Below are 144,179 nucleotides of genomic sequence, written 5' to 3' on the forward strand. Positions count from 1 at the left end.
CCCTTATTATTTCTTTCCCTTCTTTCCTTCCCTGTTTCCTTTCCGTTTTTTTCTTCTGTCTTTGTTTCTTTCAAATAATGAAGGAATTATTTTTCTTTCGTTCTTCCCTCTCAATATATTTTTTCTTTCGCACATTCATTCATCTTCCCTTCCTTTATTTTAATTATTTCTTTCTTTATTCATTTCAAGTAATGACAGAAACCGTTATCTGTCCTTTATTCTTTCTTTCAACGTTTTAATCATACTTTTTCCTTTGAATTTTCCTTAATTTTTTCTTTCTTTCCTCTCAATTCATTTCTTGCTTCCTTCTTTCTTCCACTAGCCCTCCCTTCCCTTTCTTGATATATTTTGTTAACAAGTCTAACATTGTGTGGCCTTTTTTTTGTTGATTTTTTTTGGCCTGGCTCGGTCGATCCTATGTAGTGCTTTGCCGATTGTCCCGTATTTAATTTTGTGAAATCTGGTCACCCCGGCTGGAACGTCGAAGCTATTATCGCAATGAATCTAAACTTTTCGACATATAGATACATGCATATACTCTCGGACGAAGGCCTTCCCCGAGTCTTGACATTTTTTCAGTGCTCATTTATCATTTCCTTTCGCTGGAATAGTCACAATGATCGTTGATTACGATACAACGTTACGACGTGTTTATGACATCGGTCATGCGCGAGGTCGACTCATGATATTTCACCGCCTCCTTTTTGTGCCACGATCTTTCTTTGATTTCTTTAAAGGGGGTTGTCGATTACGATCCGACGTTGGTGTGTTCTTTCGACATCACATCATGCACGGAAGGCAAGAGCCCCACTTATTGTCATTTTATCTCATTTCGGTATTGATATTTTATAAACCTTTATCATAATAAGCGGGGTATATAGGGGGCCGGGGGGGGGGGGAGAGCCAAAAAAACCTGTCATATCGAAGAAAATTGTTCTTTCTCACATCATAAAAAGTAGACGCGCAAAAAGCGAACCCCAGCAAACTGGTTGTGCTCATCGATTTTTTTATTTGGTTCTTTTGTTATTGTGCAGTCTGGGAGAGTCTTGCTCCCCGTCCACGCCGACCCCTCTTCTTTGATCACATCCGCTTCCCAATTTATGACAGGATGTTCTTAGAAATGGGGGGGGGTATTAATTATCTGATGCGTCAACAACAATGAATAAGGATATTCTTTTCAATTCGGTTCAAATCTTGTCTTTAAAACCCCCACCCTGTAAAAAGTATTAATTTACCCCAATGTTGCAGATTTAACAAGTTTGTCTTTTTGCTAAAACATCTGATTACATTATCTGCTCTCGATTGCGGTGTTAGTTACATCGGTAGATATTCGGATTGGGAAGATGATAATAATTAACATAATAAAAGTAAAGATTACTTGGCCAACGCATTTATTACGCGCAATTTTATAAAAAGTTATAGATGGGTTAAAAACGAATATTAATATCCTTGATACACTTATATGATGATCGTCGAAGTAAAGATTAACCGATCATTTTTACGAACTGCGGTTTTATATTGATAGATTAGTTGGATATCATTTAGGGTCTACACATTGTTTCAATCATTTCATTTCAGTAAAACAATATTTTCCTTCGAATATATTTTGTTATATGAATTGGAAATGATAAAACGAAATCACAAAACCAAACCACAGCTTGGTACAATACATAATTCAGTGTTATATGGAAGATAAAAATAATAATACATGAGATTTGTAAATCGCACTTTCCATCTTGATTAGATGCTCAATGTGCTCCAGAGCAGAACAACAAAACTATTTGCATATATGTAACTATTAAAAACTTTCCTAACGCTTTTAGCTTAAATGCTTAAAACCAAGCAAAAGTATGTTTTTGAAAGCTACTATGACGTGTTGTATGGAATGGGTACTTAACGAGTTAATTATCACTTGCCAACAAAGCAAGAATGGAGCTATACAAACCCTTCTTTTCTTTTATTAAGAATTTTAGCGGGTGCTCACGCAAACGCTAACTATCAAACCTAACTTCTTTTCGGGGAACAAATAAGTTAGTCGAGCCAAGTTGAAGAATAAAAGCCCGTCCGGGTTCACCTCTATACAATATAGTCGAAAATCCCTTTAATCATCACGCTCGATATCCCCCGCTATATTTTCTCTTTCTCTCCCTTTCCCCTCCTTTTTACCCCCCCCCCATTTATTCACTCTTTTCCTTCTTGCTCCCCTTCATATTTTTCTCTTTTTCCCTCCTTCTGCTGTCCCTCTATATATTTTTCCCTTTCCTTCTTTTTCCCTTTCCTTTATCCCTTCTGTTCCCTTTTCCCCCCTTCCTTTTCTGTGCCCCCTTTCACTCCTTGATTTGTTTCTCCCCTTTATTTTCTCTTGCTTTCCCTTCCCCTTCTTTTGTAATACCCCCTCCGTTATATTGCGAAACAACAGTTTCTTGTATTCTATAGAAATGTATAAGTAGCTTAATTTAACATAGCATTATATGTTGGGAAGAGAGAAAGAGTAGTTTTAGAGAGGGATTGAGAAAGAACTAAACGATAAATGAAAATAAATTTGATGAGAGGTGCATATGAAAATGATGTCCACAGATAAACATCGGGAAAAGATGAGAGCTAGTGGTTGAGATAGATAAAGGTAAATCAGGAAGGGGATAAAAAATGATGAAAATTAGAGAGGGGTTCCAGTATTTTGATAAGAATAGTCGTATCCTTTTCTTTCCTTTTCCTTGTTTCTTTTCTTAGTCCCTTTCCCTCTCTCTTTCTCGCCTTCAGTAACTTTTATCCCCGCTATTTCATCTTTCTCAATTTTCCCTTCCTTTTTAATTTCTCACCCTTTATTCCTTCTCTTTATCCTTCTTTCTTTTATTTGCCTTCCACCTTCCCTCTTTTCTTTCTATCTCACCTTCGCTTTTTTTCATCACCTCTGTTTTCTTTCTCTCTAGGTTCTTGTTTTAATTTCCCCCTTCCTTATCCCTTCTCCATTTTACCTTTTCCCTCTTTCTCTTCTTCACCCCCCCCCCCTCTATTCTCTTTCTCCCCTTTCCCCTTCTCTCAGTCCGGGCTCCCAGTTTTCTATTTCTTTTATCAGCCTCTTATTACCTTTTGCTTCCGATTTGAAAGATAGTTTCTGAAAAGTTTTAGTGTTACAGTGCCAGCCGCGGGAAACGTCACAGTGCCCCGGGGATAGACGCGGGCGGTTCCCTAGGGCACTCATTTTCTAGGGGAGCGGACGCGGGTGTCTTCCCGCGTCCGCTCCCCTCAAATGCCCGCTACGGGCTACCGCGTCCGCCCTAGGGGGCACTGTGACGTTTCCCGCGGCCGGCACTGTATGTATATATATGCATGTATGCGCATATTGAACAATAAAACAGTATGGATTATTATTATTGCTACTAATATTTCTTTATTTCTGTAAAGGTGTGCTGAAAGGCAAGATCAAGAACACAAAGAAGGAACTTACCGTTGCATCTGGCAAGTCTACCCATGTCCTTGATTTGGTCACAGTGGGGCAGTATGCAGAGTTTCTGGTTGATCTGGCTTGCATGAAGTTCTCTGTCTTCGGGAAAGTCAAGGTAAGGCATCAGATGCCTGCGCACAGTTAACATACTTGCTAGCATCAAAACAAGCATCATCGCTCGATGGATTAGTTTTTTAAAGGAAACCTTGATTAGTTTTAATTATAGTTCTTTTTTTTTTAACAAGTGCCTACGTAGTTACCAATAATGCATATAGCATTTTCATTCATTTGAAAGCAGGATAAAAGAGCATTGTAGATTAAATGTCTTGCTCACGGGCAAGGTGCCGCGGCCGGGAATCGAACCCCGGACTTTCCATCTATAGCGAGGCGCCTTAGACCAGTCCGGCACGGCACTTCCATTATAGTTCTTCTTACATGTGGAGAGACGCATTGATATTGATTTTTTTGTTTATAATATTTCCCATTGTGGAATATAAAGCGCAGACGTTTAATTCCTCGGCAAGCTGGATGAACTCGCTACTGCTACATCCAGCCTGCCTTGAAAGTAATAGTTTGCTCATCACCTTCTGCAATGGTGATTATTTGCTCAATATACGATGCCAGCATGTATACCCCTCCATGGATTTATTTCAAATCAAGATTGTTTTTTCTCACGTTTGTTTATTAGGAAACTGGCCAACAGGTTGTGAGCCAGGACTCTGTCTACCTCACCACTCCTGATCTGAAGACCGAGTACAAGATCGTAGGTTACGATGTCGAAGTCGAGACAGAGTTCGTGAACCCTCTGCCGTTTGAACTCACCAGGTGTACTATCAACTATGAGGGCGCCAAACTTGTGCGCTCGACGACGGCATTTGTCAAGTAAGTGTCTTGCTATTGTGGAAGCCCTTGGTTCAGTGGTTCTTTCTCTGGCCTTGTAATCAGAAGGTTGAAGGTTCAAATCCCTGCCAAGGCATCAATTTCCCTAGACATGACCAGCATACTGGCTTGCCTTGCCAAACTGTTGTGAGATTGCAATTGCTGTTGGAATTAATGACCTTCACTAGAAAAAAGGAAAACTTAACAATTTTCAGAGATAAATTTTCATACTCTCTATCCAGGTGTCAAAAAGGCAATCAGTAGGAGATGCAGAAGCTGATGCATTATGCTATAGCATTAGAAATTTAGTTTGAGAAGTCTCTCAGAAATACTCCCCATGGAGTGGAGAAAGTGCATACATTGTGTGCTGGCAAACCAAATTCTGATGAACGGTTTGATAATATATTTGTGAAGTATGTTATTCCCCATATCAAGTCCTATATTATAATAAGCCCCCAAGAGCAACATGTAATACTATGTATGCCTTAAGCGTGTAAATCCTACTGCACATTACACATCTAATATGACCCGACTTTTAACAATTATGTTATTTTGCATTACATGTGAAAGTTCCAAAAAGTGCAATTATTTCATTTGATGCTCAGTATAATGCTAGGAATTGTAAAATCATAATTCTGCTTTGCTTCAAGACTTAAGGTTGGGATGATGATTTATTGTTCTTACAAGAAGACCTGAAGTAAACTGGAATTATGATTTTTGTATTCATACCACTTTTCAGATGTTTTATTGGGTCGTAGATATTTTTAATGGTTGGAATGTTCATTTCAAATGCTTTTACAATTTCTTTGAAAATTGGATCGCAATGGATCACATAGAGTGCTTCCTGCTTTAACCCTAAAAAGACTGGGGGGGCTGATTCAGCCCCCCCTCAACATTTTTCGCGATAAATCTGCCGCACAAAATTTTTTTACCGCGTCGCTCACTGACTTTTTACTTTCAAGTCTCGCGCAACTTTTGAGACCAAAATTGTGACCCCCGGGTACGCGGTTCCGAAATTACGCAACATTTTGTAAGTGCATGCACCCCAAAAATTACTCAAAAACGTGAATTTGTGTACAAATCCAATGCAAATAGTGTTTTTTGCCAAAATTCATAAATGTATATATATTTCCATTGAAAAAAACATTAAAAAAAAGTCGAAAAACAGAGAAATACATAAGAAATTTAGAAAACAATAGAATACATAAGAAAATAAATGTGATGTTGAAATTTTTTTAGAATAAATTTGATCAGATGCCTATCTAGAGTATGTGAAACAAAAATTAGCATTTCAGGGGCATTATTTTATTAATTAGAGCAAACTTCTGATTTTATGCATAAATTAGCATAATTAATGAAACATGAGATTTTTTGCAGAATTTGATGTTATAGTTTTGTATATAATGCCATGGGTAACAAGTGTGCCAATTTTCGTCGCGATCGCGCGATCGACGGCCGAGATCATAAGGGGGGGGGGGCTGAATCACCCCCCAGTCTTCTTAGGCGTCGAAATAGCCCAGTCTATTTAGGGTTAAGAATAAACAGAATATTAACTGAACATTTATTTCTTTCTGGATCCTCATCAATAAAATGGTAATATTCAATATTTATAAAGTGCTTAATACTCATTGTTTCTAAGCACTAGATACATAGATGAATTTGGAGAATTGAATAATAACTGGTTTCAATTAAGAGATGGGGTAACTAAACAAAAAAAAACATAAACACTAAACTACACAGAGCAAAACATTCAGAGGTTATGATATGTGAAATAGAAAACAAACCACCAGAGTTAAATGAGAAATTGCATGGAATATAATCTAACAAATTAAAGGAATAATCTAACAAAATACAACAGAAATGGCTATGTTTTGTTACTGATTATGTGCTTGTGTTGTCTCTTATTTCTTTAGTGATGTACCTGCGAAAGGCATCTTTAAACACAAGATGAGGTTTTCTCCACAAGAGAAGGGAACGAAGAAACTTGTCATCGACTTTGACTCCAAGCAAATTGGCAACATCACAGACATCGTCGAAATAGAGATCCCATAGAATGTGTAAATCACGTCCTCTTGTATTAAAGTGGCAACATCACAGACAAGAGCGAAATAGAGATCCCATATAGCATTTGTAAAATTACCTTCTCTTATTGTATTAAATTGGCAACATCACAGACATCATCAAAATAGAGATCCCATAGAGTTCGTAAATCACCTCTTGTATCAAACTGGCAATATCAAAGACATCGTCGAAGTAGAGATCCTATAGAGTTCATAATTCACCTCTTGTATTAAATTGGCAACATCACAGACATTGTTGAAATAAGGATCCCATAGAGTTCATAAATCACATTCTCTGATATAAAGGGGGATCGAGGTGAACTGATCATGTTTGTGTGATTATGCATGTTTTTTATTTGATTCAGTCGGGGGGATTAATGTCCGAAATTTTGGCCTCTCGCCGCTCGCCTATATGTGCTATAAATTGCTTAAGTCTTTATAAAGTATGCCTTTTGATCATTTGATCTGTTGTCTATTAAATGCTGAAAAGGCAAAGTGCATGTATACAAGTAGACCTATCCTATTGCTGTTTTTGGTCACAAGGGCTGTTTTTTTTTCTACCAGTACTTTACGAAATAATAGTAGTGTGTGAATTTGTATCGTATAATAAATTTGACATTAAATTGGCAATGTGGCACATAAGTTTGATGATCAGACAGCATTAAGTTGGCGATGTGATACGGAAAGTGCCTTGTTGACATTATGTGCATGATATATACGTATACATTATGGACAATTCATTATATCTCTTGATTCTGCTATGTTATCTTATGGTGTTATATTAATTTTAAAGCAATACACAATTTTGTATTTATATTTTAAGAATTTGAAGTTGATCATGTTGAAGCAAATTGCCATTTTCTATGTTTAAGGCAGCTTTTGAAAATATTCACCATTGTATATGGTAGTTTTCACCTTGTGAATTTTTTTCGGATATTCTTTAAAAAAATATCTCATTTTGCAGATGCCCTACGCACAAATTTCATTTATAAATTCATGAAATATAGATATATTATGTACTTGATATTCATTAGGAAGTGTTATGAAAGATCACATTTTTTTGTATCAACTCATAAGCAGTGATTTAATAACTGCGTTGATTTTATATGATGTCATTTGATAGTGTAGAATTCATAATAGAATATTTTGATTACATATTTATAAAAACAAGATAAAAAACTATTTACTTTATGATCACAATTTCAAACCTATTTATACTGTTATCATTTCACGTCATTGAAAGACTGGGAAAAGGATAATTGCGTGTCATTTTTCATGAAAATTGTAAGATTAGAAATGTATAATTTGGTGCTTTTAATAAAACTCATTTGTGTAATTCTTCGTACTATCAAACTACATCAAGTGTTCAGGTGGCCAAACTGAAATAATTTTCATGGCATTCTTAAATGCCAACTTAAATGTTAATGAAAGATTTGAATTTCCAGAACCCATTATTTATTATACATATCAATATACTATTTTTGTACTAATTAAGTGCCACAATTTGATATCTTGCGATGTCCTGCACAATTGAAGTATGTTCGAAATGTAAATTATACAGCCAAAATGTCTTAGTGGCCACCTGTCTAAAGTGAACAAAACAGGTCTTTGATTTTCACCAATATTGTCCTTCATTTGAAAGGAATATGTGTTATAGAACTTATCTTTAAGGCCATCTGTCTCCCGGGGAGGGGGCATTTCCATTGACAAGTGGATACCAGGTGTGAACATGGTGTTTCGAAAATCACTGTAAACAAGTATTTTCCATATTCTGAAAATGTACCCCTTGACAAGTATTGGTGTGTGAAACCCTACCCTTATCAAATATTGGAAACAAAATGGTACCCTTGCCAAATACATGTATTCCCAGAATTGACCCCCATTACTAGTACAGCAATATGTTAATTATGTCACGGACATGATTACGGTCGTCGGCTTTACCATTCCTTACATTGGATTTAGTACCGCCCACACCTCACTCAAATTGGACTCTAAAGATGCAGTGTTGGGGAAAAAAGTACATTCTTTATAAAGCACTTCAGTCTCTTTTATACCCTCACAAATTTGACTGTAAACACGTAGCTTTCCTAGTGAATTATATATACACCCCCTTTTTCACTATTTTAGTGTTTTGACACCCTAATGCGTTACATATGTAACATGCCCAATCTTGAAAAAGAGATCCTTTTTATGCTTTTGTTTGAGTCGCGCCTGGTATTCACTCGTCGATGGAAGCGCCCCCCCCCCCACCCCTGGATTTGTCTGCAGTTGTCACTTTTCTAATTTCCTCAGGTGGCCTTATAAATAGACAGATTTGAATGTACATGTGTGTGCTTATAAAGTTAATAGTACTTTTGGAAACATTTTCCCCTTTCTTTGTCAGTTATGGACACTTGCTCAATTAACACATTGTCTTTTGGTACTGACTTGTCTCTGTATGAAGAATTAGGGAAATACAGAAGTCGGTACTTTATTTGATATTTATAATAGGAAACTGATTTAGGTTATTCCTGTCATTTCTGTTTTTCTTTCTTTTAAAGATTTGTGCTATGCTACTGATTCAAATGATAAATACAAATCGGTAGAATTACACCTCGTTTGATCACTGACTGATTTGTCTGTGGTGTGACAATGTTTCTGTTTAAGTCACTCCCATAGGAACCCAGCAAGGCAGTTCTCTGCTGCATCGATGCCATGCTGGTACATGCATGTAGGAGCTAGACGTCCAAGTTAATCAGTCATAGTGGCTGCCCTTATAAGACAACAGAAATTACTCTTGGGCCTTTTTTGGTTAAAGTGGATATAATGGTCGAAGGAGTTGAACTCACAACCTCAGTGAGTCCAATGCTCCGACCACTAACCCACACGACCCTCCGAGATCAAACAACCCTTCTTGTCCCCCTTCCAGTCTCCTCTGTCCTGCACTCTCCTTTTCGTCTGCCCCCTCTCTTTGTTACTCTCTCCCCCTCTCTCTTATTCTCTCCCTCTCTAATCTCCATCGAGACTCATTAAATTAATTCAAAATCGCAATTGTACCAGAATATTTACTTTTGATCATTGCTATTTTGCTTTTCTTTTATAAATACTTTAATCTACAAAAAACAAGAAAGAAAATCAACCTAGCAATCAATCAATCAAACTATCAATTAATAATCAATCAACCTATCAATCAATCAATCAACCTATCATCAATAATCAATCAATCCACCTACATGTATCAAGCAATTAATCGATCAGTTAGTCGGCTAACCAACCAATGAATGAATGAATGAATCAATCAACCTGTCAATCCATGAATGAATCAATCAATCAATATTGACCTTCAAAATACTTAAGAACCCATGATCACAAGTAACTCATATTTGTTGAGAAAGATTCATTTATTGTGTCAGAATGTATCGTATATAATATCATATTATCACAATCATAATATTGAGTACCCAGTACCACATTCTTCTAAATATTCTTAAATATAAAATCACTATGAATTCTATGTAAAACGTTTTATACAATACCATGAGTATAAAATCAAATAAATACTTGCAGAGAAGTTGTTCTACCCTTTTCTCACTTAATAAAAATACCAAAGCCTGTTAAAAACAGCGCCTCAAAGTTCAGCAACATTTCTGAGTATGAAGTACAGGAATATAAATGAATGAGGCATTAGTATAAAATGTGTTACCAGACCAGGGGCCTGTTGCAGAAAGAGTTGCAATCAATCGCAACTCTAAAAATCATGCGCAACTTGATTTTCAACTGATCAACAGCGCGCATTTGTGACTTGCGACTGATTTTTTTACTTGCGTTTAAACGAAACTCTTTCTGCAACGGGCCCCAGTACACATAATTGAGGGCATTAGTACAAATCATACATGCAATTTACTTTTAACTGTTTCAAAAGTAACAAACGTGAGTAATCGTACTAATGCCTGAGCAAAATCCTGTGCATTTTATGTTTTATATGATAGTGATCCTTGTTATTTGATGGTATCAACCACATATCCTTCTCTTAGCCATGATCAGTAAATAGAACTAGTGTGAAACCAGTCATGAGAAAACTTGCCATTATCTAGAGGAGAATGAAACCTTTGAAACAAGATAGGTTGCGTGACACCAGAAAAATCAAAGAAACAGATCAACGAAAGTTTGAGAAAAATCGGACAAATAATGAGAAAGTTATGAGCATATGAATATTGCAATCACTAATGCTCTGGAGATCCTCAAATTGACAATGCGACAAAGATGCTTGATGTCACGTGTGAACAACTCTCCCCATTACTTTAATATATATTTCACTTAAATTGCCTCTTTTATGACATCTTTCAGTAGCTTATGTGTTCTTTCTAGAGGAGGGTGTGTAATTCAGATATTTAAAAGATACATCATAAAGAGTTTGTATCACAATAAGAAAAAGCAAAAAGAGACATTTTGAGGGTATTTTATAGTCCATCAAAGGGAAAGTTGTTCACATGTGACATCACACAACCTTCTTGCATTGCCAACAGGAGGATCTCCATAGCATTAGTGATTGCAATATTAAAATGCTCATAACTTTCTCATTATTTGTCCGATTTTTCTCAAACTTTCTTTGTTCTTATTCTTTGATTTTCTGTTTCGACACAAGCCTACTTGTTCCAAAGATTTCATTCTCCTTTAAATAAATGACCGGTCAAGATAAATGACCGATTACAATAAATCTAGAGTATATCACCATTGCATAATTTAATGAACTTAGAAAACAGACAAAATAAAGTATTCAAATGGTTTCAAAACAAATGAATACAAGGTTGTGCAAAATAAAACACAGTATTCTATTTAATAAATTTCCCCCAAAACTTGAACAGAACCTAGTTCAGCCACTTTCTTACAAATACTTTAAATATTTGAACATGAATAGGTGTTCCATGTCCTTCAATGAAATACAAGCAGGTTAAAACTAGATAAAAATGCAAACATCTTTGGTGTACCATTATCTAAATCAAATTCAATCAAAGTATTGTTGAAATGATTAGGAATTATTGCCTTTTTAAAGATACAATCGTTTCAAATTGCTGCATAAGTCCCGAAAAGGAATGTACATGATAAAAAAAGCAACTTTCATCATAAACCAGCATATAACTTTTTCTACTAAAAGCTAGCCCAGAGAAACGATTAATAACATGGAAGGAGTGTCTCACAAAAAATTTAATGATACTAAAAGTTATAGTCTTAAATTTCTAAAGATGCAGCACTGCGTTGGACAGAGATACAAGCTACCAGGTATTAATCAATGAAACTGCATGTTAGATATCAAAGGTACATAATTAGCACTTTGAGCATATGACTTCAAGTCCCAGTAATAACCTTTTGTGACCCCCCCCCTCCCCGAATCTCACTACTGAAAGTCCATAAGGTCCCAGTTGTATAAAAGTTACTATTATGATAACATTGCCATCTAATGGTAACTACCATGGTAATGCTGATCAACAGCCAATCAAAATAAAAATGGTAACTTTTATGCAACAGCTAGGACCCTGTCTTCAAAAACAAGAATCACATATTAAAATGCAACCACGCATCAAATTTATTTTGGGAGTGTAAGCGTATGGTTTTCCATCTCTTTCTTATAAGCCCAGCCACAATAATGCGGGGGGGGGGGGGGTGGATTCACAAAGTGAAGTGTGACTTAAAGTCATGCTTTAATGGCAACACACACGTGTTATCAGATTCATTACATAGTGCGCATCAAGTGTGCATGGTCTGACCAACGCAATCATGCGTCATATACCGTACGAAACTGACATTTAAGTGTATGTGACTCTATAAGTCACAGTTTAAATCTTAGTTTGAATGAGAAAGCAAAGGTCAACCTTGAAGTGTGTGCAATGAACAAATTATAGAACATAACTTCAAACTATAATAATAATAATAATAATAGCTGGATTTATAAAGCGCTTTTTGCCAGAGGATACAAAGCGCTGCTATTATTACCCGGCTTTAGCTCAAGCTACCATCACCGGCGCTCAGTGCATGCAAGGAATTACTCCTGCTGGGTACCCATTTACCTCACCTCAGTTGAGTGCAGCACAGTGTGGATAAATTTCTTGCTGAAGGAAAATACGCCATGGCTACGATTCGAACACACGACCCCCTGTTTCAAAGGCGAGATTCAGAACCACTAGACCACAACGCACCCACAATAATGATGCAAAATTTGATTCCACTGAGCACACAAACAGCACAATTTTGATCCTAGTGTTGCAGCTTTATATGAAATTGATACTGATGTAGTCTGGAACAATCAAACAATATAAAAAGATTATTTGTTTTTCCTGAACAAATATCTTACCAATAAATGCACTTAAATATAGTCACTGCCCCTCCTCTGCACAATTCCTGCACATATAAATACATTCATGTACCAATACATTTTTTTTTAAGTCCAGGCTCATGTTGCATTATGATCGTAAAAACAGTAAGAAGCTAAAATTGAAAATTATTCCCACAAAGTCAATGTTAGATAATTTCTTGAAAAACACAAAAACTATATAAACTTGAAAAAAAATATCAGAAAAAAATATAAATGAGCAGGAACTCCTGATTATTCTTTACCAAAGAATTAATGCAACACTTTGCTAATGTTTGCAATGTGGAAGTGGAGATTAAAAAAAAAAAATCACTTTTTGCAGCGGTTGATAGATCAGGACGTCTCTCAGTGCTTTGCAAATATTTTACCATGCCTTGGCATCAGCAACAGAGCCAGCTACGATGGTCATCTGACAAAGCATGCAGCCTAGCAAGCGAAATCTTACCAAAAAGCAGATCAATTTTTGAGACTTTGGAATAAAGAACGTTTTTCTCATGTCTACACACCAATCAGACGAATACTTTCAGTACAATGTAATTTTATCATATTAACTTTTTTCACTCTCAGAAGACATTGTTTGTTGCAGGTATCATCACAAAATGTGTTTGTTCAATTTAGAAAAATTGGAAGCAAGATTTTTCTGTTTTATTCCTAATAAACCCTTGAATATGAACGTTTTAGCTGACATGACCAAGTTATGTAAAAATAGGATCAGTATACATGTATCGTATCCCTATTGACAAACACTCAGTTATTTATATATCATGACGACAAACTTTCATGTGAGGACGTATACCCGATTTTCAATTCTCTTTTTGAAATGCAATAAACCAAAATCCTTCAGGCCAGCTATTAAAGAACTTTAACAGATGTTTCTTGACCGCGATTGGTCTGAGAACTCTATCGCAGTGCACCACAGGGGGCCACACAAGAAGCGTTGTTGTATACAAACTTTTAAATTTAAACTGAGAAAATAAAGGGGCGTTAACTTTTGAATGTATATACAATTAGGCATCGTAAAGAAGAGCCTTTTATAGAGCCTGTTAATGGCTGTATTAAAACGTACAGACTGTTAAGAAGGTAAGGTATTCCAAATTTTTGGACCAACATAACAGAAAGAACAGTGTAACACATGTGAAGAAACGTTCCACTGATGAAACTTATTTGAGCTTTTGTGTATTATATTATATTTCTTTATAGCCTGATGCGTGTATCTTTTTTTTTTACTTTCCTTTGCTTTTGTCTTTCTTTTCTTTATTTCTTTTCTCATTTTGTTTATGACTTCAATACCCACTTTTCTACATTACCTAAAAATTCTCTCTCACTTTACATTTCTATTCTCCTTTTGATTCCTCTTTATGCTTTTCCTTTAATTTTCTTCTTCTTTTTCATGTGCTCTTTCTTTCTTCCTTCCTTCCTCCCTTCCTTCCTTTCTTTCTTTCTTTCTTCCTCTCTTTCCCTCCTTCCTTCCTTCCTTCCTTCCTTCCTTTCCTTTAGCCAGTGCATGCTGTCTTTTTTATTCTCTTTAATAGTTTCCTTCTTTTGGGATTTCTAAATACAATGTCCCAGTGAAAACATACTTAAGTATCAAATACAATAATTTCACCCCTAAAGGCCTGCTACAGGCAGAGCTGCTTTTATGTAATATCACAGCTGCTGTAATCGTTTAACCCTCAGGCTCAGGTGAACAGTTATATAAGAGGGATAACCAGGGTTGATAGTGCTTGAAAAGAAATATCTATGAACAAGGGTATAACACCGCAGTTCAAATCCGTGAAGCGATCGTCCTCTAACGAGAGTTTGACGTAATATTTGTTTATCCAAGGTCAGACCAAATTGGGACTCAAGTTGAAAACTTGGTCACCAAAATTTACCATTCTCTCCCCCCCCCAAAAAAAAATAAACAAAAATAACTACATGTAATGGTAATTCGTAACCCTAAAAAGACTGGGGGGGGGCTGATTCAGCCCCCCCCCTCGACATTTTTCGCGATAAATCCGCTGCGCAAAATTTTTTGACCACGTCGCTCGCTGACTTTTTACTTTCAAGTCTCGCGCAACTTTTGAGACCAAAATTGTGACCCCCGGGTATACGGTTCCAAAATTACGCAACATTTCGTAAGTGCATGCAGACCCAAAATTACTCAAAAACGTGAATTTGTGTACAAATCCAATGCAAATAGTGTTCTTAGCCAAAATTCATAAATGTTTCATTATTTTTCCTTTTACTGCTTAAAATCAATTAATTTTATCTTGTTTATGGTCAAAATAAAGTCCCCGACAATTTCCATTGAAAAAACAATAAAAAACAAAAAGTCGAAAAACAAAGAAATATATAAGAAATTTAGAAAACAATAGAATACATAAGAAAATAAATTTGATTTTGAAATTTTTTTTAAATCAATTTGATCAGATGCCTATCTAGAGTATGTGAAACAAAAATTAGCATTTCAGGGGCATTGTTTTATTAATTAGAGCAAACTTATGATTTTACGCATAAATTAGCATAATTAATGAGACATGAGATTTTTTGCCGAATTTGATGTTATAGTTTTGTAGATAATGCCATGGGTAATGCGTGTGCCAATTTTCATCGTGATCGCGCGATCAACGGCCGAGATCATAAGGGGGGGGCTGAATCAGCCCCCCCCCAGTCTTTTTAGGCGTCGAAATAGCCCAGTCTATTTAGGGTTAAGAAAATTCAAGGGGAAAAAAATTAGCAATTGACACTCTATACAGTGCGTATCAAAAAAAGTTTACACTTAGAAAAAATGCTGTAAAATCATACATTTGTCATATTCTGAAGATTTTTCCACATTTTATCATTGGTACAGATCCATTTAAGCAAATGACGATATAATTGTCAAAAAATATTTCCGCTTGAGTGAGCACCACTTACTTTTGAAAAGTTAGTGAAAAATGATTTGCGCAGAACTTTGAAATAGTTATGCGAATAAAAGTAGACCATAATCATGGAGAACACATGGAATTTAGTTGTAAAATTGATTTGAAGATATCTTTTACCCTTTTAAACTTGTTTCCTTACCCGAAACACTTCGAAGAGTGCATTGAGCCCCATCCCACTCCCCCCACACACCGAGGCCATCGTGACGATATTTGCTTTACACTGAGCTGTCATTTACATGAAATGGCTTAGGCTTGATTTTTATTTTGTTAATCATTTTCAAGCTTGGAAAAAGTGTGGAGGAACAAGTATTAAATGAAAAATTGAATGTAAACCCACTTTAAATGATAAAAACTTAGTGAAAAATGCTGGAGATGTCTGATATAAACTTTTGTTCAGAATCAGTTATGTCCTCAGATCCAGCTGGCACAAAAAGGGTGAAGGCTGTGCTTACTAAGTGTTGAAATTTCAATTTGGGTGGCAAAATTGCTACAAAATGCTTGAATGTATCTGTTTAATTTCAGTTGACTAAAATTGCAAGGGAAATGTATGAGAAACGTTGTGCAGGGTAAGTTTGATTTTGCCCTTTCCCCTTGACACAGCGTGAAAACAAGCATTTCTGCGCAAACAGATTTCTGCGAGCTTTACAAAAACGGACAGTGCTCACTCAAGTGTAACATTCTGTCAAAACTTTTACTTTCATTGGATAGATGAGACCCAAACCCAAGAGTGTATGTGAAAAAATTACCCACATGTTGTATGTTTTTTAATTCCCAGGGTTTTTTCAAAGTGTAAACTTTTTTTTGATACGCACTGTAGAAATGTGGTCTTAGTCATCTCTGATTGTTAAACAAATACAATGAAAGTCAAACCATTTTATTTAGAACCACCACTGTCTTATCCTTTTGTAAGAAAATTCTCTCCACAGTATTTAATGTAAAGTATATCATTTATGTTTTGCAAAAAAAGAAAAACTCTCCATAAGCCCACACATCTTATGCAGTACAACTATTTGTATAAGTATCTTGTACATGTATTTGCATATTTGATATAAATTGATACATAGATTGAATATAAATGGTAGGCTGATATGACTCAATATTTTTAAAAGAAATATGTACCTTTTTTGGAAATGCTGGACAGCTGGCCTGCATGTACATGAACTTTGATGGATTCATTGTTAATCAATTACACCAAGTAAGTTTGATCACAATTTCATCCATAATTTTGTTGTTGAGAATAATGAAAAATAAAGCTGATTGTCATGGTATAGTTATGACACATTTTGAAAACATGATCAAACACTTAGTTTGAATTTGATGAAGAACGTTGTATTATTCCAAACTGCATATGTTTCTTGACAAAACTTTAGTGGCTATCTTGCTGAATTCTACAGTCAATGATTTTCACTGACAAGTGTTATAAACTACTGAAATCCTTGCATCTGATTGGCTCAGGGCAAATTTGTGAGTTAATATCCTTGACAAGATGCTTCATGTTACACTGCCCTGGTCACACTACCCACTATGTAATCATCCCACCGCTGCCACCAAAAAAGGACAAGGAGCCAAAGGCAGTAGTTTCCATATTAACCTACATCATATATGCCAGCTCACGTTGCAACAACTCTTGCCACAAAAGAACCCTACATTATGTGTTCAGAGACATCGAGATAGGAGCGAATGCAGCAGGAACACGTTTTGTAGTCTTCAAGTGGCTATGGGCTTTGGCAGCTACATCCTTGAAAAACCCTGGCCTTTATCAGTGCCTGCACTGAAGCTTTTAAGGTGTCATGACAAAGTCTACACTGCATCTTTCGGTAGGAATTCTGCTCAGCCTCTCTCTCTCTGCAGATTCCCTACATTCTCAATTTCTTGGTTTATGCTGAAGTGGAATGTAAAACTTAGTGATAGTGATAAGATGGGGCTTTATTTACACATACCCTCATGCAATGCTAAGGCCATGAAGATCTTTTATTTGAATGTGAGACTCTGTAATAATGCATACATGAAGCTTACTATCTACTTATCATTTATTTGGTTGCTGTCAAACAACAAACTTCTCTAGCGGTGTACTGATATGATTCTTGTACTCCAAAAGCTTTCTGTCTTGACACGATCAAGGATGGGAGATAGCAGCAATTCACAAGGTCATCCTGCAGCCAACAGCAACTGACTGTTGAGCAGTCGCTATTCTTTTGGAATGTGAAGTGCTTCTGGAGGTGCATGGATTAAGTACTGTGCATGTTTCCATCTATCTAGACATTGGTGTTAATACTTGATCTCCTTTGATAGGCAACATGAGTTTTCACAGATAATAGCATCAGAAAGAATTATGATCTTTACCAGATACCGATACAGCACTATCCGTAAAGCCCACCCCACTGCTCAACAGTGACACCCATGCCTTCCTTGAAGAGAGCGTCAGAAGATTGGATGCGACCAATCTTCGCCAGACAGATATGGATGGAACATAATCCAACAGCAAAAAGTGAGATACTGAGTTATTGTGACCTTCAAGCCATTTTCCTCAAAGACAGTATCAGCAAGAGATGGGACCCAAGCGATCTTCACCAGACAGCTATGGTAGTACACCGATCTGGAAAACTCTGGCTATGGTCTAGCTGCAACCTTTACGCCATTTTCCTCACAAAGGTAGCATCTGCAAGAGATGGGACCCAACTGATCTTCACTTGAGCCACCATCTAACAGGAACCCTCGAGCGACTCTCCTCAAAGACAGTATCTGGAAAATGGGACCAAACTGACCAAACTTCACTTAACAGCTTTGAGTGGTATAAACCTAAGCTTCTGTCTAGCTGTTTCCATCACGCTATTTTCCTTGACGACAGCAACTGCAAGAGCTGGAGTTACAGTGATCTTCACTGATGATCTACTTTTTGACAAGTACATCCCATCCTGTTCAACCTGAGCTTCTGTCTAGCTGCAACCTTCAAGCCATTTTCCTTGAAGACAACATCTGCAAGTAATGAGGCACTCCATTGGAATATGTACGTATGGAATGGCCCAACTGCAAAACCTGAGACACTGCCTATCCGGGACATTGAAGACATCTCCCTTTACGTATCAGTGCTACCACTCGCTGCCCGTCTAGAACTATCCTCCTCATCTTCGTCCTCTGAGGAAGATGAAGACGTTGTCGTCTTACTGGAAGGCTTTGGTCTCCTCACGGGTTGTGGTGTGGTTCGGTCAACCAGGATATTCAAGAGTTGCATGCACTTGTCCAGCTTCCGATCCATCAATTGCATCTGAGTGACAAATGAATTATGAAAATAGATTATACAACCAATCAGGTTTGACTTTCATCATATAAAAATAGCTCATAATCCACATGATACCAATAAATTTCTTGAGCTGTTATTATAGATATCTAAAGAAATCTAAAAATATATACTGATGGAGAGATATATTGCAACATCCATTAATACCTTTTGAATACAAGTCCCAGTAACATAAAAAACAGTAAACCATAACTGATTGTAATATTAAACTAAATATGAAAAAGATGAAATTGTTTCTATAAAGTGATGGTATCATTTACACGTAACTTTATATGGCTATTAAATGTCATACAAGTGGAATGCCTCTGGCCGTCTCACCTGCATCACGCGATTCAACATAGCAGCAGTGCTGACTTTGAAAACTACTATAACTCGCACAAGATGTTCAGTGATACTTGGTTTCCACGTTTTATGTTCAGTGATACTTGGTTTCCATGTTTTATGAACTAGGCCAATACACTTACAGAGATAGGATGGTAATTCAACAAATACCCCCAATGTTGCCAAAATTCATTGACCTCACATGACCTTTGACCTTGATCATGTGACCTGAAACTTGCACAGGATATTCAGTGATACTTGATTACTCTTATGTCCAAGTTTCAAAAGTCAGATCAATAAACTTTCAAAGTTATAATGGTAATTTAACAGATACCCACATTATGGCCAAAGTTCATTGACCTTTGACCTTGGTCATGTGACCTTAAATGCACACAGGATGTTCAGTGATACTTGATTACTCTTATGTCCAAGTTTTATGAACTAGACCAACATACTTTCAAAGTTATGATGGTAATTCAACAAATACCCCCAATTCGGCCAAAGTTTATTGACCCTAAATGACCTTTGACCTTGATCATGTGACCTGAAACTTGCACAGGATGTTGAGTGATACTTGATTACTATTATGTCTAAGTTTCATGAATCAGATCCAAAAACTTTTAAAGTTTTGATTGTAATTCAATAGATACCCCCAATCGGCCAAAGTTCATTGACCCCAAATGACCTTTGACCTTGGTCATGTGACGTGAAACTCATGCAGGATGTTTGGTAATACTTGATCAACCTTATGTCCAAGTTTCATGAACTAGGTCCATATATTTTCTAAGTTATGATGACATTTCAAAAACTTAACCTCAGGTTAAGATTTGATGTTGACGCCGCCGCCGCCGTCGCCAAAGCGGCGCCTATAGTCTCACTCTGCTATGCAGGTGAGACAAAAAACATTCAGTGAAACTCGAGCATTATTGTGTTAAAAAGTGAAATAAACATATAACAGGGGATATAACCGCAGTGTGAGGCAATGTACATGTATGTATAAAGAGACTACAAAATAAAAACTCACATTTTGTTCTACTACAGCAACTCTTGCAACAACTGTTTGCCGCTTTCTGTCTCCTAAAGAATAAAATCAACAAAATAATATTAGTTGCAGCTTTGGAAATGTAAAAATAAAAACAAACCAGATAACTAGTATGAAAATAGATCATTATCAGAAAAGTCATGTATTTTCAAAATTATATAGAGTACTTTCTGTATTTTTTTTTTACATTTCCAAAGCCCAACTAATACTATAAAAAAAATCAGATAATCATCTGCAGTATGAAAATAGATCATTATCAGAAAATTCCTGTATTATCAAAATTATCTAGAGTACTTACTGTTTTTTTCTTTTAATAATATACGAAGGCAAGAAAATTCAATTAAAATATGTAACCAATGGTCAGAAGTTACATTGTTTTATAAAGAGATCCAGTGTCACATTTAGAAAACATTACTGTACTTTCCTCTCTATCCTAAATCCTGGTAATATACAAAGAGAATATTGTTAGAAAGAGGAAAAAAAAACTGAAAAAATGATACCATTCTCAGTACATTATAATGGGTTATTTCTGAATAAAAGCCATTCTACACAAGCTAATCATTACAGACTCAAAATTGGCAACAGAGTCGCTCTTTCAAAATGCACATTGGCAATTTTAACTTAGATTTATCATTAATTTTGACCTCAAATTGTCATTTAAAAAGATTGGTAAATGAATAGAAAATTAATGACTGTTGCCAATTTGAAGAGAAAAAATAAAGATCAATCTCAACTGTATGTAAGATGTGTGTAACTATGACTACATCACTTGTTCACTGCAACAACCCTGCCTGTGAAGGATCTACATGTAGATCTTTGCACCATTCAACACATTTAAAAAGACATTGAAATATCACTTTTGTAACCAAAAATACTAATTTTTATACAGTTCTAAATCACTTTTCATAAGTAATTTGGGGATCATTTTTGTATTCACCAGTGCGCTCAAAAACTTGAATTTTGGGCATATTTTTGTGTAGTCCCTTTTGGTTGAAAGTAAAATTGCAAGAAAATTATCATATTTCAATCTCCATTTCTATTTAGAAAATAATTATTAAAAGAATTCAATTTACTTAAGAGCCAAGTTAAGAGCAACGACCCTAAGAACAAGAAAATAAGCCAAACTTTGCCAACCTTATTTTACCACACAGGGAGTAGTAACTGAGAACAAGGTTATATCATAAGCCTTGTTCATCGAATGAGTTGATTTTATCATTTTCTTACCAAAAAGCATTGATCCTGGTTTTCCTAACGTAGTATCGATTCTTCTCTGTAGTTCTTTGATTCGGACCATCATGTTTAGGTGGCCCTGTGAGTATTGCTCTATGACATCTCTGACATCGTATGGTTTTCTTGCTTGCTGTCAGTGAAAGAATGATTGAGAAGATCAGGGCCCCGTCTCACAAAGAGTTACGATTGATCCAATCAATCTCAAATATGGACGGCCAGCAACGTCAACATCTATTATGCATGTTTGTTCAAAATATTTTGTAACTATGATATATATTCATGCATTCGATTTTTTCTTGAAAATTCACTGTGCTTCTCTTTGTTTACAAAAGACATTGTGCAAATTTCCTGTAGAAAAAATTACGACACTGATGGATTTCCATAGAGTTACGATTGATTGGATCAATCGTAACTCTTTGTAAGACGGGGGCCCTGATTAGAGATCTCATTGATGCTTGGCGGAAGATTGAGATTTCAACTGGCTTTGCACAAGTTGACATCTTGTAATTGTGTTTTTGTATATGCTATTTAAAAGATTATTCATAATAGGAGGCTAAACTTCAATGTCTTCAGAGAAGTTTGTCGTTTTAGAGCTACTGTTCCAAATAAATGATAGATAATAATAATAGGAGGCAGCACTCTACAAGCTGGGCCTTTTTGGTAGTCTCCTTCATTCCAAACTTGTTTTTAGGATAATCTTGACTACACTGGCAGATCCAGGGGGGGGGGCACAGCCAGCCCGTGCCCCCCCCCCCTGTTTTGAGAGGTACAATTAAAATTTGTAATGTAAAAATGCTGTTAAGACTGATTTTTTTTTGCTTGTCAAATTTGTCCTTGAAGAAAATGTGCCCCCCTTGAAAAAAATCCTGGATCCGCCCCTGCTTGACTACATACTGCATGTAGAAATTTATTTGTTTACGCATCATTGTTTATATCAAGATGAATGAAACCAGACATTGTAATTGTTTGATATGGGAATAAACAAAATGAAATCTGAAATGTATCTTCAAAATCAGGATGAATTATTTTACGTACCTGGAATTTTCTCCTTGCGACATAATACCTAATTTTTCTTATTGCACGAATTGCATTTTTATGGGCATCTGTGAGTCTGGAGCGTGGAAAAGAATAAAAATAGAACAACAACTTATATTACTTACCAAAACTGAAATAAACATTTGTCACTAAAAAAATCCCACTATAAGTCAGCAAATATACATGGAAGCATTCAAAATTTGCCTAAATTGATTAACCATTACCCCAATTATCAACTTTAATAGACAGTTGTAATTTATTGAATAAAAAAAAATTCAGAGCGCTAGAAATTTAAAGAAAGATATTTCATCCAAATATAAGGCAAAGCTCAGTAGTATTTTCTAGTATTTTTCGTTTGGTTGTACATGAGACAATTCAGCTCATTTATGCTTTTAAACCCATTTTATAATCCTCAAGTCAATTACTGCTGGCAAGATAGCATGCAATTTGGTCAATTGTCCGGCTAATAGACAAGAGGCACTCATGTACTGGCTGGGGCCCAATTTATTCATGGTATGTCTTCATAGCCTGCTATTCAAATATGAAGTCCAAAGCATGCTCCATAACTGAAGGTCATATTTCACGCTCAATCAAGAGCTCCCTCGCTTGGGCTGATATAGATTCAGTTTCTTAAAAACTACTAATCTTGAGGAGGGATAATTACAATAGAATCCAGAGATTTCAGAAAATTTAGTCTGATAGGGAACTTAAGCTAATACGTGCAAACTTTAAATTGGCAACACAATAAAAAAAATTAAAAATCTGTTAAAACGTGCAAATTGGCAGCTTGTTATCAATATTTTGCTTGTATTACATATTTTGACTCATGTTATATCTGTATCTAATTTTATCAAAGTATGAAAAAAATTGCCATTGTTGCTAATTAGAACAAAAGGAGCATAAGGCAAATGGAGAATTTGAACAAATGATCAAATATTCTTTATTGGCAACACAATGAAAACAATAAAATCAGTTTAAAAATGCAAATTGGCAACTTTATATTAAAAATTTACTTGCAATTTGGTTCAAATTATATCCATCAAATTATAGCTAGGCATACATGTATATTCAATTTCGCCGAAGATTGAATTATACAGTGCGTATCAAAAAAAAGTTTACACTTTGAAAAAATCCTGTAAAATTATACATTTGTAATATCCTGAAGATTTTCCCACATTTTAACATTGGTACAGATCCATTTAAGCAAATGACGATATAACTATCGAAAAATATTTCCGCTTGAGTGAGCACCACTTACTTTTGAAAAGTTAGTGAAAAATGATTTGCGCAGAACTTTGAATTAGCTATGCGAATAAAAGTAAACCTTTATCATGAAGAACACGTAGAATTTAGCAAGTAAAGTTGATTTGAAGATATCTTTGACCTCTTTTAACTTGTTTCCTTGCCCAATACACTCCGAAGAGTGAATTGCGCCCCGCCCCACTCCCCCACACACCAAGGCCATCAAGACGATATTTGATTTACACTGAGCTGTGATTTACATAAAATGAATTAGGCTTAATTTTCATTTTGTTAATCATTGTCAAGCTTGGGAAAAGTGTGGAGAAACAAGTATTAAATGAAAAATTAAATGTCAACCCACTTTAAATAATAAAAACTTAGTGAAAAAGTGCTGGAGATGTCTGATGTAAACTTTTGTTCCGATTCAGTTATGTCATCAGATCCAGCTGGCACAAAAAAGGGTAAAAGTTGTGATTACTAAGTGTTGAAATTTCAATTTGGGTGGCAAATTTGTTTAAAAATGCTTGAATGTATCTGTTTTATCTTAATTGACTAAAAGTGCAAGGGAAATGTAGGAAAAATGTATCGCAGGGTAAGTTTGATTTCGCCCTTTCCCCTTGACACTGCGTGAAAACAAGCATTTCTGCGCAAACAGATTTCTGCGAGCTTTACAAAAATGGACAGTGCTTAGTCAAGTGTAAAATTCTGTCAAATCTTTTACTTTCATTGGATAGATGAGACCCAAACCCAAGATTATATGTGAAAAAATTACCCATATGTTGTATATTTTTTAATTCCCAGAGCTTTTTCAAAGTGTAAACTTTTTTTTGATACGCACTGTAGAAGAGAAAATTCATGATTGTTATGGCAACACAAATGAATCACAGTTTGAAAGTGAAAATTAGCAACTCTTGAAAATACTTTACTTGTATCATCTAGTTTGCCTAATAAGAGAGCTTTCATAATCGCTGCCAATTTGAGGAGCAAAATCAGATTCGAAACTTGATCTTGACTTCATCTATTTTGCCTCATGTTATATCCGTATTTATTTTTGTGTTTTTGTGAAGTATGGAAATGAAGAGAACATTCACAATCATTGCCAATTTGAGGAGCAAAATCAGATTCAAAGCTCGATCATGACTTACGTGGTTATTGTTTCAGGCACATAGGGAAGGCTATAGTTATCACTCTCGTCGTGGGCATCAAGGCAAATAATATCTCCCATTCTCATCGTTTTCTGCGAGCTGTCCGAGACCGACAACTCTACCGCTCTTTTCCTATTGGGGTTTCCTAAGAATAAGAAATATAAGAAAAAAGAATTCCATGTTAGATAACTAAAGAAATCGCTATTATTGCTCAAGGTATTCATATGTTGATTTATTGTTCCCTAAATTTAAATTAACAACATTTGCAAACACGTTTGTATTCAATAGAGTATGTGATGAATGTCCTTTGGCAAGGCACTTAACCACACTTGCCACTATCCACCCAGGTGGTTAAATGGGTACCTAGTAGGATGTGAACATCAATGTGATTAGATTAGCATGTGTGCAACCATAAAAAAAATGGTTACCTGGCCAGGATGCTCCCCAGGGAGTTGAGGCAATGCACTTAATGTGTGGAACAGTGATTGTTACGATCTTATAAGCAAATCGTGCTTATAGTGTAACTCGCCGGGTAAGTTCGCGTAAAAGTGTTCTATTGTAAATATAATGTACGGGTGCACAGTGAATGGGGAGTTTATGCGAGATAATCACTTCAGTACAAAATATTCACGCACAAACACTTTTTTTCCAACTACTTAAATTTTTCTTTTGGGGGTGGGGGTTGTATTCCGTTCTAGAAAAATACATCTTTCTCATCACAAAATAAAAGAGATTTAAGACATGTAATAACCTGGTAAAAAACTGCAGCATATTTTTCATTTAGAGCAAGGCATAGGCGATCTTGTGCGTGTGCATGCAGTGGATCCTATGTGTGCATCCGGTGCGTTGGTGTCAGGTTGGTGTACAAACAAATGGTACCAAACATCACAGAGGCAGTGTGCGCGCACACTGGACACATTTTCAATAAGCTAGGGAGTGAGTTACACTATAGCAGGAGTTTACAGTTTAAGACCGTAACAGTCATGGATCCTATGACTGGGGTAATAATAATTACAATGTGTAAAGAGCTTAGAAACAACGTATGAAGCGCCATAATGTAACTACTATTATTATAATCATTATTACAAATGAGAACAACTTTTCGCTCATCACTGAAGAAAGTTTTCAGACTTCAAAACCAACAGGTCCAGGGTTCAAATTCCACTGCTGCACTCAAGTCCTTTTGCAAGGCATTTATCTAGATTTGCAACTCTCCATCCAGGTGAAGTACATGGGTACCTGAAAGGAAGGAACTCCTTGGAAGCTTAAGCGCTCGATCAGGGTAGTCTTTTTTCGCTGGGGTATTAGTATGCAGCACATAAAAACATTGTATCAAGGGACGCATTAATGTTGATATTATTATCATTACCAAATTTTGTTAAACTCATTTTCTGATGTCAGAAAATTTGGGTACGTGGAAATTTCTATACAGGGCCCCTAACAAACTCAGACTTTTGATGGGCCATAGATCAAATTGAAATCTCTTCATTCGAGGGGGACTCAAAGACCCAAAATTGGGATTATACAATTACCTGCAGTTGGTTCTTCCATGTAGCAAACCATGTCACCGCCGGCACCCGCTGCCGCCACCGCAACCGATCCAGCCAAGTTACAGGCAACCCCACCGGCGATTAACGGCGATATCTTATCCGCCGGCGGTGAGGAGGCATTGGAATTTGAATTCTGGTTCGGAGCCGACGTCGGCTGCTCGCACAGTTCGAGGAGCGTGGTAGGCAGGAGCGCCTCCTTGAGGCTTAGCTTGGAGCTTTTCCGCCGCTTCAACGCGAGGTGAGGTTTGACAGAGTTCACGACCCCTGATATTTGGTTAGGCACGGATTGTTGCAAGCTGGGCGTAGGGGGCGCTAAGTGGATTTTCCATGTGGCTTCGGATTTAAAGCCTTCCTGATTTGATGCATATAGCCTCCAGGCACACTGTAATGCATACATAAAAAATGAAATAAACAATGAATAAGTGAATCAAAGCATTTACCTTCTTATGTTTTTTTGGGGTAAAACCTTGCATTTCTGATTTCAGGGAACTATAAAAAAAAAATCAAGTTTTACTTCTGAAAATAATATGAAAATCACTAAGATTGAAAAGAATTGAAAAATGAATGAAAAAGTGGAATGAAAGTGAAATAACATTAAATGAAAATGAATGAAAATAAATGAATGTGAACAAATGAAAATGAATGTATGTGAATGAAGAATCAAAAGAAAATGAAAGTAAATGAATGAAAAATCAAATAAAAATTAATGTAAGTGACTAAAAAATCAAATGTAAATAAAAATAATGTAAATGAATGAAAACTCAAATGAAAATGAATGCAAATGTAATGAAAAAAGGGAAATTAAATACTAAACTTAATGACAAAAGATTAAACAACTGAAAATGAACGCAAAGTGAAAGAAAATTGAAATGAATAGGAATGAAAATAAATGGAAATGGCAAAATGAATTTCACCTGTATAAGGGTGGCAGCAGCAGGAATCTGACGACTGAAATGTTTTTGCCTTTGCTTGTGCTGTACCTTTAAAGCAAACCCAGAACCTAAAATACCCTGTTTTCAAAAGAAATCAAATGAAATAGAAAGAATAAGACAAATGTAAAACTTGCATTTCAATTTCAATTTATTTACAATCTTTAAAAATAAGTATACATAAAAATCTGACATGAAATACAAATACCTATTGTTTAAAAAATCTAGGGATACCCATTGTGTTTAGATCTTTAGAATTCTCATACTATTGTTCATATTTTTTTGTAATACAAACATTTATCTTTTTTGTTGAAATCTCTCCTTCACTCTAAAATGTTTTCTTGCCTCGTGAGAATGAAAAAAATATTTTGGTATTCATTGTATAATCTCTGTTAACCCCATTAATTCCATCTGTTTCATTTATATCTCATCCATCATTCTCTCTGTGTATACCTCTTTCCTTCTTTTTTCCATATTTCATCCTTCACACCTAATCCCTATTATTGCCTTCCATTTCTTAACCCTCTCCTCCCCCCATCTCAGGGGCCGCGGAAGTTTTCAAAGCGGGGGGAGGGGGGAGGCTAACCATGCAAAAAATCACAATCACATGGTTATTTTTGTTTTTGTACATGGTTTTGGAAAAAAGCCCCCCCCTGCATATCTCTCTCTCTCAATTTCTTCCATTTCTTTCTGTTAATTTCTGCACTACGCTCCCCCACTTTCCTTTCAGAAAAATATGGAATCTCAATATATGTATCATTCTCGATAAATCATTAAAATGCACTGACGGCATGAAAATAATAACCCACATCTGCAATATGGCATGAAATATTGAATTGGTTACAATTTCACGCTGTGTAATTAGCAGACGCAAAGCTACTGTTGAGTTTTAGTACCATTACGTACAATGTCACTCAATGCAACATTATATCTGAATATGACGTGAACAAAATGACTGTCGCACTTGAAAACATATTAAAAAAGTAATTGAATGGAAATCACACATCTAATAAAGGCACCTTCAGACCGACCGGTAAAGAGAATACCGGATATTTTGTGAGGACGAAATTTACTCTGATAAGAAAATACCTGTCATTTTTTTAATGAAAAAAATGAAAAATCCAGATTTCAATGTTCGAAATAGAAATCTTCCAAAAATCAATTTTGTCAAATTGATTGTGGTCCAGGCAGCCAATGAGCAGTGCCTGATCGATGGTGCTCTATCCCTTAAATCGTTGTACGTCAATCAGGGAAGCAGCAAATTCCATCTGGCTGGGACTTTAAATCCTGACCTCCCGGCTATGAACGAGACTGACACTGGCATTACCAGACTGAAAGCAAGTTCATACCTTGGAAATCAAATCTCGGAAGTAGGCATAAAGTTACACAAAACTACAACTTGTTAGTTGCAATATTCCTGAAAGACATTACACGTGATAGAGAAGGTACATGTACATGTACTTGTCAAAATTATGAGAATCTTTGTTTCCAAAGGTAATAACATATAGCATTTATAAGGTAGCGAGATATCTAGTTGCCTATTTAACAGCGAACTATATTTTACCCCGGCTGTAGCCCCAGTTGCTTAAGGGGCTTGGTTCATTAAAGGACATAATCCTGCAGGGTACCCATTCACCTCACCTGGGTTGAGTGCAGCACAATGTGGATAAATTTCTTGCTTAAGGAAAACATGCCATGGCTAGGATATGAACCCATGACCCTCTGTTTAAAAGCCAAGAGTCAGAACCACTAGACCACGATGCGCCCACTTTCTCACATTTATTCTTGCAGTTTAAAAGCGATTAAGTGATGAAAACTTTCCCATTCTAGCGAGTATGATGAGTGCAGATGAGTGTACTTGGATCGCTGGGAGTGGACAGCTAGCAGGTATAAAAAATGCACAGACCTGCCAACCTCTGGGAATGAAAAACTGTGATAAAAACTGTGATAAAACAAAATGTATTTTTCCCCCAAAAGTGTATTTCATAATAAAATGCTTGGCGCACTTGCTGATCGCAGCACTCAAGCTAAACTGCGCACTGCTCTTGCAGATAAAAAAAAAACAACACCGACACATGTGTATATCGTTACCCTGGTTTGAATAAAATGACTGAAAAAAAAACAAGTTACCTGAAATTACATTGATCTAATAACCATATTATGTTCCTTTAATTAAAAATAGAGATGATTTTTCTCAATAAATTACAATTTTGTGTATGTTTTATGAAATATAGAGATGACTTTTCTCAATAAATTATGATTTTGCATAAAAACACATTTTGGTTGCAAAAACGTACTAAATACGCCTAAAACGTACTGGTTGGCAAGTCTGAATGCGCCTCGCCAACTTCTGAGGACTAACCCTAAAAGGGTCTTTTCTTTTGGTAGGTATGAATGCTGAGAACAGTTACTACGCATTTCAAATTTTCATAAATTTACAAGTATTTGAAGACTGAGTCGGCTTGAAAGCACCTTATTTGACTACAACATAATCAGTAATCCCTGGAATTGGAATACGTGATACAGCATGTCAACTATCTTAAAATGAAATTTTTAGGGAAAACCCCTCCAGGTATTAGAGTGAAATTGAAGCATGAAGATTAATACTTTCAATGCCTCAAGTAGTTCATCTGTAAAATGAATTTTGAAGAACTTTTCTTAAAGAAACAAAATCAGAGACTTGTAGCAATTTAAATTTCTTAAAATGACCAAATAGTTGATTTTTATGATTGATTACACATATTTTTTTTTTAACTCATCGAACATTTGATTTGCATAATTGATCGTAATTGAAACTACAACCAACTCATTAACAAATCAACTTCTCCCCTTACTTCCAACCTTCATGTTAAAAGGCCAAGATATTCTGTAAGTGTACATTATTGTTGTTAATTTCAAGTGATAGGTATGCAAGAGTAAATCAGAACTCATAGGGTCGTATTCTGAAGTAAGGTTTAATGTAAACCATGGTCTAACTCTGTGCTAAAATTATGGGGAGCCAAACATTATGTTTATATTGTATATTTCTTAAGTTTACTATTTCATTTCATTTTGCCTTCATAATGAAGAAAATTATGAACCACATGAGTGTGAAATGAGTTAATAAAGTGGATTTGTACTGTTAATAGGGATTTGTGCCTCAATTGGCTATCCATAGTTAAACCACAACTTACAACCAGGGTTGAATTTAAACCCGAGTTCAGAATACCGGCCTTAGAGTTAATGTCAAACGTGAAACGCTTGTACATGTAAAACAGAACCCATAGAGTTGGCCTGTAGTGAACAAGAATAAATAGCAATGAGCCATTATTTTATGGTGCATACCACACACAAAATGAAACTCAAGGTCATATGTGCAGAGAGTTAGGAAAAAAAGTAAAATAGAACAATATAAAGGAAAATAATCTTTAAACACAGAACATAGAACAATATAAAAATGCACTTTTTCAAAGAATGAAGCATTGTGGCCCAGTGGATTAGTCTTTGGACTTTGAAACAGAGGGTCGTGGGTTCGAATCCCAGCCATGGCGTAATTTCTTTCAGCACGAAATTTTATGCACATTGTGCCGCACTCGACCCAGGTGAGGTGAATAGGTACCCGGTTGGATTTATTCCTTTAACGCTTTAGCGCCTATTAATATGGTGGCTCAGCTACAGCCGGGGTAATAAAAATGATACCAAGTATCAAAGTGCAGTTGAGTATATGCATATAAAAGCTGTGCTATATAAATGGACATATTATTATTATAAAAGAGATCTGTCTTCAATAGACCCTTAAAATTCTCTCTCATATCAGCACATCAAAGATACGTAGGAGTAGACACAGAGTTAATGTCACATGGTAAAGGCAGTCATCACTGCGGAGGGCCTACTTGAGTATTGCCTTGATCTGTGTGGCTTACAAGCCAGACAGTGGCTTATACCATTGTGACATATCTTCTGAATGTCTCTTCTTTACCTTGACATATCTGTCTTACCCCCCCCCCCCCCGGCTACTCACAACGCCCGGTCTCTTAATCAGAAACATTGCCACAGGCTGTGCTGCGGTCAAAACTACAGATTGACGATATGTTGAAAGACTTGTCGCAATCTCTTAATGAAAACTGTCCTTTTCAGGCGAATCATCACCAAATGTGCACATAAGCATGTTGTTTGCAGTGCTAGATGGATAATTCTGTCTTTGCATTTGTTTCACAAAAGAGAAAGAAAATTAAATTCTGCCATTAGAAAGATAATATTATTCAACTTGTAAAATCTTCATTTATTTCTTGATTTACAATTAACATAGTATGGTATTTTTCTGATAGAAAATGTCAAGTTCATCTGAAACAAAGGCCATTTCAGTGAAGACCTGAAACAAAACTATATATACCTTTAGCCTTGATACAGATCTGAAACAAGACTATCAATGGAAGACCTGAAACGAGACTATTTAATGAAGATCTAAAACAAAACTATCTAATGAAGATCTGGAATAAGACTAGCTTAAGAAGATATGAAAAAAGTCTATCTAATGAAGATCTGAAACAAGACTAGCTTAAAAAGATATGAAAAAAGACTACTTAATGAAGATCTGAAACAAGACTAATGAAGATCTGAAACACAAGACTATTTAATGAAGATCTGAAACAAGACTATCTAATGAAGATCTGAAACAAGACTATCTAATGAAGATCTGAAACAAGACTATCTAATGAAGATCTGAAACAAGACTATCTAATGAAGATCTAAAACAAAACTATCTAATGAAGATCTGGAATAAGACTAGCTTAAGAAGATATGAAAAAAGTCTATCTAATGAAGATCTGAAACAAGACTAGCTTAAAAAGATATGAAAAAAGACTACTTAATGAAGATCTGAAACAAGACTATCTAATGAAGATCTGAAACACAAGACTATTTAATGAAGATCTGAAACAAGACTATCTAATGAAGATCTGAAACAAGACTATCTAATGAAGATCTGAAACAAGACTATCAATGGAAGACCTGAAACGAGACTATTTAATGAAGATCTAAAACAAAACTATCTAATGAAGATCTGGAATAAGACTAGCTTAAGAAGATATGAAAAAAGTCTATCTAATGAAGATCTGAAACAAGACTAGCTTAAAAAGATATGAAAAAAGACTACTTAATGAAGATCTGAAACAAGACTAATGAAGATCTGAAACACAAGACTATTTAATGAAGATCTGAAACAAGACTATCTAATGAAGATCTGAAACACAAGACTGTTTAATGAAGATCTGAAACAAGACTATCTAATGAAGATCTGAAACACAAGACTATTTAATGAAGATCTGAAACAAGACTATCTAATGAAGATCTGAAACAAGACTATCTAATGAAGATCTGAAATAAGACTATCACATGAAGATCTTAAATTAGACTATCTAAAAGATATACGAAATAAGACTATCTAAGATCTGAAACAAGACAATCATTTGAAGATCTGAAATAACACAAATGAAGAACTGAAATAAGACAAATGAAAATCTGGAAACAAGACTATCTAGTGAAGATATGAAACAAGATTATCTCATGAAGACCTAAAAAATATCATTAAATGAACTTCTCAAATGATTAAATTATTCACCTATGTAGAGCTCAAAATTTTACGTTCACATTATTGATACCTCCCCCACCTATTATCATCAGGAGCATGTATTTCCTTGATTTTTCAGTCAGGCTTGCTATATCATTGTTCGAGAAATTAGACAAACAAAAACAAATTTGAAGATTTCACAGAATCCGATACCAGGTTTAGCATTTCTATATTGTCTGACTATAATAGCATTCTAAAAAAATACCCATAACGTCATAAAGAAATAAACATCCTTCTGCTTCTCAACATGCTTTCCATAGCCAAATGTAGAAGGAAAAGGTACAATAAAGACCGTCTGCTTCATAAAATACTGAAAGTAGTCACACCAAGGACTTTAAAAGATTAATAGATTTCTGCTTCTTGCTCAGAAGGCTGTGTTTGCATAAGCACACATGTGCTTCTTGAGAAGATAATGGCAGCAAGGCAGCGGCGCTAATGGCTGACTGAGCGACTGGCCTTGGCTGGGTATGACATCATATCTCGAGTGGTGAGGTATGACGTCAATCTTCGACTGACATCATACGATTGCAAAATCCTCCTACAATTAATTATTGGGAGAGCTTCCGCGAACACATGGAATGGTACGACGAGGTGATTAAGGAATTTTCTCTCCCTGTGTCTTTCCTCCGTCCGGAGAATGAGGCAGCAAATTGGCAGACACTTAAAGGGAAAGAAGAACCCCAGATTAGAAGCATATTAACATGATGTTTTTTTCTCTATCTGGTATATATTCATTGGGTATGCTTCTCAAATAATATAATGCACTGCAAAAACTCTGGTGTTGATTTAACACCAGCCCGGAATCTATATACGTCCACACCAGAGAAGTGTTAAACAACACCAGTATCGTATTGGTCTAACACCAGATAGGTGTTTATTCAACACCAATTAGTATTAAAACAGCATCAGTTTGATTTCAAACTGGTGTTGTTTCAATACTTCTCTGGTGTGGACATATATAGATTCCAGGCTGGTCTTAAACCAACACAAGAGTTTTTGTAGTGTACCTGACAGATTAAATTCATTTGGTCTGTGAATTTGGTCTAATTGCTGTGTGGTCTGCACTTGACATGGTCTTACACTACTTAGTCTAATTTTCATTCGATCTACTGCCCACACTGCAAAAAACACCAGTATTGATTTAACACCACACCAGCCCAGTATCTACACATCGGTCCACATCAGAGAAGCATTGATACAACACCAGTTAAGAATCAAACTGACACTGGTTTAATACTGATTGGTGTTGCTGAAATGCCTAATTGGTGTTAGCCTAACGCCAAACCGGTGTTGTTTCAACACCTCTCTGGTGTGGACCAATATAGATACCAGGCTGGTGCTAAATTAACACCAGCATATTTGCAGCCCAAACGGTGTAATTCTACTTTGTCCACAAGTAATTTTGCACTTTGTTGAAAAAAATATGATCTATAAAAAGTTCATCCAATCATATCGACTTAGTGGTACATGTTTTAGACCAAGTGGGTATTAGACAAGTACATACATGTATAAGGAAGGTCATTTGGCTGAATGGAAATTAGACCAATAATTAAGTGCAAATTCCCAGAGTTTGCACCCAATTTAATGATTTATGATTGATTTTTGGACTTGAACTGGAACTACAATTGATTTTAAGTCACCTGAAATGCTCCCCTTGATGCTAAATATATAAATAGTCATCGAGGAAGCCATTTTCCTTGCCAATTTGAGGCAGGCAGGGATTTGGCATTGTCCGTTTCATTAATTGTCATTAAGATGGGTGCTCGATACACTGTGGCCCCGTGGCATGGCCATTCTAGCGTGATTATCCAACAGAATTGCTCAATCAATCACAGCTCGGCCTTCGTCGATCCCCGATTCTGATCGCACTCATTTCCACGCTATTACAGACTATTACCATGAACGCTCAGCCTTCGAGCTTCTAAATTGACTTTTTTTTGGGGATTACATGCATATCTAAGCAGGATATGATAAGCAATATGAATCAATTTTGTATTGAGTTCTTCCAATGGTTCTTTCCTCTACAAATGCAAAAGAGATAGTCTACACTGCAAAAACTCTCAGGTGTTTATTTAACACCAGCCCAGAATCTACATATGTCCACACCAGAGAAGTATTGAAACAAAACCAGTTTGGAATCAAACCAATGCTGTTTTAATAGTAGTTGGTGTTGTATGAACACCTATTTGGCGTTAGACCAAAACCAAACTCTCTGGTGTAGACAGAATCTATACCTCTCAGGTGTTGATTCAACACCAGCCTAGAATCTATATAATGTATGTCCACACCAGAGAAGTATTGAAACAATACCAGTTTAGAATCAAACCAATGTTGTTTTAATAATAGTTGGTGTTGTATAAACACCTATCTGGTGTTACACCAATACCAAACTAGTGTTGTTTAACACTTCTCTGGTGTAGACAGAATCTACACCTGGTATATATTCCAAGCTGGTGTTAAATCAACACCGGTGTTTTTGCAGTGTAGTCCCTAATGACACTCCTCTAGGAGTGATACTAGGGACTCATCCATTTAGAGTGAACTGTAAATCCTTATGGAGTGCATTACAGTATAACTCCTTCTGGAGTGAAATCTATTCTTAAAGATATTTTCACTCCATAAAGAAGTAAAATCCACTCTCAAGGATGCAATTATCAATCCAAAAAGGAGTGAGATCATCTCATTCAGAGAGGAGTGAGACCAGAGCCACATTTCATAAAGGGTTGCGACTGTCCTAACTTTGCCATTATGGCAACTACCATGGTAACTTTGATTTTGATTGGCTGCCGAGCCCTGTTGCCATGGTATTTGCAATAATGGTCAAGTTGCGACAGTTGTAACTCTTTATGAAACAGGCCCCAGATAATTATTTCTAGCATTTAGAGAGTATTTTTAAGCCTGTCTAAACTTTTTGAAAATTTAAAGTCTTTTCTTGCAGTTTTCCACCAGGCACTGCGGCTTTGTTTACACTCACAAAATTAAGCCACAAAGCTAAATAAAGCTGCTATCCTTGTTGATTGTAGAATGACAAAATGATTCAGAGGAATTTTTTTTATTCTCCCATAAAACAGAAAGGCCAAAATCATCTCCGGATAAGAATGAAATATTTCCGAATACATCAGGATAAGAAAGTAACATTTCCAGAATACAAAGTCCACAATCATACCTCAACGAATTTGAGAAGGAGCATTTTAGAATACCACCCCTGAATGTTTCCATTTGCAATATCAGAGACACTAAGAAATTCCCTGAAAAAGTAACAATCACCTTCATGTATAATTGCCTAATCATACAGACGCACAATGATATGAGAACGGTTTTAGAATACCACCCGAGAAATGTTACAATTTGGTACGTCAGAGACAATAAGAAATTCCCTGAAACAGAGCAATCATCACCATGTATAATTGCCTCATGCAAAAGACAAACATTGATATCCCCGTACAACAACCTTGCTTATAAGCCGAGCTTGCTAATTGTCCCAAAGACAACTTTCGGGTACATGCATCATATGGACGCACATTCATTGATATGATAACGTGTTTAGAATACAGCCCCAGAATATTACAATTTGCTATGTCAGAGACAATAAGAAATTCCCTGAAATATAGCAATCATCACCATGTATAATTGCCTCATGCAAAAGACCAACATTGATAGCCCCATGCACCAACCCTGCTCATAAGCCGAGCTTGCTAATTGGTCCCAAAGACGACTTTCGTGTAAATGCATCATATAGACGCACATTGAAATGAGAACGTTTTTAGAATACCACCCGAGAAATATTACAATTGCTACGTCAGAGACAATAAGAATTCCCTGAAACACAGCAATCATCACCATGTATAATTGCCTCATGCAAAAGACCAACAGTGATAGCTCCACGCACCAACCCAGCTCATAAGCCGAGCTTGCTTATTGGTCCCAAAGACAACTTTTGTGTAAATGCATCATAAAGACGCACGTTATTATGATAAAGTTTTTAGAATACCACCCTGGAATATTACAATTTGCTATGTCAGAGACAAGAAATTCCCTGAAACATAACAATCATCACCATGTATAATTGCCTCATGCAAAAGACCAACACTGATAGCCCGGTGCAACAACCCTGCTCATAAGCCGAGCCTGCTAATTGTCCCAAAGACAACTTTCGCGTAAATGCATATTGATATGAGAACATTTTTAGAATACCATCCGAGAAATATTACAATTTGTTACGTCAGAGACAGTAAGAATTCACTGAAACACAGCAATCATCTCTATATATAATTGCCTCATGCAAAAGACCAACACTGATAGCCCCATGCACCAACCCAGCTCATAAGCCGAGCTTGCTAATTGCTCCCGGAGATGGGTTTCGGGTAAATGCATTAAGCTGTGTGCCGTGTAGATACATACTTCACGCCTCCTCCCGTTGGCCTTAGCAGCTTTGATTAGCCACGATCAGCATGGAATGACAACTCATTACATCATAATACAAAATCTCTTGTACGGCGCGCTTCCAGGAATTAATATTCGTCATCTCGAATGCTGACCGTGCATTCATGTACGTGAAAAGGGTACATGAAATTGCTGATGAACTTCCTATTGCATAGCGTTATGAGATATAATAAAGGTATCAAAAGTGAATTGTCACCTCCCAAAGTTTGTTGTTCAATTTTCTTTACCTTTTGTGTTTCATTTACATGTACAAATGGTAGAATCTTATACTTAAAAATGATTACAGCCAATTCTAACATATATTGGTTTTCAATATAAATCACCTACAACTCATTCTTGTTTGAAGTGTTCTTTGCAAGAAAATATTTATAAAAAAATGATAAATCAAATCTATACATTTTTATTATCTTTTTTTCATTTGTTGGAAATTTTATCTTTAAAATAATCTGCATCATAAACACTAACAAATGAATTCTGCTTATCAAAACTGGAAATACTGTATCTATGAATTTCTGCTGTAAATGCAATTTGAATTGATTTTGTACAAGGCATTATGTTTATGAGCAATTTCTTATTGAACTTACAAGGGAGGATTCTAAATTTTGTTTTCTACGCCTATGTTTCTAATCTTCTTGCAGTTGTAGTAGTACTAGCTTTCTCTCCATTATAACAAGTTTGAATAATAAAAATAATTACTAATAATAATAGTAATAACAAATAATAATAAAAATAATCAATAATAATAAGAGTAATAATTAATAATAATATTAATAATAATAGTTACATTTATATAGCGCTTCATACGTTTGTTTTTAAGCACTTTACATTGTAATTACTATTATCCCAGTCATAAGATCCATCTCTTCCACACATAAAGATCACCATCTCCACTCCTTGGGGTGTATCCTGGCCAGACAAACGTTAATCTATGCACACGTGCCAATCTTATCACATTGACGTTCACATACTACCGGGTACCCATTTAACACTCGGGTCAAGAGTGGCAAAGGGTGGATAAATGCCTTGCCAAAGGACGCTAGGCCGCGGAGGGATGCGAGCATAAGTGCCTCTGATTACGAGGTAATAGTCAGAACCCCTACACCACAACGCTTCCAGCTTCAGAACCGCTACACCACAACGCTTCCACCTTCAGAACCCCTACACCACAACGCTTCCACCTTCAGAACCCCTACACCACAACGCTTCCAGCTTCAGAACCCCTACACCACAACGCTTCCACCTTCAGAACCCCTACACCACAACGCTTCCAGCTTCAGAACCCCGACACCACAACACTTCCACCTTCAGAACCCCTACACCACAACGCTTCCACCTTCAGAACCCCTACACCACAACGCTTCCACCTTCAGAACCCCTACACCACAACGCTTCCACCTTCAGAACCCCTACACCACAACGCTTCCACCTTCAGAACCCCTACACCACAACGCTTCCAGCTTCAGAACCGCTACACCACAACGCTTCCACCTTCAGAACCCCTACACCACAACGCTTCCACCTTCAGAACCGCTACACCACAACGCTTCCACCTTCAGAACCCCTACACCACAACGCTTCCACCTTCAGAACCGCTACACCACAACGCTTCCACCTTCAGAACCGCTACACCAGAACAATATCCAGCTTCCTTTCTGTCATCCCTCTCTATTTGTTATTCTCTCCATTCTTTTCTCCTCTTTCATTTCCCCCTCACTCCGCCTTTCCTTTCACTACTCCCAATTCCCCTTCCCCCCCTCTCTCTCCGTCTCCCGTACCTTCTAAAAGTCTCTATGGCCCATGTCCACAAAGGTGGTTTTGGAAACCATCGCTTGAACCCACAGTTTATGCAAATTTCCTGTATAAATTCTGCTTATTTACCATGTAAATAGTAAACAATGACCAATGCTTGTGCATGCTTTGGTCAAAGTCAGAACCACTACACCACGAACAACTTGAAAAACTTTTAACAATTGTTAGAGTGAAAGGCTTGAAAAAAGTGACGAATATTTTAAATAGCATTTCTACAATGTATGGATAAAAAACACTAAGAAAGAAAACAAAGATTGTGCCATTTTTTAAAGGGGAAGTTCACCCTGAAGAAAACTTTGTTGTAAAAATAGCAGAAAAAATATTAAAAAATATCGGTGAAGGTTTGAGGAAAATCCGTTAAAGAGTAAGAAAGTTATTAGAGTTCAAAGTTTTGGATTTGTGACGTCATAAACGAGCAGCTGCCCCATATGTTATGTAATATAAAATGCATGAATTTCAAATTTTGTATGGTTCCTGATGACTTAATTTTGTTTTCTATTCATGATCGGGTGTGAAATGATTCGTCTATTGATATACAAACTGTATAGTAAAAACCATTTTCAATTTTCTGAGAAAATGACATTTTATTGATTTTTTACAATTCGCTATGTAGGAATGCTGCTCGCATATGACGTCACAAATCAAATAATTGAAATTCTAATAACTTTTTAATTATTCGATGAATTTTTCTCAAACCTTCGGCAATATTTTTTATTATTTTTTCTGCTATTTTTACAATAAACTTTTTGTCAGGGTGAACTTCCCCTGTAAGTGACTGAAAAATCACAATTCGTTTTTGATGCTGGGAATTACACTTGAACTCACGTGCTGTGGAATGAAATTAAAAATCAAATAGTATGTCCATGCGATTTATCTATTGAAGCACTGAATAATGATCTTCAGGTAAAAATTTTCAGGGCTTCATTCATGCAAAATAGAGGACTTTTATTTCAAGAGTATACTCTGTAACTAGGAGCGGATCCATGATTTTTCAAATGGGGTGGGGAGGGGGGACATCTTCCCTAGGAAATAATTGATAAGCAAAAAAAAGGTCTTTTGACCCCAAAATAAGGACTTTTTGTGTACGAAAAAGTTTAACAAGCAAAAAAAGGTCTTCATTTTCAAAAGGGAGGAACACTTCTGTTTTCACAGAATTTTTACATTATAAATTTTAATTGTGCTTCTCAAAAGGGGGGGGGGGGCACAGGCTGGCTTTGCCCCCCCCTCCCATGGATCAGCCAGTGTCTATAACTAGTGTATGACAGATTACAAACTGTATTCTACTCACCGCTGGTAAAGCAAAGAAAGAAATTGCAAATATGGAGAAGCAGGACGCAATCATCTTGCCTAGCCAAGTATTGGGGACTTTGTCTCCGTAGCCTATGGTCGTCACGGTTACCTGTTTTGAAAACAAACAAATTTGAGGGAGTCAGGGGCAATGTTTAGTGTAACTGCAATGCCAGGGTCGTTCAGTGTCATGAGGGTTTAAGGGCAGGAGTGTCTCTTGTCTGAAGGTTACAGAGAACATGGCAATTGATGAGATGATGTAAAAATACAAAAAAAGTGGATCTGTTAATCAGACTAAGACAGCGAAAAAGTGATTATAAGGTCTGTTTCATAAAGAGGTACAATTGTACCTTTGCCATTTTTGTAATTACCATGGTAACTTTGATCGTGATTGTCTGCTGAGCCCTGTTGCCATGGTAGTTGCCATAGAAACAAATTTACAATGTTTGTATAAATAAAGAAGACCATGATGACAGTTCTTCTGATGAAGCCATTCTGAAACATTCGAGTTACATCAATTTGGTGTTACATCAATTTGGTGTTGCATCAACTTGGTGTTACATCAATTCTGTGTAAATCAATTTGGTGTTGCATCAATTTGATGTTACATTAATTTGGTGTTGTATCAATTTGGTGTTACATCAATTCTGTGTAACATCAATATATGCATATAACTGTTTTGTGAAATCAAGCAAAACTTTAAAATGTCATAACTTTCTTATTTTACATCTGATCTTGATGAAATTTTCAGTGTTATGCTTGTTGGATTTTTCTCTTTTTATTTAAATAATTTTTTGTTGGGGTGGACTTATCTTTTAACAACCTGTAAATACATTTCATTTGAATGAAATTAGCATGATTCACATTTTTCCTTTTTATCAAAACCCATCTTGAAGTCGGAGCTGCCTTCCCCTTTAAAGACGACACTGGGGCAAAATGAAAAAAAGCAGTTTAAACAACAAAAAGAGACGTGTTTGATGTTAAAAGTCCCATGGCAACATGTCAAGGGTGATCCATCTCTTTCAAAAACTACGTTTGATCAGTTGCTTGTTGCTCTCGACATGTAAACAGAGAAACAAGAATTCTTATCATCTCGTGATTAGTCCCCGGGCGTGTACGAGTCGGTCGGCGGATTGGCGGAAAGGACGGGGAAAGCGATCAATTCCAAATGGCAACCGAGGCCGGGGAATGCATCAGTGAGAATGTAGATAGATGCATACAATCAAGATTGGGGTTGTAATACCGTTTTTCATGAATCCAAAATGGAACCCTCGGCACACTTGTTGTCAAATATAGACAGTAAAATCATCAAGGAATAAATCCAGGGATGAAGCATTTTAGTGAATGTTTCTTGAAATCATGTGATTGTTGTTATTGTATCATTATTCCAGGCTTGAATTACAATAAATGAACTGAAAATCAAGGAAAATCCAATAAAACATATTGTCTTTGTGAAAAGTCTGCCAATAAACATGATTGCAGAGTCTTGCAAGGAAACTGAATGTTTTGAGAGAACTCCACTATGTTATAATATGTTACAATTTTTTTTAATGATATATTATGGAAATACCACCTGTTTGAAATACCAACGTAGACAGAATTGGCATCTTTAACAAATGGAAAATGGAGGTCCCTGGCTAAATGTGTTAAAAAAAAATAAAATTAACTCTTACCACACCCCACCATAAAGCGTCTGCGTAGGTCTCAAACTGACAAATACCCTTTGCATCTATGTGATCCTTCTCCGCCAAGTAAACAAAATATGAGGTAAATATAAGTCCTAGGAAGCCTATGTATAAAGTGGTTATCAGCTCCTGCAAGAAAGAAAAGATCAGGAAAAGAAGAAACACATTAGGCCAAGAAGAGACTTGATTACCAAAGTATCTGTAAAGTAACAAGATCCTGTTTGGCATCACACTAATTACTGGCATATATCGGAAACGCTTTGCGCAGAAACTTATCAGCCTGAAATCACAAAAGTGGTTTTGAAAACCTACGGTTGAGTCCATGGTTTATGTAGATTTCCTGCTTATTTTACCACGTATATTAAAAAATGTCCAATGCTGATGCACGCTTTTGTCACAGTGCGCTAAATTGATGCCTGTTGCCGTGTCTATCCAAGCTATTTTATCAATGAGTCCACTGTTTTGAATATTGAGTCTCTTCTAACAGTGGACTCATGAATAAAATAGCGTATCTAACCATCGTAATAATCGCCAATTTGGCGCACTGTGACAAAAGCGTGCATCAGCATTAGGCATTTCTTATACACGTGCACGATACACGCTAAAATAATTTGTATAGGAATAAATCCTACCGGGTACCCATTCACATCACCTGAGTCGAGTGCGGCACAATGAGGATAGATTTCTTGCCAAAGGAATTTACGCAATGGCTGGGATTCAAACCCACAGCCCTCTGTTTCAAAGTCCGAAGACAATCCACTGGGCCGCAACGCTCAACAAAATACCACAAATCACTTAATAATAGAAAAAATATCTAGGAGTCCCAGTTTCCTAAATTATGAGACAGACTGTATATCATACATGTATACTCTTAATTGACTCACCTGCCGATGAATAAATACTACTGATCCAAGGAGTCTCCATGTTCCTCCTTGCCTGTCTATGTGTAACATACGAAGAATTTGAAGAAAACGTACACCCCTGTAGAAATAATAACAGTAAAGGCCAACATTTAATATTTGTAGCTTAATATTGGAATATTCTGGAGTAAATATAAATGTACACTATAAATTCCAAGGATTTAAAATAAATCCAGATCGGCTGTGAAGAGTGACCAGCCGAATATTAGATTAAGATTTAAACATTGTTGATTTAAATATAACCGTAAAAGATTTGAATTCAAATCTTTTGAGATGTGGAAGTTAATTCTTAAGATTTATAATAAATTCAAAATTCAGCTGGTTACTATTCACAGCTGATCTAGATTTAATTTGAATCCTTGGAATTAAGAGTGTATGCTTTGATATTTTGGAATACCCAAAAATAATGAAAAATCCACTCTGCTGCCAGTTACATTCACTTCACACAGAAATAGTTGTATAGACAAACCTTTTGCTCTAAACATTCCAGATGCATTTTAGCATAAACACTTTATTAATGTAAGTGCATATGTGAAAAGCAATACAGTAAAATGTTTTCATCATATTATTCTGAGTGACCTGAAAATAAGCTGAATACTCACAATTATTGTTTTACATCTTTGCATAAAAGAAGAGCCCCCATCAATTAATTACCATCTATAGATATAGGCAGTTCAACAAAATGTGTATTTCGGTCTGAATTACCTGTGCAATATTAGAGGGTATTGCATAATGTGCCGAAATCTGCCACCTTGTACAAAACTTGCAGTGCAATATTATACAGATATTGCCTACCTAGAGTTTGAATATAACATTTCCTCTCCCCGATGGAGTTACATATTTCCCAAGGGAATATATTTCGCCCGAAGCGCGCAGCGCTGAGGGAAAATATTATCTTGAGGTAAAAATATAGCTTCGGAGGGGAGTTGAAATGTTATTTATTAAAACGATAGACCAGGAAATATCTGTTATATTATATAGCTTGTTGATACGCCATTAGAAATTGCATTCATCATCTGGTTCAAGAGCGAAATACTTGCTACAGGTCTGATCCGTCTATGTCATAATAGATTTTTTTTTTGAAAATACATCAAGCACGTTCTTCATGCAATCGACGCATTAAAACTAGCGCGTACATCAAATAAACTATCTTGTTGCGCAACTTGTATGCAGCGAGTGACGTCACCTTAGTGGATATAACGCCGCAATTGAAAATATTACGCAGTATATTCCCTGAGGTGACGTCAAAACCTAGAATATAACAAATGCGATCCTCGCAGCTATGGTCAAGTGATGGCGTATTGACCTATCACTGATTCGATTCTACGTACGCTATGTAATATTTTGCAATATTGCATGGTCTATTTATAATGATCATTGCATATCAGATGGCTTCTCTTCATTTTATATCAGAAATATTCCACTCGTGAGGGCCAATACTGCACTCATCTATGATTCACACAATAATACCTCACTCATGGAATATTTGGTGACAAGACGATTGCTCAACTGTGACATTTGCTCCTGTCTTAATATCTCAGAGGGCATAGGCTTAGAGTTAGGATTGTATTAAGGGGTTTTGCGTCAGAATCATGTAAAGATAATGATTAGGGTTCATTTAGATACGGAGGTTGGATTTCATGTTGGGCTTAACATGCAGATTTTACATTCAACACTGAAAAAACTGTGGTGTTAAAACTGACACCAATTGGTGTTAATAGAGGACTGCACCCTTAGGTGTTAAAATTACACCCTAGGGATTAAACGTTACACCGAAGAGTGTAAATGTAACAATAAAAGGTGTTGTAACACCTATAGGTGTAAAACTGACACCATCAATTTAACACCGGTGTAAAATAACTGGTGTGGTCCTCTATGTACACCGATTAACACCACAGTTTTTGCTGTGAAGCAATTGTCAACGCAGCAAATTTCATGGAATCGGAATATTTATGGTCTCCCATTTTGTGCCGTCCAATGAAACAACTTCTGCATTCACTTCAAAAGCACTTCAGAAAGAAAAGTTAAGGATAACATTTTAGAAAGTAGCTGTAGTGAAAGCTCATGGCCCCGGGAAGCAGGGGGGGGGGGGGTGCTGAAGCACCTCAAGATTTCCTCAAGGGGTGCTGCGTGTATTATTTTCCATTGGCAGCACCCCTTGGAATTCTGGTAGGTGTGTTGATTTGGAGAAATGTATGGAAATGACCAACATTTTGTATTCAAAATTTTTTATCTTTTTTTTTTGCCTGCCAAGTTTCATGGGACAAAAACAACCTTCATTTTGTACTGCATGAAAACCCTTTTTTTTTTGCTTGTCAAATTTTCTTCAGTTCCCCCAACCAGAAAAAATGCTTCCAGGGCCCTGTAAAAGCTAGCAGAAACATAACTCATCTTCTACGTCTTTTCTTACTTTCAAAGTCATACAACCTATCCCATAATTCCCATTAATCAGTAATTATGCATATTTTTAATGGAGTTCATGTCAGAATCTCATCAGCGACGGGAAAAACCTATGAATTCCAAATGTATGCATTAATTGTTCCTTTGCTCGGCTCTATCCCAATGTTCCCTCTGAGCGCATGCTACGAACATCATCGAGGTTTCTGTCATGAATGTGGTTGAATTATTTATAAAGTAATCATCGTCTATGTGTGTTTACGGTACATTCCATTGGAGGTTTGTAAAGTATGTCGGGCTCCATTCAGATGAAGACAAAAACGCGGTATAAGTATACCATAGTCTGAAAGTGGCTATGTTCTTTAACACTTACTAATAATGATAATAATAACAATAATAATATGGTCCATTTATGTATATATAGTGCCGTAACTATAATTGCATATACTCTACTGCGCTTGATACTAGATATAATATCACCCTGGCTGTAGCTGAGCCGCCATATACTGTAGGCGCTAAAGCATTCAAGGATTAAATCCTACCGGGTACCCATTCATCTCACCTGTGTCAAGTGCAGCAAAATGAGGGTAAATTTCTTGAAGGAAAACACGCCTGGGATTCAAACCAACGTCCCTCTGATTGAAAGACAAGAGTCGTAACCACTAGACCACCATTTCCACACCATTAAGAACTATAATTTCAAATAAATTTGGCCCAAATTCCAAAGTCAGGTTTAATCTAGACCATGGTCTAAATCTGTGCTAATATGATGGGAAGCCAAAGGAAAATCGGAAGGATTTGACATGTCGAATACTTATGACTGGATTGCAAGCTCAATCCAACCTCCAGCCAATCAGACAGCAGATATGCATAACGCATATTATGATAAACAACGCGCATACGCAGTAGTAAGCGCAATTTCTCAGATGCTATGCCAAAAAGCAAAAAGCGCATGCGTGAGTCGCAGATCGGATCGCAAGGTGTGCGGCGTCGAGGGTTATGACTGCCTTGCGATTCATCTCCCCTCACTCAGTCGCAAGCCAGTTGCCGACCAGTCGGGTCGTAAGGTGTAATGGCCTTTAGATGTTTGACGTTGCTGGCTATCAATAGTTGTGATTGATTGATTCAATTGTAACTCTTTATAATACAGGACCCTGGGCCCGAAATGGTCTATCACGATCATCGCTGCATTCCCATTTTCCGGCTCCTTAGACCGGTGAGGACCCAATCAGAATTGTTCTTTCAGATCAGCGATTAATCACTAACCTTTATGTTCACCTGTGATGGCTAAGCATGTAAGAAAGGTTCACCAGTCATTTTCAAAGTCCCTCTTAACATCTTTAAAAAACACAGCCCCCCCCCCAGTGTCCGGATAAGGGATGGGGGTCATTTCATGTTTATTAAGAGTTTATTTTAATTTGCATTTTTTTCATGAAGAAACATTTTGTCCACATCTACCAGATACGGGGGAATTTTTTTGACCTTTCTGATATATACTTGTATACCACAAATCAATGAGTACGAGAATACAGTTCAAACTTTCTATTGTGTGAAAGGTCTACTTTTTGGATCTATGTACCACTTCATACCAAGTTTATGAAGATGAGAGGATGGCTTAAAGCTAAATTACGGTAGTTGCAGTAAAACACTGATTTCGTGAGAGAGTCTGTAAAACCAAGGTTAAGTATTACTATATCATCGTCGATCAAGATCTGGTACAGTTACATAAACTGAACTTTGTGAAATCATAAAATCTAAGCTGAAAAACAATCACACTGAAGATCGCCAACACAGATAGGCACACGTGGGACAGTGTATATTATATTGCTGGAATAAAGACCTGACGGAAGTGCCCGAATCCGCACTTATTTTGCTTATTTCTCAGCAATTACACAATTTCTTCCAGAATCCTTCGGCACATATTTTTTATTCATACAAACAGACACTTGGGTGGTCATATATTGGATTCTGTAAAAAGTCATTTTAAGATCGCTACCACAACTGGCATTTACCTTTAAACATTTGATAGTGTGAAGGGTCTACTTTTTACACCAGTATATCACTTGATACAATATTTATGACCATGCGAGTATGGTATAAGCTTCCATAGTGTGAAAGGTTCAAATATACCACTTCAGAACAAATTTATGAACATGCAAGCACAGTATAAACTTTTGAAAGTGTGAAGGGTCAGATTTTTTACCTCTCTATTTACTGGTTCATATCAAATTTATGAATGCAAGAAGCAAGAAGAATCATTAAAGTTTTCGTAGTATGAAAGGGTAGACCTACTTCTTGCACTTGTATATGTACCATTTCAGGGGACACGACATTTGCTCCTGTGACAATTGCTCTGGTCCTAATATCTCAGAGGCAATAAGGTTAGGCTTGGGACTGTAATAAATATTTTGGTTCAGAATAATGTAAAGATAAGGATTAGGGTTTAATAGTTTTGGAGATTAGGGTTATATCTTTGGCTTAAGTGTGAAGATTTTCCATCAGATCAATTGTCGCCAGAGGAAATGTCATAGAACTGCCATTCTATACCAAAGATGAATTTTCTACAGTGTGAAAGATCAAATATCTACATACCATGCCCTCGATACAACATTTATGAGTACGCAGGGACTTTCCTGAGTGTGAATGAATCAGGATATTATAGTGCCTTTTCTGTAAGTCCCATCTAGGGACCAAACCACTAGGGAAATTAAACGCATCTCGTGGTCTGCCTTAAAGACAGTGTGGATATCATTAATGGATAAAAGCATGTGGGGTGTTAGCTTTAGACTCGGTTAAATCAACACAGGACGGCCTGAACCGGTCCGCGAAGTATGAAATAATTAGGACGGGGTCGTTAAATGATAATGCACTCTCCGTAAGCTCCATTGTAATTATAGAGTATCATACGATGAACCACGGTTCATCAATATTTATGTTCTACTTTCATCCAAAGTGCTAGATACATCACAAAAACCTCTCTAAGCTCTTTACGGATATCATCACCCCATGTAACATCTGTGATTTTCTGTTAAAAGAACAGTCTCTCCTGCTTCTGAAAACCAGTAATTCTACATCAAACATGATCTATAATGGAAATTCTGTTTTGCAAAGGCAAATTTAATGAATTTTTGCATAAAAATTAAGACCCAAGGCAGATTTTGTTTTGATCCGCCTATAAACAGAATATCACTGTCCCTAACCATGCAATTGGGTTCTGGCCCACACACGCACACAAACCCACACACACCCTCATTGTATGTACTTTCCAGGCATGTGAGTGGGGTAGAAGGCCTTTCTCCACTCCCTGGGGAGTTTCAAACCTTAGAAAGCCCTTCCTCACATTGACGAGTGGACGAGTGACCATGGGGTTTCAAAGGGCACCCTAAACAGGTATTTTCCATGTTTTGAAAGAGCACCCCTTTACAAGAATTGGCGTGTGAAACCATACCCTTACCAAGTGTAGGAAACAAAACGATACCCTTGACAATTAAGAATTCCCTGAATTGATCCCCTAAACAGGTACAAAAATCCCGCATGTGATCACGAACATCAGCTTTACCTTTACTTTCATTGGACCCTAAACATGTAGTTTGGGGTAAAAAGTACATCCTTTATAAAGTATTTTAATCTTATTATACCCTCGCAAATTGGACTGAGCGAAATATATACCATTTTTCAATACTTAAGTCTTTTTGACACCCTTATTACGAGCAAGAGATCCTCTTTACATGATTTTTTGTTCATGCATTGTATCCACTCGTCAATGGAAGGAGCCCCCCCCTCGGAACCAAAACCCAGAGCATAGAATATGGGATACAGAATGATCTTTCCTGTCACTGGAAATGTGCATTTAATGTATCCATTCAAAGACTACCTCTGCAGCAAGGAGCCCATTCAACCAATGAATCATCTTAATTGGGTTGTTATAGTCTGCTATTTCAGACCATAAATCATTATGATAGATCAGAGCTGTCATACGCTCTAGGCTAATGGGGATTCTACTGTACTCAGACATTCATGCTAGCACAGTATAAGGGAACATAAACCGTAATTGAATTAATATAATAAATTCATTTGCTGCACCAGTGAAAAAAACCCCTCAAAGCACACCTTTTTTCATCACATTGCAACCGTGCAAATTAAAAGACCAATAATGTGCAAAAAGGGATTACTCAATTATTATACTTCTAATAACAACAAACAGTTCTTCACATTACAGTCTCTATGATCTTTAAAAGGACTTATATATTATTTCACCAGCTTTAGCCTTCTAGCATTTTATAGTGCACAAGCATTGCAAGAATTCAACTAAAAGAAAACTGGTATAATGGTTAAGAAAATTCAGTTAAATTTTAATATCAGGATGCTAATCTATGTTATGCACAATAATTGAATATGTCACACAGTGCGATCACAGTGTGTTCACAGTGTGTACTATGTGAAAATATTATTCACACTGTTAAAATGCCCTAATTCACCAGTGTGAAGATATTTTCACACTGTGGACACCTCGACAGTGTGACTGTTCACAGCGTGTTCACACGGTCGACTGTGTGACTATGTTGTTTCACACTTTTGAAATGTTTAAATTTCACAGTGTGAAGGTGATTTCACATTGTGTTCCACACTGTGAGACACTGTTCTTTCCAGTTTGGAAACTCTCTGGCCTGTATTCTGAAGTCGGGTTTAACTTAAACTCGGGTTTAAAGTTGTGGTTTAAGTATGGACAGCCAATTGTTACATAATCACTAACAGTAGAGATATCATACTTCAGCTCATTCGGTTCTCAAATCATTCATAATTGTGTAGGAAGTATAAATAGATGATTGTCATCACCATCGAATGAAGAGCACAGTAAAAATATGAAACATATAACTTAATAAAAATTTTGATACTTTTGGCTTCCCATACTTAAACCACAACTTTAAACCTGAGTTTAAGTTAAACCTGACTTCAGGATACGTGCTTCTGTGTCCACATGCTCCACAATGTGAGTATATGTGTAACACTAATAAAAGGTTAAAATTTGACAGTGTGAAGGTTATTTCACATCACGTTCCACACTGTGGCACACAATACACAATGTGGGACACTGTGTTCTTTCCAGTAGGGAAACTGCGTACTCACATGGTGGACTATGTGAATATGTGTTTCACACTTTTGAGATGTTCAAATTTAACAGTGTGAAGGTGATTTCGCATCACGTTCCACACTGTGAACACACTGTGGCACACAATACACAATGTGGGACACTGTGTTCTTTCCAGAAGGGAAACTGTGTATTCACATGGTGGACTATGTGAATATGTGTTTCACACTGTTGAAATGTTCAAATTTAACAGTGTGAAGGTGATTTCGCATCACGTTCCACACTGTGAACACACTGTGGCACAAAATACACAATGTGGGACACTGTGTTCTTTCCAGAAGGGAAACTGCGTATTCACATGGTGGACTATGTGAATATGTGTTTCACACTGTTGAAATGTTCAAATAATTTAACAGTGTGAAGGTGATTTCGCATCACGTTCCACACTGTGAACACACTGTGGCACACAATACACAATGTGGGACACTGTGTTCTTTCCAGAAGGGAAACTGCGTATTCACATGGTGGACTATGTGAATATGTGTTTCACACTTTTGAATTGTTCAAATTTAACAGTGTGAAGGTGATTTCACATTGTGTTTCACACTGTGAACACACTGTGGACACTGTCCTTTCCAGTGGGGAAGCTCAGAATAAAACTGTACAATCTGACCTTTAACCTATGACCTACCTGATTGCTGATGCAGCAAATACTTGTCCTTCGGATCCAAAGCACATTACGGCAGTAGAAGAAATTACTACAATAAGATCTGCAAAGGAAAGGGAAAAATTGACATAAAGGAGACTTTTAAAGTAACATTATCATGTACAGTTGTACGACAAACTTATGGTGACAACAATTTCTCCTAGCTGTGACCATTAATTGCTCTGGGCTCTATTCTGTCTAAGATGTGGGGTTAAGCTTAGGGTTGCAATAGGGTTTAATGTTAAGTTTATGGTACAGTACAGTGTTGAAGTTTCCTATTCAAATAGTGTGTGGAATTTTAATAGCAGAGCAATCGCCGCCAAGGCAAACATTGTGGAACCACTTATAAAGATTTTTTAGGCTAGATTTAGCCAAACAAGCAGTAAAAGTAGAAAGAAGAATTAAGAAAAGTGAAAATTAGACCAAGTGATGGAGGGGAAAAGTGGCACTAAATGAGAGGAGACCAAGTGGGTTTAGCCACGATTGTGTTTGACAATCTGAGAAGTAGACCATCTGATAGTAGACCAAGTGGGTTTAGCCACCATGGTGTTTGACAATCTGAGAAGTAGACCATCTGATAGTAGACCAAGTGGGTTTAGCAACGATGGTGTTTGACAATCTGAGAAGTAGACCATCTGATAGTAGACCAAGTGGGTTTAGCAACGATGGTGTTTGAAAATCTGAGAATTAGACCATCTGCTAGTAGACCAAGTGGGTTTCGCTATGGTGGTGATAGAAAATCTGAGAATTAAGACCATTTGCTAGTAGACCAAGTGAGTTTAGCCATGATAGTGTGAGATGATCTGAGAATAAGACCACTGGTAGACCTAATGGGTTCAGCTATGACACTATTAGATAACATGTGAATTAGACCAAATGCTAGTAGACCAAGTGGATACAAAGTCATGCATTTGGTTCCAGTCTGCGGGACTAGATCGCAATTAACATATAGAGTATCCCCTGAACACGGCAACATGAATTATTGAAGACATTCCGAAGTTGATCATTAACCCACTTTTTAATCACACCACCATGTCTCAAAACGGACAGCCATTCCCATTGACGCAATGGTGGAGTGAACTGTGATGTATAGAGATTCAGTGGGGAGGGGATAGGGGGGTCAAGGGCTGCAGCCCCTTCCCCTAAAATAAATGAATCTAGAGTAAAATGACAATGATAACTAGACCATCTTCTTTCGTGTGAAAAGTGCTTATGGGTAATGGTGAGACAGGAGGGGTAGGGGGCTTGATGTTGGGTAGGGTTGACTTGGCAAAGGAAAGTTAATGGTGAGACAGGAGGGTGGGGGGGGGGGCTTGATGATGAGTGGGCTGACATGGCAAAGGTAGGGGGCACCCCTCCACCAAAAAGTACAATTTAGCATTCAGTACAGCCATATTGACTGGAACAAACCCAGAATCCATCTCTTACGTCAGACGTGCCACCATTATTCCTCTAATATGTCAGAATGAACAATGGGGGAGGGGGTTGAGAGGGCGAGGGGACAGGGGCACCGGCACCCCCTTAAAATAAATGAATCCAAGTGTGCAATTATAAATGTATAATCACACCATTGTTTCTCCCATTAATGGTGCAACTGTTATTCCTCTGATATATTGACATAATGAATGATGATGTGTGGTAGGTTTTTTTTTTTGGGGGGGGAGGGGGCACCCCCTCCCAATGGCCCCTCCTCATGAACAAACATGATTTAGAACAAACTAGTACTCATAAGAGCTATGAACCTCATCTCTCACATTGACAGTACCACTGTCATTCTTCTCATGTCATGAATGTGAAGGATGAAAGGACAGCGATCGGGTGGGGTGCGCCTCATCCAATTACCAAAATAATTGAAAGCACACTTAATGTTCATTAGAGGTATGAACATCATTTTTCATATTTACACTGTTCGTCTCATACTACACCAGAATGATGAGTTAGAGGTTTTTATTTTGGCAGGGGGGCTACCCACTCCACCTAATTTATGAATCAAGAGAAAAATAATCCGTTGTGCCTAATCACTTAATGTTGAAGAAATCGCTATCAATTGTCGTTCTAACATTTACTTGTTAATCAAGTTCAGTTAGGTTCAGTTCCTTGACTTGGTGATAGTAGTAACAATAATAATAAATAATCAAATAAAAAAAATAAATATAATAATCATGATGTTGAAAAATCCATTAAGTAATTTTTATGTGCGGTGTTGAAATCTGGTGTTGGTATTGTGACAACACCAACACCAGCCACAACTACGTACTTGATATGATGCTGGTTTTGGGGTTGACCTTGGGAAATTGTCCTAAATAACGTAATATTGAAGAAATCGCTATCAATATTATTGTCATTCTAACATTTGCTTGTTAATCAAGTTCATTTTTTTTCTTCAATTTCTTGACTTGGTGATAATAGTGACACTACTACTACTACTACTACTACTACTACTACTACTACTACTACTACTACTACTACTACTACTACTACTACTACTACTACTACTACTACTACTACTACTACTACTACTACTACTACTGATACTACTACTACTAGTACTACTATTACTACTACTACTCCTACTACTACTACTACTACTACTACTATTACTACTACTACTCTACTACTACTACTACTTCGACTACTACTACTACTTCTACTACTACTACTACTACTATGATCATAATCTTAATGACGATAATTGCATTTTTATGCAATTTCAGGTGGTCAGCCAGCTTCTGTTTTTATCTGCCCATAAGCTAGGCTACGATTTTGTGCTCGCATCTTTTTGGAGAATTCAGGCCTAACCGACTCAATACTCAATTTTATCTTTAATGAGGCCTTTCTTCCATTTCATGCACAACCTTTCTCAATCTCTAATTCCACCATTTTCTCCCCGATCTTGAATCGCTCTTCAAATAGACCTGGAGGAGATGACAGCGTGCCCGCTTTGCCGGTCGGGGCATACACACGCACCCACGACACGGACAGATAATCAAGGCAATGCCTCGCTTAACTGACCAAGCAAAGAAAGTAATCAGCACACTTTACGATCAACCCATCAAATTTTTAATGCAGAAATTAGGAAATAAGTTAGAGAGAGAGAGACAGAAAGACAGACAGACAGAAAGATGGGGAGATCTAAAGAGAAATGTAAAGACATTTTTAATTACATTAGGTAAAGCGATATATGCACAAACAGTAAATTTGTTTACAGGAGTGGACAAAAGCTTGCCCAATATAAATTAAAGTTTGGTTGAAGCTTAAAATGTATTTAAAAGTAAAATTGATGTTTAAATGTTTTTTTACCATGCTGTTTACGATATAAACTTTAAAAGTAGTTGTTTGACAGTTTAAACAAGAATTTGAAATCTTAATCAGAGTGTAATTGTTGATATTTATTCTTCAATAAAAAAAGGATGCTTGTTGACACTTCTCTACAACTACTGTAACTACAGAGTTTTATTGTTAATATTTAGTCTTCAATAAAAAATGATGGTTGTTGAAACTTAAATACAACTACTGTAACAGCATTGTTTAATATCGCAAACATTGTTTTTATTGTGCAGAGAGGGAAAAGGGGGGTCATTGTGTTTGTCGAAGATAGATGGATGTCCAAATATTCAATTTTCAGCAAAAACCTGGAAATAAAGTGAAGAGGGGTCACAAAATAATGACAGAGAAAAGATAAGAAAGGTTTATGTTTTTAAATTAATTTAGATTTGTATCTGTTTTTGTTTTAGTATTGACATAATTTCCCCCGAAAGGGCAGCCTACTCGACAAGCTATCTGTATTTTTTTTTATAATACTTTTCCCTAATTCCTTTACTATGTTAATAGTATTGATTGGAATATCATATACATATACACTGTTAGAAAATTTATCCTTAAACTAAAAGAAGTTCCTGCAGCAGAGTCTCGAGAACACCTGTAATCTTACCAGATTGCGTAATCTTACAGGAAATTGGTATTTGGTGTGTGTAATCTTACAAATTTCCTTAAATAAAACACTCTTTTCCCCTTTTTCTAAAAGACCTGTTCTGTTAAATTGCAGAAAAATTCCTGTTTCATGAATTTAAAGAATGATTCTGGTATTGCTTTCTGCAAAATCTTCTTTTATTTTTCTGTAAAATCAGGGTTTTTTTAACAGTGTACCATGTTATTATAACAATTGTCCTACTGTGTGTGGATATTTCTAATTTTATATTGATTTAATAAGGCATTTGAAATGTATGAACTTGAATGTTTGAAAAGTTTGAGAGACAAAAATAATATAAATTAGGATAGATACAAGATATTTTTTATTGGGTGGGGGTGGTTTGAGAGATAAATTAGAGTTGGAAGAAAGAATTCCACTTAAAGAGAAATAGTAAAAAGAGAAGAGAAGAGAGAGGGAGAGAGAGTGAAATAAAGAGATGAAAGGTTTAGGAAGAAATGAAGATATGGGGAACCAAACATATTTTCACGCATCAAGCACGATCAACATGTATGATGAATGATGCCGTCAATAATCGCTTTATGATGCAAATGCTATATTGCCCAAATGCATTTTTCAATTAAACATGTTTGCCTGCATTTCATGAAATATTCCTGTCACATTAATTACACTGTCCGATCTTTATTACAGATCAAAATGTCAATATTCGCATTATGATGCAAATGCTGTAAGGTCTGAATGAAGTTTTCAATTTCACCTTACACCTGCATTTTCTAAAGAAGCATTTCAATCATATTATGTCTTATTGACACATTTGACAGATACAATCAATATTCACTTTATTGATATGTTTATGATGCATCCTAGACAAATTGCATGAGCTTGCAATAAGGTATAATGCCTTCATTTTTGTGTTGGAAACAATTGAATGTCTGTTACAGTTATTCTTTTTTGTATTTTAGACATGTTATTTTAAATGCCAACGCCATTTTAATCTTGTTATGTGATCTGTTATATCATGGATGTTTTTTATGCTTACTTTGAATGAAAAGGGTCAATAAAACATGAATTACAAAAAAATAATGCCTAAATTAAAAAAAAAAAACCATCTCGACCCTGGGAAGAAGGGGTGCTTAAGCACCCTAAGATTTTCCTTGGGGGGTTCTGAGTGTATTATTCTCCATAGGTAGCACCCCTGGAATTCTGGTAGGTGTGGCAAAATATTGAAATGTAACCAAAATGACCTATATGTTCTAGTGAAACCTTTTTTTTTTGCTTTTCAAATTTCAAAATTAAAAAATTGTTCCCAGGGCCCTGGATCACAAGAACAGATTTCATAATGTGACCCGCCACCCCCAAACCAACAATAAGTCGACCAATATGAATATTGAGATTTTTATTGAGCTTGAACATTTATTTCCTAAGCTTTAAAATGATATATAATATATTCAAATTGACCGACAATAATCATTACAAGTACTTGATTGAATGCAGAGGAAATTCAGCAAGAGCTTAAAAATAAGGAGAAAACAAGGTTTGAAGTTTGGGGTTCACTCAAGCATGAGATGTGCATACTGTGTACTCTCAGTGAAACTTCCAAGCAGTCTGAAAAAGTAGTGTCCAAGAAACTCTTGTACCGCATACATTCGTAATTCCGAAGGTTCGTTATTCCGAAGGTTCGGATATTCCGAAGTTTCGTTATTCTGAAGGTTTGTATTTCCGAAGGTTCGTAATTCCGTAGGTTCGTTAATCCGAAAATGAAATGAGGTTCGTAATTCCGAAGGTTTGTTAGTCCGAAAACGAAATGATTAATGAACATTATTTTGTTTTCGGACTAACGAACTTTTGGACTAACGCCACAAATGTTCAGATTAACGAAACCTTTTACGTTTTCGGATTAACAAACATCGAGGTATAGGCAATTTACGTGTTTCGGAATTACGAAGTGTAACCCTCTTGTAAATGTATCTTTTCTCTTATTCATATTCATGACTTCAAATCTTTACAGTGTAAAGAAGAGAAATTGCGCTTTTAGATAAGCTATTTTTTCAAATTTAGGTTCTTGGAGACTAAATTACTATTTTGGCGATTTAAAGAGAACCTTACCTGGTGACTTATTGGTGGTTTTGGGGGTGGTAGGTCACATTTGCCAAGGGTAGCCACTTCAATTTAAGCTGCCCTACCAACAGACTCTATAACATAACTATAACACTATTCTAATCAAAACACGATGCGCCTTGCAAGGAGGCATCAGGACCGATTATTTAAAGCTTTCTTATAGCTTGGGCAAGAATTGAACCCATGATTTCTCATTCATGAGGCTGACGATGTACCACTGAGCCACCATGCCCGGTGTGTTTTACTGGTGACACTGTCAATATATCCCTTGTAAAAAAGTACCGTACAGTACCATGGTATTACTATGGTACATTATGGTACTTCTCTATTTTGAAATAGTACTTTCCGATTCCATTTGGTACTTCTGTGGTAGTACTATAGTACTAATGAATTCGCCCTGGATACTATGGTAATAGCATAGTTATACTATGGTACTGTATAATACTTTTTACAAGGGATATGCAAATTATGCTGTAGTCTACCCAAATGAAGTTTTCAATAAAATCTTTTGTTCGTATTTTTACTTAACATTCCCATAAAAATGTTTAACAGATTTAACTGTAAATATTCATTTTATTACTTGATTATGGAAGTGTTGAAGTCTACCCAAATTAATTTTTCAATGAAACTGTATTTTTACTACACATTCCCATCACTTTCCGCATGATCAAAATGTATATCTGATGATACAGTAAATGTTCACATGATTACTTTATAATGGAAACGTGTTAGTAGTCTACTCAAATAAAACCTTATTGCTGAACATTTCCATAAAAGTGCTTGACAGATTTAACTGTAAATATTCACCTTATTTCTTCATTAAATGGAAGTGTCGAAGACCTGAAGTCTACTCAAATGAAGTTTTCAATAAAACCATATTTCATAATTTTTTCTAAACGTTCCATAAAATTGTTTGATAGATTATACTGGCAAGGTGGATGTGTGCGCTATACAAATATTCTTTATTATCATTTTTATTACTGTTGTAATTATAAATGTTATTATTATTACTATTTTCAATAATATTATTATTGTTATTATTATTATTACTGTAAATATTCATGTTATCAACTTAATCTTGAAAATGCTGAAGGGCCCAAATGTGCTTTTCAATAAGCCCTTACACTCATATTTTTTCAATGAACTATTCCCATCACATTCAGCACGATGAAGATGTTTACCGCTATGATCGAGCCCCACCCAACCAAGCGAACGTAAATTAATTTCGACCAATGTGTGATGCGCTAGACACGCTTGAATGGTAATTCTTTACCTTGGCCAAATCGAACTGCTTTTCTACCGGAATGAACTGCTCAGTGATATCTATTCAATTAATCCATTGTTAATCTAAGACTTATTGGAGACAAACTGCTTCTAATTCAATGTTTGGCTACTCATATTCTCTAAACCCCTATAAAGCCTGTACAAGATACACAGGTCTGACTCCAGTATTGGACCTATGCTATTGTATAAGACCCTTCATAAGTTACTTTCACATAAATTTCATTAGATTTGAGGCTTGAAATGACGTCAGTGAATGAATTTAAAAAAGATGTGTCCTAAATTGCATCTTGAATCGACATAATTTTCCATTAAAGGAAGCCCTGAATATTCTTTTTCATTTTACAACCACAGACTGATAATATGGTTGTAAAATGATAAACATATAGGTGCCCAGACTGATGCCCTAATAATTACTGCATCACTTCCTGAATTTGCGAACATGTATATTAAATATATTAAAGTTTTGCATGAAAGACACTGCGAAAATTTATCAGTTGATCGTGACATTACTTTACCTTTGCCTTCGCCACTCTACATGCGCAGTGCCTGCCCAATTGTGTTAAGGTATAAAACGGTTGGTTTCAATGAAATGTATATCATTTCCAAAATGCTCCAAAAAATTTATATTGTCCCATGCCCCCTTGCTTCTTTCAAAAACAAATATGCAGCATTTTAATACACTGCTTACAGGATATGCGCTGCATAGGTACTTACATTATGAGCCCTATGAATATAAAGTGGTTGATATTGACATCGGGGGGGGGGGAGGTGGTGAGATTGGCCACTTCCATTGACAAGTGGATACCAGGCGCTACCAAAGAAACGTGTAAACAGGATATCTTTTTCAAGATTGGGCATGTTACGTACGTAACGTTATAAGGGTGAAAAAAACACTAAAATACTAAAAAAAAGGTCAAAATGGTATATATTTTGCTAGGAAAGCTATATGTTTACATTCAAATTTGCAAGGGTTTAAAAAAGACTTAAATGCATTATAAAGGATGTACTTTTTGGCCAAACACTACATGTTTTGGGTCCGTTTTGAGTGAGGTCTGGGAATGATACAGGCGGTACTAAACCCTATGTAATTAAAGGTAAAGGAGACATCCCTGATCACGTCTGTGACATGATTAAAATATTGCTTTAGTCTACTTGTTAAGGGGGTCAATTCATGCTTCCTTTAAGCAATTACAAGGTAAACATCACTACAAAGTTCACCATCATAGCAATATATATTTCATCAAAAGTAAAAACATGAAGGAAATATGAAAACTACATCAAATGATGTCAAAAGATTCATGCACAATTGCCACATTCATGGCAAAAAAAATCAAAATGTCACGAACACATTCCCCTATTTCGGCATGATTTACAGTGATATCTTTGTGATTGCTCTATACAAACGGGAGACAATGATACGAGCCACCTAAAACTTCCGCTGAGATGAAACAAAATGTAAACATTCATACTTTAAATGCCATCTTGATTAAGCAGGTTTTGTGCTATCAAGATTTATAGAACAGACTCGCAAGAGAAATCGATAAGGTACTCTGGGCACTGTCTCTGTACAGAGAGGAAGAGCAAGCTATCTGAATTCAATTCAAGGAATGGGTGGCAAAGTTGGTACTGTAACTTTTCACATAAAGATAAACCTTTTTTAAAAAAGAAATAATCTCCGGAAATGGCATACTAAAGTTTTGGATCCCCCCACCCCTCCCTCTTCAAACATTGGTCATTTATTCATTTTATACAATGGTGACATGGATCCAATCATGCCAGTCATTGGCTAAAATTTATCACGTTACCAGTCGTTCTATTTTAGCTAACAGGACATATTCTAATGATTCAAATTTATTATCATTATTAATATCTATTTGACCAAATCATGATACAAACATATGACTTTTATACATGGTAACAACAAACAATACATAATGAACCAGTGCTACATGGGGCTACATGCTAGTCAGGGGTGATAAAAGCATAATAAATAGCTGTTACTCGGGAGCATATAAACCTCACATGTAGCACTGCGTACAAATATATCAAACTTACAAAACATAAAAATTACACCAAAAAAATAATCTAGCTCAGTTTTGAGTGAAATTTTGAAATTTCTTTAAAAAATTGTGCCTTCTTCTACTGACCAGTTATGGTTTTGAGATGAGGATGTTTGATACCATTCTTAGTAAAGTTGACCCTTTTCTCAACTTGACCAGAAATTAAGCTAAAAATTGCAAGAAATTATATCTGTGTGTATCTTTCTGATATGCAATCAATAAAAAATATGCAAGCATTCAAAGTGCCTTCTTTAACCTATTATAATGACATAACTGGCAAAGGAGTGTAGCTCTAAAATGTTTTGGAATCTTAGATTTAAATTTGAACAAAATAATCAAGAGACAAAAAGGATAAAACACTAAAATTGCAACATAAAAAAAATCATATTACCCTAGAGAAGATGCCTGAAATGGGTTTCATGTCAGGAAAGATAATCATGGCTTTTAGCAGTTCAACAAACATACCGCAGGAATTTTATCGCAGTGATTATGTGCCAAGTGTGGAGCACTTAGAGATCATTATTAGGGAGAAAATCCATTTAAATCATGGCTATCCCTGTTCTTGAAATAGCAGTGTTTTGCATCGGAATTGTTGGATGTAAGTAATGACATTGTGGTTACGAAACTTCTGGGGCCCCGTCTCACAAAGAGTTACAATTGATCCAATAAATCACAACTATAGAAAGCCAGCAACGTCAACATCGAAGATACACCTTTGCTTAGAATATTTTCTAGATATGATGTATATTCATATTTTTCTTGGAAATTCAGTGCAATTTTCTTGGAAATTCAGCGCAATTTTCTTGGAAATTCAGTGTGATTCTTTTTGTTTTCTAAAGGTATTGTGCAAATTTCCCGAAGAAAAAAATATGACATTGATGGATTTCCATAAACTTGAGGTTGATGGATCAGTTGTAACTCTCTGTAAGACGGGGCCTTGAGGTTCCAATTGAGTAGGACAGTGAAGACAGGTTGTCGTTTCCTAAAATGCTGGTGTTGTGTTCTTTTGTGTTCTGAACATCAGATTCCATACTCTGTTTTGCAGTGTCTGAATGATCTTAAAGGTCAAGTCCACCTCAGAAAAATGTTGATTTGAATCAATTGAGAAAAATCAGACAAGCACAATGCTGAAGATTTCATCAAAATCGGATGTAAAATAAGTTATGACATTTCAAAGTTTCGCTAATTTAAAAAAAAATAGTTATATGAACGAGCCAGTTACATCCAAATGAGAGAGTCGATGATGTCACTCACTCACTATTTCTTTTGTTTTTATTGTTTGAATTTATTTATACAATATTTCAATTTTTACGAATTTGATGATTAGGACCTCCTTGCCTGAAGCACAAAATGTTAAAATAATGGAGTTCCATGTGTTCAGGGAGGAATGAAACTTCATTTCACATGACAATGACAAGAAAATCAAAATATTTCATATTTCAAACAATAAAAAGCAAAAGAAATAGTGAGTGACACCATCAACTCTCATTTGGATGTAAATGGCTCGTTCATATAACTGTTTTGTGAAATGAAGCGAAACTTGAAATATGTCATCACTTTCTTATTTTACATCCGATTTTGATGAAATTTCCAGTTTTATGCTTGTTGAATTTTTCTCTTTTTATTCAAATCAAGTTTTTGTTGGGGTGGACTTGTCCTTTAAAGAGTTATGCACCCCCCCCCTGCAATCCATCTACAGAGCCATACAGACTTCAACTGCTGATATGTCAGTAATGCTATCCTAATGTACCTGTCAAAATGACCGAGTGGGTGACCGAGTGGGTGCCCTAGTAGGCGAGGGGTTTAAGAAAACAAACCAGAAATCATGTTCCCATTCATAGACTTGCCGCCGTGCCCTTCATGTGTCAGGGCGATGCGGGGGGGCAGTTGTGTAGCCTGTAAACAAGGCGCTGTCTGATATGACATGCATTTCAGAAACAAAGCAAGTGGTAATGAGAGGCTATAAGAGGATGTTGCAAGAAAATATTTGCCATATCAACTGCAAATATTCTGTTCCAATTTATCAAGTGAGAGATCAATAGCTGAATCACATTTATTAGGAAACACTCCTTGTCGCTAGAAGTATAGATCAGGGTTTGTTTCCAATTCGTCCAAATTGGCAAATCGTCTATATTTTGGTCTACCATCTATTCGTCCACTATCCACATGGTTTAATTGCCAATTTGTCCACTCACTATTTCGTCTAATAACCAGTTGGTGCAATGGCGATTTAGTCCGTATACCATTTGGTCTAAGTGGACTAAATGTTAATTGTGCAAAACAAATTAAAGTGAAATGAATATTAGACCAATTGGTCATGAGACGAAATGGTGATTAGACGAAATGATGATTGGACCAAATGGTTGTTAGACAAAATGTTGATGGACGGAATGGCATTAGACTAGATGGACCATGTGGTGAGCGGTCGAGTTGGCAATAGACGAATCAGCAATTTACCCAAATCAGCACCAAATCGCAAATTTGAAATTAATTGTGAGATATAATCGATTAAGGTACCGGAAATTAACTTGCAATTGATCGCAAGTTTCTTGCAATGCTCCATAAGACATTACTGAATTTCTAATCCACTTCACTTAATGGGGTCTTGTTGCTATGAGAATTTGAAACCACAACATAGGCATTCTACACATCTACATTCCGTACTGTAACATGCCCAACCGTGAAGATCGCTTCCCAAAGAATGGTTGTGTCCTCAACTACGCTTAAACCAGTTTATTAAGGCAAAGAAATCTTCAAAATTACATTGTGAGTTGGTTTTCCAAATTAGTTTTGGAAAACCACTTAAGATCACTTCCAAGACGGCTTTGAACGTTCACATTACACTGATTTCCACTGAACTATTTTAGCAAAGTAGATAAGAACTGGCTCTCATTGTGCAGACCAGGGTGAACGAGACTAGGGGCATTCGCTAGATTGGAGCTAGTCTCGTCTCAGACCCCACGTGGTGTACACAATAAGAATAAACTCAGTCACAAGGCCTTGTCTCAAGGCTAGGACAGAGATACATGTGGTCATTGATGGGTCTCGCATGATATGATTTGCTGCCTGACAGGGTAGACTGACATGACACGCACACAAACACTTCTTGATCTTATCTTAAATCCATATCCAACCTCAAGTTGTGTAAATCAATCCCATGCTTTTAAAATATCTGCTTATCTCATGGAAAAGATTTCAAGCGCTGCCTGACAATGTGAATCAAATGTCATATCTTGGCTGACACTTTAACTATTGACATACAAGAGAAATTGCAGCTTCAAGTAATTCATGTTTGTTATGTTCTGCCCACTTGAGACATTAGCATGTTAGGAGTTAATAGCATTTTGTCATAACCGCATGCACAACATGGCACTGATAAATATAGTGATAAGTCAGAAAGCAGCGTTCTTAATCAGTTTTTCATTGGAAAACATTACTTGAAACAGATTAATGCCAAAACACTTAGGAAGTTCTTTGTCAAAAGTCTTTGACACAACTTCTTTTATCATGAATATACAGTGATAGGTCAGAAAGCAAAGAGTTCTTAATCACTTTTTCATCGCAAAATAATACTTGAGACAGAGCAATGTCAAAAACTGACAAAGTTCTGTATCAAGTCTTGAAGGTTGCCACAATTCCTTTTAGCATGAATATACGGTGATAAGCCAGAAAGCAAAGAGTTCTTATAATCACTTTTTCATTGGAAAATATTACTTGAAACATATTAACATAAAACAAAATAGGGAGTTCTGTATCAAAAGTCTTTGCCACAACTTCTTTTATCATGAATATACAGTGATAGGTCAGAAAGCAAAGAGTTCTTAATCACTTGATCATTGGAAATCATTACTTCTTAATCACTTGTTCATTGGAAAACATTACTTGAAACAGATTAATGTAGAAAAAACATAGGGTGTTCTGAGTCAAAGTCTTTTCCACACAACTTCTTTTATCAGGAACATCTTATGATGGAACTGGATGTTTTCTAACACTGGCCTTTTTTCTCCTATTCTAATCGCTTTGACTATTATTGCTGTTAAGATTTTCTTCCATATGTACATAGCTTGGTTTATTTAAATCCATCATTATTCTTAATACAATGCCTGTTTATTGGCCATTGGTTACAAAAAACACATAAATCTTTCTATAGGAATCAGAGTCTAAACAAGGTGTACCCTATCTCTTTTCTGGTTCTGTTTATGGTAACCCCCATCTGAACTCGGTAGGACAGCATTTTTGCTGGTAAATGCCAAGCTGGTGTATAACCAGTTACCTAGGAAACATTTTATGTCTAGGTTAATATAACGAGTTACCTAGAAAACATTTTACGTCTAGGTTAATCAGTCATAGTAGCTGACCTTTTAAACATAGCAATGATTTTTGGCTGAGATCTAATCAAGATGTGAAATGAGTTCAAAGAAATGATTAGTCTTTTTTCTCTCCTTCTACCTGCACTGATTAACATTAATTCAACACCCTTTTTTTGCAGTTTATATGAATAAACATGGCAAAAATGATCCGTAATATATTTCACAGTTGTTCCATTAATAAATAAATAAATGAATAAATAAGTAAATAAATGAATAAATAAATAAATGAATAAATAATAAATACTATATATATAAATAAATAAATACTATATATACATATATATATATATATATATATCCACTTGGTATGGGATTGGTTGAGGATTCCAAAAAGTGCTCAATGGCGGGGCAGAGCAATTATATATATATATATATATATATAAATAAAGAAATAAATAAGTAAATAAATAAATAAACAAATAAATAAATGCCTTATAACTATACAAACAATTAAAGCCAGTGACTGTAATTGATATATACATGTCTCCTATCATTTTGTATAATTATGCTCATGATATTTAATGCCCTCTTGATCTTAACGTGATTAAATTACTTTGTGAATCTATTTTTGTACAGCAAAAATTGACAAGTGTATAACAATTATTTGTTTTAGTGGACACAATAAATGAAATGAAATGTATGTAAAGAAGATTAATTGGAACCACTATCTCTCGGATCACTGCTCAGATATCATTTCATCTTTTTAAGGTAAAAATCAATCGCTTCAGGAAGGAATGTTTCCTTCTATTTTGGAACAACAATAAATACATTGACTGAGTCACTCGCCTTCAAACTGGAATTCAACCCGCTTGCTTCTTGAAGCACCAAAATCAATATCGCCCTCGTGGTCGACTATACTCAAAAGGTATCTTTATTCTCGGGAGTGACGCTTAGCAACTATCCCATGCTGTATCTGTTCCCACATTAATCAATCATATTTCGAAGGAGTAAAAGTTAAAGTTAAGCTCGGGCAGTCGTAGCAAGCAATAATTTTGAGGGTAGACTCTTCAAATGGGAAAAGGAGCTCTGGCACAGAGCGATTATTGACCAAGTAAAACCGAAAATTGATCTTTAAAGCATTGCGTTTGGAGCTGCCTAGAAACATGGCTATTTGCATGGCATGATCGATACATTTTTTGTTTTGACAAGGTCATTAACAGTGACCTCAGTAATGCCAATTGAATTGCATCATTACGCAGTAAAAAAAACATTGTTATAATTATCACTATCACAAACTATCACAAAAGCATGTAATTTTAAACTAACAACGACATGTCCTAAAACTAATTGGTGCAACATCATAGATTTTGTACAATAGGTCAGTGGTGTTGTTCTCAATTCAATTCAAATTTATTTTCATTCTTCAAAATGATACAAATAAGTACAAGATAGATTGATTCAATTTAAATAAACAATAGCATGAAGAAAATTCAATATTGGAAAAAAATACATATTTGAAAGTAATTCAAATTAACGTACATGTCAAGTTAAATCAATATAATCAATATCATTAAATATAATTAAATCAATGCAATTATATATCATAAGAAGAATGGAGGGGTCCACTGAAAAGCAAAGCTTGTATTATGTGGACCCCTCAAGAAAGCACAACTTATGAAGTTGCAACAAACGTTTGAATATCTAATGACAAACTAACAACCAACTAACAACACCACCTGGTGTTGAGCTAACACCATCGATGAATACTGGTGTAACATATTGGTTTTGCTCTCTGTACACAAAGTTGGTTTAGTTTTATCAATTGAACAAGGTAGGCTTTAAGCTTGTCCCAAAATATATTTATTATGAAAGCTACACTGAGAGTTGAAACTGTAACCATAGATTTAACACCAGTGTAAATGTGCATCATGTTATACTAGGTACTAACCAATTGTAAAGTTCTTACACCAAAGGCTTTGAAAATAGTGTCAAACTAACATAAATACACAAAACTGGTGTAAATTTGCTTCATGTTCCCTTTATGCAGTCTGTAAACACCAGATGAGTAGTTTTAACAATTGAACAAAGTGCTAAACTAACACACAAATGCTTCATGATAGCAACACTGTGAGTTGAACCAACACCAGAGATTTAAAAAAAAAACAGGTCCTCTCTGCATACCTGTCGAGTAGTTTTATCAACAGTTTTTTGCTGCATATTCCTTTCCAAGTGCGTCTCATCTATGAACTCGTTCATTTCAATTTAGATAATTAATGATTTCATAAGATACCACTGCCTTTGTTCTGTAGCTACTGCACATTCAAATTAATCAGTCACTGCATGTTAGCATGTGGCGGAGATAATGCAGAGGAAATGATGAAAAAGCAGGTGGGTCGGTATTGAACAGAAATAGTATCAGAAAACAGATAACAGATTGGGTTGCAAAATTTTAATCTAACTTGACACTAAAGTTTCAATATTCTGTGAAAAATAGACTGTAAAAACGCTGTTTGAAATTTAAAGCACATACTTTGTTTTAGCCTGTCACTCTAACAACTACTGTTTAAACTTGTTAAACAACTGTTTAATTTTTTCAAACAAGTTGTTCAAAAACACCTACAAAAAGTTTAATCAACCGGTTGTTAGTGTGACAGGCTTAAACACCGTGCTATTTTTGTTTACTGTGAAATATCAAGTCGATCCATTATTTTGCAACCCCCCAAAAGATGGCATAATTCTCAAGTTGACAACATTTACTAAAAAAAATAATGTATGCAAGCAGGCCTGGATTGGGCAAGCTTTGGGCAGTGCACATTGTTGCATTACAGCAGAAATGGAAAAGAAATGGCACAAAAATACAAGTACAAGGATAAAGTCGAGGCAGTTGTTCAAAAGGGCTAATGACTTCAAAGACTTATCAAGCGCTCAAATTACTCAGTGTTGACCACCTCACTCTAAATTCCAAGGATTAAAATAAATCCAGATTGAATAGTGATCAGCCACATTTTGAATTTATTTTAAATCTTAAGGAATAACTTTTTAATCCCAAAAGATTTAAATAAAAATCTTTTAGATTTATATTTAAATCAAGGTTTAAATCTAAATTTAATATTCGACTGGTCAGTATTCACAGTCGATCTGGTTATATATTTAACACTTGGAATTTAGAGTGTTGTAAATATTTTCAATCTTACAATCAGTTTAATAATAAACAGGTCTCTTCATTACATGACCTCTATATATTACAAAACGATAATTGATATTCACCGCACAAAGAAAAATGAAGCCATTTAATGGCAATTTCTTAAGTTTAGAATATTTTACCTAGCAATCAGATTAAAAATTATTACCAAATTAAAACATTTGATTGCATCTCCTATAATACAGGGCCTATGTATCAAAATAAAGATGCAGATTTTCTTCATACTACAATGAAATAAGTTTGATTATAATTACATGGTTACAGATTTGTCTATTTTACGTTATTCTATGTAGGCACCAGTCAATGTGGAGAACCTCTTGATAGAATTGTTTAATTCTTTTTGTTGATCCAAAGGCATTGGCTGGTGCTTAATTTCATACTTCTCTAGTAATGTATATATTACATCTGTCATGTTTTATTATCTTGCTAGAAAATAAAATGAATAAATGAATAAATAACTAAATAAATAAAAGAATGAATAAACAAACAAATAAATAATTACATACATAGATAAGTAAATAATTAATAAAGCAAATAAATGAGTAAATAAATTAATGACTAGATAAATACATAAATGAATTAATAAACAAACAAATAGATGAATTAATCAATAAATAGATAGATAGATAGATGAAATAAATACATAAATATATTTACTAGCAAAACAGAAATGTATCTACAGTAACTGATATACTTGTGTCACTGGAAAGGGTTTTCCTGGATTTCATTTCATATTGATATTATACTAGCAAATGAAATCAATAAACGGAGGAAATAGCAGGTGGTCTTTTATCAAGGAGACAATACAAGGAAATCTGTTCACCGCTGGCATCGATTTTGATCTAATTGGGCAATTTGGAGACAATTATGTGTATTTTTTGTCAGTAAAATAGTCATGTTGACGGCAAAGGCGTAACATGCATTTTATCACTGAACAATGAGGTGTTTTTATTGAGTGACAAATAATGGTGGAGTTCATATCATCTGGAATATTGCTGGGAAAATTGAATTAATATTTATAGAAAACAAAATTGTGCTTCTTTTGATCCATAACTAGAACAAATCACACATAATTATCATAATTGTGAATTTGTATTGAAGACATTGATAGATATTTTTTGTCAAGTAAACTAGTCAAATTTAAGGAAAAGGTGTAACATGCATTTTATCACCGAACGATGAGGTGTTTTTATTGAGTGACAAATAATGGTGGAGTTCATATCATCTGGAATATTGCTGGGAAAATTGAATTAATATTTATAGAAAAACAAATTGTGCTTCTTTTTATCCATAACTAGAACAAATCAAACATAATTATCATAATTGTGAATTTGTATTGAAGACATTGATATTTTTTGTCAAGTAAACTAGTCATATTTAAGGAAAAGGTGTAACATGCATTTTATCACTGAACAATGATGTGTTTTTATTGAGTGACAAATAATGGTGGAGTTCATATCATCTGGAATATTGCTGGGAAAATTGAATTAATATTTATAGAAAAACAAAATTGTGCTTCTTTTGATCCATAACTAGAACAAATCAAACATAATTATCATAATTGTGAATTTGTATTGAAGACATTGATAGATGTTTTTGTCAAGTAAACTAGTCATGTTGACGGCAAAGGCGTAACATGCATTTTATCACCGAACGATGAGGTGTTTTTATTGAGTGACAAATAATGGTGGAGTTCATATCATCTGGAATATTGCTGGGAAAATTGAATTAATATGTGTAGAAAACAAAATTGTGCTTCTTTTGATCCAGAACTAGAACAAATCACACATAATTATCATAATTGTGAATTTGTATTGAAGACATTGATAGATATTTTTGTCAAGTAAACTAGTCATATTGAAGGAAAAGGTGTAACATGCATTTTATCACCGAACAATGAGGTGTTTTTATTGAGTGACAAATAAAGATGGAGCTCATATCATCTGGAATATTGCTGGGAAAATTGAATTAATATTTATAGACAAGTGGAATGCCTCTGGCCGTCTCACCTGCATCACGCGGTTCAATATAGCAGCAGTGCTGACTTTGAACACTACTCTAACTCGCACAAGATGTTCAGTGATACATGGTTACTCTTATGTCCACTTTTTATGAACTAGACCAATAAACTTACAGAGATATGATGGTTATTCAACAAAAAAACCCAACATGGCCAAAGTTCATTGACCTTACATGACCTTTGACCTTGATCATGTGACCTGAAACTCGAACAGGATGTTCAGTGATACTTGATTACTCTTATGTACAAGTTTCATGAATCAGATCCATAAACTTTCAAAGTTATGATGGTAATTCAACAGATACACCCTATTCGGCCAAAGTTCATTGACCTTTGACCTTGGTCATGTGACCTGAAACGCGCACAGGATGTTCAGTGATACTTGATTACTCTAATGTCCAAGTTTAATGAACTAGACAAATAAACTTTCAAAGTTATGATGGTAATTCAACAGAAACCCCCGATTTGGCCAAAGTTCATTGACCCTAAATGACCTTTGACCTTAATCATGAGACCTGAAACTTGCACAAAATTTTCAGTGATGCTTGATTACTATTATGTCCAAGTTTCATTAATCAGATCCATAAACTTTCAAAGTTATGATGGGAATTCAACAGATATCCCCAATTCGGCCAAAGTTCATTGACCCTAAATGACCTTTGACCTTGGTCATGTGACGTGAAACTCATGCAGGATGTTTAGTGATACTTGATTAAGCTTATGTCCAAGTTTCATGAACTAGGTCCATATATTTTCTAAGTTATGATGACATTTCAAAAACTTAACCTCAGGTTAAGATTTCGATGTTGATTCCTCCAACATGGTCTAAGTTCATTGACCCTAAATGACCTTTGACCTTGGTCATGTGACATGAAACTCTAATAGGATGTTCAGTAATACTTGATTAACCTTATGGCCAAGTTTTATTAACTAGGTCCATATACTTTCTAAGTTATGGCGTCATTTCAAAAACTTAACCTCAGGTTAAGATTTGATGTTGACGCCGCCGCCGCCGCCGTCGCCGCCGCCGTCGCCGTCGGAAAAGCGGCGCCTATAGTCTCACTTTGCTTCGCAGGTGAGACAAAAAACAAAATTTGGCTTCTTTTGATCCATAACTAGAACAAATCAAACATAATTATCATAATTGTGAATTTGTATTGAAGACATTGATAGATATTTTTTGTCAAGTAAACTAGTCAAATTTAAGGAAAAGGTGTAACATGCATTTTATCACCGAACGATGAGGTGTTTTCATTGATTGACAAATAAAGGTGGAGTCTATATACCATCTGGGGCCCGTTGCAGAAAGAGTTGCAATCAATCGCAACTCAAAAATATCATGCGCAAGTCCCAAATGCGCATTGTTGATTGGTCGAAAATCAAATTACGCATGATTTTTAGAGTTGTGATTGACTGCAACTCTTTCTGCAATGGGCCCCTGGTATATTGCTGAGAAAATTGAATATGAATAGAAAAACAAATTGTGCTTGTTTTGAGCTAGAACTAGAACAAACCAGATAATAATCATGATTGTGAATTTGTATTGAAGAAATTGACCTATACTCTCGACTACATATTGCACTACTGTACAGCAAGTACAGCAGAGAGAAAACAAAGTAACAAATGCAATTGAATATCTTTGTTTGAACTTCGGCCTGTTCAATTTTATATGAAAGTGAATAAAACTAATGTACATTTTAATTTACACAGATTTACTAAAAGAGTTCATCACTGCCCCCCCCCCCTCCCTACCAAAATCATAGGACTCAAAATATGAAAAAATCAATATAAATGGCAAACAAAGAGCATTTTCCCCGTTTTTAGGTAGAGTAGTTAATGCATAAAAAAAACATAGAAAATTGAAATGAATGGAAAAATAAATTGTGCTTCTTTTGAAGCACAACAAATAAAAGGAGATTTTTATGAATGTTGCAAGAGTTCAACTCTCGAAATGCAAAAAAACACACAAAATGATGACATTGTAATATGTCCCAAACAGCATTTTGCAGCCTGCATGTCCTCAAATTCCCCTAAAATATATATGTAAAATTGGTGGATCCTGGTGTGAAGACTAGCAATGGTGTTTGATGAGAGGGCGGGGACCGCTCACCTGCGTCCAATTTTACACCACACACCCAAGATGGGTGTTAAACCAAGGGTCACTGGCGTACTCCATGCACAACGTTTGGGGCTAAAAGGGCACTAAGTATATAATTAAATATCATATTTGATGCCTCTTTGGTTTTTGAAAGATACCATACTTACAGGAACCATGCATGTTTAGGGCTAAAAGGTCACCACGTGCATGATCAAATATATATCATATTTGATGCCTCGTTGATTGTTAAAATACCATGACAGCTCTTCCAACACACTCATGCACAAAATAAGTAACCTCCATTTTGAGAATCAATTATAGAAGGCCATTTTTCACTGGTTTACTCATAAATGTGGGTAATTGTGTTTTTTAAAGCCATATCCATACTGTAAACGAGCAGCAATTGTTTTTGAATAAGAACAATGGGGTGTTGAAACCATCAATTTACAATCAATCGATTGCAATTATAAATTGATAATAAATTAATAAAAAGAAAAGAAGACAAACCTAGGATAATAATGGGTTTTCTTGCGAAGCGGAGGCTCTGACTTTAACCTTAAACTACTAAATTAAAATGATTATAAAAAAAGAAGACAATGTACCTATGATAAGAATGGGTTTTCTTGCGAAGCGGAGGCTCTGACTTAAACCTTAAACTACTGAATCAAAATAATTATTAAAAAAAGAAGACGACGTACCTATGATAAGAATCGGTTTTCTTGCGAAGCGGAGGCGCCCCCTAAGGCCTTGGTATTGCTGCCTGCAGCCTGCCGACCAGAGACGAACCACGTACTCGCAGCTGAAGAAAACCACCAGGAATATTTCCTGCACCAGTAGAGCGGGAACAAATACGGGATTGGGTCGTGGGAAGAAAAGGTAGAGGAATAAGGATACATGTCAAGGTCAAAGGTCATTTCTACACCCCTACCGTCCCAAAAGGGTCGTCTGCACCAGCCCGAGTTTTCAAATAATCCCGCTATTTCTGATCCGGCAAATTATCCCGATCTGAACAATCTCGAGATTATTTGTAGTGGAGGCACAATTATTGCGATAGTTAATCGCGAGGAGGGGTAATTGGGTTAAGATCTCGAGATTGAGCAAACTTGGGCTGGTGCAGCACCACCTAAAATGACCTGGGGCCCGTAACACAAAACTTAGCAATGATCGTAGAACATTTTTCTACGATTGATTCCATAGACTACAATGTACAATCAATCGTAAACATCAAGCGTATGATCAATCGCTAACCTTTGTGTTACGGGACCCAGATCAAACAACTCTTTATCTCACAGATTGCTATGCATGTATTGGTGCATGCAGGTGAATATTTAGTAAAGCTGTTCACAAGTTACAGGCGACTTATAAGAACACGTCACAATCCTTTCTATAGACGCTTAATCAACATCAATAGAAAGTTAGTGTAAGTAACAGATCACCGGTCATTCGAAAAGCCATTTGTAACTTATGAACGGCTTTATGAAACACTCCCCAGCAACCCCAAACCAAACGATAAACTTCCCTGGAGAAGGCATGTAGTAATTTAGTCTTCACGAAGGAAAAAAAATATAACTTATCTGGAAGAGTAATTCATAAGGTAAAAGTTTTGACATTGAAATAAAAGACAAGAAAAAAGAGTTTCTTTGATACCATTTTGTGCAGACTGCTTGTTTCACAGACTGCACAATGTGGACATATCATGCTTGAGTGAATCCCCAGTCGTCAATCTTGCTTTCTCCTTCTTTATCTTAAAACATCTTGTAAACTTCTTCTTCATTCAGTCACATACTTGTAAAAGTATATTGTTGATCAATATCGACAGGTTAAACATCATTTTATAGATGTTTTTCAAGCTCAATGAAAATCTCAAAATGGTTCTGGGGCAACTTATTGATGCTATGTGGTGGCTGGTCACATTTGCTAGACCAAAAAAAGGGTTGGTCTGTACATTTTTGGAGGGGTTAAATTTGAATAGAATATAAAAAAACTCGGCAGGTTTGAGAAGGGTCGGTTAAGTTACGGCAAACAAGCATTTTTTCCCCCTAAACCCTCGCTTTCCCCCTTTCTCTCCCTCTTCCCATCTCTTTCCTTCTCTCTCCCCTTCCACCTCCACCCCCCTCTCTCTCCCCCTCTCTCCTCTTCTCTCCCTCTCTCATCCCACACCCCTCTTAAAACATCACTCATCCTCTCATTCTAACACATACATACAACATCACCTTCGACCATCACATACCGGTCTCCAACAACCCTTATCTAACTGTTTACAGACCTAGACAGCTTTAACCTTTTCCAGGCGGAACTTCTTCACTTTTTCATGTTTACTAACCATGTGACATCGCTCTGTTGGTACAGGACTCCAAGATAGATGGGTGCCTCGTTATCGGACTCACTTCGGAGATCAAGAGCTCTTCCTTGCTTTTTTTTTGGTTTTTCAATGCATTCACACCAGGAGCCCATAACACAAAGCTTAGCAATGATCGTAAAACAGTTTTCTATGATTTATTGCATTGACTACAATGTACAATTGATTGCAAAAATCAACCATGCAATTAATTGCTTACCTTTGTGTTACGGGGCCCTGGATGTAATCAAGTCAGTTTTTGTATATGCATTTAAGTAAAAATTCACATTAAACAAAATAAATTATTGTGAAAAAGTAATTTGTACATTGAACCATTGTTTTTCTTTTTTTAATACATTCGCACCAGACATGATTTAACCGCTTTCTGTACGTGAATGTTAATGTATGGCTTCATATATTGAACAACAAAACAAAAAATTGTGAAAGGGTCCTGTGTATGGTACAGATATTGAAACATTGCTTTTCGTTTTCAATGCATTCCCACCAGATGTAATTTGGTATATATATGGCTTCACATTCAACAAAAGAAAAGTTCATGTGAAAGGGGCCTGTATACAGTACATATTATTAATATAAACTTTTTATTTTCATACAAATATCATAAAATAAGGCATTTCTATTATCCTGAAGAATTTTCAAAATTCATATACTGGTACAGGTCTATTTAAGCGAATGACAATATGACTGTTAACTAAATTTTCTGTGTGAGTGAGCAACAATAATTTTAAATAAATTAGTGAAAAATTACTTGTAATGTAAACACCTTATCAAAGGACAAAGAAAAAATGTCTGAAATATAAGTTTTGTTTATACTGATTTGTTTTATTGTATGTCCTGATCTTCAGCTGGCACAAACAAATTAAATGTTTAGCTCGGATTAAAATTCTCAATTTTAGCAAGAAAGTTGTTCTTAAAACAAGTTGTAATGCATCTTATTATCAACTAGAAATGCAAAGAGGTTATGAAAAATGAACAGCATATGATAATTTAGTTTAATCGTATTTTCTTCACACAACATGAAAAATCAGCATTTTTGTGCAAACCAATTTCTGTGAGCTTTAAAAAAAGTTAATTCAAGGGTAATATTGTCAGTAACCATACTGCCATCTGATCAAAGAGACCGAAGCCTAAGAATATATACGAAAAAATTATCAATTACGTGTTCATTTTCCAACTGTCTGGACTTTTTTCTCAGAATTTATGAACAAATTATTGATATGCACTGTACAAACGGAAAGACAAATGTAACTGGGAATTTCATCTATTTAACTTACACTTAAGTCTTTATGAAACAGCGAAATGCATTTAAGATAACTCTCCCATTCTTTGGTAGACAATATGGCACATAACGATTATTGAGAACAGTTTGAGATCATTAAATCGATTGCAAAGAACTGACGGAGACTGGCAAAGTGGCCGATTGGGAGACTTAGATATTGATTGATGAAAATAAAATAGTGTATTATGACAAATATTGAATGGTATCATTCACTTTGTGTAAAAGCCAGATGTTACCAAGGCTGCATTTTCATATTCGATTTGTTTCATTTCCATCATTTCATGTCAGGGTCTAACTCTGAAATTTGTTTGATGTATCATTTTGCAGACAACAATATTGACACGTAGTGGCAGACAGTCTTTTATAAAAAATACATAATTTCTGGCATGAAGGATGAGATCTTTTCCCCACTAAATATTAGTTGTACTCTCTTTTTTCAGAAATTCATGCCTGCCTTCCCAGTTCCCACTAAATTCCCTCTCTCGATCCTTTCCCTTCTCTTAACTCTCTTCGCCCTTTCCTAGCCCTCTTCCTTTCTCTATTGTCTTTATAATTGTCCATTCCATTTCTGTGTTAATTTTTTTGTTACTTTAGTTGGGACCCAAACTTACCTCGTTTTATCTGATATATTAACCATTTTTGCGTAAGTTTTATGAAATACAGATGATTTTTCTCAATAAATTACAATATTGTTTTAAAAAATATTTACATATTTTTTTCAATTTTTTTTAGCAAAAACATATTTTTTAAAGAAAAAAACGTACTGGTTGGCAGGTCTGATAGAAATGCCAAAGGAGAGGTAGATAAGAGGATAACGATGAGGGTCAAATGGAATTCAATGATAATATGACACTTACAAATTCACAATTTTAACTCCCAAGACTCGGCCATAACCAAAAAAAAGAGGGGAAAATGGAAAAGGCCCCCCCCAAAAAACAAAAATAGGAGAGAAAAAGGAAATGATGACAGCACTCTGAAGGAGCACTCTTAACCCTCGATATGAAGTTTAGATGACGGAGTATACGGCCAAGAGACTATGGGTCAGTTCTTGTACAAATACACACTACCAATCCAATGTAAATGTCAGGGGGTTAAGGCAATGTCCACTATACCGTTTCCACAGCCAAAACTGCATCACAGCAGGTGCATTCACACTGGAGATAAAGCTGTTGATGAGTTAAAGATAATTACAAGTTGTGGTAATGATCTCAACTTGAGTTCAAACACTGTAAAAACTGTGGTGTTAAAACTGACACCAATTGGTGTTAATAGAGGACCACACCCTGAGGTGTTAAAATTACACCCTAGAGATAACACCAAAGAGTATAAATGTAACAACCATAGGTGCTGTAATAACACCTATAGGTGTAAAACTAACACGACCAATTTAACACCGGTGTTAAATAACTGGTGTGGTCCTCTATGTACACCGGTTAACACCACAGTTTTTGCTGTGAACAGAATCCAACAAAATGACCATCCAAGTGTTTGTATGTATGAATTAAAAATATGTGCCAATTGACTGTGGTAAAAACATGTGTAATTGCTGAGAAATGAGCAAAACATGAACAAACTTCCATTAAATGTTGGGTACTTTTCCAAGCAACATTTATTCACTGTCCCGCATATGCCTTTTTTGTTTTATTCATCATCAGAATTATTATCGGTATTCAGCTAAGATTCACAGACAAGTTAATTTCAATGTAACAGATCTAGATTAATGATATTATGGTGGTAATTAAATTTGATTTCAAACGGTTTCTTATGAAATAATTGTTTGCTGCAATTACCTTATTTTACTTGAGAGCGACTTTTGAATCGACTGGAGATCCTTTCTTGTGGTAAATAATATTCACCATTAAATTTGGGGTGTAAGAAAGGATCACCAGTTGTTCTTAAAGTTGCTCTTAACTTACGAACAGCTTTATGAAACATGCATTAGGGTCATTTTCACAAAGATTTACAATTGATCTGGGGGGCGTTTCATGAAAGGACTTGTCGGATGTTTTATCCGACAAGTCCCATTTTATCCGAAAGTTACCATAGGAACAGTGCCTCTCAGCCAATCAAAATCATGGAAAGATGTCAGATCTGACAACTTGTCGGATGAAAATATTGATGAAACGCTCCCCTGATCAACCACAACTATGCAAAGCCAACATATCTAAAATGCATGTCTTTTTTAATGTTTTCTACATATAATGTATATTCATACATTCATTACTGTGTGCTCCTCTTTTGTTTGCAAAGGACATTTTGCAAATTTCCTGTCAGAAAAAAATACAACATTGATGGATTTCCATAGTTAACGTTGATTGGATCAATCATAACTCTTTGTAAGACGGGGCACTGATAAACATGACACTGCTTTCGCATCAAAATTTATTTTTACTTCCCTGATTTTAAGAAATTCCTTAATTTTCAAGAGCATTGGTGTTTTGGATAAATTGCAAATTTTATTTATCTATGTAATTGTTTTATTTATTTATTTATGTACTCACTTACCTACATTTATCTAATCATTTATTTATCACTATTATTATTTTTGGTGGGGTTTTGTTATTTAGATCTGTCCTCATCAGAAAAGTGTTGAAGGCTCCATCTAAGAATCAATTCGGTGTTGCATTAACACCCGCTAGTGTTAGCCCAAAATTTAAGCAGTGTTATAACATTATCACTTCTCTTGTGTGGACAGTATACATATTCCCATCTGTTGTTGAAATAACACCAGTTTAGAATCAATTAACCATCATTTAAACACCCTCTAGTTTTAGCCCAAAATTTAAATGGTGCAATATTAACACTTCTCTTGTGTTAATAGCATATATATTCCCATTTGGTGTTGAATTAACAGCAGTATAGAATCAATTAAGCACTGTTTAAACACCATCTGGCTTCAATTCCTAATCTCAATGGTGTTACAATATTAATAAAAAAAACCTAATTGTGTGGGTAGTATATAATCACATCTGGTGTTGAATCAACACCAATTTAGAATTATTTAAGCATTGTTTATACACATCCTACTTTTATTTTCAAATTCAAATGGTGTTATAATATAAAAAAAACACTTCTCTTGTGTGGAGTGTATATATTTCCATCTGGTGTTGAATTAACCTCAAAGTTTTTACAGTATATAGTGCAAGTGTATATTTCAAAAGGTCCAAACTTCAACATGAGCTTTGTAGCTCATTTCATCAAACACGATGTGAATACACATTATGATCATTGTATCAATAACCGTTGACAGAGGGGAAATGATCAGTTGGCAGAAAATTGATTGAATATATTTTCCAAATAGAGCTTGGGTCCTATTCACCTGCATAAATGTATCTCAATTGATTTGATCTTCAATATATCCAAACATATCCCCAATTAATGAATGAATACGGAAGCCATGTGGACCTTTTGCACTGACTGTACATATAGCTTAATCACTGCATGAATGAAAGAATTTGTCTACATGCAGGTTATTAAAAAATAATTACACAAACCTATTGCATGAGTGTCAGTGGTCACAAATAAAACGATCTGAAAAAGCTGAGGAATAGTGGAAAAAATCTGAAATAGAAAGAGCCCCCGTACTTTTTGTACATAGGAAAGCCCAAAATAGGCTGAAATTTAAGCTGAAAATCAAAACACAAAAATCTGAAATCAGCTAAAAATCTGATCTCTTACGCCCCTCCTATTGACTGATGTGGGTTTTCCATAAAAAATCAATCAATGTACAGTATGCATAATTGAATCATTATGTATATTTAAGACATATATTGCATTAGCCAATTGCAAAGATGGTTTTATTGAAAGATCCTTATTTAATCAGATTTTACTCTTCAAATTTGCCATATTAGTACACTGTAATACCCTCTGTTGAGAGAAATATGAGTTGGTGTTCTGACCCAAGCATGCTTCCTGTGCATTGCCATCTATTATTTTGGTATGTTTGTTATTATCATGTATGCTCTGCAGATAATGATAAACTTTATTCTAAAGAAAAAATAAAATATGAAGTCACCTTGACGATGAATATGTTCTGAGGAACAGCATTTTAAATTGTATACATTTCAAACAAAATCTGAACAATTTGAGAAGCAAAGTGTGAGATATTGAGAATAAGTGATCAAACTAATGAAAAAATATAATTAACATAAACCCCTAATTACAAACTGAATGGAAAATTTTAAATTGGCAATTTCCTCACGCTATTGAACATGACTGAAAGAGGCTGCACTTTTGGTATTGTTGCACAGATACACAAGGATCAACATTTCATTTCTGGATTTTATGAAAAATCCATTAACTAGATCAAAATAAATACTTTTCTTTATATAAAATTTGTATTTTTTAAAAGTTTGATTTATTCCAAATTTAAAAAAGCAGTTTATTCATCACTAATATTATCAGTCATCTTCATCATCATCATAATTATAACTTTCATCATAATCATCATGAACATCATCACTAGATCCCATCATATCATCATTTTTATCAATATCACTATAGTCAGTATCACCATGTCATAAGTTTAATATCATCATAATCATCACCACTATCACCGGTATCTTCATCATCAGCATCATCACCATCACTCTCATCAACATATTCTTCATCGTCATTATCATCAACTTCATCATCATCATCATCATCTCCATCATCAGCATCATCTTCATCATCATCATCTTCATCATCATCACCATTGTCATCATCACCATCATCATCATCATTGTCATCATCATCATCATCATCATCATCATCATCATCATCATCATCATCATCATCACCATTATCACCATCATCATCATCATCATCACCTTCATTATCATCATCATCATAATTATCATCATCATCATCACCTTCATTATCATCATCATAATTATCATCATCATCATCTTCTTCTTTTCCACCACCACCACCATCATCATCATCATCATCACCATCATCATCACCTTAACCTCCTTATCATAAATATAAACAGTGTCATCTTCGACAGGGCTTAATATTTTGTAACCAAGCTAATGGTTATCTTATTCTACACAATACGTTCATATCTTCACCGAATCGATTGAAATCCTTGTATTTGAGTGGCGGATTAGGGAGGGGGACATCCAAACTGTGCCCCCCCCCCCCTTTGAGATCCATTACCAAAATTTGTAATGGAATTATGCCGTTTTTTTACACAAGTGTGCCCCCCCCCCTTGACAGTCACAGCATACATTTTTATGGGAATATTTCATTAATACACAAGTGAGGACTTTTTTTGGCTTGTCACATTTTCCATGGGAAAATGTGCCCCCATCCCATTCGAAAAATCCTGGATCTGCTCCGGGCTTTAATAGAGGACAACTGTTAGAGAAAATCACTGACCATTTATTTCATGAAAATGCTCTTCACTCATCAAAAGATGTGTTGAGACTTTCAATAAAGAAATATTAGTGTGAATGCTCTGATTGTTCCCAGGATTTGACTGACATTAAAGGTTTGAGGTGCATTTTCGTTCTTCTTTCTAATTCATGCTGTAAAATTGAACCGAAATATGTCTTATGAAAAAAGTGTACTTGTCCTTAAGACAAAGAAATTCAAGGCATGAAACACACTCCAAATATCCATATTTGGGTCCCTGGCAAGTTTGGAGTCAGGGGAAAAAATACATTTAGGCTTGGGGCAAAGTTGCCCCTGAACTGCTCGAAAACAGCCCTCAAATATTGAAAAAGTGCCCCAAAATAACTAACATCCCAATTCACTGTGATGTTAACCCATTGAACATGCAACAAGGCAGTCCCAGTACAAATACTATGAGACTCACAGAATTCAGTAGTTTAAACTGAGTTTAATAGCTCATCTAATGTTGTACCATGTAGGTCAGGGATTCTCAAATGGTGGCGCGCGCGCCACTTGTGGCGCACCGAGCCTTGCGGAGTGGCGCTTGGGAGCCGATATAAAAAAAAGTAAAAACAAGGAAAAATTGGAGAGAAAAATTGTATCTACCAGTAACCTGGAAATAAGGATTTGGTGATCAATTTAATATAAAGAGAAAACAAAAACTCTTTACTTGACACTTAATTGCTCATTGATTTCCTCAAATTTTGTCCAACTTAGCTCGATAACCCCTATTATTGAAGATCGATGGTGTTCTCCTTTCTATTTATTCTATGCTTTGCAAAGTTTATATATGCCACACAATTGATTTGAAAACCCCGTTTGTCGGATTTCTATTTCAACGGCGAGAAATTTTGCATTTCCAGATATACGTTTTGGTTAATTTAAGAGTTAAACATCAAATAATATGACATTCAAAGAACATCCTGATAATAAAAGATTATGATTGTGGGACATAACAAGTAGGAACTTTGTTTCCGAAGCCGATTAAAATCCGAAGTTGTAAAAGTGAAATACATCTATGCTCAGATTGATTGCTTGCATGCATTCTTGCTTAACACGAACTGAATGAATGAAACTGAACGTGAGTTGTAGAGAGAAATTGACAATTTGGGGCGTTAGTGCGGTGCAACGCCTAATTTTCAGCTCTTGCAAAATCGGGGAACGTAACTTCAGCCACTATGGTGGGGGCGGGGATTGGGGGTTCCCTCAAGTGTTTCATGGCAAAGAAAAAAAAGGGAGAAAAGGAAAGGGAGAGGGTAGAATATTGTATTATTTTCTTGATGCTATGTCAAAATATAGATTTTTGATTGAAAAGTTCAATATTTTTGCTTCAGCTGCCATATCTAGCCCCCTCATTTTTTTTTTACTCATTACGCCACTTGCTTCAGCCAATAGATCTGGTGCAGAACAGTCTGAACTAGTCCGGTACAATTTGTATGTTGTGAAAAAGTCACTGGTCATTTTCCTTTTGATATTAATATTGTGTAATAATAATAATAATAATAATCCGCTTTTATATAGCGCTTAATCCATCGGAACGACGTTTCTAAGCGCTTTACAGATATATTATTATTATTATTGTAATTTGTTGGCATTTGTATTTCTTCTGTTGATATTAATTAGAGCCCCTCGAGGCAATTTAAAATTCCTAATATTCCAAAACTTCTGGGGGATCTGCCCCCTCGACCCCCACCAGGGGCCTCTAGACCCCTTCCGAAATACTCTGCTAGTTTGCGTAATGTATAGTGGAGCATTACAGATTCTAAACAAGAAATGTGGCGCTTCAAAAAAAGTAGTTGAGAATGGCTGATTTAGGTGGTAGGTTGGGTGAAAACAGCCCCCCCAGCCTCGACCCCCTAAAAAGGATCATTTTTTTGCTTGGTGAGTATGAATGCGTCCTTGGTTCCTAGTACTTTAGGGGATTAGCATATTGAAAGGTCATTTTTTTTTCTGTTCAGGGTTTTAAGGGCTCCCACTTGACCTCGAGAGCAAAAGGTGTCAGATCTTACACTCATTCACACAAGATATAATATCAATTCTTCCTCAAACACCAGATGCAATTCCCCCATGACAAATGCATCACGAAAATCTGCGGACCTATACATGTTCAGAAAAAGATTGGTTATAAATTTACCAACTGTTGGTTAAAAACTTAATTGTGAATCTATTATTCATCAAAGGATCAAGCACATCTGCATACCTTTATATTCTAAAAAAATAGTAGATATTACATGTACAGTTTAAGTATGAATTGGGTGAAAGATATCGTAACAATCGAGTACGTCTCCTTTTATACCCCCACACACAGAAAATATGTATATAAAGTTAGTTGAGGCAAAAATTTATCAACCCTTGGTAATAAAAATTGTAAGTTAATCATTTTCAATAGATCAAGCACATTTGCATATACTCTGAGCAAAATATTAGGATAGCAACAGTATGAATTTATCAACTGGGGAGGCTTTCATCAACATTTGTTGTTCGACAGGTTCTACAATTTGACAACTTTCCTTTATTTTGATTGGTCGAGAAGCATTGGTACTATGGTAACTGTCGGATAAAATGCGACTTGTCATAAAAAAACATCTGACAAGTTTGTTCATGAAATGATGTCTAGGGGCCTGTTGCAGAAAGAGTTGCATTTCAACGCAAGACACCAACACTGCAGCAAGTCCAAAATTTGGGTGCTTCATTGGCTGAAAATGAAGTGGTACAAGATTTTTTGAGTTGCATTTTGATCGCAGCTCTTTCTGCAATGGGCCATGAACAGGTTATATTGTACAACCATTTTTGCTTGTGTGAAAGGGGTATTGGTGGTCAGAATAGTAATGAATGTGGTTTAGATACTTATGAATGGATGACCAACATAGTGGCAGGGTTTTAATTCCCCCAATCACATTGGAGTTGCAAAGCCAGGGGAGGATCCGGGTTTTTCTAAAAGGGGGGGGGTGCATTTTCCCGAGAAAAATCTGACAAGCAATAAAAAAAAAATTCCTCGCTTTCAAACGGGGGAGGGGGTACACTCGTGTTAGAATGGTGTATTCACATTACAAATGTTGATTATGCCTCTGAAGGAGGGGGGGGGCAGAGGACAGATGTGCCCCCCCCTGGATCTGCCAGTGTGCAAAGCCTTTGATTGATTAAGAAAATGTCCAGTAATCGATGAGCATTGTTATCACAGTGTGCTTAATTTACGCCTGTCACTAAGGATACTGCATTAATGAGTCAAGTGTCTATGTTATTCAATTATCATAGACAGTGGACTTATACTGTGACCAAAGTAATTTTAGAGTGAAGCGATAATGGCACACATTCATTAATGGGCTCATTCTCGACATACATGGACACACTGAATCAAATGAGGATGAAATCTGCACAAACCATGGTTTGAGACCACTATATGAAATCATCATAAAACAATGCATGAGGTTTCCTTCTCTGTGTGAAAGGGGCCTAAATCAGGACAGGTCAGCGGTAGATGAAACCTGATATTCAAATGCACACACTCCTCATCACTTCCACACTTCATCTTGACCATTCATACAATAAAATTTCAGCACGGGCGAAATAATAGCACGTGCCCATCTCTCTCTTGTTTGAGGGGGGGGGGGGCGGGAGAAGGGAGGAAACCATTAAGTGCATGGTTATTGAATCAAACCAGCCTTTTGGGAATCTCAAACCTTTGAAATGTCTTCTGACCAGTTTCTGTGAAAATCTATGCTTGAAACATATCTACATTTTCATATTTGTGCTAAAAGGGGGGAGATTTGGATATGGAAAATGGTAATTGAAAATGAAGCACCCTTTATCGACCTCTTGCCTATTTGAAATGGGTATTCCTTGTACAGAATTACGGTATTGAGTAGTAAATGTGCGCATAATTACTTTGCTTCTTGTACTTACTTTATACGCTCTGGTACATGTCACTTTTTGCACAAGTATCAAGATAAAAATGCACAGAAAACTTTTAATCCATTTTCAATGAATATTATGGTGTTGCGTTTAGAATTACAGCTAATCTTTACAGTAATTAGATCAGCAATGAAATGAAAATCAAATAATCACTATTTCTACATGCAAAATTGGCAGTTGCCACTTCAATTTTACTCTCATAATAATTTTGGTTCATGCTATATATGATTTTTTTCTTCAAACAAAGTGCATTACATTATAAAGAGTTTGACAGAAGTGATAAAAGTTGCCAGTTTGAGGATTAAACATGATTCATTTTAAATTTACATTAGTTCTGTACCAATATGTGTTACAGAGAACAATGCTTTTGGAAGAATACTGAACGTTTTCAATGTTCTTTCAAAGATCTATGTTCTGTGGAATGGGGGCCATTTATCCAAAGATTTTAAACTTATCTTACGAGACTACTCACCATATAAAAAAGCGTTTCCTCAAACCTCTTTGAGTATGATTCTATAGTTGATAATACACTGAATATTAGACATACTAGCACCATTATAAACCTGCAGAGAAGGAAAAGAGAAAGTGAAAAAATAAATAAATAGGATCTGTCTACACTTTCATACTGATTCTTCATATGGAAAGTTGATTAATTCATGATATATAACTATATTTGACCAAAATATTGATGGATAAAGATCCAAAGTTTAACAGGGAAATTTTGGAGGATCAACTAGCAAGTATGTAAAAAATCATACACACAATATTATCATCACCATCATCATCATCACTATCATCATCATCATCATCATCATCATCATCATCATCATCATCATCATCACCATCATCATCATCAGCAGCAGCAGCAGCATCATCATCACCATCATCCCCATTATCATCATCATCATCATCATCATCAGCATCATCATCATCATTAACATCATCACCATCATCATCATCATCATCATCATCATCATTATCATCATGATAATGATCACTGTTATCATTACTATTAATATTGTATGGTGCCTGGGAGGCAAAAAGCAAACTGAATCACTATGACCTGCAGGTCTCTCCTCCACTTTAACTCATAGGGATGGGTGCAGGTGGATCACTATATCTATGTATCTCCCTACACTTATAAGATAAGCAGTAGGTTTTTAACATGCAAAAGTGGTGAATCTCCTCTGCACGGGACTCCATTTAACATCCTATCCACGGGACAGTGTGTTTTCCAATGTAAAACAGCCGGCATCGATGAAACAGGGGAGGGACACATTTACACACAACGCAGGTTTCAGTCATCCGCCTGGGGTGGACCCAAACCGACCACCTTGGGTTTGACAGGCAGACCTGTACTAACAGAGCCAAGTTGCTCCATCACACGTACAATGCACTAGCGTACATACAGAGGAAATACTTTATCTCATGAAGATATTAACATACTGGCCCCTCTAATAGAAAACTCTGTGATTGATCACTGAAAATATTTTCATGGATGATTGCAACGATGATTATGTACAATCTGAACAATCAACTGTATAAAATCACTTGTTCATTTTTATGAAAAGGGCAGGGGCGGATCCAGGATTTTCAAAGGGAGGGGGGGGGGGCATGCAGTTTCCCGAGAAAATTTTGACAAGCAATTTGACAAGCCAAAACAATAAAAGGTCCTCACTTCTGTATGAACAACATATTCCCATTACAAATGTATGCTGTGACTTTCAAAGGGGAGGAGGGGGGGCACACTACTGTAAAACGGTATTGAAAGAAATGATCATGGCTCTTAAAGGGGGGGGGGGCATGGGCTGGATGTGTCCCCCCTTGATCCGCCAGTGGTAATAGTACCCTGGTTGTGATGCTTGTTTCCGCTTACAGCAATTTGAACCAACAACCCTCTGATTCAGAGGCTAGTGTCAAAACCACCCGACCACAATGCTCAAATTTTGAATCAGATCTGAATAATCATTTCTTTTGCACCATTTCCTGTTTGTGATAACTAAACAGTACCAGGCAAATTATTTTGTTTTATTTTATTTTCAGGAACTACTTTTCACATCTTACGACCTAAATCTTCAACATTGGATAAGCTTTAACAATGCAATAATGGAGATTTGTAGGGCTCCTTTTTGATTTTCCAGGGCGCTTTTGAACATTTTTGGAGGCATCGCCCCAAGCCCTGGTGTAATTTTTCCCTCTGCAATGCACATGCCAAAAGGGCACAATTTCATATCCAAGGCAGTCGAGGCATAATTACAACTTGGTGCTAAGAGGTTACTAAGAGGTAATCACACACTCGTATAGAGGATTGGTCAAAATAATCAATCTGTTCATGAGTATCTATCCAACCAAGAAAAAATATCAAATTATTTACAAGAATCTATGAGGATATTGGTCTCATTGACTTTATTTTTTATATCATTCTCACTTTTATACATATATACTCAATGAATTCTTCGAGGGATCCGCATTCAACAAGCCCGGCTTTTTATCCCTCCAATTTCCTGAAATTTCATTTTATTGAAAAAAAGATATATAAAAATAGCCTTGCAAGTTGTTTTCTCCAGAATGTTCTACATTTAGTTTTATCTTCATTGTAGAGTTGTTTACCAGAAAACACTTATTTATCTTGTTTAGTCATATTGCTTACAATATTAGATAGCATGTTTATCATTTCATTTCTGTGTAATACTTTTAATTGTTGAACAATTGAGCTGTGAAAATGAAATAAAACCTAAATTGAATCTTGGTTCATGTAGGCAATTTTTATCAATCGGAAGCATATTCACCTAACAGACTAGTTTCTTTGAACAATCCTTTTTAAGAGTACAAGGTCTGCATATCAAGGCTAACTGTACATCTTTATATATTGTCACAAGGGAGTTGGACATGATCATATTTAGCCTGCCACCGCTCCCTATCTTTGGCCAGTCGAATCTATCGACGGACGGGACACCGCTCAGAGGCATTAGCCTAATGGTTTCAGTTGATAAGTGCGGATTGTCTTTCGTTAAAGCCCCATCGGGTGATGGCGATCCCCCAAATGGCGGCTTTAAGATATCCCTAGTTTTCAGGCACAAACCTTTGTTAGTTAGAGCCTACATGTAGCAGGACCACACTGTTCAGTATACACACTGCAGAAGTACACCATCAGGGTTTACAGCTAGAATAACGCAATCACTTTACATCAGTGTTCAATACATGGTGTTAATTGAGACCTTTGGTGTCATTATAGCAGACATAAAGCATTGTTGATTAAAGACCAGCAGCACACCATTACACACTCTAAAAGATAGTAGTGCTAAAACCATAGCACCATGATTTACAAAGTATCATACAAAGCACTTAAGTGTTAAATTCACAGTGTTGGTTTAATAACTATTGGTGCCATTATAGCAGGTGCAAACTGCTGTTGATTAAAGCCCAGCAGAACCCCATTACGCACGATAAAAGCCAGTGGTTACACCACTAGGGTTTATAGAGTATGGCAACAGACACTTTGGACAAGAGTTAGATTTATGTCGTTAGTGTAATACTTATTGGTATCATTATAGCAGGCATAAACCATTGTTGGTTGAAGCATAGCAGTACACCATTACACATATTAAAAGGCAGTGCATGGTGTTAAAACTATAACACTGGTGTTTATAACAAACACTCTACACCAGTGTTAAATTCATGGCTTCACACATTGGTGTTAAAAAAAACAATTGTGTTAAAATTTCACCACCAGTGTCTACATTGGACCGCAGCAAGCACTTTACACAAGTTTTAGAGCAATGGTGTTATTTCAACACCTATTGCAATTGTGTCATTATAGCATACACAAACCCTGGGGTTGTTGCATAAGGATTTCCGTATGACCTGGAGTTGCACTTCCATTTGTAAGGCCCCCATCTCACTAGGATGGCGATCATGGCGACCATGGCGATCTGTCTTAATCCCGCAAAGCGTAGCAGAATCGTCCTTGAATTCTATTTTAGCCTGCGAGGCGATTGCATTACAACTTCACTGCGACGGACCTGCGCTGAAGGCGATGGTAATACAATGGTAGTATGACGCTGCCACTCTCTTGCCACGATTTGAGGCAGATGTGATGCGCTGCTTCTGCGACCAATGCGACCGTACAACGAGGCCCATACGCTAATTAGGACCTCGGTACGGTGGTGCTACGAATGGAACGATTGTGTTACATTCATGATGGGCTCTTGAAACGATTTCAAGCAAACGGCATATTGATCGCGGCACATGAGACATTTTTTAGTCGATTGCCAACCTCCGACCAAGATGGATGTCCAGAATTTGGTTGGACTTATACATCTCAGCATTATACAACAACATCAGCTAGAAGTTGAATACGAGGACCTGATACGAGGACAGTAGGAGGAGGCCAAAAAGATACTGGGTCCGATCCTGGCTGTCACTTAAGTCATAATATACAATATATATCAAAATTTCACTCAAAAGATGTCGATGAGCCTAATAGTTAATATGAGGGATGCATCCAGAATTTCATAAAAGAGCATAAAAATGTTTTATATTTTGTTTATTTTTTTCCACAAAAGTTTGTCACTCAAAATTGTTAGGTAAATTCCTTTCAAAATTTCAAGAAGTAGTCTACTGATGTGAGAGCACTCATAAGGGGGGGGGGGGGGCACAATGCCAGAATCCCCATAAAGTGTGCTTTCCCAATCAATACATCAGTGATCGAATCATTAAAATTTTAATATTGTTTACTGTCACTGTAGTTAGAATTCATTCTATTTTTAAAACATATTCAATTTATAAATTTTTGCGGAGGTAACCCATTTCGTCATCAAGACATGCGAGCGTCTTTTTTTTTCTCTCTTTCAAGCTGGCTCAGCAGTTAGATTTTTATCCTCCTACTATACCTCCTCCTCCTCTTCCTCCTCCTCCTCTACCACCACCATAACCTCTTGTTCGCTTCCTCTTGGACCGCCGGCATAACAGATTGGGCAGCTTCCCTTTTTGGTCCTTTTTCTGGGAAGTATATTTGAAAACGTCGTGGTGTCGCCTCGTAATCTGTTGAAAATGTGATAATCCGCTACCATCGGCACGTTGTTTCATAGCAGCGCAGACAGTGGATCGTTGCTCAATCGCTGGCCAGTCATCAGCGGCGCAGCAAAAGCGCAACGCGAATGCCTGCAGCGGGCTGAGAACGTGTGCCACATGCCACCCAAAGGGAAAGCGTCGTGGTGGAAACGGTGTGAAGCGTGTCGAGCGCAAGGCAGTCGCCTCGTAAACGGAAGCAGCGTAGCAGAATTGTCTTGGGAACGGGCCTGAAAAACACGGGCGATCGGTGCCGCTTTTAATGCGCTTCTACTACGCTTTGTGCGTTGGAGCTTCGTTACAGCTACGAATATGTCGTTTGTAATACGCTCTTGACTCGATTATGATGCGCTTTAGCACCTCCGCGATCTCACTACGTAAGTTTTGAACATGTTCAAAATTTTGTGGCGACCAGGAAGATGGTGGCGATCCTTGCCGCTTCAGAAAAGATCAAGGTACGTCGGAGAAGATTGAAAAGATCAAGCCACGTTCAAGCTACGATATACCACGCTTTGTCGATTTTTGACGATCGCGGCGGAATCGCCATCTAGTGAGATGGGGGTATAAATATGCTGATGCGGACATGATATGCAACACGCAATCTTATTGATCAGTACGCAGTAGTACGCGTCCTCTTGCCAGGATCTGACCAATGTGGTCATGCCTTTCATACTGAACGAAACTAGGCATTTAAGTGCGAATCTAAGTCATACATAAATCGTTTTAAGTCCCCTCCAGTGTAAATAGAACCAGGCAAGGCCATATTACACACACTGCAAAAAGCATCACTTTTCAAACTACGTCCCGGTGTTCACAGAGCACCACATCAAGTATGGTCAGTATATTGTGGTTTTATTCTATTTTCGGGGAAAAAGTAAAATGTGCCAAAACCCTTCACACAAATTTTTCTGAAATCTATTTAATTCCTGATTTTTCAATTGAGTTCATAAGAATTAGTAAATGGTGAGATAGAACAGTTTCCACTATATTTTTCTTTAAAAGAAGAAGACACAATTTTGTAAATAAATAACCCCCAATCTCAATAATAAAATAGATATGGAAGCACAAAACAATGAAAAAATATCAAATGGCCAAGCCTTTATTTCCCTCTGTTACAGCAAATACCCAATTTCTCTTTTTTAGGTCTAATGGAGAGGTCATATGTAATACAATCATCACAGTAAAGCAGTTCTGATAGAAACACATAAAATAGGACTAATAAATGAATAAATATGGACCATCCTGACTATAATCCTAACAGAAGATAAATAGACAACACCTTTGCAATATACTAGGAATTGCACCTGCAAAATGCAAACATTAATTCCAATTCAATTTGATCCAATCCTCTTTACAGCTATTACAAACAAAAATTGGCCAAGTATTATAGCAATTAAATGCCGCTACTGACCCGCCCACACAGAGGACGTTGCGGTCCCTTTGATGTGCCGTTTACTCTAGCTGTGCTTTGTCCATTCTGCATCGTTCCTAGTCTACAAGCACAGACCCTGGTTGGAACTTTGATCCACAAGTGGGTCTTAACACAAGACTAGCATGTATAACACTTGCCTGAGCAAGCGGGCCTTCACGTTATACAAGTCATTTTAGGCTGCATATTCACATCACTCAACTTAAGTAAGGGTTTGCATAGCAGACTACAATTCCTAAACAGTTTGACTCTAGTCTACAGGTGCAGACCCCAATTGCTAGTTAAGTATAAGTGCCCGGAGGACAAGTCTATTTTGTAGACTTATTAACACATGTTAGCATTGTCATTTACAAAACTGATTTCCCTAACAACCCTGTCTGAACATAAATTTAGTTTTTGCATCTATAATCAAGAAATTCTCAGTTGCACAAATATCCAGGCAAATGTGGGTGAAATGTACTCTACATTCTTATTTGCTGCAGAGTCAATTTGACTCTGAATGGCGTCTGCTGGGAGTGGACTCCCACTGGAGTCAAAGTGACACATTTTCTGAGTTAATTTGACTAAACTGAGTGATTCTCGCTGAATGTCACACCATTCAGAGTCAAATTGATTTGGAATCCTAGCCACTTTGATTCGTTGACTCGGAATAAGGTCAACTTCTGACCAGTTTAGGGGTCACATCTGACAAGTGTGTAGGCTACTAGCAAGCAATTAGCTAGAGCAAGCCTGATTGAAAGAATCTAAGAAAGCATGACGCGTGCACGCTTTACACGTATATGGGTCGCTACGGTCTGTAATTAGTTCAGGTGACCCCCATTTCCTGATACGCGTCAAAAGTTCTACAGCATTGCATTTCTAGCAATCATTGATATAAGATTAGTTCCGGAGACCCCCCATTTATAAACCAATGTTTAGTTCCAGAGCCCCCTATTTTCAACTTTGGTATAGCACATACACGTAGGTATCATCTTATCTGAGTGCCTCCCCTCCCCCTGGGGTTGTGTGCCACGATCCCACCCCCCCACTTTAAAAAGAGTGGTAGTATACAGAGTTTAAGTCTGACCCCCCATGCTTTCTGATATAATAAGTCTGTCAGGGGCCCATTGCAGAAAGAGTTGCGATCAAACGTAACTAAAAAAATCTTGCGCTACTTGATTTTCAGCCAATGGAGCACCCGTATTCTGGACTTGCGCTTGATACTTACTGCAACAGGCCTCAGATCATGTACAAGTACTATTGCATAATCATCAACGAGGTGGCTTTAAAGAGAAATTCCAGTAGTTGCAGAAACTGATTTCATGAGAAAGTCTGTAACACCAGGCTTAATTGTCAGTATATAATCAAGGATCTAGATCTAGTACAGTTAAATAAACTGAACTTTGTGAAATCTTGAAATCTATGCTGAAAAATGTTCACACTGAAGATCACCAACACAGATAGGCACACGTGGGCCAGTGTATTATTATTGCTGGAATAAAGACCCGACGGAAATGACCGAATCCGCGCTTATGTTGCTTATTTCTCAGCAATTACACAATTTCTTCCAGAATCCTTTGGCACATATTTTTTATTCATACAAACAGACACTTGGGTGGTCATTATATTAGATTCTGTAAAAAGTCATGAGATCGTTACCAAAACTGGAATTTATCTTTAATACTGATGGGTGCATCATGGTCTAGTGGTTCTGACTCTCGCCTTTCAAACAGAGGGTCATGGGCTCGAATCCTAGCCATGGAGTGTTTTCCTTCAGCAAGAAATTTATCCACAGTGTGCTGCATTCAACCCAGGTGAAGTAAATGGGTACCAGCAGGAAGTAACTCCTTAAAAAGCTGTGCGCACCTGAATTGGTAGACAAGCTTATAGCCGGGGTAATATAGGAGCGCCTAGAGCACCAAGCAAGGTGAATATATGCGCTATACAACTCCTATATTAATTTTTATTTAATATTTATAAATATCATGTGCACACAGCAAAAACTGTGGTGTTAACCAGTGTACGTAGAGGACCACACCAGTTATTTTACACCGGTGTTAAATTGGTGGTGTTAGTTTTACACCTATAGGTGTTATTACAACACTTTTGGTTGTTACACTGACACTCTTTGGTGTTATGTTCAATCTCTAGGGTGCAATTTTAACACCTCAGGGTGTGGTCTATTAACACCAATTGGTGTCAGTTTTAACGCCACAGTTTTTACACTGCACGTTAAAGCATGAATTCAGACCAATCATTGTGAAACAGCCCCCCCCTCCCGTTTCTTGGGCAGCGATCTCACTCAATGTCCAGTCTAAGGTCCATAAATCTTTCCTTTAAACATGGCTATCTGATCCAGGGAAAGTTATCTAAATAGAACCCCATCTTCTCCAAAGGTCAATGCCTGACAAGATAACAAGATGGTCATTCACACTTGGACCGGTTTCATAAAACTTTCTATACCAACTAATTTGCCATTAAAAGCTATTGAAATCCTTTAATCTGATTGGCTGATAGTAAATTTGTTATAGAAACTATCCATTAATTTTTGTTAAACAAGTCATAATTATGAAACAAGTCTCAGACCAAAATATACAACTTTAACTTGAAAGCCCAGCCGAAAGCCCACAAGTTTGCCAGAATAAACTTTGGGTTTAAAAAAAAGTTCATTAAAACCGACATATAGATCCTAAGAATAGAATACTAGTTATCGAAGTATGATTTGATTGCTCAAACTGATCTTCAATAATAATGAAAAACTGATAATGCGATATTTCAATGTCTGTGACCTCTGTAACCTTTTACTTACAACTGCCAGATTATTCTCATAATGTCATTCAACATGCACTGTAAAAACTGCGGTGTTAAAACTGACACCAATTGGTGATAATAGAGGACAACACCCTGAGGTGTTAAAATTACACCCTAGAGATTCAACATAACACCAAAGAGTGTAAATGTAACAACAAAAGGTGTTGTAATAACACCTATAGGTTTAAAACTAACACCACCTATTTAACAACGGTGTAGAATAACTGGTGTGGTCCTCTATGTACACCCGTAAACACCACAGTTTTTGCTGTGTGCATTAGAGGCATAAAAATACTAATGAGAATGGGGTACAAAACTGCAAAACCCCCAATAAAGATGAATGCAATGTTTATCTAACTGTATTGGACCCTAATGGTCAGATATAAACACAAATGATAAATACGGGCTATTCTTGGGACCTATTTCTTGTTATTATTAAGTGGTTGATTTTGATGCATTACAAATGTACAATGTAAACTACAATATATACATTTTTTTTAAATCTAGTTTACTTATTGAACTTATGATTAGATATGATGTCCTTTGAGATTCTGTCTGTGTCTGACCTTTCTATTTCTGTCTTTCTCCCTCCTTCTCTCTCTATCTCCTTGTTGCTCTTTCCCACTCTCTCGTCTATTATGATTGCCATTATGTCATTTTTTCTCACATAATTCTTATATTTGTAATCTGCAATTCATTGTTTACTTGTGGGTCTTTCTTGTTCTCCTCCTTTATTACTTTTTTCCTCTCTTCATCTTTTGCTACACCCCCTCTCTATTCTCACCTTTTCACATGCTCACTCTTGCCATTCCTGCTCCCCTTTCTTGCTCCTCACCTGTTTTTTTTTTTTTTTTTTTATATATACACAAATTAAATATGTCTTATTACATGCAACTCCTCATTCTATTTCTTTTTATACTATTATTGCATTTTAAACATAATGTTTTTTCTTCTTTAATGGTCACTGCATGTTATGTATTTATTTATTTCTTTGTTATGTATTTTTTAAAATGTAAACTCACATTGTTAGTCCTCGGACTTTTTGATGAGTATTTTTTGATAAAACCAAATTGAATTTGAATTTGAATTTGAATTCAGGGAAAAATAATCACTAAACTCATTTTTCTATTTTTGTTTAGTTGTTCATTGCTAGTAGACAAATACATTTGTGAGAATGGGGTTATTAAATCCCTGCAAAACCCCAATCAAGATGTATGTAATGTTTATCTCACTGTATTGGACCCTATTGGTCGGATATAAACAAAGGTGATAACTATGGGCTAATCTTTTTTAGAGGACCTATTTCTTGTCATGTGACAGTGCAATGTGGGCGGGAGCATCAGGTAACAACAGTCATTGTTCCATTGTGCTGACTTCTCCCTGCTATATGTGTATTTTAGATTTTTTTTTTTACTTACCCCTCACACTGCGCAATTTCAAGCTGAGTAATAAACAATGACTTGAGAAAAGGCAATTTATTTTATTTCATTGTAATTTATCAATGATTGAGAAGCAGACAAAAACAATATTTTCAATCACCCCTCACACTGCATATTTCAAACTGAATGATGAAAATTGATGATGAACTTTAAGAAATGTAGCTAGAAAATTAGTTTTATCACAATTTATCTGTGATTGGCTTGCACACAAAAATAGTATCATTTTTTTAGCTTACCCCTCACACTGCACGTTTCAAGCTGAATGATAAACAACGATGATGGTTTTTTTTTATGCAGCTGGAAATTTCATTTCATTATGATTTATCTTTGATTATATATCAGAAAAAAACACAAATAACCCCCCCCTTCAAATGCACATTTCCAGCTGAATAATGATGACGAATGATTAAAAAATAACATCAAAATTTTATTCATTATAATTTATATATAATTGTGTAGCAGACACACAGTGATATAATTACATGCAGTATAATGTTGCCAATATATCACAAAGATAATAAGTCTTCAAATCTTACTATTTTTAAAAATTCCTACCCAATATTCAGAAACTTACACTAAAAATTTACAATGATTCTAGGAATTCTCTGGTTCTGAGAAAGGGAAATAGACTTCATGATTTAATGGTCAATTAGCTACCACAATAAATCTCAAAACACTCTGTCATATGAATTGCTATTACCACATACTTATTGTATTGAACAAATAATGCAATGTCATGCAGCGCTCTGGCACTGTTGCCGCAAAACGGGACAACATCGATTACTTTTATTCCTCTTTCCCCAAAACGAAAGGTGTAAATATTTGTTTTCAGCCTCCAGGAGATTGGATTATGAGACACAGGTAATAAATGTGACTTTTTATAATGTCTCATCTATCACGTGATTAGGAATAAGCGGAAGAAGGTCGTAAAGGATACATTAACAACATTCGCTTTCATCAAATGCACAAAAAAAAGTTAAATGGTTTGCGATGGGGTACTTCAAATCCTCATTCATCTTAGCTACTTTCTGTTCCCGCCTTTCTTTTTCTTCTCTTCTCCCTCATCCTCCTTTTCCTAAATTGTTCTCCTGCTTTTTCTTCTTCTTCTTTACTTTACTTATTCTTCTTCTTCTCAATCTCCTGCTTCTTTCTTTCTCCTCTTCTTCTTCTTCACTTTTCTTCTTTTTCTCCTTCTTTCTTCTTCTTCTTCTTCTTCTTCTTCTTCTTCTCCTACTCCTCAATCTTCTTCTCCTACTCCTCCTTATACTACTATCACCATTTCTACTACTACTATACTACTACTACTACTACTACTACTACTACTACTACTACTACTACTACTACTACTACTACTACTACTACTACTACTACTACTACTACTACTACTACTACTACTACTACTACTACTGCTACTACTCCTACTACTACTACTATAACTACTACTACTACTACTACTACTACTACTGCTACTACTACTACTACTACTACTACTACTACTACTACTACTACTTCTACTTACTACTTACTACTACTACTGATCCACAATGTGCTGCACTCAACCCAGGTGAGGTAAATGGTTACCGGTAGGAAGTAATTCCTTAAAAAGCTGTGTGCGCTTATGAACGCCTAGCTTAGCCGGGTAATATAGGAGCGCCTTGAGCACCTAACAGTAACAAGGTGGATATGTGCGCAATATAAATACCCTATATTATATTATTATTATCACTACTACTACTACTACTACTATTTCTAATTACTACTACTACTTCTACTACTACTACTTCCACTTACCTACTTCTACTACTACTACTACTACTACTACTACTACTACTACTACTACTACTACTTCTACTACTACTACTACTTCTACTTACTACTACTTCTACTTACTACTACTACTTCTACTACTACTACTTCCACTTACCTACTTCTACTACTAATACTTCTACTATTACTACTACTACTACTACTACTACAACAACTGCACTGTTGCTTTTGTCTGTTTCATACTGTGTATTTGATAATTCTATGCTTTTGATGATTTTTTTACAACCAATTTGTAAAATCAATTTCTCACTGCTTTATGGAGACAATGAATGCTTATCTTATCTTATAAAGTGAAAGCATACTCCCCTATCCCGGTACTACTAAACATTGTCACCTTGATGTAAGACTACTACCCAGATGATGACTCATTACACTACTGGTATTTACAACCTTTTTACATTAACCTTTACAACGTCCTTCCCACTTTCATTTATTCCATAAATCCTTTAAAAAAAAGAAATCTTCCTAAAGTTCACTCCGTTCATGTGTGCATTAGACGGCTCGGCCGCTCCATGCTTTCCCCAATTAAGGCACAAAGCTAATGTGTGCGGATCATGAATTCGATAATGACACCCGAATCCAAATCGAGGAGGACAAGCAAAAAAAATAATAAGGAAGCACTGGAACGGCTCTTATCTTCCTCAGTCAAGCGCTAAATACACCCTCGTACCAAAAACTGTAACCATCCACTGTATCAATATACAAAGACGGCACAGTATAAGATCAGAAGCGCTAATTTTTATCTTTGGGACGGTAACATAGAAGCACGGGGCAGAACGAAATTGGTATAAACATTAGATGTCATTTGTGGCTATCCGAGCGGTGTCGGGGATTAATTCTGCTGAGCGGAAATGTCAAAGGTGGCAAGTCCACACTAAGAGCGAGCAAAGACCACCATCTATTGGTCTCTTTTGTTTCTTTGGTGATGCGGAATCCAGAAAAGATTAATTTCTTACTGCGGTATCTCCTCAAATATTTGTACTAATAAGATTGGTGTCAGCCTTTTCTTTGTGAGAAGGGGTTGCTGTTGCTTCTTTGAAAAAAAGGCAGCATTTTATAGAGAGAATAAGAATACTGTAACCCGACATTAATTGCAGCAAAACCAGGGGCAGTATTTGCCCCCCCCCCCTCTCAATTTCCCTCTATTGCTTACATTTTCATGATTTCATTTCTCTTTCATTCTTTCCATCTCTTCATCCAAACACCCCTTCTTTATTTTCTCTTCCAACTATAATATGCATGCATCATGTTCACTCTTCCTTCTTTTATTCTCTCAATTTTTCCACTGTATTCCTAGTCATTAATCTCTTTCTCTCACTTTTTTCTTTCTCATTCTCTATATCTTTACATCCAAAACTCCCCCTATTCATTTCTATTTCTCTTTCAAACAAAGGCAATATTCTTGTCCTCCTTCATTTGAATATCTTCAACTCTCTATTACATTCTTATTCCATTCTCTCCATTACTTCAGTTTATTTCTCTCTCTCTCTTTCTAACTCTCCATCCAACCCCCCTATTCCTTTCTATTTTCTCTTCCAAACAAATGCATACTGCTCACACTTCCTTCTTCATTTAATCTCTCAACTTTAGTCCTATTCTTCCACTCTATCTCTCCATTTCAAATCTCTCCCTCTCTCTCCCCCTTTCTATTTGTTTCTCTTTATCTCTTTCTATCAAACAGATCAAGCTTCTCTTTATTCCACCTATCTCTCTTACTCCTTCTCTCCCGGTGTGTGTTTCTCTCTCTCTCTCCTCTCTTTCTCCCCCTCTACCTCCCAGGCTCCTGACCATCAAGGATTTAATTCAATCGCTCAAGAACAATAACCAATCACAATTACTGTCACATGCATATTCACTTCCCAACCCTGACCAGGAGCCAATAGGAAGCGTTCTCTCACACTTGCAATCCATCACAAACGTTTGTGTTACAGTGGCCGAGGTGTGATTAAAGTACAAGTGGTGCTTTCCTAAGGTGAAACCCGATACCCCCAGGTAAACCTTGCTTCCAACTACAAGTTCATTCTCATTTGATCACATCCAGGAAAGCCGCATCCACACATGCAATATTTAATCCACGCTCATGTGACTTCTATCATGAAAGTTGCAATCACACATTATTCGACTTCTAGCATGTCATGTATTCAACATAATGGGCAAGCTCCTCCCCTTCTCCCTTCTTCTTCTTCTTCTTCTCCTTCTCCTCCTTCTTCTTCTCATCCTTCTTCTATCTCTACTATTACTACTACTACTCCTGCTTCTACTTCTACTACTATTACTACTACTACTACTACTACTACTACTACTACTACTACTACTACAACTACTACTATTACAACAACTGCTACTTCTACTGCTGCTGCTGCTGCTATTGTATTACTACTCCTCCTCATCCTATTTCTACCAACACCACAACCACTTCTACCACTACTGCCACCACCACTTTTGCTGCTACTTCTACTACTACTACTACTACTACTACTACTATTTCTACTTCTACTACTACTACTACTACTACTACTACTACTACTACTACTACTACTACTACTACTACTACTACTACTACTACTACTACTACTACTACTACTACTACTACTACTACTACTACTTCTACTGCTACCACTTCTACTGAGCTTGGCTGAGATGTAGTTTCATGTATGAAGTAGGCTTCAGGATTACTCAATGCCTAACAATCCTAAAATGATTGTGCGACTCAAACCAATAGGGAAATCACTGCTTCGCACCCATTATCAATTCTCACTCTTGAAATCTTGGAAAAACAAAACAGCATGCAAAAACAGAGGCAAAATAAATCTGCCATTTTTCTTCTTAAAGAAAGAAATACTAGAAGTTTCCAAAAATGCAAAGGAAAAGAAGCAAATTGAGTTTGTTGTAGATTGTAGGGTATATTTTAGATAGAAAATGAATGTAGGTCTACGCTCCAGCAGAAAAAGAAAATGTGTGTTGGGCATGGGCCACAATTTATAGGTCGAGAAGGGGATCTCTACTAACTTAAATCAATTTCAAATGAAAATAAGATCAATGTTTTGAGAATGACAGGTCTACAGCTTAAGGAAAATGCATTTGGTAAAACAAAAAGTAATGAAATATCAATCAATTTCCAAGTGTACCTTAATTATGTATTTAAATGCATGATAGTGTAAGCTTAATCTGAAATAAATAAAAAGTGGATGGGAAATGACCAAGTGTGAAAAAATGAATGATTTAGTTTATAAGAGCAAGACAGATGTATTGGTAGCTCATTTTCTTTTGAACTTATTCATGAAACACAAATATTCATAACATATCATATTTTCACACTATTACCAATTCTTGTACTTTCTTCAAAATAATACACAAAATATTCAGACATGATGGAAAATTTTATTTGATTTAATCTCTGTTAGGAGACCAACTTCAATAAAGATGTAAATAATCATATCTGATTGATACACTTCTGATAAATCTCAATTACTTACACACACACACCCACACACACACACACAATATCAAATTGCCCCCCATAATTTATAGAATACATGGACAAATAGAATTGTTGAGTAGTAAGTAGATTAACTCAATAAAGATTACAACATCAGATTTCCCTGCCCCCCGAAAAAATATATATATAAATAAATGAAATTATATCCAACATTAGTGATTAGAATTTTAATAATGGTTTGCTGATGACGTACATAAAGGCCAAAGACCAATTACAAGACTGGACATTGACCACTACGGGACAACACTCTGAAGGCCATATAATGAACATCCACGTCCATCACAGCTTGCAAATGTCACGCTCAACAAAAACAGACACACAGTCGTAATCAGGAGCACCTGAATTGTTGGACTGCGATAACATCCAGATGCGCGCTCCGAATTAACAAATTGAAAAAAATGGGCCAGCTACACACGTACACTAGCAAAAGGCAGCAACAGACAAATGAACTAAAGAAAGTTACTTCTGATTAGTTGTTTTTTGTTTATGTTTTTTGCATTCTCTGGGGGCGCATAATTTATGCAAGAGCCCTTTCATGGGTGGGGGAGCAGAGGATGATCCTTTGTTCATGAGGGGAGGGGGGGGGAGAGATCTATGGTTGAGTCCCCACCAAACACAACAGATATTCCAATCTGCTCCACTGTACACGAGCCCCTTCTACTCCAAAATGAAATGGTGGGCAATGAGCACTGTGGGAGCGTTGTGGCCCAGTGGATTAGTCTTCGGACTTTGAAACAGAGGGTCGTGGGTTCGAATCCCAGCCATGGCATAATTTCCTTCAGCAAGAAACTGATCCACAGTGTGCTGCACTCAACCCAGGAGAGGTAAATGGGTACCGGTAGGAAGTAATTCCTTAAAAAGCTGTGTGCACTATGAACGCCTAGCTTAGCCGGGTAATATAGGAGCGCCTTGAGCACCTAACAAGGTGAATACGTGCGCAATATAAATACCCTATATTATCATTATTATTATCATTATATATTTTTTTTAAATCTGACAATACAATCAGATGTTCAAATTTTCCTATGATGTACAGGCCTTTGCCAACTCTTAAGAGTCATCAATTTGCCTCTCTCCATCCAGGTGTTAAATGGCTACTTGGGCTCTGTAACACAAAGGTTTGCGATGAATTGAAAATATGAGAGAACCGCACTGATTGGTTCCCGATGAAACGCAGAGCGCATGCAACGATGATCTTGATTGGTTGCTGGTATTTAGCGATTGATTGCAAACCTTTGTATTACAGAGCCCTGATAAGATGCAAACATTATCGCTAGAATAGCAATTTGGGTGACATGACTGCTCATTGCTTTAATACTCCCCAGGGAGTGAAGACTGTTGTTACAATGTATGCAGACAAGCCATTATCTGATAACATGAGTCTAAGCTTGCCTGTATCGATATCGACCCAGGTTTGAAATGGGTATACCTGGTAGGATATGCTAACTTCAATATCAGCTTAGCATTGAGTGTATTGACTGTGTACTGCTGAAATACTCCCCAGGGAGTGGAGACTGTTGTTACAGTGTATGAAGACAAGAGAGTATCTGATGATATGAATCTAAACTTTGCCACTCTCCACCCAAGGTGTTAATCTTTAATGGGAGACTGTCAGGATGCAAACTCTTAATGTTCTTATATATAAGCATTTGTTTTGTATAAGGCTCCTATCCTATCATGATCAAGCTTATCGATTACAATGGCAATCTGCTCCATTCCTTTAAGTTGACATTTATATTTTTTGCTTATATTACGCCTAATTCATTATTTTTTTAAAATATTCCCTTTTGTAAATGTTATGTCATATATCCATATTTAATGTGAATGCGGAGATCAAATCAAATCAAATCAAATTCAAATTGGAGTTCAGTTCCTTGAATGCTGAAATAATCCCCATTTATCTCATAACATATCAATAAAACTTGCCCTTTTACCAGAAATATTGCTGATGTCACTTGCCTCCTTCTGGCTCCGACTGTTGTGAAGTTAGGGTGAGGAAAAGTTCAGGTTTGTACATTTGGCCCTGCTTCATGTTATCAATGACAGATTATCAGCTGCTGTTATAAGCGAGCAAAATCCTTGCCACTTGCATTTTGATTGGTCAAGAACAAATTTGTAATATTATTCTACTGTTCTAGCATTCATTTTTGTTGATAAAGAGTTTTATGAAATGTGATCCCATCAACACTAATTGATTAATTGGTTAATAAAACATTCCAGGAATGTTTATTAAGAAGTTGCCATGGTAAATAAAAAAAATAATGTTAGAAGCTACTAAAATCATGAATTTCAAATGGACCAGAACTAATTTGATACTTACACTTTTTGAGCCCGTTGCAGAAATATTAGAGATTAAATTTAAAAAGCAGGCACAATTACCAAATTCTCGAGTTTTCTTGGTTGAAAAACAAGATTCCTTTGAATTCTGGAGTTGGGTAAAATTGCATCACTTTGTGCAAAGGGACAGAGGTCAAGGTTCATTTTGCTATAGCAAAAAAAAGCAGTCTCAGGACCAATTCTTCTTTAGGGAATTTCTATCCTGCCACAAATTTTATCTTCAAAGTTTGACCGAGTAATATTAGTATAAGCACTCCTTCGCTTCTGCCTCTCCAATTTGCCCTTTTTTCTTTCTATCCTGTTTTCTCCTCCTTTTATTCATTCTTTTTCCTGTTTCCCTTTTTTTTTTCAAAATCCTTTTCTTCCTCTCCTTCCTCCTCCTATGCTATCCTTTACCCTCTCCCTTATTGTTTCTTCTTTATTTTCTCCTCCCTTCCTCTTCCTTGGCACATGTTTTTCTTCTTTATCTAAGTTGCCATTCCCTCTCATATATTTCACTGCTCTCTGATGATGATGCACATCATTTGTATAGCGCCATGTATCTGTCAAAGACATTCAAAGGCGCATTTTTGGAGGAGCCAGCTAATCTGGGTCGCCTAGAAGGGCGCGCACATAGAACTGTGACCCTGCAGGTGGACCACTACACCAGGGTTTCCCCGTACTCTTTTCAAATAGTGCAGTGGGTTCTTAACGTGCAAAGGTGGTGACTCTCCTCTACACGGGGCCCCATTTAATTATCCTATCCGAGGGATGGAGTGTTTTCCACTGTAACATAGCCTGAATATATGAAACAGGGGAGAGACGTTTACGCACAATGCACTGGCTTCAGTCATATGCCCAGAGTGGACTCGAACCCACGATCTTTGTTTCAACGGGCAGACACTTTACTGACTGAGCCAACTTCGCTCTCGAACTGTGCCAACTTCGCTCTCTGATATATTTTTTTTCATATTGACAGCATAGTGTAATTCTATTTCATTATTTATCAAAGTCAAAGATCAGGTGTAAAGGTCATATTTACCTAACTTTCATATTTCAAAAAATCTTTTGTCCAGATGATGGATGGCTGGAAAGTAATGAATCATTAATAGAGGTTCCACAAAGGAATTTATTCTCAACACTATCGTTCTTCCTACAGTGATCTCACAGGAGAGATTCCCTGTATACTCATTCTGCATCCCTTGTCAACATCTAGGGCAGAGTGTAAATTATGAATGGGGGTTCCACAGGGACATATATTATCTACACTACTGTTCTTCCTACAGCATGCAACCTCAGAGGTGAGACCCCCTCTAGGCCTCATGCATGCCTTCAAGGGCAGACAATAAATAAAAGAACACTTTGACAACCACTTTCAAACATCTTGTAGAAAAACTCTAAGGAGCTGATAATTTAGGGTGAATTAAATCTTAAGCGACAAGAAATTGGGATCAGTATGTAGGCTATTAGAGAAAATTGTGAGGGAATGTGAGGGAAAGCATAGAAAGCATTCATTATAAGCTGCATTCAGGATAACTTATAGAGGGATAAGAGGAAAAAAGCTGGAAAGTAAAGTAATCGGGTTGCTGTGTTGGCAAACAATCATGAATACCCGTCATGTTCGCACTGACCACATATGTAGAATAAAAATTCGAAGATTACCTGCCTAGCATATGATGATCCAATCTAACATTAGCCGAATTCCATTGGATTTTACTTGCATGTGGGTCCGAGGTGGATAAGGTTTATTCCTTTCTGCCTGCTACTGCTATTCTCTTAGCATACTATATATGTTTAATGACACTGTATTGATATGATATATGTCTTTCGGTTGCACAAATCCAAAACTTAAAATTCTAATAACTTTCTTAATCTTTAATGTAATTTCCTCAAACCATCACCAATATTTTGTTATTTTTTCTGCTATTTTTACAACAAACTTTTCTTCAGGGTGCACTTCCCCTTTAAGATTGTGCAGGATCAACATTCATAACTTTTTTGAAAATCAAAACTTCCTGTCTGCATTTTGAAAGACCTTTATCATCCCAACCGCAGAAAAATCAACTCCAAGCAATCATACATTGAATATCGAGGTTGAAAAATTCTTGAGTACCGGTAATCAGTCCATATTCCATTTGGCCTCCCATATAACAGGGGTTAAAAAAATCAGGAGATTTTAATCTGACTCTTTTCCATGGACAAATAACCAACTCATATCCTCCAATGTACTTGTTATCTCTTTCTTCACTTTGATGAGCTCTCTTTTTAACAATTTCTTCTTGTTTTCATTTGGCTGACCTCCACTATTTCCTGTTTTCAGGTTTCCCTTTTTTGGTCAACATCATTTTTGCGCACGGTCTACAACACTCTTGTGAATCGACGGACACTTTTTCTCCATTTGCAACATCTTGAAGCTGTATTTCTAATGACCCTTGTATGTTTTCTCATTATAAGTAGAGTGGTACTCCAATATGTATCTTGAACAACATTAAAAAGAGATTGAAATCACATTTTGTTCATGATACAGTGATAATCTTACTACTATGAGAGAAGAATTGGTAAAGCACAATGTTAAAATATCAGATAATACTAAACACAGTGTATCTTGCAAAAGAAATACTGGATACCTGGGGGTGTTTCACAAAGATTTGAGTATGACTTAGAGTTGCACTTAAAAGCCCAGTTGTGTACAATGTGAAAGGTTTGACCACATTGGTCAGATCGTGTCTTGAGGATGCGCACTTATGCATATCTATTAATAAGATCGCGCATTGCAAATCATGTACGCGTCGGCATCAAAGTGTGACTTAAGTCATACTTAAAATCTTTGTGAAACACCCCACAGGTCTTTTTTTCTTACAATGTACTTTAAGAATTTATGGCTTTTCGTACATAATCATAAGATCTGATACCTGAAGGTGAGCAAGAGTTTAGATTTCAATGTCAAAACAAAGTGCACAGAAAAAGGGGTAAGAGTTTATAGGGATACAATGGCATTCAATATGAAAGGGAAGGCTCATTGGCATTTCTTTTGTTTATTCTTTAAGTTTCTGTAATTAATGGATGTAGAAGTGGATTCAGATCCACAAGTGAGTTTATACATCACAGAGTGAGGAGTGATTGATCGTAATGGTGATTCTTACATGCTTGATCACATCAATCATTATGCACAATCAAGCTTACAAATCAAATACAATTAATCACTAAGACGTTTGTCATACCGACCCCTGATCAAGCATAACAAAGAGTTACGATCAATCCAGTCAACCTCAACTACATGGAAATCAATCACTGTCACAACAGAAAATTTGCACAATGTCCATTGTTGAATAAAGAGGAGTACACTAAATTGTCACAACAAGTAAGAATGTATGTCTAGACATAAGGGGGCCGTGTTTCATAAAGGACTTCTGTTGTAACATTGCCATAATGGCAACTAACTACCATGGTAACAGGGCTGAGCAGCCAATCAGAATCAAGGTTTCCATGGTAAATGCCATAATAAGAAAGTAACGACAGTTGCAAGTCCTTTATGAAACGGGCCCCAGATCTAGAAAGACGTACAGCACCCAGAAAACATTGGATGATTTCAAGTACGGTGTTCGGTGTTGAGAGCGTGAAAAGGCTGCTGAACTGAGCCCCAACACCGAGCTGAGTTCAGAGGAGCGATACCGATCGCGTTATCGATATCTTATGACGTCACGCCTCTGCGCTGCACTGCTGATCATCTCAACTTTACACAAGAAATTCTCAACAACGAAAGTGAAATCGGGAAGAAATTGCAGTAAAATCTTATCGTACAGAATGCACAGGTTAAAATCACTGCAATAATCAGAAAGCATAAATATTATTTTTCATTAAAATGTGTAAAACTCTAATGATTTGCGCTCATCTTAACTGTAATAGATAATTTTACGGGGGTGTTAAATTGTGTTCGCCTCCTGTTCGTGAACTACAGTTCATCAACACCAAAATACAACACCGAACTTGAAATCACAATTTTCCCAATCCCTGGGGGTTGGTGTTGGTGAATAGGGAAAATGCATGTAAATCATCAACACCAGCTGTAATGCTCAGTTCAGCAGACGACATTCAACACCAGAGCTCAACACAAACTGCCGGAAATATGTCATATTTTCCGAGGTCAATCCCAACACCAGCGTGATTTCAAGTACGGAGTTGGTGTTGTCCCAACACCAACACCAGATTTCAACACCGTACTTGAAATCACCCAGTCTAAGACTAAGACGAAGACTGGAAGATCAAAGTCATGGAAGAGCGATAAGACATGCGACCAATTACTCTAACAATGCCGGACAGGCATGAATGTTCCTTCTCATTACGAAGCTCGTTACAGACGTCCGCCAGTCATGCTATAATGGCTTTACCTGTCTCATTTACCGTCAGTGGTCCCACCAATTCATATTGATGTCAGTACTAGGGGTGTATCTTGAATGAATCACACCAATGCATACTGATGTCAGATATTGTAGTGGTAGACATAGTAGGTGCACCTTACAGCAGTGGTTTCTCAAATGAAAAGTAGTCTTTGCAAGAGTGTGTGCTATGTTAGGCAATGGTAAAAATAAGTGGGATTCAGAATGGTCCAATAAATTGGTTTTGGTATCATCATCGAGGAACTCCACCAGAAGAGTATCCGCAGTCTTATTGACATCTATACCAACAACCTTTCCTCGATGACTTCCATTGCAAAGACGTTTTTATCTCAGACAGTGAAATATCAGAATATTTTGTCATAATAAACCAGAGCGATGAATACATATGGGAGATGATTGTGACATCGGTGATAAAAATGTCAATAACGATGATTGTAGCAATGATAATAGTGATGATAATGGCGATAATTATGGTAATAATGATGGCAAGAATGATGGTGATAATGAATAATGACGGTGGCAACAAGGATGATAATAGTGACGTTATGATGATAGTAAGATGAAATTTGTGGTATAGAGGTAATGAATATGATGACAATGATTGTGGTGATGTTGGTGATGATGATGTTGATGATGATAATGAAGATAACAACAATAATGATGATGACGATGATGGTATCGATATTTGTGACGATGCTCAAAATAATGGTACCAAAATGATGATGACAACAAAAACTCTCACCAGCTAATTCAAATTTAGTAACATTGACAACTTTGATCCCATGAAGATATGAACATACTTTTGAAGAAAATAGTGGCAAAAGCACAAAGTCTGGAAAAACAACATCAAAATCATCATCATAATAATACTAAATACACTAATGATGATGGCTGAAAAGATAATGAAAATGATAGAACAAATGAAGTAAAAATAAACAATAACACTTCTCAACATGTTCATGTAACCATGGTTATAATAATAATAATATAGGTTATTTATATTGCGCACATATCCACCTTGTTAGGTGCTCAAGGCACTCCTATATTACCCGGCTATTAAGCTAGGCGTTCATAGCGCACACAGCTTTTTAAGGAATTACTTCCTACCGGTACCCATTTACCTCACCTGGGTTGAGTGCAGCACATTGTGGATCAGTTTCTTGCTGAAGGAAATTACGCCATGGCTGGGATTCGAACCCACGACCCTCTGTTTCAAAGTCCGAAGACTAATCCACTGGGCCACAATGCTCCACATCCTACTGTTATCCTACTGTTTTTTTTTATTGCTGTTTCACAATTCCGGTGCACCATCTCCACTCCTTGTGAATCATTCTAAAGGGCTGTTCTACACATATTGTACATCTATGCTTAGCTAATTGCACAGATATTCATATAATATCAGAAAAAAAAATTATAATGTAGGATGGAGAATGGCAAATATGGAATAGTGTCTTTGAAACCTAAATGCTTTTATAGACAAGGTGCTGAACCACTATGCCTCAGCCCCTCTTCAATTGATACAAAAGAGAAAAAAATCATGCCATAATGTATAATTATAATCAACTATTTCTCCCACTTCTACATTTATATCATCAATCTATTTCTTCACATTTTAAAAAACTATTTAAGATGATTTATCAGCCCATCAACCTACATGGAGCTCGAATATAAATGAATGGATGAAATTTGATTTCGTTCTTTCTGATTTAAATGAATATAAAACCCTTTAAGTACCCTCTAAACATATAAACACACAAGCACACGGGGGCATTGTATCCACTCTGCTAATTCAATTAGGGGTTGTTACGCTATACAGATGCATGGTACGCCAACGGGGGTTGTCTAAGACCAACTTCACGAATGAGTTGAGACGCAGCGTGGAGAAGTCGTTAGTCTTCATTCAAAACTCGCTCATCACGGATATCATGTATCTGGTTTATTTTGTAACGTTACGTCCCTCTGGGGGAGGAACAGTGGCTCCACTGGTAGCTTAAAGGTTTCACGCTAGAATGTCCGAAGAGAGAGAGAATGAGAGTTGAAATGAAAATATTTGTCGAAGAAAATCTAAATCATTATGAGGTTACAACGATGCCTTACTTACACATTGAAGTGTTTTTACTTAACAATCACAAAGATGTGACTTGGCTTTCTGTTAGCGCTCTGTTTATAGGCTGGCACAGGCAAATATGAACCCTTTAAAGGTAAATGCTAGTTTTGGTAATGATATCAAAATGAGTTTGTACAGAATCCAATGAAATGACCACCAAAGTGTCTGTTTGTATAAATAAAACGAATGTGCCAAAGGATTCTGGAAGAAATTTTGTAATTGCTGAGAAATCAGAAAGATAAGCACAGGATTCGGGTAGAGCGGCGGGCCCGACGCTCTAAGCAATATTTATACATTGTCCCACGTGCGCTTATCTGTGTTGGGGATCTTCGGTGTGAACATTTTTCAGCGTAGATTTCAAGATTTCACAAAGTTCAGTTAATGTAACTGTACCAGATCTAGATCCTCGATGATATACTGACAATTAAGCCTTGTTTTACAGACTTTCTCACGAAATCATTGTTTGCTGCAACTACTGGAATTTCTCTTTAAATCAGCATGTGGACAGGCATTCATGTTACAAGAGATACATATCCCACAGGGAAACATGTATGTGTTAGAATGTAAAGCTTGTTTAAAGCTGTTACAGTAATCTACTTAGTCAGGACGAACCGCGGTGGTCAAACTGCGTGACCTTTAAACACCTGTAAGTGATTAGCCCATCCAGGGTAGGTTGACTCAACGTTTACCAAGAAAATATTTCATATTTAATCATTCAGCAATAGCTTTTATCTTAATAATGAGCAGAAATGGGTGGGAAAAACTAGAATAAATGCATTTGGGAGATTAGATGCTTTGGATTGAATAAAGGCTGGGATGCAATGGTCTTGTTGGAGAGAGGAAAAAAGGTCCACTTTGATTCCCAGCAGTGCATTTTCATGAATTTCTTTCTTTTTCATTTATTTATTAATTATTCATTTCATGATCCTCACCATCCTTCGCCAATTTCTCTTTTTCTTTTAACCTTTACACTCAATTTTCCATCCTATTTTTCCGTACCATTCCTCTCTCTCACACACACACATCTTTCTCTCCCAATTCTACCCCCCTCATTTCTTATCCCTCTTTTCATGTTACCTTCAATATCATGAGATAAAGACTTAAATAGGTTTTGATAAAATACAGTGACAATGTTATGTTTTTATTTTGTGAATTGACACCTTGAGAATGAGCTTCAATATTCAACTGTGCATGTATATACCAATAAATAAAATATATATAAATTTTTATCAGTTTTATTTTAATTTGCATATGTTTTTCATCTTTATCATTTTATCTTTTAAACTTTTCATTTATTTCTACTTTCTTCTTCTTTTTTTTTTTTTTTGGGGGGGGGGTTATTATATGAACTGTGCCTTAATAATGGTAATAACATGCTTTTATTTCTTGACATATGTTATGTGAGATATAAACTATTCAGGGGTGCACTATTATCATCACCACGGCTTTAGCTCAAGCTACAACTTACTACACCTGGGTGGATGGTGGCAAAACTAGATAAACACCTTGCCAAAGGAAGAGAGTGCTGCGGTGGGATTTGAACCCTGGACCTTGCAGTTCAAAGTCTACAGACTCCTCTCACACACAAATCTCTCTCTACCCCCCCCCCTCCCCGGTGATAACATCAATTTATTTCTCAACATTTGTTATGTGAGATATCATCTATTCAGAGGTTCATTATTATCATCACAACAGCTTTAGGTCGAGCTGCCACTTACTACACCCGAGTGGATGGTGGCAAAAGTAAATAAATGCATTGCCATAGGATGCAAGTGCTGCTGTGAGATTTGAACCCTTGATCTTGCATTCAATGTCCACACTGAGTCCACTCTATTCACTAAAGCAACAGCATCTCTTTCTAAGGCCTTTAAACTGCCACCTTGCCGCTCATTCATTGAGATGCCCGGCCTGGTACAACGAATGCCCCGGCTCAACGGACTATCCCCTCTAATCCATGTCTTTCAATCGAACCACCCTCTCTATCATGGAAGTCAGCTTATCTCCTATCTCCCTTTCCTATGGTATTGCTTCCTCGCCCCTAAAGCCCATCTTACAATATGGATCTGGTGCGGTGCGATTTTTCAAGAAATTGCATTTTGCATTAAATATAAAAGTTCCAGGAAGTAAAATTTGTACATTGTATATTATTTAAAGTTTGGCATATTGTTAGGGAAACTAACATCACATTTTTACTGCGGTGGCAAACCCTATGGTCAGAGTAAAATCCAAATTGGCTTCAAGTAGCAGCTGATGATGACGTCATCACGATTTGGAATTGAATTTGTTTTGATTCATTCAGGGAGGCTCTAAATGGACTGAATGTCGATTTCAGTAGTCCTACCACTATTCTGAACTCTGATCTGTATGCTTTTATCAGTTGGAATATCCATCTTAAATGTTATCACAATTAATTTGAAATTCGGATTGCAACGAATTGCAAAGTGTGAGAGAGGGAAATCTTGTCAACAAAGAGGGCTATTAACAAAGTTGAATGGTTAGGCATAAAAAATGTTGCCCTCATCCTCTGCCATTTTTAACCTGTACAATGAATTTTGCTTATTTCTAAGCAATTTCACGATTTAATAATTTCTTTCAGAATCCTTCAGCACTTTTTTAATTAATAAATACAAACGGTCACTTAAATTAGATGGTCATTTGAGTGGTTTCAGTATGAACTCACTTCAAACTTTTTACCACAACTGGCAATTACCTTTCAGAAAAATTTGAAGGGAACTATGGGAACTCACAAAATAAGGCATTTTTAAGAAAATACTGTGGATTTGTTTTGTCGAAAAAATTATGACAATGATGGATTTCCATATACTTGAAGTTGATCAGATTAATCCCAACTATTTATAAGATAGGTAGACTGATGTCTCAGGCTAATTGCCTGTAAAGCCATATAAAATCACCACTAATGAACACAACACGTCTTTGCTTGCCTTGAAAAGGGCCCTGCCCAGTAACAAACAAGTAGAAAGCCTCTGCTTATATTACACAAATAATTCAATCTGTTATTACCATTTCTCTGCCCAGCAAAACAAATAACAGAAAAGTAAAACTGAAAAAGCTAGCTCATTTTGTGATCAGAGAGATATTTCAGTCTCTAACAATATTCAATAATAAAAAAATAATTTGTGGAAAGGTGATAAATTTGTTTCTGCAAGGAATCTTCTTTTTTGTTTGATTTTCATGTGAGCTCTTCTACACAGCAAAAACTGTGGTGTTAACCTGTGTACATAGAGGACCACACCAGTCATTTTACACCGGTGTTGAATTGGTGGTGTTAGTTTTATGCCTATAGGTGTTATTACAACACCTTTGGTTGTTACATTTACACTCTTTGGTGTTATGTTCAATCTCTAGGGTGTAATTTTAACACCTCAGGGTGTGGTCCTCTATTAACACCAATTGGTGTCAGTTTTAACACCACAGTTTTTACAGTGTAGGTATTGTTTTTAGAGATACAAATGTATCTTTTATATTTTCTATACTTCTATCTTTATTCCTCTCCAAAATAGGGTACCAAAGTGTGGCCTCATCAATGATCATTTATGTATAATTCTCCATTTGTTTTAAAATAGTTTGGTATAGTTAGATGAAAAACACCAACAACCCTAACTTTTTGGAAATCAGTCAATGGGGGCTAAGATATGACCTAATGAATACAGAATCGACCCTAATGAAATTAATGTATTGCATATCTTGAAAGTGTCTGTAAAATAGTTTTTTCCTGGGTTTCGTTTAACTCAACATCACGCATCCAAGTTCAGGATCTTTCTAAACAAGACCTTAACTACTGACCAATGTCTCTAACACAATTTTTCGCAGTGTGCCCCAACCCCCTAGATCTACATTTGGCATGTACAAATTACACATGTATCTAACTTGACCTCCCTGCGAAATACAGATGTCATTTATAGAAGTTCCCTTGATTTATATCTCAAACATCTGCCATCTAATTCATTTAAGGTCTTGTTTCTAGTCAGGGCTGTTAGCCGAGTTCACACACACACACACAACAAAAACGGTGGTATTGATTGCATGGTCTTAAGTACAATCCGTCCCACAAAAGAGGAAACAAGCATTCCCAATTATTTTTTCTCAACATAGCAAAATGGGTTACAGTATCTTATTTACATAATCACACAATTCAACTTTTCCTCTGCATTTTGATACAAAGAATCCTATAAATAGTTCCAGCATTGATGATCCAAAAATTAGAAAATTGAATGTAAATACAAAGTTGCGCAGAAAAGATGTGACATGATTTTAGGATGCAACAAATTTGGTGAAGAAAGGGATAGCCGATTAGCATGTCTTTTGTATTCTTTGTTATGTTTCTTTCGATCATCTCTCTAAAATGAAAGTGGATGCATATTCACATAGGAGTTTCTGCGGAATCTTGATTTTACTCCGCAATGCGTGAACAATTCTGTAAGTATTTTGTCTCAAATCAATGAAGAGATTTCATTCTTACTTTTTGTGTTAAATTTATGATCTTTAACCGGACATGGTGGCTCAGTGGTAGAGCGTCCGCCTCATGAACGGGAGGTTGTGGGTTTGATCCTCGGCCGAGTCATACCAAAGACTTCTAAAAATGGGACCTTCTGCCTTCTTGCTAGGCGCTCAGCATTTAGATTGGAGAAGGGTAATAATAACAAATAATGTTACGCAGGGCCCGCTGGTAGAGCAGTTTCCTAACTGAGGTGGCTACCCTGGGTAAATAAAAGGTTATTATTATCATTATTATCTTAACCTATTCAATTATTGTCATATCTAGCTCTAAAACAAGTTTCGCTTTTGGGGGACGCACTGTATATTGAGGACTACACTAGTGAATTATACGCTAATGTGGTGCTAGTTCAACAATGAAGGGTTATATTACATCACCAGTTATTTTACACTCTTTAGTGTGTAATAACTCCTAAGGTGTAATTTTAACACCTCAGGGCATAGTCCTCTAGGGGCACGCCCACTGGTGTCTGGTTTAGAAGAAATAAAGCTACAGTAACAGTGTGAACATATAGTTGCCCATATTCTGAACTTGGTTTAATTTAAACTCTGATCTACCCTTGTGGCTTAAAGGGGAAGTTCACCCTGACAAAAAGTTTATTGTAAAAATAGCAGAAAAAATAATAAAAAATATTGCCGAAGGGTTGAGAAAAATTTATCAAATAATTAAAAAGTTATTAGAATTTCAATTATTTGATTTGTGACGTCATATGCGAGCAGCATTCCTACATAGCGAATGGTACAAAAATCAACGAAATGTCATTTTCTCAGAAAATTGAAAATGGTTTTCACTGTACCTTTTGTATATCAATAGACAAATCATTTCACACCCGATCATGAAAAAAAACAAAATTAAGCCATCAGGAACCATGCAAAATTTGAAATTCATACATTTTATATTACATAACACATAGGGCAGCTGCTCGTTTATGACGTCACAAATCCAAAATTTTGAACTCTAATAACTTTCTTACTCTTTAACGGATTTTCCTCAAACCTTCACCAATATTTTTTACTATTTTTTCTGCTATTTTTACAACAAAGTTTTCTTCTGGGTGAACTACCCGTTTAAATATGGATAGCAATTGCGTATTCAGCATCAACTAGGACAAAGAAATGTATGGATCCATGCACAAGCATACCCGGGTCACTATTGTCTCTAGAAAATTGCGCCCATGAAATGCTTTGTAGGATCTGATGCTGGATATGCTCCTGGATAGCTACACGTAGCTGTGAAAAGGATCTCTAGCCGTACAAAATCAGTTTGCCAGCTCGTCTGACACTCAAATTTTTCATAACTACTTAGAATAATTACTGAAATAGTTATCTTTGTCAAGGAAAGAATGGGGAAAGAACCAAGTAAAGATAGGAACATGTAACCTCAATGCAATATTTATTCAATTTGTTGGCTTCCATTAGATTGACCTAGTTAGAACATGTTAAAGGGGAATCCAGCCTTGGCCATAAAATGTTGTGTTGGGAAGGAGAAAAATAAATTAAACAGAATGGTGAAAGTTTGAAAGAAATTGGACAAGCAATAAGAAAGTTATAGCTGCTTTAAAATTGAGATCACTAATACTATGTAGATTTCAAATTGGCAACTGGGTAAGTAAATTATGACAAGGGGCAAGGACAACTTTCCCATAGGCCATGTACTTTATTATCAGGGATTTGTGGTTTTCTCCTAAGTACCCTTTCCCCTGGGGCAGTAATCTAAATATAACCCATGCAGTATATTGTTTTATGTCCTCATGAAAGAAAAATATAATTTGAAATAAAACTTTTGGGAAAAATGACATTTTAGCCATAATATGTAATGGAGTACATGGAAGAGTAGTCCTTGCCTTACATCACTATGACATCCCATATGCGGCCAATTTGAAGTCTCCATGGGTATAGTGATTACCAATATTTACAACTTTTAAAAATTCATATCTTTCTTTTTGTTTGTCCAATATTGTTCAAACTTTCACCTATCATCTTGTCTGATTTTTCTTTTCCTTATAAAAACAAGTTTTTTATTTGGGTTGGATTCCCCTTTAAACCAGACTTCAGAAAAGGGGCAAGTTCATCTCACACACCACATCTAAACTTTGCTTGTGTGAACCCAACTTGATCAGACATTTACTACATCTTGTCCTAATGTCCACTCCCCATACACCTCTGTAAAAGCAATTTTTCTTCTTAAATGGACAGCTGCTCCCAATGGCCGGGGCTCCCATGCCCTCCTACATTTAATTTGTTTATTTCTGTTAATCACTATGGACGTTTCAATAATCAGGGCAGGTATTAATATCAAATGTCTGTTTTATGGATCTACTCTATCGATGTACTGTGTCTGTCCTTGTGATATATACAAATGATAAGAAAAAAAATGCAAGGGCAGAAATATTTCAGCAGTATTAAATTAACTATTTATGTACATTTCATTACAGGAATTGAAAGTATAACTGATATTGAAAAGTGTTTTCTGGCAATCGTATTAATTGGATTATGATGGAGATGAAGATGGTGGTGATGATGATGATAGTGATGATGATAGTGATGATGATGATGGAAATGATGATAATTGGCCAGGATGATGTTGATGGTAGTGATGATGATGATGGTGATGATGTTGATGATAGTGATGATGATGATGGTGATGATGTTGATGGTAGTGATGATGATGATGGTGTTGATGTTGATGGTAGTGATGATGATGATGATGGTGATGATGTTGATGGTAGTGATGATGATGATGGTGATGATGATGATGATAATTGGCCATGATGATGATGATGATGGAAATGATGATAATTGGCCATGATGATGGTGATGATGATGATGGTGATGATGTTGATGGTAGTGATGATGATGATGATGTTGATGGTATTGATGATGATGATGTTGATGGTATTGATGATGATGATGTTGATGGTATTGATGATGATGATGTTGATGGTATTGATGATGATGATGATGATGGTGATGATAATGATAATTGGCCATGATGATGGTGATGATGTTGATGATGATGATGATAATGATGATGGCCATGCTGATGATGATAGTGATGTTGAATGGAATACATTTGGATCCATTAATCTGGCATATCTTCACAAACAGCTTTATGAAACCGGCCGGAGGCCACTCCAACACACAAACACACTACTCACGCACCCCATTCAGACATCATTAAATATTTCATTTTGGCTATGGAGATTATGCTGATTGCGCAAGTGACCTTCCAGTCGTCTGAATGTCTGTTTGTCTGTGTGCTAATGGATGAAGATGACCATTGGTGTAATATAAATAACCTTAAAAAAGAATCTTAATAGTTTCCCTAATGCCTCGCAGGACAGGTACATGCATTGGTGACCAGTTCTCGTTCTACTCTTCAAAACAAATAAGAATGGTTCACACATCAGAGTGACTATTATTCACCCCTTATACAAGTAAAAATAAATTGTGAAGCATTCATTCTTGTAATAATGCTCATTCTAAATTCACTCCAAATTGAGTGATCCTTCAATGACACCACTCCAAAGATGGTGAAAAATTAGTGTAAAATTCACTTTGTTTCCGCAGGACGGAAATATGTATTTCAATAATTGGTGACCAATTCTATTTATACTCTCTTAACCAAATCAAGTGAATAAAATTCCTATTTCAGAGGGAGTGAATATCAAAGGGAGTGGATGAAATACCCTCGAATAAGAGTGATTTTTACTCAATGTTCAGTGAATTTCACCATTTTATCTATCTAAATCATTTATTTATAAATTATCTTTACACAGGGGGGACATGTTGAGATAACACACACTGATCTCCAATGTGGATCTGTTAACATTCAAATATTCTACATTATAAAATAGGTGTATTATTTCAAGCATCGCGATTGGCCAATACGCGTCACATGACATCCAACTTTTTTGTGCACTGCATGGCCGTGCAAAAGGTGGGAACGAAAACTGACATTGCCCGCTCAAGCAAATCAGTACGGTAGAAGTCCCGGGAGAAGTAAAAAAAAAACAAGTGGAATGCCTCTGGCCGTCTCATTTGCATCACGCGGTTCAATATAGCAGCAGTGCTGACTTTGAATACTACTCTAACTCGCACAAGATGTTCAGTGATACATGGTTACTCTTATGTCCTCATTGACCTTACATGACCTTTGACCTTAATCATGTGACCTGAAACTTGAACAGGATGTTCAGTGATACTTGATTACTCTTATGTACAAGTTTCATGAATCAGATCCATAATCTTTCAAAGTTATGATGGTAATTCAACAGATACCCCCGATTTGGCCAAAGTTCATTGACCCTAAATGACCTTTGACCTTGGTCATGTGACGTGAAACTCATGCAGGATGTTCAGTGATACTTGATTAACCTTATGTCCAAGTTTCATGAACTAGGTCTATATATTTTCTAAGTTATGATGACATTTCAAAAACTTAACCTCAGGTTAAGATTTCGATGTTGAATCCTCCAACATGGTCTAAGTTCATTGACCCTAAATGACCTTTGACCTTGGTCATGTGACATGAAACTCTAATAGGATGTTCAGTAATACTTGATTAACCTTATGGCCAAGTTTTATTAACTAGGTCCATATACTTTCTAAGTTATGACGTCATTTCAAAAACTTAACCTCAGGTTAAGATTTGATGTTGACGCCGCCGCCGTCGGAAAAGCGGCGCCTATAGTCTCACTGTGCTTCGCAGGTGAGACAAAAATGAACTGTAACTTTCTAAGAATTCGTTTCTGTGTTGCTATTTAATAAAACAAATAATGCACTTGCTCTGTCGTGCATAAAAGTAAATGCAGAGAAAGCTCGGTTTCTTCTGATGGTGCACACTGGGCACTCACCGCCAGCAGCTCGTGCACAGTGCGACACCTAAACAAACCTCGCATGCTCTGCATTTCCACTAACGCACTCGGCTGCATGCATTATTTGTATAACATACAGACAATGCATATTCTTATTTAGAAAAATACTCAAAAAATATCTCTACAGAGTGTAAAAGATAATCAATTTTACTAAGGAATAAGGATGACTTCAGAACAAGATTAAGCATTGTTAGTAATTAAGTAATTACTAATTACTGAAGATAATGTTCATTCTTGGAATATTCATGTTAATGATATGTTAATTATTTTCAATTCTATAGATGAAATACATTATTTTGGGTTGTCTTTTGCACATATTGCTGCATAACTAATTTATTTCATTTCAATAGAAAAGATCACAAAGTGCCACAATAGCAGAGATTAATTCATTGTGCTTTATATAGACAGTAATGAGAAATCCTAATATAGCAAGTCTCACTAATTAGGTACGTTTACTTGAGACAGAAAGAAATCGTCCTGTTTGCACCTATTGCATAACCATAGTTTACATTCTGAGGAAATTGCGAGGAAAAGAAATAATGATAAAGATGAAAATCTCATTAAGTTTCTTGATGAGATTTGTCAACTAAAAAGATGGAATGTGAGGAGTTCTCATTGTGAATTCATGATCTGCATCATTAGGTGTCCACTGAAAGGAAATAATTATTTTTGTTGTTGTATTTTCCCTTCTATCCCTTTACCTTTATAATAATCATCTTTCCTTATTTCTATTTTCCCCACCTTCTTCTTTATCATAATTATTATCTTTCCCTATTTCTATTTTCTAATTTCTCCCCTTCTTCTTTATCATAATTATCATCTTTCCATATTTCTATTTTCCCTTTTCTTCCCTCATTCTTTATCATCTTTATCATCTATCCATATTTCTTCTCCTTATCCCTTCATATCTTTTTTTTAATTATGCCTTCCTTATCATCACATAATCTCATTTCCGATTCCCTCCTCCCTCTTCTTTTCATAATTATCTTCTTATCTTCTCTTTTTTTTCTTCTTTACCATCCTGAAAATAATCATCATAATCATCATCACAATCATCTCCATGCCACCATCATCTCCTCTTTCTTCTCCTTCATTCTTCTTCTACTTATTATCATTATTATTCTACACTTTTTATTGTACACTTCTTCTTCTGTCTTTTCTCTTCTTCTTCTTCTACACTTCTTCTACATTTCTTCTTTCTCTTCTACCTCTTCTTCTTTTTCTTCTTCTTCTACTTCTTCTTCTTCTTCTACCACTTCTTCTTCTACCTCTTCTTCTTCTACCTCTTCTTCTACCTCTTCTTCTTCTACCTCTTCTTCTTCTTCTTCTACCTCTTCTTCTTCTACCTCTTCTTCTTCTTCTTCTACCTCTTCTTCTTCTACCTCTTCTTCTACATTTTTTCTTCTTTTTTTTCTTTTTCTTCTTCCTCTTCTTCTTCTACATTTCTTCTTCACTTCTTTTCCTCCTCCTTCTTCTTCTTCTACCTCTTATTCTCATTCTTCTTCTACATTTCTTCTTCACTTCTTTTCCTCCTCCTTCTTCTTCTACCTCTTATTCTCATTCTTCTTCTACATTTCTTCACTTCTTTTCCTTCTTCTTCTTCTTCATCATCTTCAATGTTGTCTTCCTCTTCTTCTCTTCCTCCTAGTGCTATTTATCTTCATCCTCACCATGAACATGCGGTTTGTTTTCTAAAAATGTAGACTTTCTTTCTATGTCATTATTATAAAACATTGTATTGGTGCCAGCCTGTGTGTGAAAAACAGCTTTTACAAGACCCAATGATGTTAACATTATGTATAATCACCCATTGCTATTTCATAATAAAGAGGATTACAATGGATGTTAACTTCAACATTATCATTATTGCTATTCTTGAGTTAGGAAACAACCCCCCCCCCAAAAAAAAAAAAAAAACAAAGGGGGATATGATCATCCATTACCTCGTGCATAACTTTGCTCACTATTTCTCAGTCTTGATCGTAGACTAGCTGCCTATGACGAGCTCAATTTTAAACCAATTTGAGGAGGCATCGGAGATCTATTTAGAGGGATATCCTAGGATTTGTTATGTGTGATGAAATCTGTTGAACTGGGTTATATGTGCACAGGTTCATGTAAATAGCAATATCACAGGTGAAAGTCATGTATTTCACGTACAGGTGCACAGCAAAGACTGTGGTCTTGATTGGTGTATAATACAATATACCATAACAGTCACTTAACTCTGGTGTTAGTTTTGGTGTCAGTTTAAAACCTATGGGTGTTATTACACCTTTTTAGTTGTCATGGGTTTTTTCATATCTATATTTTTATTATAAATCAAGAATCACAATACTTACAGTAGATTGGCAGGATAAAAAAATCAGAACATAAAAGAAATAAATATTAAGAATAAAAACAGGAAAAAGAGTAGAATATTGTGTAAACATATTAATCAAGAGCAAACTTACAGTACACTTCTGATAAAATATTCAATCTCCAGGGTGTATGTTAAACACCTCTGAATGAGGTTCTCTATGAACACTAACTGAGGCACTCCAAATTAATTTATACAGCTATGGGTGTTTTGAAAACCCCTTTGGTTGTTACTTTTTACACTTTGGGTGTTATATTCAATCTCTAGCGTGTAGTTTGAACAATTTTTGGCTGTGGTCCTCTGGGACACCAACTGAATGGCTGCAAAAACCTTTGTGTTTATTTGTGTACAGTGTTACATTTTTGTTGTTAGTTTATAAAGCTATGGGAGTTATTAAAACAAATTTGGTTATCACTTTGACACTTTCGGTGTTATATAATTCAATTTCTAGGGTGTAGTTTTAACACTGCTGCGTGTGGTCCTCTAGCAACACCAAATGGTGCTAGTTTTAACCCTGGCTTTTTACAGTCTGCCCATCAAGCGTGTATAACAAGTCATATTTTGCCAGTTCTTGTACATGCACTATTTCTTAATAATCATATTAGAAAATCAATACCAAATCAAAATATTTAGTCCAAGTAAAGTCCAAATCAGCTTCAAATTGGAGCTATTGATGACGGCATTATGATTTGGAATTGAGTTTGCTTTTGTTTCTATACGGATGCGCTAAATAATTTGAGATTTCAATTTTATTGCTCTTACCACAATTTGAAACTTTGATCATTAAGACTTTGTAGGTTGGAATGTTCATATCAAATGCTATAATTTCTTTGAAAATCGGATGGCAAGGTATTGCGTATTGCGCGCTAGGCTTAAGTCATTTAAGTATATATTATGGAACCCCAATCCATCATTGAGGATGGTCCACAGTTTCAATTAACATCGTGCAGCAGCAGCAAAACACGTGCAATAGCATATGGATTCCACATTTCACTGGAACATGCTTGAATGGATACGATGGGAGCGGAATCATTTCAATTAGATTGATTTAGTGGTATAAATGGAAGGAGTGCATGAATTATTTGGATATCATTTGCATGTGAAGGTATACAATGGAATACCAGCTTGGGAATATTCTGCAGGTTTTTGTTTGATATGCATCGTCAAGCGGGATAAGGGGTGTTGCGCATCCAGTGTATGCAAATTGGTAGATAAATAGACATAGGACCACATTGTGATATACAACTATTCTCTCTGTGCACCCTCCCCCCCTCCACTTATTCGCTCTCTCTCTCTTATATCCCGATCTCTCCATTGGAAGTATGTAACTTCAAATGTTCCCATATGTATGTTTATGTGCCTTATCTATCTATCTACCTACCTATCTATCTATCTATACATCTATCTATCTATCCATCAAAATGTCCATCTGCTTACCTAACTATCCATCTCTCTATTTATCTATCCATCCATTGATCTATCTATCTATCTATCTATCTATCTGTCTGTCTGTCTGTCTGTCCGTCCGTCCATCCATCCATCCATCCATCTATCCATCTATCAATCCATTGAACTATCTATCTATCTAAATGTATCTATCTATCTATCTTTCAATTCATCTGTCTGACTCTCTCTCTTCCCCTTTCTTTGTTTGCCCCTATCTTCTCTTTCCCAGTCTGTCTCTCTCCCTCTCATACTCATCCCCTTTCTTCTCTGTCTTTCTCTCCCCCCTTCTCTTCCTGTTTGCTGAGCTGCTTAATGCATTATGCAAATTAATAGGCTTAGTGCCTGGAGCAAGCCACATGTAGACCTGTATTTGTTTATTTCATTCATAATGCACACATTACCCGTTCCCAATGTGTGTATTTCTAATTCGCAGTTGTCTATATACCTGCTCATAGATTAACCTGATTTGTTCTGTTACTTGTACCATAGACTTGGGCATTTTTTTATTTAAAAAAAATTCTTTTTAGGTGGTCTGTCATTTATGACAGATCACCTCTTAATTTCGTCAATTTCTTCTTATTTATTACTTTATTTATTTATTTTTAACGATTTTTTTGTCGCCAAGTTATCTCAAAATCGACTTGATCAATTTCATTGAATTTCATGTCATTTATAGGATCTGTCATGGACACGTCAAAATAAGCTTTTCAAGGTCATCAGGTCATGATGACGTCATCTAGGCGCCATTTTGTAAAATCACATTATCAATCATATCTCCATTATCAATTATCAAAAATCAATTAAATTAACATCACATCAACTTCAGGTCAAAGGTCATTAGGTAATGTTATCAAAGGTCACCTGGAGGTCACGACGCGCGCGTACGCGCGCGTCAAAATTTCAAAATGCTCAAAATCACTTTTTGACCAAACGAGAGTACGTTTCAGGTCATTTTAAGCATTTCAAAAATTTGCGCGCGCGCACATATGCGCGCGCGTTTCCGCGCGTTACACCTTAACGAAACTCAGAAACACCGTTTTTTTTTACATCATTGCATTGATAATATAATTCTGAGCAATTTGATACCGAATTTAGCTCTCTACGACCATTAATGACGAAATTAACACCCGTTAAAGTCTGCAGCACGTGTGCGCGCGAGCTCTCACTATAGGCCATATATGGGCAAAAACATGCCTATTGAAAATTCACTGTAGCTCTTTAAATAGTCCATTGACCCCCCATTTTTTTTTCATATATCGATAGAGTATGAGTTGTAGATTTGATTTCATGTCATCAATGTCCCTAAATTATATCGTGACGTCATCAAAATGGCGCCTAAACTAAAAATTTCATTTTTTCAAAAATGACGTCATCAAATTTATGCAAATTTGGTTGTAACTTCTCGAATATAAATCGTTTTTCGCCCAGATTTCGATATGTTGTAGTTTAGAATGTACTCTTTCTCCTCAGTTAACATGACTGTTCGTTTTGAGAAACACATCATTGCGTAAAACAGCGATGAAAAGAGGCATGTCATTTTTCCTCATTTTGCGTGTAATCTCTATGGGACATGACTTTTTCTCAAAACCAGATTCGACATTCCTCTATTTCGTGAGCCATATCTCCATTTTTTCTTGTCAGTTTTCTTTAAGCTTTTAGTATGTTGTAGCTGAGATTCTAAGCTTTCGCAAATGTGCCCTCCGTTTCTTGATCAGATGCCGGGATCATGCCCGTATTTCACTTGCAAAATTGGACTTGTAATTCTCAAAATTGCTTACGTGTATTCTCTATGGTGAATATCGTGGCTTTGACTGCTTCTTAAAGGGCGCGGGTTCGAGTCCTGGGGTGAACAAGATGAATTTTTTTTTTCACTTTTTTTTTCTTTTTGCCACTTCTTACATGATCCTTTATGATAATTTAAAGGTATAAACGTTTAGATTTAGCAAGATAAAACAAATTATAATTACTTTTTTTCATATCACATGTATTTTGCGTGTAATCTCTATGGGACATGACCTTTTCTCAAAACTAGATTCGACATTCCTCTATTTCGTGAGCTATATCTCCATTGTTTCTTGTCAGTTTTCCCTGAGCTTTTAGTATGTTGTAGCTGAAATTCTGAGCTTTCGCAAGTGTGCCCTTCATTTTTTGATCAGATGCCGGGATCATGCCCGTATTTCGCTTGCAAAATTGGACTTGTAATTCTCAAAATTGCTTACGTGTATTCTCTATGGGGAATATCGTAGCTCAATGGATAACGCATTTGACTTGCTTTCTCGAGGGCGGAGGTTCGAGTCCTGGGGTGAACAAGATGATTTTTTTTTTCAATTTTTTTTTCTTTTTGCCACCTCTTACATAATCCTTTATGATAATTAAAAGGCATAAAAGTTAAAATTTAGCAAGATAAAACAGATTATAATTGCTTTTTCCATATCACATGTATTTTGCGTGTAATCTCTACGGGACATGACCTTTTCTCAAAACTAGATTCGACATTCCTCTATTTCGTGAGCCATATCTCCATTGTTTCTTGTCAGTTTTCCCTGAGCTTTTAGTATGTTGTAGCCGAGATTCTAAGCTTTCGAAAAATATGCCCTCCATTTTTTGATCAGATGCCGGGATCATGCCCGTATTTCGCTTGCAAAATTGGAATTGTAATTCTCAAATTTGATTACGTGTAATCTCTATGGGGAATATGCTAGCTCAATTGATAACGCATTTGATGTGTTCGTCCGTATTGCTGACGTGTAGGTCCGTGTTTCTGACGTGGTGGTCCGTGTAGCTGACGTGTAGGTCCGTGTTGCTGACGTATTGGTCCGTGTTGACGACGTGCTCTGCCGGCATGATCCGTGTAGATCCGTGTGAAGCTGCCGTGTTGATGCCGTGTTCACAGTCATCTGGGGCAAAACTATCCCGGACCTCCCGGATCATGCCGGCATTGCCGTGTTGATCCGTGAGGTATAATCATCTATCTTGTATGTATCTGTTTGAAGATGTATGTCTGACGATTGTCATCACCACATCAATAATCACATTTAGTAATGGTCAAAACTTATTCTTAGGATGTCTACGATCAAGATTATCAATGATATCTAAATGATTTATTTCATACATCAGCCGACACTGAATGACAAATCATGACAGACCACCTAATTCGTCCGCATGACGAATTAAATTCTAGTTATTCTTAATTCACTTCAATATTAGATATATACAGTGCGTATCAAAAAAAGTTTACACTTTGAAAAAATATCCTGAAGATTGTTCCACATTTTAACATTGGTACAGGTCCATTAAAGCAAATGACGATATAACTGTCGAAAAATATTTCCGCTTGAGTGAGCACCACTTACTTTTGAAAAGTTAGTGAAAAATGATTTGCGCAGAAATTTAAAATAGTTATGCGAATAAAAGTAGCCCTTAATCATGAAGAACACATGGAATTTAGCTAGTAAAATTGATTTGAAGATATCTTCTACATTGTTTGACTTGTTTTCTTGCCCAAAACACTTCGAAGAGTGCATTTTGCCCCACCCCACTTCCCCACACACCGAGGCCATCGTGACGATATTGCTTTACACTGAGCTGTGATTTTCATGGAATGGCTTAAGCTTGATTTTCATTTTGTTAATCATTGCTAAGCTTGGGAAAAGTGTGGAGAAACAAGTGTTAAATGAAAAATGAAATGTAAACCAACTTTCAATGACAAAAACTTAGTAAAAAATGCTGGAGATATCTGATATAAACTTTTGTTCAGATTCAGTTATGTCCTCAGATCCAGCTGGCACAAATAGGGTAAAGGTTGTGCTTATTGAGTGTTGAAATTTCAATTTGGGTGGCAAAATTGTCACAAAATGCTTGAATGTATCCGTTTTAATCCAATTGCCTAGAAGTGCAAGGAAAATGTATGATAAATTTTTCGTAGTGTCAGTTTGATTTCGTCCTTTCCCCTTGACACAGCATGAAAACGAGCATTTCTGCGCAAACAGATTTCTGCGAGCTTTACAAAAGTGAACAGTGCTCACTCAAGTGTAACATTCTGACAAAACTTTTACTTTCATTAGATAAATGAGACCCAAACCCAAGATTATATGTGAAAAAATTACCAACGTGTTGTGTATTTTTTAATTCCTTGACTTTTTCAAAGTGTAAACTTTTTTTGATACGCACTGTATATCTATTGATGTGCCATTGTATTCATTTTTTTATAAAGATATATAAAAGAGCCATTGGCCAGTGTTCTGAAGTTTGGTTTAATTTAAACTCTGATTTAAAGTTGTGGATTAAGTATGGATAGCCACTTGTGCCACAAATCTCTAATGGTACAGGTTCCATTTGCAATCTCAGTTGGCACTCAAATTATTCAGAACTATCTGGAAGCAGTAAGTAAAACAGTTTTCTTAATCATTAAAGCATAGCAAATGAGTACAGCAAAATAAGAAATATACAATGTAAACAGCCTTTTTACATTTTTGGCTTGCCATAATTTAAGCACAGACTTAGACTATGGCCTATAAAGTTAAACAAGACATATATACAGGCCATTGAAAGCAAGAGAAGAATATTAGTCAAGGAAATGACAAGAGGAAGAGTAAAAAGGGAGTGATCAATTCACTAAATTACGACTTACAGACTATAGTGACTTACTATCTACTGAAGATTGCATACTATTCAATTTACTCCAATGCAGATGGAAAAGAAAGATTAAATCATACTTCTGATCTCTACATTCAAGAGTTAATCTGTTCCATAATCACAATCCTCTTGGAGTGAGATGGTGTCACTCCACGTGGATTGAGATTGTATCCTCTGAGAGTATATTTTTACCTTTCTGGGAGTGAAAATGTCTAAAACGATACACTAGCTGTAAACTCCAGAGGCCTAAAATGCACTATACAACTTGACAATTAACAGTAACTGTAATTGTGTCTTGTACAAGTCCAGAAGTGCCTACAATGCACTCTATATATATATATATATGGATGCACAATTCACTCCAAATAGATTGGTTTCTTGTATCAATCCAAAAGGAGTGATTAAATACCAGGACCCTATTGCATGCCATCCAGGCTGCTTGGAATGCGATGAATCCAGTGACCGGGTAATAATAATTGTGAAGCGCTTTGAACAGTCGTAGATTGATAAAGCGCTATAAATGCCAATTATTATTATGACAACAATGCCAAGCAGCCAATCAGAGTCAACGATTGCCTGAAAGATACCATCTTTTTTAAGATACTTTACTATAAAACAAGCTTATTTGCAATGGGGCCATATTAATTCTTTTCTACATTTTGAAAAAAAAAACTTTTTGAGTTAAAACCCATCTTTTGCCTGTCAAAGAGTATGAGTAGGAAAATGACAGATCTGTTTTGTTTTAAAATAAGAAATAAATTCAAAGAGAGGAAAATCTATCTTTTTGCTGGCAAAACATGTGTAATGAAATCATTTGTAACTCTGTTTAATCAAATAAATTCTGAGGAAGTGAAATTTCACTTTTTATAAGCTACAATATGCAATATGTTACTATCTACTAAAGATCGCAAAAACAGTGTATGAAAGTATATAGTCAGTTGATACTTTGATTATGGAAGATGTAATTATAGGTGGCGACAAAAAAACCCCACAAATTGAACATTGAAAATATGATTACCAGGGAAAAGAAAAGGGAGCAAAAGATTCATTATTTAATCAACCACACTGTACAATGGGTTACTATCTACTTAAGATAGCATACGCTTGATGAAAGACGTGTACAGGTAAACTCATTGTTGGCAAAGAAAAGTACATTAGTCAATAAAATTATTTCAGGGAGACTAAACTGCCACTCGTTTATCAGTTAATAGTGTCCCTTTTGAATGAGCTGGGTGCCCAGGTAATATTAAAGCCAATGTACATACATGCAGGGTTAAGACATAAGGATATAGGATTGGGCTAATGTATATGATTGTGTGCTGGGGTGAGAAAAATAGAAATATTATGGACACTTGGCAGCTTGATTGCTCCATGTATCTGTGCACATAAGAATTATCAATATTTACCAAAATTTTAGTATATTTTACATTAAAGGGGAATCCAGCCTTGGCAATAAAATGTTGTGTAGGGAAGGAGAAAAATAAATTAAACAGAATGGTGAAAGTTTGAAATAAATTGGAGAAGCAATGAGAAAGTTATAGCTGCTTTAAAATTGAGATCACTGATACTATGTAGATTTCAAATTGGCAACTGTAAATTATGACAAGGGGCAAGGACAACTTTCCCATAGGCCATGTACTTTATTATCAGGAATTTGTGGTTTTCTCCTAAGTACTCATTCCCCTGGGGCAGTAATCTAAATATAATCCAGGTAGTATATTGTAGTATGTCCTCATGAAAGAAAAATATAATTTGCAATAAAACTATTGCCATATAGCAATAATAATGTATTGGAGTATATGGAAGAGCAGTCGTTGCCTTACATCACTATGACATCCCATATGCGGCCAATTTGAAGTCTCCATGGGTATAGTGATTACCAATATTTACAACTTTTAAAAATTCATAACTTTCTTGTTGTTTGTCCAATATTGTTCAAACTTTCACCTATCAACTTGTCTGATTTTTCTTTTCCTTATAAAAACAAGTTTTTATTTTGGTTGGATTCCCCTTTAAGATATAAAGATTAGGAATGGGCTAATCTCTATGACTATGTGATGAAGTGAGTATCAGGAAGAAATATTGATGACACTAGGCATCTTGATTACTCCATGTATCAGTGCACATAAGAATTATCAATATCAACCAAAATCCTGGTATATTTTACATTAAATTGGTTGATAATGGAAGTTTTTGTACGGTAAACACCATGTATACAGTACTGAAAAAGAATTGTTTGTTAATCTCAAGTATGTAACCAGATTGGTTATAGAAGAAGTAATTAAGGTTGAGCCAATAGGAAAGCAGGAATGAAGAGGTAATTACCGATGAACCAATAAGAAAGCAGGAAGATGGTGATTGGTTGGTCAGTAGGTAATTGGCAAGTAATTGGTGCTAATCCCAGATTAAGCTTCTATTGTCTAGCCTTGGTTAAGTAAGACCTCTATTGTGTGGTTGATTTCAGCAATTTTCAGGAGTTAATCTAAATTTTCATAACCCTAAATTTTGTCATGACCAAAGGTTGGCAGTGTCCTGAAAAGTATAATGGAATAATCAAACACCTCTTTCTTGATCCAATGATATGAGGAAAATACTATTTTTACTATTTATACTAATAAAATTCAATGATGATGAAATCAAGACCCTTTGGGTACACATTATTTTTCTTTTTTTCTGGAGTATAATTCTGACTTTATCAAAATCACTTCAATCAAAATCTCTTAAATATCCAATAAATTCAATCATACCCAATAAATATGATAATACCTATAAATAAAAACAATAAACGTTCAAAAAATCAAATAGGTACATGTAGCTAGTCTTGGATGAAGATCAGTGCTATGAAATGCATTAGAAGTTTCAATGAGACCCACATCATAGAAGTTTGACACCACAGGCCTACATGTAACACCAATATAAATACATGGGGTTCAAGACAAATTGCTCATAATACAAGCAATTTTGGTTGATATTGACCATGAATCAATCTTCATCATCTAATTCTTATGATAAAACAGACTCTTGTCAGCAAGATCAGTGTTAACTACATAGTAATTCCTGTAACTCAGACTTTTTCACGTAGCTACTGCTACTGTGAATCCATTTAGAATGTCAAAAGGAGACCCATAACATCGTTGAAGTTTGACACCGCAGGCCCAACACCAATATAAATACATGGGATCAGAGAAACTCGCTTGAAATGCACGTGTCCTCCCAAGGGAATTTTAGGAAAGATCATCGATGATGATCGAAGGGTGTGTGAGGCACTAGACCAAAAGTCCCTTCCATCTCTCCTATCGATGGTTGCTCTAGTGAAAGTGCAATGTCATAGCCATACAGACAACTTCTTAAACCTATAGACCAGGGCCCCGTCTTGCAAAGACTTACGATTGATCCGTTCAATCGTAACTCTTTGGAAATCCATCAGTGTCATAATTTTTTATATAGGAATTTTGCACAATGTCCTTTGTAAACAAAGATAAGCACAGTGAATTTTTAAGAAAAGAATGAATATACATCATAGTTAGAAAATATTTTGAACAACCATGAATAGTACATGTTGACGTTGTTGGCCCTCCATAGTTGCAATTGATCGGATCAATTGTAACTCTTGTAAGACGGGGCCCGACTGTCATGAGAGGTAAAATTCAAAGTTTGATATGATCTAAAACTCTTTAAAAGAACTAAATGGACAAGTATTACATATGAATTATAAATATAAAGTTAACACTTTGCAAGAACTTACATGTAGGTTGCAATTTTGTATGTATTATCGAATGTAAGAATTGTAATGAACAATGTGTAATGGTGACAAAGAGCGTTTAGCATTTGATTTTTGTTCAGAGTAAATGAAGCATAATTATAATGATGTGTAACTGCAATACTGATGTCTTATTTCAAACACTGGCAATATCTGATTGTGCAAAATAAGTTCAAAATGTCACTAATTTCCACACCCACTCCTTAAATTTAATGTTTTACTCTTCCCACGATATAAAACTTTATATTACATCATTCTCAAAGGCTATGTAGATTCGAATCAGTGATAGGTCAATACGCCATCACGTGACCATAGCTGCGAGGATCGCATTTGTTATATTCTAGGTTTTGACGTCACCTCAGGGAATATACTACGTAGTATTTTCAATTGCGGCATTATATCACCTAAGGTGACGTCACTCGCTGCATACAAGTTGCGCAACAAGATAGTTTATTTGATGTACGCGCTAGTGTTAACGCGTCGATTGCATGAAGAACGCGCTTGATGTATTTTCAAAAAAAAAATCTATTATGACGTAGACGGATCAGAGCTGTAGCAAGAATTTCGCTCTTGAACCAGATGATGAATGCAATTTCTGATGGCGAATCCACATATACTATATAATATAACAGATATTGCCTGGTCTATCGTTTTAATAAATAACATTTCAACTCCCCTCCGAAGCTATATTTTTCCCTCGGGATAATATTTTCCCTCAGCGCTGCGCGCTTCGGGCAAAATATATTCCCTTGGGAAAAATATAACTCCATCGGGGAGAGGAAATGTTATATTCAAACTCTAGGTAGGCAATATCTGTAAAATATTACATCATTCTCAAAGACTGTTTACACGATTCAATATTTCATGGTTGTCAAATTTACGCACTCTTGATATTCTCACACTTTGATACTAACGATTAATTGAATCCAGAGGCCCGTATTCTGAAGTCAGGTTTAACTTAAACTCAGGTTTAAAGTTGTGGTTTAAGTATGGACAGCCAATTGTTCCATAATTACTAACAGTAGAGATATCATACTTTCAGCTCATTCGGCTCTCAAATCATTCATAATTGTGTAGGAAATATAAATAGATGATTATCTTCACCATCGATGAATCAGGAAAGAGCACAGTAAACATAAGAAACATACAACTTAATAGAAATTTTGACACTTTTGGCTTCCCATAATTTTAGCAGAGTTAGACCATGGTCTAAGTTAAACCTGACTTCAGAATACAGGCCAGAACAACTATGAATCATAACATGCCAAAATGGGATTATTTAGCAGAACATTTTGATTTATTCAGACTGTGATGATTAACTACTAAATTGCATTAATTCTTCGGATTAAAATAAATGAAAATGTATGAGACTCTCTCTTCACAGCCGATCTGTGTTTACTTCAAATCCTATGGCCCGTATTCTGAAGTCAGGTTTAACTTAGACCATGGTGTAACTCTGTGCTATTATGGGAAGCCATAAGTGTCAAACTTTTTTATTACTTTTTTATTAAGTTGTAGGTTCCTTATGTTTACTGTGCTCTTTCCTGATTCATCGATGGTGAAGACAATTCATCTATTTATACTTCCTAGACAATTATGAATGAGTTGAGAGCCAAATGAGCTGAAATATATCTCTACTGTTAGGGATTTATGTAATAATTGGCTTTCCATACTAAAACCACAACTTTAAACCCGAGTTTAATTTAAAGCCGACTTCAAAATTTGGGCCTTGGAATTTAGGGAGAAGCATGATATACATGTATAACATGGAGTGTTGTGGCCCAGTGGATTAGTCTCCGGACTTTGAAACAGAGGGTCGTGGGTTCGAATCCCAGCCATGCATGGCGCAATTTCCTTCAGCAAGAAATTTATCCACATTGTGCTGCACTCGACCCAGGTGAGGTGAATTGGTACCCGGTAGGATCTATTCCTTGAACGCTTTAGCGCCTTTTAATATAGCGGCTTAGCTACAGCCGGGGTAATAATATGGTATCAAAGCGCAGCTGAGTATATGCATAGTAACTGCGCTATATAAATGGACATATTATTATCATTATTATAATACAATATTCCATGACTCTCAAATTCAATTTACACTCTCATTATGATATACTATATTCCTTGTTCTCAACTGCAATTAATCACTTTACATGATCAATATCAACTGATACAATCGCCAAATGCACTCATCCCAGTTCTCGCTTATCATATTAAATGATTCAAATCATTGGGCAGAGTCCAACACATAATGCTGTTCAATACAGATGTTTAAAGAGAAATTCCAGTAGTTGCAGGAAACACTGATTTCATGAGAAAGTCTGTAAAACCAGGCTTAATTGTCAGTATATCATCGAGGATCTAGATCTGGTACAGTTACATAAACTGAACTTTGTGAAATCTTGAAATCTACGCTGAAAAACGTTCACACTGAAGATCCCCAACACAGATAGGCACACATGGGACAGTGTATTATTATTGCTGGAATAAAGACCCGACGGAAGTGACCGAATCCGCGCTTATTTTGCTTATTTCTCAGCAATTACACAATTTCTCGCAGAATCCTTTGGCATATATTTTTTATTCATACAAACAGACACTTGGGTGGTCATTATATTAGATTCTGTAAAAAGTCATTTTGAGATCATTACCAAAACTGGAATTTATCTTTAAAGTAGGTTGAAATAACTGCACAGGACAGGGTTTTCTTAAGTCCTTTGAACGCACGGTCCAAGTGCATGTAACGACTGGTACATCTGTGCAAATAATCGCCCTCTGCGAGTCACGTTTGCCACTTTCGTCCTGCTTCTATAACTCACTTCCTATAAGAGAAATTGATTTTTAAGTCAGGGTATATTACCAGGGAAAGAGAGGCTCGCACAGTTTTTTTCTCGGGATCTAAACCTTTTTGAGGTAAACAAGGCTGCATGATTATATTAGAGCTGAAAAATATTCATTTTATTTCGGAGGAAGAGGCTAAAATGGCACACAGAGTTCTCAGGGATTTCAGCCTTGTGAGGTTATAAACAACATTGCATCATTGTTTAAGATCCAAGATTCAAATATTTATTGTCTGTAAAAACACAGAAATTCGGCCTCTGCTGGCACTAAAATTTACATGACAACACTTATTCAACATTACATACAAAATACAGACGTAATATAGACATAAATAATCAGCACAAAAATAACAGTATACAATTCCACCAATTTTCAGCACTCTCTAGCACGCCCACATCACTGCAGAGGCGCATAACAACAGATTTAGCGAACCGAATCTGTCGCCCCGCACCCCAGCACCAGTATGGCGAGCCAGAGAATACTGAAAAATCCAAATAAATAATGTAGTACGAATAAATTAAATTATGTGACAATTAAATAGAAAGCAAGGAATTCTGTAACTGGCACAGGAACAGAAAGCTATGGGACAGTGACAGAATTCCTTAAACAAAAAAATACCAGAAATAAGCCTTATAAAACATGAGAGTCCTTCAGCTGACTGTGATAGGAGCTGAAAAGGTATTCATTTTTATAGGGGTGACACAACGTTTGGTTCTGCGACAATTACTCGAGGCTTTATTTCGTCTCAGATATAGGGATAGGGTTTCATGATAAGGTGTAGGATTAGTTTTAGGGTATGGTATACTATGGTGTAGTGTTTAATCCAGTGTCAAAGTTAGTTATTCAATTAGTGTGTGAAATCATTAGCAGAGCAACTGTCGTCGGAGCAAATGTCACGGAATCCTTGTTAAGGCGTGAAGTCTTTTATATGGAATGTGATCAACATATGGGAGAATTAATGCTCCTCAAGATATCATAAGAATAAAACCAATGTTGTTTTAACACTAAATAGGTTCATTATTGCGGATTGAACTAATCGCTAGAGGGTATTCATTTGTCTCGCAATCTATTATGGTCAACAAGGAAATTCGTGATCACTCTCGCAAAAAGTGTTCACTGGCTTTCTAGGAAATTCGTGATCACTCTCGCAAAAAGTGTTCACTAGCTTACAAGTTCACAAGCTTTCGAGTGCCGCTGCAACTCTTTATCAAGTGACAAGGATTGTCCGATATCGTACTGTATTTATACTAATCTCCAAGACCGTACGCACAAGCGCGAGAACAATAGGTGGGCACTGATCCGTTGTGTGATTGGTCAGGAGTTATGCAAAATATATGCAAATACGCCGTGGGTCGGCAATATGCAAATGAGACCAAAATTGGCGGGCTCGCTAGTTTCCCGTGGGCGGGGGTTGACTGGCTGAGCGGTCCCTCGATCGGGGCCGGGAACGATCGGGTCGGCGTGCACTGCCAGGTAAGGGGGTATTGTGCTGTCGGATGGTTCGCATCCAGAAATCGGGGATGTCGATCCCGCTGTCTCTGTTGAAGTTGTTAGGACAAAGACGTATACTAATAGCCTCCTTAATCCTGCGTGTATACCAATGTCTTTCTTTGGCAATGCAATGTACACCCTCCCAATCTGGGTGGTGTTGCTTCTCCCAAGCATGTTCTGCCACCGCGGATGTGTCGGTTCGCTGTAACCGAACATCGCGCTTGTGTTCAGAAATGCGTTCAACTATCGGTCGGGCTGTCTCTCCGATGTAAGACCCGTCACATCCCTGGCAAGGAATGTTGTATACTACGCCATCACGTCTGTGATCAGGGATAGGGTCTTTGGGGCGTACAAGCTGTTTGCGTAAGGTGGTGTCCGAGCGGAAAACCGTTCGGATACCGTGACCTTCTAATCGGCGTTTAAGTTGTTGTGAAAGGCCATCTATGTATGGCAAGACTGTACAAGTCTTGAAAACCTTCTGATCCCTTGGTGTTTGTTTTTTCTTGAAAGTGTTCTTGATAAAACGGCGTGGGTAGCCGTTGCTGTATAAGGCGCCACGTATGTGTGCTCTTTCTTTCGGGAGTTCAGGCGGGTGAGTTATAATACCAATGTTGTTTTAACACTTATTGGTGTAAATGCCTATCTGGTGATCACCCCAAACTAGATTGGTGCTGTTTACACCTATCTGTTGTTTCCCTATATATACATGTATATAAGGAGAGCTGGCGGATGTTAAATTAACGCCGTGTAGTGTAACTTTTGCAGTGTAGTACAAACTTGAAGTATCAAGCAACACTCTTTAAGATGATTTGTTGCATAGAGCAGTATTACAAAGTACATCATACAGCATTCAGAACATTTCAAGTCCTTCAGCATTGAGGATCTCTAATACATGTGATTAAAAATGCACATTTTCACCCAAATCTGATAGAAATCCATCTTTTCATCGACAACCGCCTCCACAACCAAGGACTCATGGACGATAACTACATCTAATCCATCAACTACGCATCCCAACTCCGATGCATTAGCTGATCTCCGCGACAAAGGCACATTGCGTAATTGCATCAATTATGGTGCATTAACGTGCAGCGCCCCTTTCCTATAGAAACGCGCCTGACCAACCAATAGGAAACACAGGACTTGTGTACCTAACCAGGCATTGATCAAGTGGTATTAAATAGAGTTTAGAAGGGCCTGTTTAGACGGATCTAAAGGCCTTGTCATACAGCATCTCTCAGGAAATAAAAACAAGTAGCCTGAATCTTGTGTCAGTGTTGGAAAGAAGTAATAAAGTTCTACATGTAGTTGTCCATTCGTTGACTGAAATAACATTATACATGTATGCTGTTATAAAGAAGGGGCTATTTTGTCAGAACTTCATGTACATGAGCACTAAGTCACACCTTTTCAGAAAAAAGAAATGTATAATACTAATGCCACAGAAACAGTATTTATCCATAGAAAGCACTGATTTACACTGATGTGTATTAGAGATGGATGAAACAGTGTAAAATAATTTCGGAAAAGCGATGGTTAGTAGTAGCCTGGTCGTATCTTTCCAGAAATGAACTAAACCTGTATAATTCATATTTCACGAGATAGAGAAGATGAGGATATCCATTTTCCATCAAAGGCTACGTCACACCTTTCCAAAAGCGAGAAGTAGGCTTGGACAACTTCCATGCCACACTGTTAGAAAATTTATCCTTAAAATAAAAGAAGTTCCTGCAGAAGAGTCTCGAGAACACCTGTAATTTTACAGGAAATCGGTATTTGGTGTATGGAACCTTACAAATTTCCTTAAAGAATGCACCCTTTTCCCTTTTTAAACTGACCTGTTCTGTTAAATTGCAGACAAAATCCTGTTCTATGAGTTTACACTACAGAATGATTCTGTTGTTGCTTTCTGCAAAATCAGGGGTTTTTTTAACAGTGCACATGACACCCGAAGTCCTGAACAGAACAATTCCACTTACAAGATCTTGTTCTTCTGTGTTATGGCCATCACATTAAGCTTTATTTATCAATATTTTAATGTACAAAACTCACACACACACAAACAGCAATTGCGGAGAGTGAAAATTTTCTTAGCACCTTGGTTTCTATGCAGATAAATCTTGCAAATGCATCGCTAAACACTGCAAATGGATTATGGACATACTTTTCAGTTATGCAAGCTTTCATTTTAATGGATTTTAGTTTAATTTTCAGTTATATCAATGTCAATTGTTTGACTGGAAAACTACATTTTCTGTGAAATTCTGTGAGTAATCTGTGTTCTTCCTGAATTCCATGATTTAAATATAAAATGTGGGTACTCAAGCCTTTCTTTTTAAAAGAGGGTTAGAGATAACAAGGGCAAGACCAGGTTTGACAGACTACAATTCTAGTCGCAAGTGAGGCTTGTGACAGAAACAACCGGCGACTGATTATTCAGGATGATGATACAGTGGATGTTTCATTGAGACTGATTATCTCATGGTCTTCAATCAATGATCAGAAAATGTCATACCGTTTCTGCACCCTCCTCGAATTTGAAATGAGAACTCATTTTGAAATGAAAGTATGATGGTTCAAAAGACTTGAGATGATTGTTTCTTTTCTTTCTATGTTCTTACAAATGATACCAAAGTCAGGAAGTATTAGTAGATGAAATAGTAGTAGCAGTAGTAGTAGTAGAAGTAGTAGTAGATGTTAGAAGTAGTAGATGTAAGTAGTAGTAGTATTTGTAGTAGTAGTAGTAGTAGTAGTACTAGTAGAAGTAGTAGTAGTAGTACTAGTAGAAGTAGTAGTAGTAGTAGTAGCAGTAGTAGTAGCTGTAGTAGTAGCTGTAGTATTATAAGTAGTATTATAGTAGCAGTAAGAGTAGTAGTACTAGTAAAAGTAGTAGTAGTAGTACTAGTAGAAGTAGTAGTAGAAGTAGTAGTAGTAGTAGCAGAAGCAGTAGTAGCTGTAGCATTATAAGTAGTATTATAGTAGCAGTAAGAGTAGTAGTAGTAGTAGCAGCTACAGCAGCAGTAGTAGTAGTAACAATAAATGCAGACGTAGCTTCAGTTAGAAAAGCACAGTTAAACTTACTTTAAACATGATAGGACGTTGTTTAAATGTTTAATCAATCTGCATGGGTTCCGTTTTGTAGGGTCTACTGTAACATCGCACAGCGACACGGGTGGAATCAAACAACAATTTATGATAATCATTAGCAGACACAGACCTGGACAGGCGTAACCTTCTAGTCTAGGCTGATTGATTCATAACATTCGTAGTGTGAAATTAGCATCCAGCGCATGCAATGGGAAGAGACAGAGAGAGAAAAAAGGAAGAGGGGGACAGAGAGAAGACGATGTAGCAGAAGGTATGCGAGAAAGAAATATTACAATAGATAAAATATGATTCCTTGCCTGAAAACTAATGCAATTAAGTTTTGAAAATGACAGTGAGATTAAGGACTCTGCGAACTCTGAAACAGAGGGTCACGGGTTCGCATCCCAACCATGGCGTAATTTCCTTCAGCAAGAAATTGATCCGCAATGTGCTGCACTCGACCCAGGTGAGGTAAATGGGTACCTGGCAGGAATTTATTCCTTGAAACGCAGCGCGCGTAACAGCTGCACTGCTAAAGCCAGGGTAATTATGCTGCATATACTGTAGAATGCTTAGAGACTTCGGACAAAGTAAGTATTAAGCGCTATATAAGCAAGTATATTTATTATTATAGTAATTGTATAGAGTAAAGAAGGAGGGAGAAACTAATGGGAATAAAAGGTAGGTTTTTAACCAAAACAAGGAACGGATTGGAGACAGTGTGGGGGGGGGTTAAGGTGATTACTCAGAGAAATTATAATATAAATGGAATAATTGTGTAGGAGGAAGGATGGGAGGAAATCCCAAGGAGAAAAGGGGTGACGTGTCCCCCCTACCCAAAATATTAGGGGGGATAGAGTATCAAACTTCCCCTTCTATTTTTGATCTTTTATGATTGGCTGCTATAATTTCAAGCTTTCAGCTTACAATAGCTGGCCTCTAATTTAAATTTATTTGTTGTTTACATGAAATATGTCTATATCTATACAATGGTCACCTTTGTAATTTGATCATTATACAGTGCGTATCAAAAAAAAGTTTACACTTTGAAAAAATCCTGTAAAACTATACATTTGTAATATCCTGAAGATTGTTCCACATTTTAACATTGGTACAGGTCCATTAAAGCAAATGACGATATAACTGTCAAAAAATATTTCCGTTTGAGTGAGCACCACTTACTTTTGAAAAGTTAGTGAAAAATGATTTGCGCAGAAATTTGAAATAGTTATGCGAATAAAAGTATACCTTAATCATGAAGAACATATGGAATTTAGCTGGTAAAATTGATTTGAAGATATCTTCTACATTGTTTGACTTGTTTCCTTGCCCAAAACACTTCGAAGAGTGCATTTCGCCCCACCCTACTCCCCCACACACCGAGGCCATCGTGACGATATTTGCTTTACACTGAGCTGTGTTTTGCATGGAATGGCTTAAGCTTGATTTTCATTTTGTTAATCATTGCTAAGCTTGGGAAAAGTGCGGAGAAACAAGTATTAAATGAAGAATGGAATGTAAACAAACTTTCAATGATAAAAACTTTGTGAAAAAATGCTGGAGATGTCTGATATAAACTTTTGTTCAGATTCAGTTATGTCCTCAGATCCAGCTGGCACAAATAGGGTAAAGGTTGTGCTTACTTAGTGTTGAAATTTCAATTTGGGTGGCAAAATTGTTACAAAATGCTTGAATTTATCCGTTTTATTCCAATTGACTAAAAGTGCAAGGGAAATGTATGATAAATCTATCGTAGTGTAAGTTTGATTTCGTCCTTTCCCCTTGACACAGCATGAAAACGAGCATTTCTGCGCAAACAGATTTCTGCGAGCTTTACAGAAATGGACAGTGCTCACTCAAGTGTAACATTCTGTCAAAACTTTTACTTTCATTGGATAGATGAGACCCAAACCCAAGATTATATGTGAAAAAATTACCCGCATGTAGTATATTTTTTAATTCCCAGGGCTTTTTCAAAGTGTAAACTTTTTTTTGATACGCACTGTATATGTTTGAAAAACTGTTATATCATTGATATGAAATTGTAATTATGATTTATTTTTCTATTGTTAATTGATGCAGAAATACCTGCTTAAAAAAGAAATACATCATTCAAAATTGAAATAAAATAATAATAATAATATTCCGCATTTATATAGCGCTTAACACATCGGAACTTCTTTAAGCGCTTAACAGATATATTATCACCCCGGTCATCAGATCCTTGCATGCCCACATACAATGTATGCACCTTCTCCTCTCCTGGGGACCATTACAACAAGAGTTCCAAGACTCAATTGCTAGGCATACTACATAGGCTTTATGAAATATGTATTTGGGATGAGATTACCTTACTTTTTTTGTGTTAACCTTTTTTTTTACTTGTCAAATTTCTTTTCGCAAATGACCTTCCATTTGGAGTGATAACCTTCTTTCTTTTTTGGTTGTTAAATTTTCCAGCCCCTGGTCCCCTTACCTTTGTTGAGAGATTTCCGCCCTTGGTAGGAAGAGAGAGAGAGAGAGAGGGAGAGAGAAAATGAGATCCAAAAGGGGGCAGGGTGAGACAAAGAAGTTGGAATTTATAGTTTATGTACAAAGAGATTGGGCAGAAAAAGACAAAAGAGAAAGGGAGAGAGAGTCAAACAAACAAAGGGAGAGAGACAGGAAAGAGGAAGAAGAAATGCAGAGAGGGATTTACACAGGGTAAGTGTCCACAGCCTTTTTCAATTTCATTAGACCAAAGTTCTGGAAATGATAATTTATCATTTAAATGAAAGAGAGAGAGGAGGAGAGAAGTTTAAAAGAAATAGAGACAAATATAGAAAGGGAGAGAGACAGAAAGAGACTAGATGAGTATGAATCCAAGAGACCTTTTTTCACCTGCCTTGGTTTTCGGTTTCATCAGAAGTAAAGGTAGCGCCAAATTGGTTTGTTAGCTGCCAGGTGTATCCTCTTTCAGCGTGGACGGGACTTCTACTATTGATTGTACACCGAGAGTGGAAAGGGGTAAATCGCCTCTTCAAGAAAAGAGGAATAACAACATTTTAAGGGTAAAAAAAAATGCAGTTACTCCTTAACTCTTTTCCATCCTGTCAAGCCTTTTGGGTATTTGATAGGAAACAATTTCAACCCAAAATCACAGTTCTGACATTTATTTACTTGAACACAAAAGGCAAAATATTGAATGTCCTTAAGAAAATTCTTGAATTTTAGTGGTATATAAATTGTTTCTGTGACATGAGAATTGATTGCTGCAGCGACAAATTGCCTGTTTTCTTAAAGGAAAAATAATAATGGTTTCTAGGGTCATGACAAGGTGTATAGCATAAGGATTAAGGTTAGGGTTTAGGTTGGAGTTAGATTTTATGAAATTTATTTTGGGTGCAGATTTTAAAATCTAGATGATTGTCCTCACAGCAAATGTCAGAAAACCAAATCTCCTACATGATCACATTACAACATGATTACTTACATTACAGAACTTGGGGCACTAGCGTACCGGGGGGAGGGGGGGGGTTCAGGGGGCACTCTGCCCCCCCCCCCCCGACAAGTCACAACCCCTGCCCCCCTGACGAGGTTGAAGACCTTTTTTTTAATTTCTTTTTTGCTTGTCAATTTTTTTTCTGGTACAAAATCCTTTATTGGTGGTTGAAGATGGACCTTTTTTTGCTTGTCAAATTTTTGGGCGGACGAATTCCCCCCCCCCCCTGTGAAAAATCCTAGGTACGCCACTGACTTGGGGTGTTCCACAAGGATCTAAATCTGACTTAAATCACTTTTAATTTGCCAGGTGCGATTGATATACATATCGCTGAATTGGTCGAATCATACTCACAAGATGCTCATGTATGCTACTTTAAAGTATGTAAAACAACATTTATTCATTTTGCATTCAAGCTTGAACTCATTTTACACTTAACTATGTGTGAAACACCCCTGTTCTTGTACATATATATATAAATTTATTTTAAAAATCAAATGATTATTAGCATAAATATCGTAGGAGACTTTCGCATGCACTCGCTTTTGTCCAAAATATTTTTGAAGACTCTAATGGCCTTTTCAAAATTTGTTTACATGTTAAATACCTCATAACGACCATTACGCCGAGCCACTTTACCAGACAGGGGTCACTGAACACAAAACATGAGAAAAAGCAGGAATAAAACTGGAACGCTCTAATGAAATTAAACTCAATTCTAACCGCCTAATTACATCAAACTTCTAATTACCTTGGCGATGATTAATGGATGTGACAACCCAAATGTAGAATACGATCGATCTCCATCACAATAACACAAAAAAGATTAGTTAACCATTCATAAGGGGTTGAGTCCAAGAATCTCGAAGTGAAAGGCATATATTGGAAAGAAAATCAGTGACAGAGATGGAGTAGTGCAAACTCTATCTACTGAATCGAGGTGATTTGTTAACCATGCTCTTGCGGAGTGCATCAAGAGGTTTCATCTGATCCTCATCATAGGCCGTAATTCCAATGTTAATAATAACAATAATAATAATAACAGTATATTTACCCAGGGTAGCCACTTTAGTTCCGAAAACTGTTCTTCCAGTGGGCCCTGCTATCATTATTACCCGGCTGAGCTAGGCTACCGATTCAGGTGCACACAGCTTTTTGAGAAATCATTTCCTTCGGGTACCCATTAACCTCACTTTGGTTGAGTGCAGCACAATGTGAATTAAATTTCTTGCTGAAGGAAAACATGCCACGACCAGGATTCCAGCCCACGACCCTCTGTTTGAAGGGCGAGAGTCAGAACCACTAGACCACGACGCACCAGACGTGTTTAGGGGCAAGACAAATTTCCCACAGGGTACACTTCCAAAATACACTAAAAATAGGAAGGTTCTCAAGTAATTTGGTCTTCGAAAAAGTAAAAATTGCTTATCTGGAAGAGTAATTCCTCTTATTATGTAGTTCTGTCAATGCTACATGTAGATGAGGTAAAAATCGA

The 144,179-nt window shown here is 36.3% G+C and overlaps 2 protein-coding genes across 2 annotated transcripts in view; one reads left to right on the forward strand and one right to left on the reverse strand.

Annotated features, from left to right (window-relative positions):
- Positions 1-6,484, forward strand: part of LOC121406000 (protein-glutamine gamma-glutamyltransferase K-like) — a 23,724-nt gene extending 17,240 nt beyond the window's left edge. The window contains exons 12-14 of the mRNA XM_041596998.1: positions 3,406-3,560; positions 4,134-4,327; positions 6,238-6,484. Of these exons, the coding sequence (XP_041452932.1) occupies positions 3,406-3,560; positions 4,134-4,327; positions 6,238-6,376 (488 nt within the window). The 3' untranslated portion in view covers positions 6,377-6,484. The remainder of the gene's footprint in view (positions 1-3,405; positions 3,561-4,133; positions 4,328-6,237) is intronic.
- A 9,964-nt stretch (positions 6,485-16,448) lies between these two features.
- Positions 16,449-85,878, reverse strand: LOC121406046 (potassium voltage-gated channel subfamily KQT member 1-like). The gene is made up of 13 exons (XM_041597053.1): positions 85,794-85,878; positions 73,091-73,217; positions 51,358-51,436; positions 43,145-43,241; positions 42,249-42,389; positions 40,577-40,687; positions 27,414-27,509; positions 26,482-26,881; positions 24,950-25,094; positions 22,563-22,638; positions 21,522-21,657; positions 20,280-20,332; positions 16,449-18,901 (listed from the first exon to the last, which is right to left on the reverse strand). The coding sequence occupies exons 1-13, from the start codon at positions 85,875-85,877 to the stop codon at positions 18,713-18,715; spliced, it is 1,734 nt and encodes a 577-aa protein (XP_041452987.1). The 5' UTR covers position 85,878; the 3' UTR covers positions 16,449-18,712.
- Between the last annotated feature and the right edge of the window lie 58,301 nt (positions 85,879-144,179).

This window comes from Lytechinus variegatus, chromosome 19, assembly GCF_018143015.1.
Source record: "Lytechinus variegatus isolate NC3 chromosome 19, Lvar_3.0, whole genome shotgun sequence".
Lineage (NCBI taxonomy): Eukaryota > Metazoa > Echinodermata > Echinoidea > Temnopleuroida > Toxopneustidae > Lytechinus > Lytechinus variegatus.

Coding starts and splice junctions, on each gene's coding strand:
- LOC121406046 (XM_041597053.1), bottom strand. CDS start 85,877: ATGGTGCTAGTATGTCTAATATTCAGTGTATTATCAACTATAGAATCA. Junction 73,218..85,793: donor AGGAAACGCTTTTTTATATG/GTGAGTAGTCTC, acceptor CTACTGGTGCAG/GAAATATTCCTGGTGGTTTT. Junction 40,688..42,248: donor ACGCTTTATGGTGGGGTGTG/GTAAGAGTTAAT, acceptor TTTTCAAAACAG/GTAACCGTGACGACCATAGG.